The 144,179-nt window shown below is 40.1% G+C and overlaps 1 protein-coding gene across 1 annotated transcript; it reads right to left on the bottom strand.

The window, feature by feature from the left end:
- Nucleotides 1-29,778: 29,778 nt before the first annotated feature.
- Nucleotides 29,779-106,220, bottom strand: LOC308222042 (bifunctional heparan sulfate N-deacetylase/N-sulfotransferase 4; the record flags this gene model as incomplete). Its single annotated transcript, XM_080619554.1, has 13 exons — nucleotides 29,779-30,014; nucleotides 30,176-30,278; nucleotides 34,787-34,896; nucleotides 36,969-37,139; nucleotides 38,612-38,786; nucleotides 40,263-40,386; nucleotides 41,516-41,612; nucleotides 43,313-43,495; nucleotides 62,674-62,802; nucleotides 64,480-64,665; nucleotides 72,550-72,704; nucleotides 78,220-78,307; nucleotides 105,240-106,220. 13 exons carry the CDS (start codon nucleotides 106,218-106,220, stop codon nucleotides 29,895-29,897), a joined length of 2,622 nt encoding a protein of 873 aa, XP_080475680.1. The 3' UTR covers nucleotides 29,779-29,894.
- Between the last annotated feature and the right edge of the window lie 37,959 nt (nucleotides 106,221-144,179).

Genomic DNA, 144,179 nt, shown 5'->3' with positions numbered 1-144,179 from the left:
CCAGCTGTTATTTCCCTTATTTCAAAATAGCACAGCTGGTACATCTCTTCAGAACATGGACTTGAGTTCCCTTTCCTACCACAGTCCCAAGTTTGTCTCCTCTAGAAGAGGACTTCTTTCCTCGTGGATGCAGGAGAATTCCTGTCTTTTTTTCATTTTTGAGGTAATAGGATTGAAATTACCTCTTTTCTAAAGACTGAAGCAGCGCAATGCTTTGGCTGCTTGGGGATTCTCCTGCTTTGTTCCATCTGAAGCTTATACAATCCTCAGGATGCCTAGGACCTGGCAAGGCCATGGGTTTTGTACCTGCAGGGATGTCTCTAGAAGCATAGTGAAGGAGCAAAGCATGTTAATTCTGCTCCCCTTGGCATTTCATGGCCCTGTAAAGCCTTCAGTTATCCTGCCGATAGTCTCAGTTTAGTTCCAGTTCATCCCTTGCTATGAATCATCATAATGGAGATAGAAAATAAAAACAAGATATGGGAGCAAAGCAGGCAAAGGACAGCGTGCTTCTCATAAAAGAAGTTAAAGATATATCTTAAATTAATGGAGGAGCTCAAACAAGGGTTGAGCGTCTCATCTGATCACCCAGCATGCACTAATACTAGTGGCAGACCGCCTTCTGCTGGGAGAGTAATTTTATCAGTGCAGTCACTAAAGCCCTGTACATCTGATAACTCATATTTCTCATGCACTTATATCTGTTGCAGAAGTCCTCATTCTACGAAAAAATCGTAGCGTGCAAAAATCATCTCCTTGTCTTCACCTGTGACTTTTTTCAAAATCTTTTTTAAAGTTTTCAAGTTTTTCTCCCTCTCCTGGGTTCAGCAGTAGCAGTCATTTTTCTCCTTCTTAGTAGCTGGTGCAGTGCTGTGTTTTTGACTTTCAGCCTGGGAACAGCGCTGATAACACCGATGTTTTTAGTTGTTGCTCAGTAATGTTTACTCTGACCAAGGACTTTGTGAGTCTCATGCTCTGCCAGGGAGGAGGGGAAGCCAGGAGGAAGCAGAGACAGGACACATGACCCAAACTAACCAAAGAGGTATTCCATACCACAGCACGTCATGCCCAGTATATAAACTGGAGGCAGTTACCCAGAAGGGCTAGATCACTGCTCAGGTCAGGCTGAGGATCGGTTGACGGGTGGTGAGTAGTTGTATTCTCTTCCCTTGTTATTTCCCTTATCATTATTGTTATTGGTGGTAGCAGTAGTGATTTGTGTTATACCTTAGTTACTGAACTGTTCTTATCTCAGCCCGTGGGAGTTGCATTCTTTTGATTCTCCTCCCCATCCCCCAGGAGTGGGGGGAGGAAGAAGGGGGGAGTGAGTGAGCGCTGTGTGGTTCTGAGTTACTGGCTGGGCTTAAACCATGACACTACCTCACTTACTATTTATTACCACATCCTCCTGGAGAGTCTGTTTTATCTGTAAAGAGAAAAATATTCAATGTGTTTTGAATAACCTCCATCAAATTAGAAGATGAGTAGGAAATGTTTCCACAAATATCCCTTGGAATTCATAAAAGCTGGTCATCAAAAATTATGACATTATTTAAGGTTTTATTTTCTGCGGCTAGAACAACACAAGATAAATCACAGAAATGACATAATGTCTTCCAAGTGTCTGGATCAAAAGCTTTTGCAGTTTTGTGTGCATCTGTATACCAGAGACCATTTCTATTTCTCATTCATTCATATGCAGATTTCTCTTTCAGTATGCTGGGAAACTAATGCATCTGATATTTAGCAAGTAAACATTTACAGAACAAAGTATTATAGCTCCCAAAATAATTTAAAAATTGGCTTAGCTGCAAATTGCATTGAATGATGGTCATCTGTGGTCCCAGTAGGATGCAATCAGCATACACCTGAGTCAGCAGAGCTGCAGGTGAGAGCACTGGAAGTCTTGGGAGGGACACCCAGCCCCGCAGAAAGGGAAAGAGGATATTTGGCATCAGCTTCCAGCTGAAAGTTCCTGTCGTTTCTGCCAGTGCCTCTCTGGCTCGGGGAGTGGGGGGTGGGGGGAAAGGGGCTGGGGGGCTGCTCCCCTGAGCCCCTTATAAACCCTTTGAACCGCTTTCTTGTGGTTGGATCTGTTGGTGGAGACTTCTGAGCAAAAGGAAACTCTGAATAATTTAAATCAGGGTTATGAAATTCCCCAAAATAAGGAAACCCAGTCAGAAATTCAGAAACCACCTTTCTGAGGAAGCGTTTTATGAGGTGGCAGAATATTGATCAATGTAGCTCATGCTAAGTCACTTGCCCAAGCAGTGGCAAAGGCAGATGATGTTTGAATCAGGATGGAAAAAGGGAGCCCCAGGGCTGTGTGGACGGTTCTGTTTCAGCTACAAATCCCTCAGTGTTTGTCTTCATGCTATCGCTTTTATAATTCATATGTATTGCTAAACTGTCAGCATATTTCTTCCTGTTAATAAGAAGTCTAAAATGCATTTTATTTTTCATTTCTGAGAGTGGAAGATTTCAGACGATGCTAAAAAAACAGGTCATGACATTTTTCTCAGGAGAGAATGCCAGACATTGTAATTTTGTTTCACAAGGATATATAAAGGAAGAGAGAGAATTAATTACAAGGAAAATAAATGAGCAAATTCCAATTCTTTTGCAGAAAATAATCTTTATTTTTCATAATAGGTCAGGATTGAGGTAGATGTTTAACCATCTGCCCAAAATTTAAGGTCAGGAATGTTCTACTGTCAGATATTCTCTTGCTTTAAGCTAAGCACGTCCTAAAAATCCTAAGTACCTTGCTTTGGAAAATGGAGATAAAACTTATATGGCTGGCTGCATAGAGGAAAAGGGCAGTGTGGGAATGTATGACCACAAACTGTTCAGTTTAAAGACCCAGCAACTCCCAAGAGTAAATGTGCCGATTGGAAGCTTTTCTCCCCATGAAGTGTTGAGGAGAGGAAGCTCTGATGGAGTCTTGTGAATAGAAGACAATCAACTCACAGCAGCTGTGGTCGCAGCAGGGGATGAAGGAGACATGGCATCTCCCCAGAACCCTTATGCTTGCTCTGTAGGCACCATTGCCACAGACAGGAGTTAATACAGGGAGTTGAGAGGGATGTGAGACTAATCATTTGGCTGCAGAGCGGAGGGAAAAAGGGAACAATAAGAGTTTTTTGCTCATGGCAATTTTGTTGACCATTTATTAAGTTACATCCATTGTATGATTTGAAGGAACTCCTCCTTTTATCTCGACAGCCATCAGGGTTGAAACAGTAATAAAATTCTGTTGACAAGTGCCATAAAGGTGACTCTGTTTTCAGAGCCCCTCTTAAATTTCTGCTTGATCAGAGAGCAATCAGATGAATTTCTCACTAGGCAATTTCAAGAAGAGGAGTGCTGTAAATGCTCATTTTAGTTTTGGCTAACTCTACTGGAAGACAAAATAAGTGCTTTAATAGCAGATCATGTATATATGCTATGCCTGCAAAAGCCAGAAGTTGAGGCGGGAAGGGAGATGTACTAATGATGACAGCTTCATACAAATGACTCAAAGACTCAGTCTGTTTAACCAATGCTGCTGAAAGCCCCTTTTATTTATGCTGCTTTGGACAAACTTTTTACCCGGACAAGACATGGGACTGCAGCAGGGTTCTGCCCTGCTGACTCCCCTGCTCCAGGTGTGTAAGGGCTGTCTGAGGCTCACAGCAGGAGATGCAGGAACAACCAATTCACAGTAAAGAGCAATGGCACTGTGCAATCCCTTCTGACAGCAGAAGGCACTGCAATATTACTAAGAAATGCAGTCTTCATGATGTTTGGGGGGCAAGTGTTAGCAGGATTTTAGCTGGCCATATATGGGGGTCCTTTTTTCCTCCCACCTCGATCCACTGGTCTCAATAGGCCTGCTCTCCCTGGGGAGGGAAGGAGCAATGGGCTTACCCCAAAGCCTGGGGGGCTTGCCCAGCTGCAGGGGCCTGCAGTGCAGGAATGCTACTGTCTATATAGACACTCTCTAGTTTATCACATTTTTTCACTCAGTACAAGACATTTTATAATGAGACTAGCAGGTGGTCCTACAAGAGCAAAGCTTCCTACCTGCAGGACATAATACATAAAAAGTAAAGTCAGGCTCTCTGTCTGGCAGCTTGCGAGTATTCCAGACATTGCAATGTCATACATTTTATGACAGCTTTTTGCTTAAGGAATAAAAAAAAATAAAATCTATATTCGAGAATTTAATTCTAAACATTTAGAGATGATAAACTAAGAGGGTGAGATTTTCTGCTGCCTTGTGTCTTTTGCGGTGTCTGTGGAATGTAGGTCTCAGTCTCTGTCTGGCTCAATAGTGCTTGCTACCTGTTGGGGGAGAAATGCTGAACTGCAAAATGAGGCCTGATTCTGATTTCAGATGAATCGATGTAACTGTAAAGTAGCTTCTACAAAATTGATAGAGACGCATCAGAAGAAGACCAGAAGGACCCAATTCTGGGGCTTTATGCAACACAATGGGATGCTGCCTCAGGAAGAGCCTGCCATCAGGTTCTGGAAGCGACTCATCAGTATTCTGCTCCCAGCAATGATCTAAACACCAGCAGATTTCCTAGTTCAGTGACTTCCTGAACTGCTGCTGGAAAGCTCTCAGGAGAAGCCCCGGTGTGACCTTGTGCAATCCTTTCTTTGCTGTTTTTGTCAGTTGCCTGTTCTTACAGCACATCGACGACAGGCCAGGGATCAAGGCTCACACATACAGAAGTCTGTAGTGAGTCAGCAGATAATAATGGCTTAAATTTAGCTTATATTTATGCCTCAAAGAGTGAATGACTATTTTTTTCCTTTCCTTCATTCTCAGACAGCAATTTGGCAGAGGGTTTGGAGTGGGTGCAGAGAGTCTATCTCTTCCCTGCCCTTGGCTGTGTACTAGCAGCTGGCCTCTTGCTGCTGCAAACACTAGCTTTTGGTGGTGTGGCTTTGTGCTGATCATTTAGCATGCAGGCACCTTAAAGTCTCTTGCACAAACAGAGAGGCAAGAGAGGTTATGGTGGGCTCCTCAGTGCCCTTTGCCTTCTGGCAGATAGGTGATTTCGGCATGCCTATATGCCATCATTTTTAGGCTGGGTAATTAGAGATATAAATTGTTTACAGCTGAGCACAGAGAAGGGTTTACAGACTTTGGAAACCTCATTAGGTGCTGTGGCTCCTCAATGCCTCTGAGAAATGGGGCTCCTTCAGCATAGAGTGTATTGCGCAATGCTGCCAGGTCCCCACATTCACAACTACCGAAGGTGATCACGGCACCTTTGCCAAATCATCAGACAAATTAATCCAGTGAGTAGAGGACAGAGGGGTAAAGTCTTGCAGTTCTGTTGTGCAGTCACCCGGTGCCATGAGCATGGATTTTTTTTTTTTCTTCTATATTTATTCTTTATGCTGTTTTTAGGTATCAACCAATAACATCTGAACCATGTTCTGGGATATGAGAGTGCTCCTTTCCCTCTGGCCAGCCCTGTCCAGGGGGTCTTCCAGCACCTATTTAATCTCTCTCCTCCCATGTAAAATACAGCAAATGTAAATCCTGTATTTCTGTGTGTGTGCCTTCCACAGCAGCCAGCCTGTGTGCAGCTAGAAGTACTGTGAAGTATGGCCATTTTCCCAGTTTTTCCTGAAATGGTCACTATCCTTGGCACTGTAAGGTGTGTGGGGAGGTGAGGAGAGTCTATGCTGCATATTATCCAAGTCTCATCTTTAGACTGCAGCTCATATCCACAATAATTATGTGAATTCCTCCCAGAAATAATTTTCCAATCACTTTGAAGCCGTATATCTATTTTTGGACAAAAAAGCTGCAGCCCAGGAAGCATTGCTCAGTGGTGAAGGTAAGAAAGATGACCCCAGGGTCTGCTTCCCATTTCCTCTGTATTTCCCCTCTGCAGGGGAAAGGGGAACACTTAAACAAATGAGCCCAATGCAAAAAATGCTTTAAAAGCTGGGGTTTCTTACTACTGGATTCAGTCCTCCACATAAACCAAGTGCAAGCTTGTGGTAGATCAGTATTAAACGCGAAGAAATCCTATATGATACTAATTGTGAATGCTTGAAATGTTCAGGAATATTTAGATGCAATGCTTTAGGAACTCAAGATACGTGATCTTCAGTGCAAATGTTTTGAGATAAGAGCTAGGAAGTGCTCTGAGATACATATTTATTTATTAACCACAAAACCCCAGTGAAACAAGGCAAGATTTTGCTGCTTTATTTGTGGGTAGATAATGAGTACATAGATACATTTGTAGTCCTCAGGATGTATATTAAGATTCATTAACTATCACCAATTTAATGTCATGTCATGCAGGAATAGCCTTTAGTTAAGTAAGTTTCAGGATTTTATGGCCTTTCTACTTGTGGAATTTTTTTAAAGGGCATGAAAAAGAGCTATCTGCTCTAGCATTGCCCCAGAGAATTGACCTTCCTATAAAAGAGCAGTTTTTCAGTAGGAAATGTTTGGGCACATTTTTCCTGCCCTTCAAGGTAATTTTCTGAGCACATCTTCACAGTCTCAAAGCAAGAACAGATTGTTGCTATTAACCTAGTGATGAAAGTTGATATTAACGTATGTATAAAGATTATATAAATGATTAACAGATGTTTTAAGTATGTAGCAGCTATATAGCCTGGAGTATATGTATATTTTAGGTGGGTAGGTGCTTTCGAATGGTAGGTGTCATGAAGTGCCAGCAGCCCTTCTGTCATGTTTTTGACCTTGTTTGACTCTCCAGGCTATTTATTAGTCATTTAACACCTATTGATTGGATGCTGAATCTTTCTATGCTGTACAGTATAGATAGCATAGTGGGACAATGCTTGTCTGTTTGTACTGGTTTTGATGGAAAAGAAAGAAAGGGAGTGAGAGCCATGAAGGTGAGGCTGCAGAGTCACCTCCTGCACCTCTGACGGACTCTGTTCTGAGCCATTCCTTTGTGCCCAAGATTCCTCTCTCAGCAATTTTCTAAACAGAAGTGCTAGGTGACCTCCACCATATGTCACGCCACTGGTTGAGCTGTAATAAAGAATATAGCAGATACTATAGCTGGTGTGGTAGGGTAAGGAATGATATCCTCACAGTAACAGTGACTGAGGCAATGGGCATTTCTGGTTTGATTATACCTACCCTGTAAAGTCAGTGTTCATATTGTTGTCAGTGACATATTGCAAAAATGTTGTATGTATGAAGGATTCTAAGAATTTGGTTATCCCATTAATAGTTATCTACCTCGGGTGATGGGCTCTGTGACCCTGTTATTTTGACTCTCTGAAACTCATATCAGAGGCAGAGGCAGATGTGCAACGAGGAGAAAGAGGACCAAAATATGATATGACTTGGAACTTAGTCCTGGGGCTGATTTTTTTCTCTTCTTCATAGCACCTGTTCACTAGAACGACTTCTACAGGGTGTCATGTTCTGCTTAACCTGATAGCCAGTGATAAATTCTTTCCAGCTTTAATTCAATGTCTTGGCTACCTATTGGCACTGATTTTCATTAAGAATGGCGACAAAAAAACATTGCTGTCACGGGATGTGGCAGGAATCACGAGTCCAGGCAGGATCACAAATGTGCGCAGCCTATAGTGTGAAGATCACTGTCTTGACAAGTGAAGCCTGAGTCTGGTATTCATTAGCTGTCCATCAGCTTGTCCTCAGTGGGGGTTGCTGTTAACCCATCAGCTCAGGGTTGGGCTGACATGTGCTAGTGGAAACTGCTATACCTGATTCTGCTGCTGCACCACTTTTGGTACCGGGTTTCTGAGTCTTTGTATGTGAGGCAGCTCAGTGACATTGAAGAGTTTTTTGTTCTGCACTGGATGTTGCTTCCACAATTCAGCTGTCTGTAACATCGGTATTGTTGTTTGCACCGCTCTAAGCATGTATGGTATTTTCTTTCACAACTCTGTAGTGCTGGAAGTCCATGGTAGGCGATCCCAGATATGTTAGCACATAAGGGCTGGAATGAAACTGTTACTGGGAGTCCCATATAAGACCAGGAAATGCAATGAATACCATGAATGTTGCACTCAATAAAGCCAGTGAGCTCCACTGTGCTATTTCTACCCATAAATGCCATACTGAATATGCACTCGGAGCTCTATTGTATTGTACATTACTGGTTAACCATGCTGCAAGGAGCCCTTCTACGGTGCATCCCCTTGTAGGCACGCCTTTGGGCTTCTGCATAGGCTGGACCTAAATCTTGTTTCCCTCTGTCATGGTTTAAGCCCAGGCCGTAAATTAGAACCACGCAGTCTACTTCCCCCCCCAGCTTTCTTGGCTCCGCTCCTGGAGGGACGGGGAGGAGAATCAAAAGAATGCAACTCCCACGGGTTGAGATAAGAACAGTTTAGTAACTAAGGTATAACACAAATCACTACTGCTACCACCAATAATAATAATGATAAGGGAAATAACAAGGGAAGAGAATACAACCGCTCACCGACCATACCTCGCCCCCACCCCGCCGTGATCCAGCCCTTCCGGGTAACTCTCCATTACATCCTGGGCATGACGTGCTGTGGTATGGAATACCTCTTTGGCTAGTTTGGGTCAGGTGTCCTGTCTCTGCTTCCTCCCGGCTTCCTCTCCTCCCTGGCAGAGCATGAGACTCACAAAGTCCTTGGTCAGGGTAAACATTCTGACCAGCAACTGAAAACATCGGCTTTATCAGTATTATTCCCAGGCCGAAAGTCAAAACCACAGCACTGCACCAGCTACTAAGAAGGAGAAAAAAAGCGACTGCTGCTGCTGGACCCAGGACACCCTCTTGTGTGACACACTGGAAAAAATTCTTTTTTCTATATTCTTTACAAGAAGGAATAACACAGCATGACTTATAATTGCTTCTCTGCTTTGTGATACTATGCTGGGATTGAGTGTTAAACTAGTCTATGTTTTCAGCTTCCCAGGTTTGCATACCAGTGATCTACAGCTTCATGGCAGTGGCTTTCAGTGAGGATGGCAGGGGAGGTTTTAGAGGATGGAAGGAGGTGAACTCTGTAGTGAAAGTCTATAAACCATGATATTTCGCACCTGGAAAATACATGAAACCTGCCCATAATAAGATTTTAGGTCATAAACATGGCTGCTCTCCCATGCTCCTTTGTTTACATATATAAAATGGAAGTATAAAAATGCCATATTCAGTACTTCCCAGAGAGTCCCCTGGGTACTTTGTGACCCTGCTTCTCACAAGTCACCATAGGTTATCATGTGCTTATAATAGAAACAAGCCAGCTGATAGCAGCACCTGAAAGCTTTTATAATCCTGGGAACAGTACCCAGGTAATTAATTTCCTGGGCTGAAGGGGGAAAGTCTGTTGTCTGCACTGGGGCTGGTTGGTGGAAAAGTGCCTCCTTTTTTTTCTTTTTGTGGATGGGGGAAGATTTTGAGGGGTTATTTTTTCCATTTGGGTTTTTAAAAATTTATTCGTGTGTATAGTATGGAGAACGGAATGTGTGTGTAATATGCAGCTCTTAATTGAAAGAGATGGCTGTTTCTGAAAAGCATGGTGGCTAGTTTAAGGAGGGCAAATCTCCTGCTGAAGTTAGGAGCCTGGATCTGCATACCAAGGGTGCTCATGGGAAACTGAGGCAGTCCACCTGGCAAAAGGCATAGCAGGGGTTTAACAAAAATAATACTAAGAGGCTCATAAATAAGAGCAAGTTTGTGTAAGTATAGTGGCATTAGTGCTATGAGTAAGGTTTCTGCATGTGGCTGCTGGCGTGTTTGAGTGGCCTTCTGAGCTACTGCTAACAGCTTTCCTGTGGTTTAACTCCCTGCTGGAAGAGGGAGTAATCATTAGCATCTCTAGGCAGGAATGGGAGCAGGAAAATGCATATGTGAATTTAGAGCACATGGATTAATTTCTATTTGAATCCTTGGGTTTAGGTTAAGCTATCACTGCCAACAGTTTTCCCCTTCTTTTGATGAAGTACCCAGAAGATATAACCGTGCTAAGCTCTTGTCCCAGGGACGTGCCTGCTGTCTTGGGGGAGCAACGCTTCGTGTTTGTGCCTGGTTGCAACATCGGACTGTTTGATGAGGAAACCAGTCCAGTTCTCTGGTGCCTCTTGCTGCTGCAAACTAAATGGGCAAGGTGGCACTGTGGAGCTTCCTACCCTGAATGCCTGACAGTGAGAGTAGAAGGTGTAGCTTTTTAGCTTTGCTTTACTTACTGCTACCTCTCTTATCTTACTTGAAATACAGCTAAAATACTCAGTTCATTAAAAAAAAAAAAAAAAAAAAAAAAAAAGGGGCAGGGGGAAGGAAATGCATTTAAACCTGAATAAATTAACTTCGGAAAGAAGCACAGTTCTTTGCTACTGAAAGTATTTAAGCTTTTAAAGGTGGAGAAAAAAACCAACATTCTGTATAAGGTGGCCACCCTGTAAGCTGAACTAGCCTTGATAGGATGTAAGCCCAGGAAAGGGAAGTTGAGGAAAAATCCTCTTTTGAGGGCACTTTTTCCCTATGTTTTTCCTTACAGTCTTGGGTAAATTCCTGCTGATCCCTCCTATCATGGGAAAGGGCTCTGCCCTGCCCTGTGGGAGGAGCAGCTTTAAATACCTGAATTCATAGAGTGGTCCCTTCCTTTCTGCCCATATCTGTATGTTGATGCAGCCCCTGGATTGTCTCCCCGTTTATTTTCATGAGGCTTCAGCAGGAGAGACTTTCACCCCCTGTTATCCCTGTGCTTTTTCTGATGTATTGTGATAAAGCTGTGGCTTCTATGGTTTGCTGCAGACAATTTCTCAGATGATGAGGGTTTAGCAACCTGAATTGCCATCTTGTAGTTCTGGAAAGGAGCAAAGCTTTTTGATCAGTGTTGCATTCAGAGTTGAATTGCTTGTGCCACGTGGGTAGATGTTTATCGTTAGGATAATGGTATTGCTGAGTAGAAGCAATACTTGGTGATGCAGGTAACCACATGGATTTTCACTGACCAGTGCATGCTGCGCTGGTGCTGTGATTGTAGTCTTCTGAGGCCCAGGAGCTGACCACTTCCAAGTGTTCTGGTGTGAGTGTGGTCTCATATTTTGAAGGAAAAACTAGAACCCCAGTGCACATCTATAGTCACAGATCAGCCAAGCACTTGAGTGCAAACCTGTCAATATTATTTTGTGGCAAGAAGATATTTTCCACAGTTGGAGACAGACTATATCTCACGTTTCAAACAAAGATGCTGGAGAAAAATCTGTTCAGTAGTTAGTCAGCTAAAATGAGACATAGTATTTATTCCCAGAGCTCTGTCTTCCCTAAATATCGTATTTCTGTAAGTATCAAGGGTGCTTTCACCCAAAGCACTGGGCCTTTGACATCAATAAAAGACTGGCAGTTATGGATAACTCTCCCAAAATGGTTTTATATCTAGTTAATCAATTTACCACAACAAACATACTGCCTTTTATTTTCAGTTTACATGCCACCCAGGATCCCTGTATATAGTGTTGGGGCCAGCAAAAGGATACAAGAGCTTAGAGATCAATATGAAACGCTTCTTCAGTTATATTGATTACTAGCTGCTAAGAAAGGGATGACAATAAATTTTTGTATATTGTTGTACCGTCTGTGAGCCTGTTAAAAGAAAAGAAATGCCCCATTTTTCTTTTCTGTTTCTCTTCTGAGAAAATGAAAAAAGGTGGCAAAATCTAAGGGATTTTGGATTGGTTTTGTTAGGGTTTTTTTTTTCTTTTGAGATGGGCCAGTCAAATCCAGTTCTTATTTGAAATTTCTCTCTCTTTTTCTGTCTTGGGGGGAGAGGAAAATGAGGATGGCAACTAAAAGAGAGAGAATTCAAAAGAGAAAACAGCAACCCCAAACCTGAAAAGGCAACTCCTAAAATTGTTTTATTAATCCAATCAATATTTGTTTTATTATTGAATTACTAAAAAAAAAAAAGTATTTAAATTACTTTTCATTCCTATGAAAAGTGGGAACTGTGTACCTCAGGTTTCTAGCACCAGGAGCTAATCTTATTTCTGCGACCACTTGAGACCTTGATTTGGCACAATGGGTGTGCTCAGCGTGCTGCAGAATTGGGTGAACAGGGAAGACGCTCATTTCTAGTCTGTGTCCCAAATTATGCTGCAGAAGCTGGAGTAGTTTCCATCAGCAAGCGCCTTGCATTTCAGAGAAGCTCTGTGGTAAGTGAAGGACACAAATGGAAGAATTGGAATATTCCTTGACTCTGTCTTAGCCTTTAAATTACCGGTACTGCCTGTCCATGTCTCTTTTGGTGGGACATGAACAACAATGCAGCTTAAGCTGCAGCTTAAGCCTCGACCTCTTCTACTCTCCTCTGAAAAAGGATAAGAAATGCATATAACTTCATTAAGTTGGAGTGCACAAGCAGGCTGGTCCATGAATCCCCAATTGTTGAGCCACCTTTCAGAAAGCAGGTGCTCTTTGGAAAAGAAGCTGTCCCTCTTGGATGTGAGTTTGATTTGCTTATCAAAAAAGTGTTCATATCTGGGGATTGTCACTCTGCAGCAATACAGATAGTAAATCAGGTTAGAGAGGAGATGAAGCCGAGAGAAGTGAGAGACTTTCCTAGGAGGTCTTGGGAGGGAAAGAGCCAAAGCTTTGTGTCCTGTTTCCTAGTTCCTCATGAAATATTGCCTGTCACTGAAAAGTTCCCAGTGGAAACGTGTGGCTGTGTGGCCATTCACTGAGTTACGTCTTCTCAAGTTTCTACCCCCGTGGAGAAAATTATGCTCAGAAAAATAACTGTGTCTATGACAAGTTACTGAGCTTCATTGCATCATCCCCTAGCATGGGGAGTTCTCTGAGCCAGCATTTGTTTGTGTCTGGAGTGAGTCACGTTAATCACCCTGGGAAGCAGCAGCTTGTACATCTTTCAAGAGTGTTGTGGCTGTGTCCTTCAATCTTGCTTTACAGTCTTGTGCTTGTGCTGGATCTGCTGCCAGCGCTCAGCCAGAGCATCCCTGTGTCCCTGCCCTTGCACCTCAGCCTTGTGCTGGGCACCTCTGCCAGAATGGGGGCAATGGCCGCACTACGTGGCCTGCCATGTGGCTTTTGGTCAAGGTAAGCCACCTGCACCCAACTCTGGGGAGAGAGGGTTTCAGCTACAGCACCTTCAGGCCACCCCAATAACAAATTTCATATTGCTCCTGTATTTGCAGATGAATAGTTAGGTATGAAAAAACTGAAGTTTGCCAAGGTTTGGATTCCTGCCAGGAGTGTGGCATGTGGCTGGAGGGTGTGAGTGGAAAGGCATTGGTAAGAGAAAAATCATGTCTGCTAGTGTGAAAAGAAAACCCAGCCTCAAAACAGAGATTTCTACTTTTCCATAGGTTGGGGGTAGAGGCTGCAAGTCTCTAATAAGAAACCTACTTGTCACATGTATGGTCTTCTAATACATGGTGAAATCATCTTATTTTGGTTTGTACAAGCACACAGAGAATAGTGAAGTGTTAGGAGGGATCTGGAAATCTGGGTGAATGAGAGGCTGCTGCTGAAGCTGAATTAATCAGTTTGACTGAGTTGAACTCTGGGATAAAAGAAATAGCTGGAATCAGCCAAGGGTGAGGAAATGCACTCCATCTGTCAAAATCTGGCAGAGACACAATAAACTGCAATCAACCAAAACCAAAAAAGCCTTCCTCAAATCAGTTTTAACCTTCAAAATGGAGGTGCTGGTGAATCTGTTGTGTGGCATTTGTGAGAGCTTGCATGTCTGTAACTCACCACCTTGATAAAAACCATTTCAGCAATTGCTCGGTGCAGGCTGCCTGGAAAGCATGTGTTTTTCTTATGTTCACTTTTAGAATAGGTAGTATTCTCTCCTCTCATAAATATCATGTGCCATAATCTCACTTTGAGTGACTGTCTCTGAAGTAAGGTTCATGTTGGGAATAGGGCTTGGGAAAACTCATGGTGCTCTTTTTGGATCTTGTGGAAATTTCCTGAGAGCTTTCACACCCCCAAGACACATCCATCCTCTGCTGGGGTCACAAAATTGTTCATTTTAGTTCCCTTTGGTGGGACATGAACAACCATGCAACTTAAGCTTTGACCTCTTCCCCCCACCTTTTTTTCATACTATAAATACAAAAAAACAAGGGTGGCTTCTTTTTCACACTGTAGGTGAAGTAGGATGAATCAGTACAGACCCCCAGGCTGTTTAGCTGGGGATTTGTGCCAGCTCTGTGCCACGTCCCTGGCACTTGGCAACCGGCCACATTGGCATACCCTGAGTCTGTGAACAGGCGTTCAATTCATCATAGTCTAATCACACCAGAACAAGGGTCTCGCTGCTCAAATAACAGTGAGGCAATGCTGTGCTGGCGGTGTAAATTATGCAGTCCAATCTTGGGCAGGCTGCGGGAGAGATAGTCTATCAAAATGCCATTACACGGCGCGTACGGCTCGCTGCTGCTGGTGGCTGGGTGGCCAGGTAGCTGCAGACTGTTTAATGACAAATTTAATGATTGACTCCTGAAGAATTACTGTTGATTACTCCTCTTGTATTCGTTTCAGCCTTTCTCCCTGTGGATACTGAGAGGCACAGAGCAGCCTTGTTTCAAATCACCCTCCAGCCCTGTATGAAACAATTCTAAGGGCCAGCTGGAATAGTCAAGTGTGACTTTAAAGAAAATCTTTTTAAAAAGAAGGTAAAGAGTATATATCTGAAAGAGCCAGATTGCCTCTCAGGAGAAGAGGATGTTTGTGTTTGCACCCCGTCTCTTCCTAGGGCTTCATCCAGGGCTGGGGAAATGGAGGAGGTTGGGATCACTGGCTTGAGGGGCTCCAGGCACTTAATGCCTTCTTGGAAACATGTAATGGAAAAGCACACATACACACATACGTGTGGTAATAACATCTAGAGTATCGTGTCTATGGGAGAGAGAGAAATTGGAGCCATTGCATTTTAAGTGACAACCTGGCTATTAAAAATTAAAGCTTTATTTAATCCTGTCAAATGACAAACATTTTTTCTCTTGTGGGAGAATCCTCCTCACGCACCTGAAGAAACTCTTGTTTGCATTGTGCTCTGTGCTTTTGGTGGGACATGAACAACAATGCAGCGTAAGCCTTGACCTCTCCTACTCTCCTCTGAAAAAGGATAAGAAAAATGTGTAATTTCATTAAGATGGTTTGATCTCAACAGGACTGCAATCTGCAGAGCAGCCCACTTGAAATTACATTGTCACCCATCATAAAGCGAGTACCCTTGAAACTTCGTCATTGCTTTTCCCAGTGCAAAGTGTGGTTCTTTCACATCTCCTTTGTGTTGCCCAATCGGACTGCTTCAGCTACTAAAAATAAACTTGTCCATGTTATCAGGGAATAAAAGCAGCTGAAGTATCCAGGTAGCTTTTCCCCAGAAAAGCATGGAGTTAGAAACTGCCTTTTTTAGGCATATTTTTGTTACTATCCATTTTGGGCCATGCCTTTGTTGATTTCAAGACCACAAATCCTAAAAGCACATGTAGGAGGTGAGGGCACGATGGGATGGGAGGCTCAACTGATGTGTGGCTGTAAGTGTATGCACAGGGATGTCTGACCAGGGTGTGAGAGGGTAGGTTTGGGCAGAAGTGATGTAGCGGTGAGTCTGATCCCATCTTGGTAAGATCCTGCAGACTCAAAGCAAACTTTGGATGAAGTCCAGGAGCCTGTGTTTCACTGAGTCCAGCAGGCCAATTGTTCAGGGTGACTGGCAACTAGAGATTGATACACTTAGGCAAAATTAGTCTACTTTCTTTCTGATATCGAATACTGATACACTGAGATTATTATTAAGACACCATTAGGAACATAGACTTCAAAATAATGTCATCATCAGTGCTGCCAGGGTTGTTGACTTTAGATTTTTTTTGGGGAACAGGCTTCTGATGTAATGTTGTTTTATGGATTTTATTTTATTTTTTCCCCTCATTTTGCCTTTTTCTGAAATGACTTATGAATGTCTCTGTCATCATTTCATTCCTTCTGAAAAAGCTTTGTTTTTGGAAGAAGCTGTGGCATGTCAGATTAAAGTGCAAATACCCACTTCAAGGCTCTAACAAGTTCTGTGATACTAGGAGCCTTTGATTTCTGCATTTAATTATGTCTCATTGGATTATAATAATCCTATTCTTCCTTGTTTCTTGAGCTCAGCTTTCCATACTTGTCTTGCACTTGATTAAAAATGCTTCCTTTGCTGCTAGGCTGGTAGTGAAATGAAGGCTCACACACAAGGGAACTTCGCATCTGGAGGAGTCTTATTTTTAACCTCTCAAACTCAGCACTCATGGGGCTCCTGGTGGCTTAGAACTTTTGTTCTAATATTGTGAAATCTGACAACAGTCAATCTGTTGGGGTAAGGTTCCCTGACGACCCATCCCAGATGGTGCCCACCTTCCAAAGTGATTAAAATCCACAGTGCTGTATAGCATTTAAGTGGGGTTTGCTCTTTAGACTTGTAATTACTCAACCCATAGCTTGTTGCCATTGTACTAATCTTAAATCCTTCTTCTTTATTTTCTTTCTGTAAATGTAAATCTCGTCTATTTCCCATTGCTTGGTAGAATAGCAGCAGGCAATAGTGGTATACAATAATATGGATGCAGTCAAGATCTCTTGAAAGTTGTCTACTCACAACACGTCAGGGGGCACAGACGACCTTCACTTTTCTTTGGTTTTTTTTTTCCAGTCCTTGGTGTGCTTCAGACATGCCCCTCTCAAATGACAATGGTTGAAATTCTCAAAATTGGCTAGTAGGTTTTTAAGTACCTCAAGGGAAAGCAGCTTTTTGGAAGTCTAGTGTGCCTGAAGCTGCCCTCACACACATACAGAAAGGGCCATCTTGGGACTTGGCTCCCTGTTTTGTTTTCTATAAGCAAAAATAGATACGTTTATACCAGTTTCCATTCTTCCTTTGCATAAAGAAATACTCATCACCAGTCTGAAAAAGAGAAAAGTTAATCTGGAAATCTGCTGTTAAACATTTGCAACATATTTAGAGTTGCAAAGAAAGAAGTTGAATACGTGCTAATTTCTAGCTAAATTTGGCTAAATTCTAGCTAATGTCTTGGCAAAGCTTTCCCCACCTCCCCTTTTTCTTTTAATAGTAGCAGTTTGAGTAGTGATGAGTTTGGTTTTGGCCCCCTTTTTTTTTTTCCATTGTGAAAGCAGCTTTGTTAGCAGAGATGGAAGCAGCAGCACTTGACCCTCTTCTGAGAGTTGGGTGTCTAGGGGAGAAGGGCAGATCTGCTGGCCTTAATGTAAAGCATAAAATTTGATGTGTATATAAGAAACAAATGTCTTTGGACAAGCGAAAGAACTGCTGTGTGCAAACCAGTATTTGATTATGGAGAGGTCTTTGTGCTGTGGAGGGAGAAGCAAGTATTTCCATGGGATGCTACAGGGGATAAGACAATCTCAGTTTCAGAAACCCAGGGCCAAATATGTGGATTGTGCAGCTCTATTGCAGCCAAATAGAGTTACAGCAAGGAAAAAGTTTGCCTGGGGCCTAAATTCAGGGCTTTGTGGAAAATAATTGATTATGACCCATACTACATACTACCTGCACAATGCTATGAAATCCCTTGTGTTAAGTGCAGATGAGATTGATAGTTACCTGATTTGTGTGTCTTGTCAATACACTGTTACCAGGATTTTTTTCCAGCCTGCAGATTTAAGGGAGATTTTTATTTAGTTATTTCACAAACTCAAATGAAAAGGTTCAGAATGCTATCTTCGGAAAAAGAAGAGCTAATGCAGTGTAATAAGTAGCTTATGCAGTGTAATAAGTAATAGGCGAAGTACTTGCAAAGAGTTTTTATCAGAAGAGCTATATGGTAGATTCTGGTTTAGTATGTTAAATTAGTTGTGTGATTAAAATATGGTTCTTGAGTTACCCACCAACACACAACGCTGCAAAGAGACTAAGCAAAGAAACTGGTTTTTTAACATTATATATGTATATAAAATTACATTTTGAGTTGGTGCTTTGAGGCACAATATCTGACTTTGAGGTCTGTGCTTTTCGTATCTGGTAACTGTCAGCTGAGGCTGTTGAGAAAGCTCCTTAAAATTTTCCAAGTACATGCAGCTATTTCCAGTTCTAATCACCTTATTTCAGTTTTATTCCATCCAACTCTGTTCAGCAGAGTGCATTTTCCTGCATGGTCTATGACTCAAGACCCTTGAATCATCCTGGATTCTTGGGATCAGCCAAAAGATTTTAGATCATTACACTTCTTATTCCTGAAGTGGTGATTTGGGATTTTTGAGATTAATGAAACTTTTCCCTTGATCCCTATTTTCTTCTTCCCATAGTGCTGTAAATGCATATCTGACTGTGGTCCTCCTCTGCCCTGGCTGTATCCACAGGCACACAGCTGGCTCTCCAGGAGGCTCCTCCAGAGCATTTCCAGCCCACTCTGACTCCTGTGCTGCAGGGATTCGATCACAGTGCTTGCTATCATCTTTGCTCTGGCAGATAAGGGAAAGCATTTCAATTCTGCCACTGTAATAAGGTTATGCTTTTATACCCAAATGGTTCCAGCTTCAGAGAAGTGTTTTTGAAATCAGATTTGGATTCCTGTGGGGTTCAATTACTGTTGGAAGCTGGTGAGTGATGGTGCAATTCATTGAGCTAATTACAATGAGGCATACATGGTGTAGGTCACAATGGAAGGAGTAGAGCTTCCTGGACTAAACTTGGCTTTCTCAGGAAGTCTTCAATAAAAAAAAAAGTCTTGCAAGATGTCAAAAGGGTCAGGACCTCTGGGTTGTTCTCTGTCCCCAGCTCCAGGGATGATGCATGTGGTAGAGCCGAGGAGCTCCTGCAGCAATGGAAATTCCTGGTGGAACTCTGCCCGGCTGGTTTGTGTCTGAAACCAGCTCCCTCCTCCAATGCTGCTGAAGCATTTAATAATACGGAGTATTTAAACACTGCAGTTGCTCCTTTGCTGTAGTCCCTGTGGAAGTACCTCTTAAGGTAAGACCTCTAATTTGTTTGCCGCCAAATTCCCTTTGTTGAGGACTCGTACTTCATGCTGCCACCAATTTTTTTCCTACTCTCTTACTGTAATAATACATTGCATGCGCTTCTCACATTAGGCACAAGCTTAACCCTCTGACAAAGTTCACAAAGCCCATTTGCTGTGAGTATGGGCTTGAATAGGCTTTTTCAGTTGGGAAATGACACACATCACATGAAAGCCAGCTGACAGACCTGATACAAACAGAGCTGGGAAGGATTAAATTATTAAGGTAATTAATCAACAGGTGGCAAATGAAAAAGGCAACCAAAATGAAATGAATTGCCTGTGGACAAACAAGTCACTTTAAACTGTCTCTCAGCTTTGTAATTGAAGGTGCAGGAGTGCAAAACTTTGCATGGGAATAAAACCAGAAAATGGATGTAAATGGTCAGGCATTTATGAAAGTAGTTTATGCATTACCAAATTTTATAATGTCTTCATTGTGTCACTGTTAAGTGTCCAGAATTATTCTTGTTTAATGAGTAAAATAAAAATGTTTAATGTGCCAGTATTAAATTTAAAAAGGTCAATGGGAAAGACAAGTCTGTAAAAGTATGTTTCTACTGTAGTAGCCAATACTTTGCCAAGTGTTGTCTGATGGAAGATGTGGAACTAGACAGCAAAAAGTGGGCTGTGGGTAAATGCTTCAGTTAATTCCCCTTGGAGCTTATGTCTCCAGAGTGGTCTTTGTGCAGGAGGACAGAAATTCCTTTTTCTTTTGCAAAAGAACAGTGTACTGACTGTCACAAAGGTAGCACAGGCAGGCCCATGTTTCTGACTTCTGCTTCTGTCCTAAGCTCAATTACCGATTCAGCCTGTGAAACTCAACAGTAATGCTGGAACAGAGGACCAGCTGCAGCAGCTCTGGAGTTCCTCTGTGCATGAACACATTTGGGTTTGGGGTTCAGAGAGTGTGCATAGCTTTCTCTCATTGGGTGCTGTGACTGGATCCTTTTTCCAGTGGCAGTGATATGGCATCACTGCTTGACCGCTGTGCGCACCTTTCCTACGGGGCTGGAGTGGATGCAGTGATCAGTGTGTGATTAGCATGTGGCTGTTAGCGTGAGACTCTGATTTTTTGGATGCTTTTTTTTATTTGCACAATCGACCTCATTGCCTAGTTAGTGGCTGGCTCTGTTATGTGAATGTGCGAAGACTTCAGAAAAAGTACTTGGGGTTTATGAAAATGTAGAGCTATTCTGAAACAAAATCCTGCAGCACTACAGAAATGGTGATTTAGGATCTGTTACTAAAACCTTGAGCTGCTGAGCAGGCTCTTGTGCTCATAAAAATTCTCCATTATACAGATGTTTTCCACACCAGAGCAAAAACACTGGAGCACAATGTCACTAATATAAAACATGTCTGTCAAAATTCTGTATCTCAGCTTGTCTAACATGGAGCTGGAGGAAGGAAATTTGCGTCTCATGAAATTGGCTTTAGAAGGACCACAACAACATGGTCTGTGGTATAGCACTTACGCTGTTGCTTCCTACAGTGATCCAGGCAAGCCTTGAAATATTTCTTCTTCAGCCAGCTCTTCTAACATGGAGGGAAAGAAGAGAGGTGGCTTCCTGGCTATGCCTCTGAGCTTTGGAAAAATGAGGTTTAGTGTTGTGCAAAGGGGCTTGTCTCTCCTGATTGTCCTGGCTGCTTTGGATTGCTTCCCTGTATCTTCCTAAGCTGGCAGTGCTTTTTATCTTTAGGTATTGGATCATATCTTTTAAGAATATTGAAGGGAATTAAGTCTCCAGGCTCAATTCTCTCCTCTTCCAAGCAGCTGACAAATTTTAGTGTGTTCTGTGTGGCAGTTACTGGAAATAGCTGAAGTCTGCAGAGGATGAACCAGGATCCATAAAAATGTTCTTCCTACTTAAGATGACAATTTTTAATTTCACTGCAGCTCCCAACTTAATGGTAGCAGATTTACACAGGGTGCCATCCAGCTCTACCTGGCTTTATAACCGAATAGCTTCATTGAATGGTGCTGGGCATCTGAAGAGGATACAGAGTGTGGCAATAATGTAGAAAGCCTCTGCACGCTTCTAGAACATTTAATCTTAATTAACTAGAATGTTTAATTAAAGTGAGCATGGCTTAGGAAATGAAAGATGATGCTTACTTGGGAGATTTGCTTTTTTTTTTTCCCTAAAAGGTAGGAGCAGAAGAAATTAGTACAGAAAGGCAGGCAGTTGGTATTGAAATGTAGAGGTAAAATAGTAGATCTTGAAGATGAAAAGTAGTCCCAAGGAGGGTAGGTAGCTGGGAAGGAATGGAGGGGGAAGCAGGCTACAGTATAGCAAGGAACAAGGCCCTTTAGGAGGACACTAAACCACAAATATTTAAGACAGAAAACTTTCTCCTCAAACAAAAAATTTGAGCCTTGTATGTCTGTATGATAAATAAATGTAAGCAAAGACTATTTCAATACATATTTTTATTTTTCTATATAAAAAGTCTTTGGTTCAGTTAATATTCATTTCTATTGCCAGGTGCAGTATAGAAATCGCATGCAGTTGTGGATATGATTACACTCAGGGACTTGGTAGGATTTAGTCTCCTTCTCAGTCCTGTAGGGCAGATTAGAGGTCGCCTTGCAGCAGGGATCCACCTTCAGTCTGTGGAGTTTGACATGAGTGTTCAGCAGCTGCTCTGGTGACTTTCACACCTAGAAACTGTGGGGGAATAGAGACACAGGGTGCCACATATAGCCTGAGCACTGGATGTAGGCCCCCCTCAACCATGAGTTCATGGTGTGCTGTTTTAGATGTGTCTCAGGCTGCTGGAAGGCATGGCTTGGGTTTCCTGCCTAACACAGAACCTGAGCAATAGAGAATTTGGCTTTAGGTCTTGATATGGGGTCTCTTCAGCTACGTAGCGCATGGTGAGTTTCATATCAATAAAACCACTGGGTTCCTTCAATCCTTAGTCATGATGGGGTACCCAAAAGGTGGGTTTTGCTTCTTCCTTTTTTTTTTTAAAACAGATTGCCTATGAAATTTTAAATGCTTAACATTGCAGAACAATTTTTCTTTGCTTACTTGATGTGACTACACAAAGCTTTGCAGGAAAATGTGCTGTGTAACTACAGTGTTACGAAATAACAATTTCCTCTGGTGGGTTTATTCTCTCCTTCATAAGAATATTTAATCATCATTGATGCTAATGGAAAATGCCTGTCTTTGGAGAGTGTGCAGATTAATACTGAGATGACTCCTTGGCTGAGGCAAACACAGTGGAAAAAAAAGAAAAAAAGAAAAATTCTGTAAATAAGTATCTGCCTCACAGTAAGTTCTGTAGAAACTCATCCCCTCATACATCCAGCTCTTTCTCGATGTTTTGATCATACTATGAAGGCAAGCTAAATTACCCAACAGGGAATATGGCTTATAGATAAGTCCTGCAAGATGCAGAGCATACACCACAGTTAGAAGAGTAGCAAGTACAATGTCAGTTGAATGTCATGCAATTATCTCCCAAATTATAAAGTGCATTTTTCAACCACCATAGACTTCATGGAATTGCATCTTACATGAAAGAATCCCACTCCACCCGCTGCTGACCTTCCTCTGGCTGAAAATAACCTCTGAAAAAACACAGGACAATTCTAACTTCCAGCTCATAACGCTGGTTGACCTTCTGTGATGAAAACAGATCTGTGCATCCAAGTGTCATGTTCCTTTTCCCAAAGAAATAGGATTACTGTGAAACTAGTCCATGTTTGGTTACAGTTAGCTGTATTGCGACAAACAGCTTTGTAAATCCAAAGTGGCAGATATGGGTTTATTTAGATATTTTAAATGGTTTTCTCCCCACCCAACAGCTGCAGCTGACTGAAATGCAAATAGCAATCTGTTTTCCCAAGGAAGTCTTTAACTCTTCATTGATGCAAACAGGAGTATAAATTACATGTAGAATTCACTTCCGTAGTTCTATAAATCAGTTTCTAACTGGAATTCGGATATTTACATGCTTTAAAAAAAAATCTGTCTTTCTCCCCTCTCACAAATTGTACATAGAAGAAACCCTTTTCACAAACAGATGAGCTCAGAAGTTTATTTAGTGCTTCCAGGTTTCCAGTGGTCTGGGAGTGCAGAATAGTCTGATTCCAGAAGCTAGAAGGGAATATGCAAACCTTAATGAACTTAATAGAACTGGTAAATTTTGGTAAGAACTCGACTATTCTTTGACTGAATAACTTGAGCGTGAAGCTTGATGGAGCCTGGAAAGATTCCTGATTTAGGCAAAACCCATTCAGGTTTATTGGCGGCTTTCAGATGCAATTACCTGATGTCTCCCTTCCCACTCAGGGAATAGTAAAGAAATGCATGAGGTGGCCAAGAAAAGGCAGGGACCTTTCAGTGACGGGGGAAAAAAAATTGCCTTTTGGTTTTTTTTGCTTTTTTTTTTCTTTCTCCAGTAATCTGCTAATTTAGATGTATAAAGGCATTTGGGATCCAGAGCAGCAGACAGGTGAATGTCTGTGAGGGCTTTTAAAATTGCCTGTCTGAGCCCATTGATACCAAATAATTATGATAGAAAGCTGATTGCTTTTTAGTTTCTAAGGGCCTACAAGTGATTTTATTTATTTATTTATTTTTAGGAACATACTTAAAGTCCTAAAATATTTTGAAAATTTTACCTACCATGTCTCCCTTGTCTGAAAGTGTCAAGCACGTCCAGAAAAAGGCCAAAGCAGGTATTAAGATACTGTAGTGTCATTTCTGATTTGCTTAAGGATAAAAGCTCTAGTGAGGCATGATTTGCTATTCTGTAAGGTTTGTACTAAGAATCCTTGACTCTGGTATGATTTAACCTGATTGTGACATAGATCTGTAAAGCAAATGAACATTTTACAGTAAAAAGTAGTTGCACTGTGGGCGGGGGGGAACAGAAATCACTATCTCATCATTCTGAGCGCATAGTTCGAGCCACCTTCAAGGTGATTTGCATCAGCTGAAATTGGGTGATTTTCAGATTCCTTAAACAGAGCAGAGGAAAAAAAAACCTGGTGTGGTAATTAGAGAAAAAACCTACACAGGGCTGTGAGAATATCCACACCTCTCACTGAGGAGAGGTCGGTCACAGTTTTGAAAGGCAGGCCCATAACTGTGTCCTATGCAGCGTAACAAACATCTGAGTGTCAGACTTGCCTGAATTCATTTTCCCTGCCTGGGAGATGGAAGGAGGAGGGAGGCAGAGGACACAGGCAATGGCACTCCCAGTGCTGGTTCTGTAAATCTCATGGTATTGGGGCTGCTGTGTTGAGAAGGGGTGAAAATCTTACGAGTTGGTGAGGCAGGAGAAGCTGAGTTAGTGCACCACTTGAAGTATATGGCAGGGATTACTGAAGAGTAGATTTTGGCTCAGAAAATGGGAGAGAGGATTTGAGGAAAGAAGAAAAGCTCTCTCTATAAGACACTTTCAGAAGTGTTTATTCTGCGGCAGTGAGAAGAACCAATAAGGTGTGTGCACATCAAGTATTTTAAACAATTCTAGCCAACACAGTCTTTGACCTCCCTGGTGGCCCCACCCCGCCTACCCTCACCCCATCCCCTCCCCCCCAAAAAGATACTTCATGTGATCCAAATGTCTTTTGATCTCCTTTCTCTTCAACACCTCATACTTGTTCAACTGGATTTGCTGTTGTCACATAGGAGGATAAAGGAAAAATAAAGGCAAACAAAAGAGCTTGGGCAGAACAGAGGAGTTTTTCCTCAGCTCTATCAACATGTCTTTCTTACTGAAATATTACAGAAATTACAGGAAGTCTTAGAAAAGTTATCCAGTCACTGGAGCACTGAATACTTCAGAATCTGCGTTGCTTGCAAATACTTATTTAGTTTTGGCAGCTTTTCTAGATGGGATAGTGGTGGAGGAACCGAATCCATAGGCAGGTCCACACCTTTGCAGTCACACTAAAAGGATAAACTGGAAGGGAAGAAAGGAAAAACAAACAGAATGTAAGAAATGTTGTCTGACAGGGAAATTCCTGTCCCAAGAACATATACTTAAACAAAAGTCTCTGAGGCAACAATTCCTGGCAGATTTATGCAGAGATATATGAACTAATATAATGGTAGACAGACTAAACTGTTAAAGCTAAATTGCATTATCTGATACCAATGAGGGTAAAGATAGTGAGGTGATCACGTGACATTTCAAGTCTCAGAGAAAGAGCGCCTGCTAGTAAGAGAGAGATGGCACTGCAATCACAGAGCTAAAATGGGAAAGCTGAATTGCATGTACAACAAGAGCTTCTGACACCAGCAGTGATCTTAATGTTACTTAACTACAATCAAAATAGACACTTGGTCCCTCCTGATTTATATACCTGTGTTGTACCTCTTTTACACAGTTGTCACATGCTCACAGTACAGTTATAAACATCGATTGGAAACCCATTATAAACACATAATTTGCTGCTGATAGAAACTAAATGGCTTGATGTCTAATTAAAGTTGGCCCAGCTTAGGGGAAAGGAGCACCCTACACCTAACTTACTCTCAGCCGGTTGCTCTGGAGATGAATAATGTTCCCCTGTTTCATGGGCTCTGCCCATTGTGTGCCTTTTAGATGCACTACACTGGCTCAAAGTTTAACACAAATAAGAAGGTAGAGGAGGAGGGGGAAGGAAGAGGTGAAAACATTCAGCTTCTGCTTCTGTGTTCAGGACACATCCCAGCCGCCTTATTATCACATCAGAGAGTCTGGACCTGTCAGCACTTTGATTATGCAAAATTTTCCTCCCTAGGAATTTATTATTCTGCCATCTTAATTTGTTTTGGGGACACTCATCAGTCTGATTCCCTATCAGAGAGAAAATTTGTTTTATTAGAAAACATCTATGAGCAGTTAATCCATCAACTTTATTTTGACCTTGAGAGGTCAATGCAAAATTAGAAGGTTTTGGATTCCATTCTGATTGCTTCTTGCTCAAAGACAACCTTGATTATATAAGATTGGTTTTCTGAGGGCTGCAGTGCTCCTTTAATCATCAAATATGCTGCTATAGACCCTGACACCTCTATCTGGCCCACAGAGTTTTCTCATAGTCAGGAAGGATGGAGCGGAGGGGGACCTGCAGGGTATGGCAATTTCATTACTGAGCAGCAACTAAAACCATCAGTGTTATCAGGGCTGTTCCCAGGCTGAAAGTCAAAAACACAGCACTGCACCAGCTACTAAGAAGGAGAAAAAATGACTGCCACTGCTGAACCCAGGACACTGTGGTTTGCTGGAATTAATAGACTCCCACCAATCTATACAGGCAGTAGGTCAGGTCCTCAGTGTGGCAAGGTGCCTGCAAACCTCTTCAGGAACCTGTATTTCCAGGGGAATGGGAGCAAACTGCAGCTGCAGCCCTCCTGGAAGTAAAACTCATTGATTTACAGCCTGCATCCCATGGAGGTATTGTGGAGACGAATCCTGTAGCTTATGAATAGGAAAGAAGGGCCAGCATTATCTTTTCTAGCTACAGGCCCCCTGCCATGAATAACTGTTTCATTTTTATTGCATTTGTTTTTCTGGTCTTTAAGAATCCCAGCAATTACGTGGTCAGCAATATGAAAGGCATAAAAGAAATCGAGATCATTTACAGTGAGTTCACAAAGGCTCCTCTATAAAACAGTGGTCCAGAGAAATCCTGTGTTGATGGGTTCTATTACCAGTGAAAGGAATGAAACTTTGAAATACTGTTATTTCATCTTTATATGACACATAATGAACTCAGTTCAAATGCTGGTTTTCATTGGAGCATGAGATCTTTCGGAAATGTGATGCCTATTCAAACTGAAAAAATAACAATGTGGTATAGAAATATCCAGTGTGTTCTAAGGACATGATGCTATTACAGAGCTGAGAGATGGAAGCACTTAATTATTTTTTCTTTTAAATGAAAAGCCAAGAACAAGAAGTAATTTCCCACATTTTATGGTGTTTGTCTCATTTCCTTGAAAAGCTTTTGAAACTAATTTCATATTTATTTAGCTTTTAATCCAGAAGTTATGAAGTCATCTTTTAATTAATGATGGGCCAATTCTAAGGCATTTTAGCAGATAAAATGTTATCAAATGGTTGATTTAGCTATTCTTCTCTGACCAAGCTTTACTTATCCAAAACTCTCATCAGACTAGTCACCTCTGTCATTATCAGTGCTAAAAAGTTAAGAGTGTGAATTTGCTACAAAGTATGTAACTGGCACCCCACCCTCCCCAATAAAAATAATAATAAAAAAGAAAAGCCAGCCCAAGTCCCCTCCCTTCTCCCCTGAGGTTCCTTTTATTTTACTCTTGGTTTGCCCCAGCTCTTTTTGAAGAGTTCTCCTGCTCAAAATATAGGAACTAGAAAAATTACTTCAGGAAATAAAAATCAAAACCTTCCCTCAGACCCTCACAGCTCCCTCTCATCTTTATTTGTGAGATCAAATACCATCTCCTTTTCAGATCACCTAGTTTTAGACTTACACAGCTGAGCTCTTCCTCCAAACGAGTTGTCTATTGTCCTTTTACAATCAATAGAGAGAAAGAAGCAAGATTAATCTCACTCATTTAAGAAGCCTGCTTTGTGATGAGATGAATGGTGCCCTAGAAGTGCTATTTCCCTTCATCACCTATAAAATAAAGTAGATGTCTCAATTATGTGAGATAAATCCCATATCAGTATTTAAAAGGAAATGTAAGACTGTCTTTGAGGCTTTCCTGTCTGTTTGTGTATGTTCTTGGTGCTCGTTGCATCTCAGCCCCTCCTCCACAGACCAAGGAGGGCAGTGCCAGCTCCTCACATGGGAGAGGAACCTGGACCAAAGCTGTGCTGGGACTGGGAAAAGGACTGGAATGGTGTGAAGGGAGGAAGCAGGCAGGCGTGTCGAGGTGGGCAGTGCTGGAGGAGAGAGGCCAGGTGAGAGGAAACACTATGGGAGGAAGGAGGTGCCACTGTCGAGCTGGGAGTGTGATGGGTGGCAGCAGGATAGCTGTGGGAAGCAATAGACTTGCAAATCCAGAACAAGCGTCATGATCTTGGTGGACAGTCTCATGATTTAGGAATTTGGAAAAGTTAAGTTGGTTATCTACATGTATCAACTGGTTTGAAGCAGGAATTAATCCATTTACACGCTCTTGAATATGACAGTCTATGGTTTGCACTGATTTGTGTTCCTTGAGGCTAGCTTTCACTAGGCTGAATTCCTGGTGCAACCCCAAGCCCAGTTCTGTCTCCTGAGTTAGGAGTCAGCGGTCATGTTCATGCAGAGGAGAAAGCACAAAGCCTCTGCAGCACCTGAAATGGCTTATGCCTAGGAAGACAGGAAAGTCTGAAAACTAAAACCTTCTCTGTTTTGTGCTGCATAAAGAACATGTAGCAAAGCTTTGACAGCTTTGGTATTCTTGAGAAAAAGTGTTACAATGCTAAAATGTCTAAATGTTATTTGTTCCCTCGACTTAAATTTCCCAGCAAGTTTGTGCCCAGTCTTGTTAACCTTGTCCACACATATCTGGGAAAAAAGCACAGTTCTTAATACTGTATTTCTGGTAAACCACCCTTTCATCGGCACAAAGCGCAGATATGTATAAGCATATGTCTGATCTAGAGATACTGTAGGTAGATACGCAGACATAAAAATTATGCGTCATATATGTGATATATATATAGTGGATATGCTTGTCCTTTCAACTCCATTAAAGTCTGTAGAAGGCATTTATTCTTCAACAGTCTGTAGGTTTTTTCAAAACCTTAACATACACTTTGGTCATTAAAGTTTGTTTTCTGTAATAGCTTGCAGATCGAGACCCTAGCGGACTAACCTAATTGCTTACTTTGAAAGCTTCAAAGCAAACCCATGGCTTTCCAGACAGAAAAAAAAATATTGGTATTAGATTATTTTCAGTACACTGCTTGCATGGCCTGCTTAGACTTTAAAAGGTTTTGGAGTGTTTTGAGTAGTCCCTTGGGATTGCAACAAAACATTTGATATGATCTCACATATCGGAGCTTTGTCACAACTGCTGTAGGAAGCCAACAGGTGTGATGAAAAACCCCTGGGTGGCAAAGCAGCCCTGTCCAAGAGGCAGGCAATGGATTTCACTGAGATCTGGGAGGACATCCCCTCGCTGCTTTGCACCTCAACCACCCATACAACTCCAGTAAATCAGGTTATATCTTCTTGTGAAGGGGCGAAAAAATCCCAGAGCAACAGAAGAAAGAACACAGACTGTCATCAGTTATTAATGGAATCCCAGGGAAGCAGGTTAGGTGAGAATTTAGCCCACCTTTTGCTGTAGAGAAAGCAATGATGGTGCATTGACACTACATATGGCAGGACCATTAGGGATCCCAACTGCAAACCACTGAATATCCCCCCATAAAATGATAGGAAAATTTGCAGGGTTGGGATTAAACCCAGCAGAAGCAAACACGGAAAAATCCCAGTGGGTGACCAACCTCACGGTCCAGTGAGAGATGTTCCCATCCTTTGCTCAGATCCTGACAGACTGCAGTTTGTCATGTACGCTGAAGTCAATCCATTCTACACACAGTTTCTGGTACTTCCTGGTGTATAGAGGGACTAAGCTATGCAGAAATCCTGGTCTGGATAAAGAGTAATGCCATGTAGCTCTCTATTATTTCCTGGAAGCTGACAAAAGGGGTCGATGCTTGTATCTGTCAGCACGTGCATATCTGTCAAAAGCTGACAAAAGGGGTCGATGCTTGTATCTGTCAGCACTGTCAGTGGGTGGGGTGGGTGTTATTCTTCTGTGGGTTTTGTTTTTTTTTAATAGAAAGAGTATTATTCATGAGGTCCTCTACTGATGATCACAAGTGAGTTGGAGAAGCAAGGGGTTTGACGGTGAAGGAAATCGTCTTTATTTGGGTCCCTTGCCCTTGCGTGCTACCTGACCTTCTGCAGCTCCTGTCTCAGCCAGGAGGGCAGAGGCTGCCCCAGCCTGTGCAACAGCTTGGACAACTCCACGTTGTGGTCTCTGTAGTAGCTCGACAGAAATTCTCGAGACTGAGGATGGGGAAAAAAGAAAAAAAAACAACAGTCAAAGAAGGAAACCCACCCAGGAGCTATGCACTGCTCCCAGCGAGGGGCTCAGTGTGGCTAGTTTAGGACTCAAACAGAAGGTCAATATTTGAACATGTTAGCTTGAATCTCTGGAAAGCCCTTACCTCTTGGTCCATCGGTGGGTATTTCCGACCTTTGCTTTTTCCCAGGCACTTTGTTTTCCCTCCTTCCAGTAACTGGCACCAAAAGCCTTTCTGAGGGTCAAACCTGTAGATGATTATATTTTTTAAAGACCTCACTACAAAATAATTGTCCAGCTACTAAGACATCAGTGTTAGCCAACAAGTGTTGCTGCCCACATCTCTAGATGATGGAAATACTGAGGACAGAGTGGGAAATAGCTTTCCTGTCTTGTGAAAGCTCCAGAAATTTGGGGTTTTTTTCCCCACAAATTTTCTTTAGAAGTGGCTCAAGGTCAGAGGTTTTTCACATTGTGCTTTACCTACACTAGCTAGTTTAGCTAGTTTTCATTCTTTAGGTAGTTTTTATTCTTCTTGTCCAGCATATAGGGTACAAGTTTTAAGTGTTGATCTGTAGGATGCCAGTCAAGGTCCTGAGCCTCAGTCTCAAGGATCTTAAACAGCCCCAGTCCAGACTGTGACTCATATTTTTGTCTGGTTTTGGTCAGAGATTTTATTAGTGTCAAACTGCTCCATGTATCCCTGTGGGATGGTAATGTTTTGACCAATTGACATTTGAAAAGAACTTCTTTCTGAAAAAAATTAATCAGCTCTTTCCCTGGAATTAGATGTGCTATATTCTCAGGACACCATGTCTACTTGTACAGAAAAGTAATTATTGTGTGACTACCACATGACAAGAAATACAATATTGGCAGGTTTTATGTTGATTTTTGAGTGAAGTAAGCAGTGTTCAGGTCTACTGAAAGAACTGTGGTTTGGTTCCTGATAATTTAACTGCACCTGAGAAGCTGGTGGTTCCATATCATTAGATCTAAATATAATTTTCATTCCAAAGATGGCATTAGAGCATAAACACTGTCTTATATTCTTATCTGAAATATGCAATTTGATTTGGATGTCTAAAATTCAAAGATACAGGAATTTTAGATTAAGGCTTTAAAGCACGTACTCACTAAGGAATGAACAACATGCAGCGTTAAGTATTGAATTTATTGCTGCGGGACTTGCAGCATGCATAAAACATTGGCAAGGTTTGGGTTTCTGCTATTCAGCAGATGTTTGAAAAGGATGAGGTAAAATTGGCTGGGATAGGTTGTTAATGACTTACAGACTACCTTCTTGCCCTAGGTCTAGCCATACAGCATGGGTACACCTGCAATTTGCCACTGTACATAAGTGAACTGATTTCTGGAGAAGGGTGAACCTTCTGTACATTTTCTTGCCTAGCCTTTTGTGGCAGGCCTGACCCTTGTTTCCTAAATTATATCAGTAGCTGTATCAATTAAAAATAAATAAATCATTGATTAAATATATATATTGATGATAAATTCATTTCTGCTTTGGCCTTTTCCATCTGTTCATTGTATGGTGAAGTACTTGAGCTGGGTTGCACTAATTTCCCAAAAGAAGCAGCAATATAGTGTGCTGGGAAAGGAAAACTGCAAAACTGTGCCCCAAACAATATTTCTGCCTCAGAAGAAACATATCGAATGAATTTGGATAGGGGAAAAGAGGGTAGGACAGCTAGGGCTGAATTCAATCAATGCGTTCAGGCATTATGAAGCTCTCAGAACCCTGAAAACATAATTGGGCACAATGTAAGTATTTATTTGAAAATAGTGGTAGGTAGTTTTAACTTTAGTTACAAGTGAGCTCTTTAAAGCAGCCAGCCGAAGCCTCTCCTCCAGTCCTGGTTACCTTTTCCTCCCTTACAGAGCGAGGCTGTGAGAGGTGCAGGGCTGAACTGGGACACCTGTACGCTCACCTCGCCTCTTGGGAAGTCAATACCCGATGCTAGAGACAGGGTGGGTGCCTGTGAGGGCAGAGATAAACAATGCCACCACAAGGATCCTTCTCTTATCCTCTGGCAAAATGTTGCAGTACTCCAAGAGAAAACATTTTCTTAAGCACACTCCTCTAATCCTGCCTTTTCCTTTCCTTCCTGTTCTTCACAGGAGAGAAAAAAACCCTGCGAGGCTGATGGATGTGGAGCTGCCTCCATGGCCAGAGCATGGTGTGAGAAGCCAGGCTGGAGGAAAAGGCATTTTGTCCTAGGTTTCTGTTCATTAAGTTCAGACACTTTATAATTTTAAGCTATCAGTCACTTCCTGTGAAAACAAGTTGGGTGGGGGAGAGGTGGGAAACGTCTCTTCAGTGCCATAGTGGGAACTTCGTGCAGACAACTGACTAGTTTCCCTCTCCTAGCACTTTGTGGGTTACCCTAACGTCTACTGATGGCATTGCATGTAAAAGACTTGCAACATTAGTTGATTTTCCTCATTTCTTTTCACTACTCTAATCTCTCAGGTCATAGAATCATAGAATCACAGATGGATTAGAAGGGACATTTAAAGAGCATCTCGTTCCAGCCGCACTGCAATGAGCCAGGGACACCTTCCACTAGACCAGGTTGCTCAAAGCTCCACCCAACCTGACCTTGAACACTTCCAAGGATGGGGCAGCTACTACCTCTCTGGGCAACCTGTGCCAGTGTCTTACCACCCTCATTGTAAAGAATGTCTTCCTCATATCTAGTCTGAATCTAGGTCCTCTTTAGCAGTGTGTGTAAGAAGCAATGACCTAGTTGCCCATCTCAGCTGTGGCTCTTGCTAACCTGACATGATGTGCAATTCTCTTCAGATGCCTGAGCCCTTCGTCCGTCTCCCCTCTGCTGTCTTCTTCCACTGGCTCTGATTAGTACTTTCCTTCTGCCTGGGTTTATTTTACTCTCCTATAAGACGTTCGCATAATTACTCAGGGTGATGAACTTGTTGCTCCCTAGTGTTTGCAGGTCTGGGTCCTCAGGCTGCTTTGTGACAATTTTAAAAATCTGTGATATACAGTTATTAGGCAGTAATGACAAGGAGCGATCCTATGCAATCTTTTTTACTTTGGCAGTCCTACCATAAAGCGACTACATTGTTCAGTGCATTTTTCAATTCCATCCTAAATCTGTACAGAATTGTGTGCTCCCACAGCACATTTGCATTCTTGGTGCCTCTAAAAAGTGATTGCATAATTTTATAGTTGTGTTTACAATCCATTTTTCCTGTCCAAACAAGTAGGAGGCCGAAGTTTATTCCTGGTGTGTGACTCTGCTGGCTTTAATTTAGTTACAGAAAAGAAGATATACGTATGTGGGTAAGTATTTAAAAACCCAAGCAGAAGGCATGCAGATGTGCGGCAGCAGTTATTCAAAGATCAGTAGTTCAGCTGTGTAGTCAAACTCCTCCTCTATTTCAGCTGCTTTGAAAAACAATGACTTAAAAAATTACATTATCAAATCTAAAATTTTTCCTTTAGAAAAAGATTTTGGCAGAGCAACATTCTTAAGACCCAAAGACCAGCAAGCACTCAACTCTCTCTTTAAACCTGTTGTATAAATAACAAGAACCCTCCTGGTGGAAGAAACATTAAACAATCATGAGCAGAGAGGAGGCTGTGTGGGGTGGCTGGTACTTTTCCTGGTATCAGCCTTCAGGGAAGGTAAGGTACAGGCTTTGCTATTTCCTACCCCACATGCAGGCTCATGCTTTCTGCTTGCACACTGACTTGGCAAAACCCACTACTGCAGTGCCAGGCTTCTCAGCGCATAGATGTTCCAGGGCTCTCTGAGCCCAGCACTTTGGGCCATAATGGGATGATGCTCCTCCTATGTAGAGGCTCAGTATAAAAGCTACTTACAATTTTCTGCCAGCTTAAGAGGGGAGAAAGTAATTCAGCCCACCTCCCACCCCTGCAGAGACTCTGCCTTCCTGTGGGGAACTGAGAAGAGTCAGAGTACCACACAGGCCATTAATCCCCTTGCATGGGGAAAGCCTCACCCTCTAGGTAATGAGGGTGAGAAATGTGATCAGGCTCATCATAGCTGCCTTTGCTAGATCTGAACCAAAGGCTGTAGGAAGTCAATCAAAGGGCTTTCCATACATGAAAATGGCATTAGGAAATTATATATTTGGTCTATGTTAAAAGGAAATTATCAAGAAACTATATGACCAGACAAATCTTCTCATACTGGGCAATTCTAACCCAGTGTCTGTCATTAGACTCCAACAAGAGTAACAACCTTTAAGCCAAATTTTTCACACCTGACCCTAGGTGGTCTTCAAGTTCTGGAGACTAGCATAATGTTCAACAGTCTGATGTGCAATGTGTGCTGAGTTCTTATGTGCACAGCTCACCACAGCAGAATGTACATTTTAAATGGTCCAGTGATGAAAGCAAAACAGATACCCATAGCAAACAAGCACTGGATGCCTCAGATCGGACACTCAGACTTAACAGATGTGTTTTTACGTAAATCTGTATGTTCTTTCTGCATCTGATACAACAGATTGTGTAGGTATTTGTTCTGGATGTTGTGCAAAGTAGACTTTGCATGTATGCAGTCATCAATTCTGTAATGTGTTATATATGTGCAAGTTAAGGGAAAACTGAAGGGGTATTAAACAGGGAAGCCCAAGCTTTGCAAAATTAGTGTTACGGATTTTTTTTTTGTTTAATTGTAGTTAATGATCAAGTGGGGATGTACAGCGTGATCCCGTAAGGCAGAGAGTAAAGGAACAGACTCACGTTAGAGCTTCAGAGTAATTATAATGAGGAGAGACTCCAAGAAACTTCTGCACTTCATTCATCACAGTAGCTGGGTCACTTCTTAGCTGCTGTCCATCAATAATAAGCAACTGTAGGGGTAAAAATGCTAGTTATTTAGAACCAAGACTAAGGCTAACAGCATGAGGTTAAATTAGCATGTGACTCTGTACAGTTTTATTAGAGATGAACTTCCTTTTAGGTATACTTTTTACTTTATTCTGTTGAATTTGTATAGGTGGGCACTTCATAACTCTGTGTGCACATGGTTCAAATGCAACAGTTAAATCTCACAAGCCAATCCTGAGTCTCAGAAAATTCTGAGAAAAAGAGATAAAGAAGGAATGTAAAATTATGATTGAGATTTATATTGTGTCTTTAGGAAATCTGGCATGGAAGGTAAATAACAGAAAGCTCATGTATATCTTAGACTAAAATGTTCAGAAGCTACTCAATTTCATGTTCAAAAGTGATATTGTGGCAATTTATTTAAAACTTGCCACCAGCCTTTCAGCCATGCAGGTTTGCAAAATTGTTAGCGAAGGTTTTTTTTGTTTTGTTTTTAGTTAAAGAGGAGTGTGGCATAAAGGTACATTGACCTCCACAAGCAAATGTTCAGACAGTGTATCAAAAGTGTCGTGGAGTACCAAGCAGTATTGCTAATAACTATTTCAGGCCAATGTAGTTTATATTTATTTTGAAGGCTTATTATAAATTATTAAGGTTTTGAGTGCACAGGCCAAGAGAATGCACATTACTGAGGCCCATTAGTAAGCACTGTGAGTGCTCTCTTTCTCTGTGCATCTTATTGAGAATGAGTGCATTTTGTTGTGCATCTTGTAAAATTAATCACTGTAACCATGAAACATGAGTGGTTACCGGTTTTACAAGGAAGATGTCAGTGTGCCCCTGAATGCTTAATAAGAGGGCTGCAGTCACTCTTCATTGGAAGAGAAGGAGAGGAATCTTCATGAGAGGTACAGCAGCAGGGTGAGGGCAAAGAAAGAGCACAGGTAACAGGGCATGGGGTGTTTGGCATCCTTTGCATGCTCTGAGTTCATCAGAACAGCCCCTTCTCCTTCAGAGGAAGGAGTCGGTCTGTACTGGAGATGAGGAGACATACCCTGTTTGCTCCTGGGGCCATACTGCCTGGGGACAGCCTTTACTGCTCTAGGCAGTACTGCTTCCCTGTTATGAAGGAGTAGAAAGGCCAGAGATGAAAGAAGAAAATACTTTCTTCTTTCTCCTGGAAATGGGATTGGCCTGCTTTTTCTCTTTGTAATACAGCTGAGACTGTATAATAGGAAAAGGGAGGATTGCAAAAAGACAAAGCTTCTATTTTCTTTTTGGATTTTCAGGTCCCTGACTAAACAGGCAACACTCAGTTCCACCTCCTTTCAGCAAAATTCTGTCCCACATAATCTCTGGAGATACTTGTTCATTATGCTTGCTCATTAAACACCCTTTTACAACTTCTTACAGTAGGTAGACTTATGAACTGAGCTGTGGACAACATCCATGGGTTAAGAGTGCCCATGTGTATATTTTGTAGTACTAAGATTTTGCTTTAGGTTTATATCTGTAAAAAATATTTTTAGTAATAGGAATATTCTTTAGGTCTATGTGTTTAAATATATTTTTTCATGAGAAAGATTACAAAAGACAGTTCAGTAAGACATCTGAAGGAAGAGGGGGGCAAAAGAAGGTATTGCTGCTCTAACACTGAGAAAGGCTAATTCCAAATCAGGATCAAACAAATGTGGATTTTTTTATGAAAAGGAGTGAGTGGGAAGTGGAATGAGATTTCTGAAGCCCTGCCGTTTTCTAAATGAATTTGTCAAAACTTCCCACAATGTCTCATGCTGCAGCTGCTTGTTTCTTGGGACCCAGAAGCCTTGTCAACCTTGGCTGATGCTGGAAGGAATCCCCAAAGTCCCCCAACAGGCCCATGTGGCCGCAGTTCATAGCATTTTCCTGTTGCATTTTTTCCATCAGAAAACAGAAAAATTGACACACTTCTGCCAAATAGCCTGGTCATGTTAGAACTGCATTTCCTATCAGCTCAGAGTTGCAGTGGGAAATATCCCAGCACCTCTAGTGATGAGGCCGTGTGCTCATTTTTGGGACTTTGATGAGCTTGGTTAAACAACAGGTTGAAAATTACCTGTGAAGCAGGGTAATGAGTTAACCATCGTTCAATGTGGACAGCATACCAGCCGGGTGTCAGGCATCTCTTCTGGAGGGTCCTTATCTCTGAGGACGCCCACTGGCTGGATGTAATGACTTCATAAAAATTGAATTTCAAGGCAGCAGGGTCCTCATGGGATCGCTGGTGCTAATGGAAGACATTAGGCAGGTATCACAAGGATGCTGAGGATGAAGCCATGAGCCTCCCAAGATCTGTTGGGAGGGCTGTGCTGGCACAGCGGGAGGGGAGCTGAGAAGCCAAATTTTGCCAAAATTGACACAATTTTTTACTGCTTTGCACCTCTCACATTGACAATTGTAAAAGTGCAAGTGAGCTATTAAAAATGGTGCAGACTGCAGCCCTAGGGCATGTTTTATTCCTCACAGAACTCATAACACGAGTATCAGAAATGGTGTATTTTATGCTGATTGCAACATTAGTAATCTGTGTTTGTTTTAACTCTGCTTTCAATATGCCCTTTATCTGTATGGTTACACCATATTTTACAAATATGTTTTTTAAGTACAGTGGACTTTCTTATGCAAAGACATAGGCTTGGTGTCGTAGTTTAAGCCCAGCCGGTAACTCAGAACCACACAGCTGCTCACTCACTCCCCCCACTTCTTTCTCCCCGCTTGCTCCTGGAGCGATGGGGAGAAGAATCAAAAGAATGTAACTCCCAGGGGCTGAGATAAGAACAGTTCAGTAACTAAGGTATAACACAAACCACTGCTGCTACCACCAATAATGATAATGATAAGGGAAATAACAAGGGAAGAGAATACAACTGCTCATTACCTGCCGACCGAAACCCGGCCCGACCTGAGCAGTGATCTAGCCCTTCCAGGTAATTCCCCCCAGTTTATATACTGGGCATGACGTGCTGTGGTATGGAATACCCCTTTGGCTAGTTTGGGTCAGGTGTCCTGTCCCTGCTTCCTCCCGATTTCCCCTCCTCCCTTGCAGAGCATGAGACTGAGAAAGTCCTTGGTCAGAGTAAACATTACTGAGCAACAATTAAAAACATCGGTGTTGTTCCCAGGCTGAAAGTCAAAAACACAGCTGAACTCAGGACACTTGGTAAAAGACAAAGTGCATCCTAGAGTTTCTTCGGAAAAACAATAGGCTTTCTTTTTTTCCAAGGAGAGGAAAAAAAACCCAGTTCTCCAGGCACAGCCCTTTTTAACTCCATGGAAACTTTAGGAGGCACTGCATGCACATGTACACTACCCCATGTAGCTTGGCTTACGTGCTGGAGGATGGGATGAGGTACCAGATTCTCAGCATCAGGAGAAGAGCTCTGATTTTCTAGCTAGGCTATGCTCATTTACCCCGTGTATTTCCCTGGGCGAGGTGCACTGCTTTTCCTCGATGCAGTGTCAGTTGTAATTGAGATTAAACTGTTTGTTTACAGCTGGTGGCAGCTCTGTGCTGAGAAGTTTCATCATTTATGACACCAGTGTCACAGATGCCAACTGCAAAAGCTGGCACTCAGCATCCTTCCACTTCTACAGAGTTCAAATTAGGTAACCCTAATTCTTGCTCAAGGGGTTGCTCAAATTCCCACAAATGTTGGCCATCATCCCCTGCTGCTGATTTCTCAAATGCAAGGTTCGTACCTGGTACCAGGAATACGCCCGATCAGACGGGTCAATGAGGATGGTGATGATCTTGGCCTTGGGGATGAGGGAAGCAGCTCGCTTAGGAGCATCCTCAGAGTGGAAATAGTTGGCACTTTTCTCGAAGACGAGGTCAGTGGTGGTGTTGGAAGGAGTGGGGAAGAAATCCATGTACCTGGGAGGAGAAGAAACTCGTTAGAATTAGCGAAAATGACAAAAGGGTCATATCTCTCTGCTTCCCATTTCCTTGTAGGTGAAAAGGTGGGTTTTCAGATACAATGCTCAAGAAGCAGTTGAATTTCTCATCTCATTCCAGAAGTGGAATAGTGAGAACACATCTTGGCTCTTGCATGGTACTGGTAATAGCTAAAGCTTCCATGAAGTCAGGTAATTAGGTTTTTCCTTTGATGGATGGGATTTTTGCTAAGAAGTTCAATGTCAAAGGGCTAGGTTTCACCAGTTTGGAATGAGTTTGGTTTTAGCTGCAGAAGAAAATGGGAAAAGCTTCAAAATGTCAACCATTTAATTTTAACATTGTTAAAATACTTCATTTTGGAGCCAGCAGATCTTTCCTTTTAGACATTTTCAGAATGTGAAAATCCAAATGAAGCAAAAGGTGAAATTTTTCTGTAGGTATTTTTGGGTCCCTTTGATTTCACTGAGCACCCTGGGGCTTCCAGTTTTGGTGGGACTCACTATTTTTTGTCCTTTCTGTGGAAACAAAGTATGCAGGGCTCACTGTCTGCCCAGGACCCCACTGACTTTGGAACCTGCAGGCCAGTTTTGGTGATGCCTGGCAGAAGGAGTCTCTGAGAGGCCGGCCTCTTCCTCTACATGTTACACGGGGCTGCAGAGGAGAGACACCCCCCTGCCTCAGTGCCACTCCTTCGCCACATGTATTACACATGTAACGTAGGATGGCCATGGTGAACTTCCTCTTCATGTAGTGTGGAGCAACAAACACCAAGCATTTCTTTCTCCTTCCTTTTATTGTTTGTGCCACCTTGACCTGAGCAGCTGGTGCTGTGGCTGGGGCACAGCCTGTTTATATCAGTCAGGCCTGTTCACACACTCTCCATGCTGTATGCCAGCAAGGAAACTACTCCAGATTAACCTGTGGAGTGTGATATTTATCTTACATTTAGGCTTTCACACAAGGATGAGAACTGCTGTTCCCTGTGGAAAAAAAGCCTTACACAAATGCTTTTCTTAGAAATAAATAGTAAAAGCAATATTTAAAAGTGTGATAGGAATACCAGCTGAAATGCTCTACACTGTTGGTTTTTTCTCAAGAAGAGACAAATCAAATGTTACTTCATGAAAAGCCGCTTTTGAAAAAGAGAGTATAATTCAGTATAGAAACAGCTGTGAAAAGACAGAGTTGCTATTCAGCATGAAGACAGCCATCATAACTGAGGTGTCTATTGTGTTCATTGATGAAAAAATAAGAAAATTGTGACTGATATCTAAACAAAATTAAGGACTTGATTAAATGTCCCATCGTTACAAATTAGTTTCTTTTTGTTTGATAATGTCAAGCATCGCAAATTCATCCAGTAATTATGTCAATGTCATACATGCTTCTGTAATTGTTCCATTGTGGTTTACCATGTATTGATAACAAATGCTTCTTTTTTGTTATTCTTCTTACCAGTCAATTCCCTTGTGATAGTTGTTGCCATTGAAGAACTGAACTTCTTCAAAAGTTTTTGGACTAGGAAGATTGCTGATAATGGAAGGATGCATCAGAAGAAATAAATAAAGGGCTGTTGTTCCTATGATAACAAAAAGAGATGCCATTAGGAAATAGTAAAAAAATCCCCACCTTTGACTTTATTCATTCAAGAAAGTACTTTGAATCAACGTATGCTGTGATATACAGGAAAATTAGATTACCTTTTATAAGGAAGTTGCCTGTTGATGAAAGGCCTGTGTAAACACAAGGGGCTTTCAGAAGGATGGGGGATACATGCAGACTCTTCTGCTTTTTGAGCTTTTGTCATTTCCAAACCCTGAATTCTGCTCTGTGATACAAGCCCGATATTGCTGCTGAAAGCATTGCTTGCTTGACTCTTTATTTAAACCTCTGAGACAATTTGGCCTGAGCACCTTTGTTTTCAAACTATTCATGTTTCACAAAACTTCTCAAAAGCATTAACTGTGGGACTATGTTTTTGTTGCTCCCAGAACTGTCCTTTTGCCTTCTGTGCATTTGTCCTGGGGGTCTGCTACTGAGGAATAAAAATTTCTGTTTCAATGCTACCAAGCCTGTATGTGGTAAGTATGCTTTCAAATCCCAGTAACAGTACTTATTCATTATTTGTTAGAGAAAAACAACTGGAAATGTTATATGGTGGTAAACAAAATTTTGGAGAATGTCTCTTTAAAATTGCACTTCAATGTTTTCATGCTAGGCAAGCTGTCATTGGACTATGGATCAAAACCTGCTATCTCTGTCACTGTCACAGTATTTCTGTATGATCTTGGATTAGTCAATTATTTCTCTGCCTCAGCATCCTCTGTGTAGTATGTTCACAACAGTAATCACTATCTTGGGAAAAGAATTGGTGGCTTAATTTAAATAATGCCCTGAGACTCTCAGAGGTCTGCAGGGTGTTAAGTACATTTATTGTCAGTTAGGTTCTTAAGCAATATTAAAATAATTTGTCAAACAAGTTAATAGCAATCCTAACACAGGGCAGCCAGACAGCAGCCTTTTGCTATGTTAAGTGAGTGCAATTTTACTATACAAACAATTGTCCCTGAAGGAGTTACTATCTGAATCCCACAGGAATTGGGAGTGAACCCTTTCTAAGGCAGGGAGTTGGTTTCAATTCACAGGAGACAAATACACAGATGCAAAACTGGGTGGCCAGCTTTGGTTACAAATTCATTACTTCTTACCTGTTTTCTGGGGTCCTATCACCAGAAATTTGGGTAGGTGGTCACAAGTTTTGTCTCTGGACCAAATATCCCTATGTCGTTTATCATCACACGGGTTCTGAAGAAGAAAAGGCAGTTGTGTACATCATGCTGGGGTATCCTAAATGTCTGCATGTCTTTGCAGGTGGGAAGTGTTAGGCACTAATGCTACAGCCTTACACTAAGTAGTAAAATCCCATATTTCCTCGTTAGAGTTTACTCGTGGCAGATATTGAGCACTCTGGTACTGATCCATGGGAGCTTTCAGGTACACAGGGACCAAACTCTCAGGTATCTTCCAGGACCAGCCCTTCCAGGGGTCCCAGAGAAGTCAGTAAGGCTAAACAGTTGTGCAAATCCTGGAAGGACTGGAGTCAAAATCCACACCATGTGAGACTGCTGCATTTCCTTCTCTCCATTAGCTGGGCTCATTTCATAAACTCAAGAGTTTGTAGGCACCTAGGTGGTCTCTTTGAGTAAAAATCAATGTGTATCTAATGGTTTTGCATGACTGAGGGTTAAGTTCACTCATTAGAAAAAAAAAAAAAAAAAAAGAAAAAAAGATTAAAAGATTGATTTAATCACGTTTTCATTTGAGGTTAAAATGGAAACCTCTGAATAGTTTCAAGGCATTACTTTCTTAGGTGACAAAATGGTTTCAGATATATGGGACTTAGTGCCAATTTTAATTTACATAAACACCCAAAAGGAAGAACAAAATAGAAATGTGGGATATTATTCATCTCCTTATCTTCCATCTCCTTATCTTCCTACTACCTATGAATGCAAAATAAAAATGTGTGAACAAAGGATGCCACAGAAAAGGTTAGGATTGACTGCTTCTTAAAGCACATTCTTATCACATGCATACTGTTTTGGCATAGTGTCAGCTGGTAATAGAAGATACTTTTCGCTAGTGAATAAAGTTAACAAAATACAATGGAGAAAATCATTAACTGATTTGAATTGCTGCTGCTCCACTGATGTCAGTGGAAATACTATAGATTTAGACTTCTTTCGCATCTGGACCAAAAATAACAGGAAAAATTTCTGCTGCTTTTTGCTAGCATAAACCCAGAATAACTGCCCAGATCTCCATGGTGTCACTCTGGATTTATACCTGCGTAGTTGAAAGCACAGCTTGGCATATCACATTCTGAATAAGAGAAGAGCCAGACATCTGTAACAATGATTAGGCAATTACAGTGCTGAAGGAGGTTACAAGCATCACATTTGAAACATATAGTCTATACAGAAACCCTCTTCGTTCTTAAACAGAACTGCCCATTCTGTGTTTTCTGTTGACCCCTCCGGCTCTCCCTTTTCCTTGCTGTTCCACTGAAGGGGTTTCAGGTGATAGGAAACCCTCCTGGTAGCTACAGTGATCCAATGTTAGTGATTTCCCATTGAGGGGATCCACTGACTCTGCATCTCTTACACCTGGCTGTCTGAGAGCATCTTATGGGTAGTGCAACACAATTAGTGAACCCAAGGCAATGCATCAGTAGAACTACAAACAGGGAGGATGGGAAGGGAAGCTTTCTCACACATAAGTGGCAATTAGGGGCTTTTACCATGCCTGAGTTGGGGGGAGTGGAAGCTAATCCATTTCTGGTCAAAAGCAGTGGTGTCTCAAGAATACGTAAATAATCTAAGGCAGTATGCAGGAAGAAATAATGTACCTGAATGTGAAGGGGGATTATTTTATTTTTTATAGAAAAAAGATTCTTATTTCAACAAATGGCTTGTAATTGGAGGAGGAAGAAGATGTGATATTACCTGCCAAAGAGGATCTGCCTGCTCTGGAAAGAGCTCAAAGTACTTCTGAGCCAGCTGAACGGGGGGCAGTGTCTTCAAGTTCAGGTTAGTTGAGCTTTTAACAAAGTTGGCCAGGTTGACAAAGGTGTATAAGCCCAGGCGGTCGTTCCCATAATTAGACAAATGGGTCATGAAGATACTGATCTGGGAGGCAAGAGAAACTTTTCAATTACAGGGTATAAGGAGATAGCAGCATCTGGATGGAAAGGTGGGCACAGGGCCTCCAAGAGGTTTGCTAAACCCTGTACACCCCTCCCCCCCCAAACCCAAAAGACAATAAAAATGTTAAACTAGTTGCACTTCCTGTCCTCTCTGTGAGGGTCACATCGCCAAACTTGTCATGTGTGCGCTATTTCTTTAAAATCCCTTATCTGAAGGGATATATTGCTCAAGAGCTCCCCATGGAGTGGCATTCAGGAGATGATCTTGGAGATATTTTTTTCAATATTGTGTTTTGAGTTCTTTTTACAAACAACATAGAAACTGTTTGTTGCATGCTTTAAGTTTGCTTTGCTGTTCCTCATCCCTGGGCAGGCGTCTGGGAAATGCTGGCAAATGTGAGTCCAAGGCAAATGTGAGCCCAAATATGATTTGGTTATGAATCCCTAGCACTTTGGAACATCTGAGAGAGACAGTTTGCCGCTCTTCAGACATGTAGGCAAAGCTTAATTTCAGGGCGGCTATTTGTGGCATTAACCTGAAAATCTGACTAACATGGTGTCTCCTATGAATGAAGGTTGGTTAATTTGTTTAAATTGGCATAGCTGGAAGTAGGTAAGTTCTGAAATGTAAAGATTTCAAGCCTTTGTGAATGATGGTGTCTCAGCTAAATATCAGTCATTGTTTTCTCCTTAAAGCCAATAAGGCTGCCTTTTGTCAGCCTTACTCTGGTTCTCCTGTACGTGGCCACTGCTTTGTAGATCTTATAATTTCTTTCAGAGGGATAAAGATAATTTGTAAGAATAACATGAAGAATATATTTCCCAGTATTTTCTTTACATGGGGTGATTAAACTCAGTTTTGCAGCTGCAAAGGCCTTGTTTCTCTGTAGATGGTTATTTTTCAGTTTTATGAAGATACTATCAAACTGAGTGTTGTTACTTGGCTCTTCTACTCAGTGAATTGGCCTAAGATAGGATGCGCAATGACAGTGCAATTTAATTACGCTGTTATCAAGAAATAACATCATAATGGCAATGTTGCACACACAATGCAGGTCGTTGCACACTTTTGCTGGTGTGCGGTCCCAGGGTTTTGCTCTGGCAGAAGAAAGGGCTGCTGATAAAAATACTGTGTTCTGACTTTCAAAATAACCATGGAATGCAAAACCACATGGCCATTAGTTTGTTAAATTATTGATAAGGCCTTTAATTCTTCTATAAGGTGAAGATGGATGGAGCTTAGGACAAAGGGTCCTTTATAGCCCATCTGCAGTGTGTTTGCCCTGTGCCCACTTTATTCCACAAAAGGTAATTTGTTCCGCACTTTCATTCTGTACTGAGCCTCTGTTGAGCAAAGATTGTCAGCTGTGCAAGATCTGTGTTCTGTGGGCTTGACTTAACTGGAGTGAACACTGAAATTGCCCTAGACTTTGGGCAGGTCCATGTGTAGTACCCCAGAAACAGAAGGAAGGCCGTGAATCTTCTTTGGGCTTGCAGTCTACTGACCTTCTCCGTCAACCCCAAAAAATGCCAATACAAACATATCCTTTTTAATTTAGATTTCAGCTTCTTTGCAGTATGAGAAGTGCTTCCTGAAACCCAGTTTTAAAATGGTGGAGAACACAGGAAATGTTGATAGAGAATATTATCTTGTCTCAGAAGAGTTTTCTATAAGTACTAGAGGGTCTGTCAATGACATTTAATATTATTGCAGCAATTTAATATTATTGCAGCAAATAAAGTATGCAAGTAGATCTACTTGTTCTTTTTGTTTCTTTACACTTGAATTAGAATGAGGTTTTTTTAATTTTAAAAGGTACTTATAGGAGATGTATATTAGCTTATTTTCAGAGTTTCATTAGACTGCAGCCCAATACTGCTGCAGAGATCTGTGACATCTCTCTTGACTTCTTTTATTCCATTGTGGGGTTTTTTTTATTTTTTTTTAAGTGAAAATCTCCCAAATGTGGTACATAATAGATGGGATAAAACCACAGTTAATTCTTTGCCATGTGTCTCTGAATCAGTTGAGATAAAAGGAGATGGGTATTAACTGTTGATGTTTACAGCATGGAGGGACACAAAAGTTAGTTTTCATGCCGATGCCTCAATCCATAGAAAATGCAATAGCCTAGAAATGTGCTGAGCTAGCACAGTGCTGCTGTGGCGTGCCTTGAGGGTGGCACTGGGCTGCACAGTGCCAGTGCACTGCTTTACTGGGCTCTTTTGGTGTGCTCAAAAGGGCTTCCGAACCAGGCTTAGGGGCAAGAGTGAGGAGGCCAGTGAAAATCAGTGACTGTCCCCTCTTGCAGTGCTCTATGCAAAATAGGCAAACAAAAGAGAAGGAGCTTTGCTTTTGTACTTTCTGTGACAAAAAGCACACAGGCAGGAAGCACTTCATCAGGTGGGATAATGCTTTCAGGAGGGAGTCAGGGTCCTGCTCTGAGGCAATAAATTGTTTCAGGTTCCTGAGGCTGGGGACAGGGCTGTGTCTGCTTTGCGTTACTCTTGAGGTTAAACTAGCATAAGCAATCTGTGTTACACAAATGTGCAGAAAAATTCTGATTAAAACCCCTTGCGGTCACTACACAGCCTATAGCAAGCACATTATGGGCAGCTACATCAATTGTGTGTTAGTTTGTTCCCCCACTGGGGCCAGCCCAGACACTCTGCAGGACAGCAGTGTTCAAGTGATGCTGTAGTTTGTTCTGATGTAGTATCTCATCAGCTTTGGCAATTGGTCTCTGTGATATGAGATTGTTTGTAAACTAATGACAGGGTCGTCACACAAGTTTACTATCTAGTTCTTTCTTCCAGGGCTTTTTAGAATCAGTTATCTCCAGAAATTATAAATATACAGGGAATTTTCTATATGTAATATTTGTATTTGCATGCTTGAGTCATATACATGAAATGAAATCTAGGTTGTCTTAGTAGAGGAAAATAAAAAGCTTGCTTCAAAATTATTGGAATATAAACAATGCTGGATCTGCTTGAAGTGCAGCAAAACTGCCTTCTCTACTCAGAGTTAGTGCACTTTCTCCAGATCCATAGTCCTGTGTACCTATTAATGCAGAATATAGAGGTTTATTTCCTCCTATAAGTGCCAAATTCAATACAGTCTTAACTAAAAGCACTCGTTTTTGGATGAGGTTAGCTACGTGTCTCTGGAGGGCACTAGGATGCTGGTCTCCTCTAAGACTGGAAATCATATTTGGTTTTGTGTGTGGGAATCCCTCTAGCCTGAGGGAAATCTGCAGTTGTGTGTGTTTGTACAGGAGCTGATACTAAACAAGGCTGTTTGATTTATGATCCCAGGAGCCTGTGCTCCATAGCCACCAATGTCCTTGCCATTTATCCTAGCGAATTGAAACAATTATGAAATTAGCACAAAGCTTCTGGCTTCTTCTTCAGAATACCATATGGCTACATTCCAGAACAGAAATTCCTGGAAGAAGGACTGTTAGAGCACCAGCTTTCAGCTGAAGTGTAATCCACCTAAGCTCACTGGTGTACCTGGCCAGTCTGAAGGATCACTAAGATGACCCAATATGTGATATTGGCTCATATATGTTGATATTTGAACTTATGCCTTTCCATTGATCTAGCACTTGCAGTCGAAAAATCAATTACAAAACTTATGTATAGATTTGCTCTACCTCACTCAGCCTTCAATAATTAAATGGGATCATTGTTCCCTTTTAGGTCTTTTCCTTCTGCTCATCCTTTGGCCCTTTCCCATTGCTGGAAAAGGCCAGGAACAGAGGTAAGTCTTATGTGTGAATCGTGCTTCTCTGAGAGGAACTTGTTGTTCACTGTCTTGAACAACCTTTTTCCTTGCTTCTGCACCTCTTAAATAACATTTGCAAGAAGGGACGAATTAACACATACAAAGTAAATCAGGAGTGTAGCTCAACTTTGTGCAAACCCAAGACACTGGGAAATACATGGTGCAGAATCCTGTTCTTGTAGAAATGTGGTAGCGTATTTCCTGCTCTTCTCTGCTTCTCTCTTGCATTAATGTCTCTCAGAAAAATGGATTTTGCTATTCCATCTTTTTTCATTGTGCTCAGAAAATGCTGTTGCACAGTTGCTCCAAGAGCAACCTCTAATAACTGAATCTAGATGGCAGCATGTTGTGTTTCTGAATGTGTAAATGGGATGTCATGGCTAAGAAATGCAAAACTGTCAAGTGTTCATTTACTAATACCAAGCAGCTTTATGCTAGCCTGACCACAGAAATACCTCTTTCTGTTTCAGGTGTTTAATATATTTCACATCTTGAACAGCCTCCTGTTATGGATTACAGACTTGTCTGGTACCTTATGATTCAGAGCCCCATTCACTCATAATGAATTCCAGAACAGTTGGGCCCTTAATGCAGCTGGTTGTGCAGCAGCACAAAAAGCAAGCTGGAAGTGAGATTTTTGTGTTGACAAAGCACTAATTTTAATAATGACAAATTGTTTTTCTAGAATTCAGCACTATTCATATTCATGTCTCTTCTGCTACTGAAGCAAAATAATTTATATGCCTGAAAACCACTTTTTTTTAACTTTTACTCTATTTCCACTCTGCACATCTTTTTATATATTTTAGCATTCTTGACAGGATAATCAAATATTTTTGAAACATGATATCTCTACAGGAAGCAAAAAACCACAGTGTTTGGAAAGAAACACTTTTGTCTTTGATTGAAGGGGAAACAAAAATGTTGAATGGCGTTATATTTCCTGTGCCCATATTCATTACAGCTTGGAATATCCCAGTCTACGTGTGCGGTCAATCAGCAGTATTATGTCTCATTGGGACAGCCATACAAATGTTGTAGTATGTCTATGTTGTTTTAACATTCCCTATTCAAAGAGCAAAATTGTTTCTCATTTACCCAGGAACACTCTCCTTTTACATTATTTAGTTGGGATGATTAAATGAATTCTTCTTTATTGACAGAAAAATCCTGTGCGTTGCACCTTTCCCTATGAGGCTAAAGTTGCTATGTTCATTATTTATTTTTATTTTCTAATATTTACCCAAGGCTCACTTCTAAAATAAAGGCTAAATCAAGACCACATTCCAAAACAGTAACTATTTCCCATGATACATGCGTCTTTGATACCCCTGGTGCAGAAGGTCCTAGATGAAGAAAGCCAGATAGGAGGTTCCACTCCATTAATTATATCTATTTTTATTTTTTTTTAACCTGAATGTAAGAAAAGTGTTTTTGGTTTTTTTTTTTTTCCACTATTAGGCTATACTTTCAGAGTCTGTGAAAAACTAACTGCTGTTGATGAAGACATTATGCAGTCAGTGCATGGCTGCACTAGGGAGGAAAAACATTGTATAAGTGATCAGTGGTACATCCAATTGTGACCGAAATATAATGAGTTCTATGCAAATACAGCACTGCCAGTTACATCTGTGGGCCCCAAGAAAGCTTTGCAGAAATCTAGAGCAAGTCAGTCCTCCTGTTATAGCCACATATTTTAATTTTTAAGTGAAGTTCATGACATGGGAATTTGGTTTGTTGCCATCTCTGTTTTCCCATTGAAGAGACTTATTTAGACTATAAACTTCCTCTGAAACGACAAAAAATTCAGACTCGAGAATAACCCCAACTTCACATTACACAAATGAACCAGATGAGAAAGGATTTGGGCACTATTGCCTGAAGTCAGATTTGTACGCCAACTGTTTCTGACAGAATAATACAAGTATCTTCAAAGATCCAGCTCTGAGAAGTCTCACATGGTTTTGATCTTCAGTTTTCGAAGATGATCAAAGCACTTTGCATGAGGAGATAGCTATCAATACCCCATTTCCTTGATGGTACATGTTGCCTGCTCCCTTTTAACTTCTGTTGAGCAACTACAAAACATTGGTTGAGGCTGTTAACTTCTTTAGTCATAATCCTCTAGTAATAAAAATCAGTTCAGCTTCAATTATTTTGTGCCAATGCATAATGTGGGTAGTCCTTGGCACCAGTTTATTGTGCCAAATTAAATTCCACTCTAGCTGCATCCACAGCAAATGATGCTGTCTCTATTCCTGTACTGCAATAAGGATAGGTGTCCCTTGCTGTTCTTCATGTGGCAGATACTGTGCTGACAGTACCGCCAGCACAGCAGGAGAAGAGCTGGCCTGAGCTGGCAGGTGAGTGGTCACCATGGGCCAGCATTAGCCCACATCCTCTGCAGTGCCTTGGAACGGTGCGCCATAGGCAGTGCCTGTGTATCACTGTCTTACAGGCATGGTATTTGCCTTCTGCTCTCTTATTTGTGTGTGTTTGTTCATAAATGCCTGATATCTAATTAAACAAGAACATGGTTTCGTGGCACGTCGATGTTGCAGATAATACAGGAGGGGTCACTTTTTAGCGTAGAATAGATATCTTTGTAGCAAAACTAATTACTTTTCCAGAATTTCCAAAATCATCTTAAGGGGCCTTTTATTTGTATGAGTGGAAAATAGGAAATTTCTTCCTGTTTGAATTGTATTTTAATGGACAGCATTCTCTTTACTTGAAGAAGTCTAGATACGATATGCATGTATTTTAAGCAACATTAAACCTTAGTTATGTAGACCATAGAGGATACGATGAGATACAACTAAGAGCGTGATCTACACATGTAGTACCTGTATGGCTGCCATTCCTGGATAAGAAGAGGAGACTCTTCTACTCTGCAATCTGTAAGCTACCAGACAGCATTAAACCAGGGGAGCCAGCAGCGGCCAGGCTGCCAAACAGCTATTAACTATAGTGATAAATATTTATGAATGCTGCTTTTGAGCCAGGCTGCGTGTTTGAGTCTCCCTGCATATACACTGTGGGTCACCTGGGAATGCCCCGTCAAATTGCTCTCACCTGCTATGACCAGGGGTTAAATTTTGTCATCTTGCTGCTTGGAGATGTCCCCTGGCTAATCTGGGAGGTTCTAGGAAAGGCAATATTTCTAGGCAGAATGAAGCCAATCTTGAAGTAAACATGGACTTCAAGGTTGGCAGACTGACCATGTTCAGGAATAAAACATTTGTTTTAGTGCTGCAGGTGTCTAATATGTTGCTGGGGGGCTGTCTGTGTTAATACCCAGAGAGAAAGCACAGTATTTCACAGATTAGAGTTCAATACAATTCACTTCAGTAGGACTTAAATAAGTTGTTTTTTTTTTAGCTGGATCTTCAGTCGTTCTTCTCTCTATTTACCCTTCTAATCAGTGAATTAAAACATAATCCTCTAAGCTGACTGAACTATGGGAGAAATATGCTCTCCTATCTGCTGATGGCAAATAACGGTCAAAATGATCATTAATTTGGATAAGCAGCCATAAATTACTTTCTCTGGTGTTCCTTTTTATAGATGTGCTGAAATAAGATCTGTTTCTAACTGTTTCGAATGATGAAGCGAATTATGTCTATTATCATTAATCTGGCACTTCGTAGTCTCCAGGTAGAGGAAGATAAAGTCTCTTCGAGCAATATTCATATTCCCTGTGGGCATTACTGCCCAGGGCCCAGCACAGCACACTGAGTTGTAGAACTTAAGTCATCCCACTCAAACTGATCTCTCTTATACATACTGAATAAGGGTTTTCAGCAGGATACTTCCTTTCAGATGGTAAAGAAAGAAATGCCAGGCAAGTTGATACAGATTGGAGCTACAGGAAATTTATCATTTGCTTTTATAACTGTTTTACTGTCATGTTGCTGTTCTAGCAGTTTTATGAAGAGCTGACTGCTCTATGTTATAGAGTGTTCATAAATGATGATTAATTAATCCGTTTTGGTGGCCTACTCTGAGCAAACAATCCTCAGAGTTAATTTAATTCTTCACTCTTGTTTTTTTTCAGGAAAAAAAAAAAACCACCCTGCAGCATTTTCACTTCACTAGAGGATATAATATTCTCAAATCAGCCATTTTCCAATTAATTTTGAATAGCAGACACAGCAAGGAAATTTTGTTCTTGTCCATTTACTTCTATTAAGGATTCATTTTCAATAATCAGAGAATTCTGAGTCAGCTCATTTTTACCTTTAAGGCTTGCTCCTGACACTTTAATAAATTATCCTGTGGTGTGTGCTTGAAGGTAACAGATTCTTTTTCCCTTTACCCAGTAACCCTCTTGTTGACACACAGCCATTTATTACTATTTCTGCCATCACCTTGCTGGGAAGTAATTCTGGTAAAGTACCAAAACTCATGGTGTGGGGTATCAGCTTTCTTAAAGAAGGAACATGTAATTGAAGAGGGAAGGGAGATGTGTTACCCTTGAAATATTTTATTAATGCCATAGTTTCAAGCTAATTAGTTTCTAAATATGTTGCTTGAGTTTCCATGGGATAATATTTTCCTCTGCCAGCTCCTTGCAATTGGGATAGCCATGTAGCACAAAGGAAAAAAAATTATTTACAAAGGGGAAAACGGATTTAAAAGTCTGAGTGACGTTGAAGTGGATTTAATCATAGTAGATAGAAGTGGCTTCAACTTTTATGATTATATTATATTTCTATCATGTTATCAGTTACAGGACCTTCAGCTGCTAAAGGAAATATCTATAGGGGAAAGGGTGACCGTGCTGTAGATACAGGCACTTTTGTAGTGTGTGCTAGCTTTCAAAACAAATGTATGTTGATCATATTGAACCTTACTACATGCTGTGGCAGGAGCAAAACAAGTGTTTATAATGCCAAACTCATGAAATGTGGTTTTTTTTTGGAATAAAGAGATTGTCCCTTCCTCCTCAGGCAGAAGCTAATGACTGCATCATGCAGGTATACTGCCTGCCCAGGCAGCTCTGCCTGGGATGCCCCTGGGATGGCAATCCCCCTGTTCCTCTCTACGGGGAATGAGCATCTGGCCACTCTTGTGCTCCACTGCAGTGTTCATTTCATGCAGTGAAATGGTTCTTTATGTTGGCCCAGCAGGCTAATCCCCAATACAGAGAAGAATCAGGCCCAACTCTCTCCTTTTTCATTTGATTTGGTATGTTTGTGACCGTTAAGACAAATTCTGACACAGCTGGTTAATAACAAAACTCCCTTTTAATTTGGTAGAATGAAGACATCCCTCTTGTCACGCTGAGGAGGGGCATGCCTGTCCCTGTAGGCAATAGCCTGCTAATGGTGGTTGAACCAGTATTGACAGTTTTGTCATGGAGAGGTTGTTTTTTCCTGTTCCTGAAATATGCTGAGATGCTCTGTTCACAGAGCCCTTAGCAGCACAGTGTTATGAATTACTTTTGTATTGCAGCATATTTCCTACAATACCCAAGGTTATTTTTTATTCTTTCTACAGCTATGCTCAGAGAAACAAAGCGAATAAAAGGAAAAATATTATTAACAGTCAAGATGTTTCATAATAACACTCCCAAATCTCTTGTGGAAGGTACAAATTAACCCCTCTCTGCATTTACTTTTAATATTCTGAAGCAATAACATGTGATTCTCATCTGTTTTTGTGGTGAGTGGGAGCAGGAAACAAGAACAAAATCTTCAAAGTATGGCACATGTGGGACATGCAGAACCTAGATCTGACAGACTGGAAATGAAAAATAACCCTTTAGTTATGGTGAGACTTTAAAAATGTAAATGCATTTAAGAGGCCTTCAAAATTAAAAGTATGCCTAAGACACTGACAAAGAAGAAAGAAATGCACCTTATTATGGCCTGTCTGTAGCTGTTGCTAAAGTTGAGTTCAAAGTTATTTTTCAACCAGTAGTCCGATTTCACTCTCAACAACCAAATTCCTGCAAAAGAAGCTGATCTTCTGAAAGTCATATTCCACTTTTCATCTCAGGTTAAAGCTTCTTAGGGATGTTTGATTGAAATAGGAAAATGAGATTTTTCTAAAAAGTGCTTAACTTTTCACTTTTTCTGCTACTATTCTTTTTTAAAGATGTCTTGGTCTGTCAGTTGCAAATGTCTTATTTTGTTGGTTTTGTGGACAAAACCGTTTTGTACAGGGTATGCTTGTGTCTCTAGATAATCTGTGGTGATGCAGGTATAAAGCTAGAGTAAAGAGATTTTTATATATGTATGTATATATAAATAAAATGCAGGAATGACCTGTGCAAGGTCTTTATGGTAGAACTAATAAAAGGAAACAGTGGGAGTCTGAATTAAAACACTGCCTGAAAAGAAGAGGAAAGGAGGAGTTAGCCCAGCCATGTTTATATGTGTAACAAGGAGGACAAGGAAGGAGAGAATAGGAAAAGAGAAGCGTCTCATGAATTAGGACACTGGATATAAGTAAAAAGCTGATTTTTGGTGGAGATCTGAAGTTTAACCAACTCTCTGTGGGTACCTGACCTTGTTGGTTCAGGCTGCAAAAAAATCTTAATTCACTGTGTTCAACTGTGACCAGGACAGATATGGAAATGGCTTGATATGGTGGGGATCTTATGTAGGATTTAATTTTCTGCAAGGTTTTCTACTGTTCAGTTGTTGCCAAACATTTGGTCATACTTTGTCCGTGCAAGGTCTACATCTGCTTTGGTTTCAGCGTTAACTTGACGCTGTTTTGTAGAAGGGGTTGGTGGCTGTAGACCTGAAATGGGGCTGGAGCAGAGCAGAAAATAGGAAGGGCACTGCAGGAAAGGGATGGCAGGAGTAAGGGTACCCTAAGGTGAACAGAGAATGATAAGAACATGCACCTGGCTGGTGAATACATCCAATTACCTGACTGGTCAACTGAGCAAGTGGATCTTGGTGGTTCTTCTATAAGCCTGATGCACTTATATTTGCATTTGTGTTTGACTGAGGTTCCTTTTGTGCTGCCACTTGCTGGCTTAAAAAGCTCTCTGGTTTAAAGAAGTGTTTTTTCTTTTGTTTTGTTTTGGGTGGTTTTCTTGTGGTTTTTTTTTTTTTTTTGGTTTTGTTTTTTTTTTTTGTTTTTTTGTTTTTTTGTTTTGTTTTGTTTTTGTTTTTGTTTTTTTAGGGAAAAATGCCTCACTCTTGTTTGTAGAGGCAATAATATTTAGGGCTGTATTTAATAGCTTATCTTGGCTATTAAGCGTTTATGGCTGTTCTTTATTGTCTGTGAAGCAGGGGAGTAAAGGAGATGAAGTAGAAAAGAGATACTGGAAGACCTTGGGGATCCTGAGGGTGTGATATATGAAACAATTTGTAAGAGCATGCTTTAAATATATCAGAGTATTTCTCAGGAGACTGAGCGAAAGGCAATGGTCAGAGAACATGGACTGAACCCACTTAGTTTTGAGCTTGACATTTGAATGTGGAAAATCCTCCTTAAATTTAAAATCCAGTGGAGTTCCCTAACTTTTCATATGAGAAATCTGTTTTTTCTGATTGAAGTATTTCAGTTTGGGATCTGTATGTTCTGAACATTTTGGGGTTCCTTATGTATAAATTTTCATGTATTTCATTTTGAAACAAAGGAAAGGATTTGCCTCGTTCATCCCTTTTGCTCACTTCACCTCGTGCTCCCTGTTTGTTCCTGGTAAGGGGCAAAGAAAAGGAACGTTGCACAGCCCTGATGAAGGGAACAGAGAGAAAGGGACATTTTACAATTACATTCTGGGAATGGAGACACTTATTCTAAAGGACAACTAAGTTAAGAAAATAATGAGAAGCAGAATTTTTAATGTGCTGAAAATGACTGACATGTTGAAGTCCTTGAGGTGCTATACAAGTTTTTAGAGTTATACAACCCAAGGAAGTAAACATTAAAAAAATATCTGTGGAAGCAGCTCAGAGCACTGCAAAAAGCTTGTAAAGAATTGGCAAGCTTCAGGAAGAGAGAGAAAGAAATAATGCAGTTCAGAATGGTTTAAAAAGCAAATAAATTTTGCAAGTCTTAAGCTGGCTCTGTCAAAACTGTGGAAGCAGTAGAATGCTGCACAACTGCAGAAAACCTAAGTATTGTTTTCACAAGGGATTGGGTTGCTAAATGCTGTTCGTAGAGCATTTTTGCTTGCATTTCCGTGGATGGGTAGTGTCACCTTCAGGCTGAGGACATGGTATTCTTCCCGTCTGATGCTCTTTGGTATTAAATTCCTGGTTTTGAAGATACGTCTTAAGTAACAACATACTTTCTTAAGTAGTAGTGTAGTGTCTGGTTTTAAGATCCAACTACAATTCATGCAGGCGTACATGCTGGAACAGCACAGGGGTAACAGTCTTGCAAAAAGTTTTATTTTAGTATCAGAATTAGATTCGGCAAAAAGCAGTTTAATACAACTTTTTTTACATTTATGATTGATTGAAGTTTGAGGTATTTTTTTCTTTTCTCCCCTTGCTTGTTTCTACTGAAGGTGATAATTTTTCTGCTTTATTTTCACGACTGACAGAGAAGTGCTAACGCTATGACCTTTAGGAGTTCTGTCCTAATTAGGATTTGGTGATGTTGTTTGTCAAACTACAAAGTAAATAAAGTCTATGATATATAATAATATATAATAACATAGCACTGATCGAACATCTGGCTTTGGTCGGGCAAGGAGAAAAAGTATTCCAGTTGAACATTTCATTGTTTTTCTTGTATAAAATAGTAAATGAAAACTCCAAGAGTACAGTAATGCCTCATTTTCTGCCCCAAACTGTATATGTATTGCTTATCTGTAAATACATCTGAAGCTTCTTGTTACTGTTCTAAGCCTCCAAATGAATGTAACCCTTCAGGGAGAGCTAGACTGATACCTTTTCAAGGAGTTGCACTATTTAGGTTTATTTCAAACCCACTCTGTTGAGACTTTTTCCACTAACTTTAATGAGTTTTGCTTTGAAGTGTTTATGCAAAGAATAAGCCCCAAACTCTAGACTTGAACAGCTTTCTGCATTAGCTGGATCCTGGAAAGGGCTGGCTGGGATTCCTATAACCCTCATTAAAACTCAAAGAAACTATGGTCTGTTTTCTGTCTGTCTTGGTGGAATTTATCCCTCCAATGCATACTACTAAACCGTCTCTGCCAGACATGACTCATCTTTAGGATTCATAAATAAGAAAGTGAAACTGTCTTGCTCAGCCACAGGGGACTCAGTAGAAGCCATTTAAAACAAAAAAGCATTGAAGGATCCCCTTGACAATCTTTCTGCAAACTCTTTATCCTAATGCAGTGTCACTTGGGATTTCCTAATATAACCATCTATGTGGTATTGCTTCATGGAAGTGCAGACATTTTTGGTATATGGGCTTGATATTTATTTGTAATGCAGTTGCTGAAATTGCTAACTCAAGCTTGAGTAATGGGTAGGGTTTGTGTAAACCACCTGCTTGCTAAGGCACAGGAGGGGAAAAAAGAGAATTTGCCAGTAGTGAAGCCACCGCTTCACTGGTGACGTGATTTACAGTCCAGAAAAGCTAGCAGATTTAGTTGCAGGTTCCTTACCTGATGCAAAATCTTCATTATCTCCCACATGCTCCCTGCCAAGGCCACTTTGTGAACTTCCCACATATGAAGTACATGGAATATGCATACTCACGGAAGAAATAACGTTGCAGTTGATGTACTGCAATGTCGATGTTACTGCTTGCCGTCATTGTTAAGAGTTGCAGTCTGACCCTATATTAGTCTGACCCTACATTAGTTGTGAATAAATTCTTCTTATCTGATACATTATTCCTATTTAGCAAATTTACTTCCCCATGTTTAACTATTCTTGAAATGCACTCCAGTAATCAAACTAATTGAAAAAAAGGTTAATCAAAACTTGATTATTTAAGTTGTGCTCCTTCTTGCAGTTGTTTGGGGGGATGGGATAAAAGACTATAAATGGATGTCATAACAGCCTAAGGAAACATAAACTTCTCTGTGCTGCCATTTTCAACCCATCTGCTCAAATTCTGTTATAAACACGACTACAAATCATAGCCCTGCTTTGGGCCTGGAAACCCTCAGCTACATCATTCGGGTGAATCTTTTTCATTCATGTGATGAAAGGAACCATGATGTATTACTTGTTTTTTTAACTCTGCTGGGGGATGTTTCAGTTGAATGTGATTGACTTATTACATGTATTGATGCCAATGCAGAGAATGCCTTAGGTTGGGAGTTGTAGGGCTGAAAAGCTGGCACTAGTCCTCCTGCAAGTTAGAGTTGGTGCTGACTTTGATTCTGTTATGCTTTAGTTTTTGGGTTTTTTTGGGGCTTTTTGGTGGTGGGGTGGTTTTCTTTTTTCTTTTTTTTTTTTTTTTTATATTTTTATTTTTAGTTTGGGGGGAGGGGTTTGTTGTTGTTTTTTTAGTTTGTTTTTTGCTCTTTGTGCTAAAGTTTGTTCATCAGCTTGTGTCACCACTTATTCACAACCTTTCAGGTTTCTGTTTCTTTGCCCCTGACATCTTAAGCTAGAAGACCAGAAATAGCTGACTTTAAGTTTGCTTTTAGACAATTGAAGAGCTGGAATCCACAGCAAACGGTGATGGTGTGCTGATTTTAATCAAGGGACCGTGATTATTTTTAAAATTTGAAACAGTCTGAACAAGACTGTGTTGAAGTGTGTGTGTGTTCTCTCCGCTCTATTTAGCAGAGGGTAAATATGGCACCTCTTTGCACTTTTTTTAGCTAGTGTTGTTAGTTTGCTTCTTAATAAGCAACAGGTTCATGTAAATGTCTCTTCAATAAGGCAAACTGAAAGTGAGAGAAGCCTTTTGGTTTTAGTGCTCCAGCAGCTTTGGTCACTTCCTTGTGGCAGTAGGAGATGCCTTGCAGCAATGATGCTTTGTGTGTAGGTGGGGATATGAGATGTGGAGTGTGCTACTCCTCTTCATCCATTTGTGGAGTAAGTTCATGCCTACATTGCTTCAACCACATGGTGTTTCTGGACTTATGGCTCAAAAATATACCGATTACTTTGCATGTCTGCTTCTAAGTGTCTGAAATAGTGAGAGAGCTATCTTGTTGCTTTTGAGGGATGTTTTTATGCATGACACTAATAACAACATGTTGCACACTCAAGGACATGGGTTGAAAGAATAGGAAAACATGAGAATTGATAGCTTGCTGCAAATGGTGTTGGAGGTCTGCAGAGACTCAAAGCCAAAGCACTCTTGTCCAGACTGGCTTTTGGGAGCACACCCTAAAGTAAACCACTCTCAAAATCCAGGTCCAGGGTTTTGATTTGGAGGAAACTAGGCAGCTGCCTACAAAAGAGAAGCCAGGAACAACGAGGCAGTTGTGCAATGTGTGGGAGACCAGCCCTTACTTTTAGCTGCTTTGGGAAAATGTCATTGAACTGCACAGCTCACTTTATTTCTGGTTTATAAAGTGTATTAGCAATTATTTATGAGTAGCTCATTTTCATGGGGAAACCATCTACGTTTAGTTGTAGAAAAGGTTCTGTGAAACCAGATACTCCTTTTGTTTGATTGGTTTTTCTGTTGTTGCATCTGTTCTTTTCAAACCAGGCAGGGTAGTGAACAGCATTGCACACCACAGGGCAGGTTAACGAGCTGCATAAGTTGATATCTAACACAGTCTTGGACTCTGGAACATGATCTTTTATGGTAATAACACACCTAATTTGTATGTCACTTCAGCTGTCATGGTAGCCTGGCAGCTCTGTGGGTGTGTGGAGGGGTTCCCCTTTCCTCAGCTTGCGTGCACAGAACTCACACTGATGCCGGTGACAAGTGCGCACACCCGCTTGACACCAGAGCCAGTGAGCAACTGGCTTGTGCAGCTACGTGGCAGTAGAATTAGTAGAAGCTATTTCTGCAGATCTCCTCCACACCAGGACACTGGTCTGTGTTTTTAAAGAGTAAATGAAAAATATTTTTCAACAATGTCAATAATGCAAAAATGAGCAGTGGTACAGGCAATCCCTGCCCTGCAAAACCTGAAGTAGGATAACTGCAACAATGTATGCCTTTATGGTGGGGGTATGGTGCATTCTGGTTAAGATTTTATTTTACGGATATGGTTTCTATCCATGGACTACAATAGGCATCTTGTTCAATAGGACTCAACAAAAACATTTTAAATTATGGTTTTGAAAAAGCCTTTTTGTTTCAGACAGTTGTTCTTTTCCATAATCCATCTGGAGAGCACACGCTGGCTTATGTTGAACTGCTCGCGGTAATCCCTGGAACTGCACAGGTTGATATCCAAACACTAAGGAAGCTTATCAATGAGTGAAAAGTTTCTGGAGTTATAAGATGGGAAGTTTCTTGTTGCTATTGCAGTATGTACTGCTGCCAAATGAGAGACCGCATAGCATTCAAAGCATACTGTTTTATTTAACTGAATTTGTGATTGGCCCTCTATTGATCCTTTTCAGAAAATACCATAGATTTTAGGCACTGATCTATAAACTTCTTCAAATTAACCACCAAAATACTCCACCTTTTCTTACACTGAATAGAAGTCTTCCCATTTGTTTGTTGTGTGCTTTCCGAACTTGGTATTTAATAAAAGAAAAAGGGCATTTGAATGTAGATTATTTTGTTTCCTACCTACACTAGTTTCCATCTGAGATAAGGCTAGATTTTGCTTTTACTGTTGTCAGTCAGTGAATATTTCATAGGATAGTGTGCCAACCTGACTTGAATGATGATGGGGTTTTGTGGTATTTCTTGCTTCAGCTCACACAGGATTAAATTGTTTCTTCCTGTTTGAATAAGCACTTATGTTAGAACAGATTTGTGTTTAACTCTGAGTTAGGGAAGCATGTGTCAGTATTTCACTTGTGTCTCTTAGCTCAGTAAAATATCAGGTTTGATGAGGTAAAGGTAGAAAATCGTAAAAGTGGGAAGGGGGAATCAAACATTAACAGTGCAGAAAAGCTGTTCAAGTACCACCCAATAATATATATTGTACTCTCAAGTTATTGGAACCTAGTTTGGTCAAAGCAATGACTTAATGTACTGAAGAAAATCAAAGACAATCTTTCTCCCCATGTCCTCCCCCCCGCCTCCCTTTTCTTTGGATGATAACTGTCGTGAACATCACAGATACATGATTAAATCTGGCATGTTTTGCTTGCTGTTATGTATTGCCTTCGTAGGAAAGGTCCTGTTTCTGCTGCATCACTCCTGAAACCTAAAATGCAGATGGTAGGACTGCTTTTCTCAAGCATTCTTTGTGCCATGCTCAGCAGGACAACAAGAGCACCCACCTGCTCTGCAAGACCTGCCTAGGGAGGGATTTGGCTCTTTTCTGGGGGAAGCAATTGGGCCTGGCTGAAGGAAACCTCCTGTGGGGCCGGCACAAGGAGCTTGGGCTGTTAGAGCTCCCAGAAGGAAGGTGCTCCAGGCCCTCTGAGCTTGGTCCTGCTGGGGAACTGCCTGGAGTGCCCAGGCTAACAGATTGTGAAAAGTGTAATAAATGATGGCATAGGCTATCTGATTTTGTTCAGAGTTCAGTAGTAGCCTTCAAATTTTAGACTAATTGAAGGGCTACCCTTCTCCATAGCCTCAGCCTGGCTTTGGTAAGAACGTTTGGACAAAATCGGTTAAAAGTTTGAAAAGCTGAGATTTCTAATAAGCAATTGTGAGCTCGTGACTATCAGGAAGAAAAACCTGACATGAGAGAAAAGGCGAGCTGGAGGGAAAGAAGTCAGAATGCTTACGGGCTTAGACATGGTGAGTGACTGAGGAATTGTGGCTACTTGAAGTATTTTTTGTGGAATAAGGACATACTCTGCTACAGACTGCTGGACTGCCTAAGTCTGAGGAAAAATTTGAATAAGTGAAAGGTACACAGCTATTGGTCAAAGATAATGATGACGTGATAAAGGTAAGGATAAATTCCAGCAGCTTCCCAGGACAGAGATGAGCCAAGTTACACTTAAGAAAACTATGGGAAGAAAAGCCAACCTGAGAGGACTGCAGGTCATGGAAAGACAGATAAAGAACAGAGATAGATTTTATTCTCAAATTAGGTGTCACGTGTATGGTACAGAAAAATTCCTAATTGAAATGTCCCATTTCTTAAAGCTCACTGGATCTTTGACTCAGAAACCAATTTGGCTCCCCAGGCAAAGTTCACCTATAAGCATTTAATTATATAATACCAAAATCTATATTTAGATCTCTAAATAAAAGTGACCTGGACTTGAGAGTCAGCTCCACCTGAGGTTTCTTTAACTTTGCAGAGAAGTCCATGTGTATAGCAATTTAAAACCACTGAAAATCAGGCCACCTGGCAAGACACAGGGTGTTTTGTGAGTGGGGTTTTGTTTGTTTGTTTTTGTTTTGTTTGTTTTGTTTGTTGTGCTTGTTGGGGTGGGACAGGATGAAGGCAGGACAATGAAAAAAAATAATTGATGTATAATTTTTTTTGTTCTCATCCTTCATCCTTCCACCTCTAGGCTGCTGTTTTAAATGGCACCAGACTGTTGTTCACATCAAGAAAACTCTGACTTCACAGTATAGCATTTATATATCAAAATGTAGCATTAGCTTTCCTCCTTGATAAGCCCAACTACATCATGTTGTCATATTTGTGTGCATGTTTATATTAACACAGCACAGTTCAGATCACTTTATTAGCTGAGACTAAATTGAGTGATAGCTCTGAAAATCATTCATAAAGTCTGTGGCACTTTTCATTAAACCTTTTATATATATATATATATACACACACACACGTGGGTGCTTGTACATACATAGGGTTTTTTAACACGTGCACATACATACATACATATATATAGTTTATGGATCATGTAACGTTGACAGAGCAAAAGAAATGCTGCACTTAGCAAAGCAAAAAAGTTCCTTAGAAGGTTATGTACTGTTGTGGTGTTTTTTAGCTTCACAAAACTTATTTTGAAGAGCCAGTGGTGGGGAAATGGCCCGAGCCCAGGGGTTTCTATGGAGTTCTATCAGGAGTGCCTGAAGACCCAAAGCTTATGGAAAAAAGGAAAATCAGAATAAAATCACTGAGTTTTTTCTACCCTCACTGGTTTTTTCCAGTCTCAGACAAGTCAGTGCACTCTTCTTTCATAGGCATCTGGTCTCAGGTTGGGAAACAGGATGGAGCTGAAATTAATGCATTTTCCAGTAACTTGTTGCATACAAGTGTAGTTAGAAATTAGCAGAACACATTTCACTCCTTTCCTCTTAAATTTCTTTTTACCTCTGAGCAAGTGGTCTCGGTTTTTATTTGCCAAACAAGATCAAAGAAAACTGATCTCCTTCCCTTCCTCCCTCTTTCTCTCCCTCCTCCCTGTTTGTCACTTGTCCAAAAAATAGCAAAAGAAGGTACCTACAGGATTCAGGAGAATGGTGAGAAAGAGTTCACCTCCTTGGATACTTTTGTCCAGCTCCTGAGGACCCCCAGGATATTCCTTGTAAAAAATGGTATGAGTGAAAAGGCCACAGGTCTGCCGAGGGAGCACCTGAGAACAAAATAACAGTGCCATTGTGACATTAACTTCTTTTGCAAACTTACCCTGGCACAGCCACCCGAATCCCTCCATTCCAATTTCCTTGGAATTCCTCCAAGGAAACACAGCTGCAACCCTTTCTGTCTCTGTACTCTGATGTGGCTATTTGTGGTCTCCTCTGGGCCTTCTGTACTCTTGTGGTAAACAAGCATGGCCCTGCAGATGTGGAGATTTCCAGACGCCAGGTCTGAAAAGCTGTGACACAGGTGTTGAGCTTTCATGCAGACTCTTTTATTGAGCTCATGAACTCACCGTGTTTGTTTCCTGGCTTGTGCAAGAGGAAGAAAACCAAAAGCCAAACCTCGCTTTCCCTCAGCAAGGTTAGTTTATTTGCAGATAAATAGTGCTTCCTGGTCATCCTTGCTATCTCAGGCCATTCATCTTACTGTTCGTGAGATAATGAACTGAATTTGTACTCAGGGCTGCAGACCACAAAAGACTTGTTGCTTCATACTTTCCTCAGTCCTGGAAGCCATACTGAGCCCTCATTTCTGTTTGTGAAATGTGTACAGGAATGGTGGGATGCTTGTGTTAGAGCAGCTCCAGACCAGCTCCCCATCACCTCAGGAAATGAGAGGCTGCGTGTCTCTGAAAACAAATCTGTCTTGGAGAGCTAGATGGGTTGGCTACATTAGTACCCAGGTACTATCAAAGGGTTGTGGTCAAGTAAAGACAGCAACTGTCAGGGCTTATAGGTATTGCCTAATCCCTGCAGAGACGTAATTCACCTCGGGAAGGCCTTTGGTTTCCCTCCAGTCAGTGTTTTCATCTTTCTACTTAGTTAAAAGGACAAAAAACCCTACTCTGAGCAGAGCAGTTTCATACACGTGTAAAGCACAGCTGAATTTGAGTCCGTTCCAACAGTAATGGGGCTCTGTGCAGTAACCTCTTGGTTTTGGTTAAGACGTTCCTTTTCTCTTGTTCAGGGAATCACAATTTTGACTTTGGATGCATAGGCAATATTCAAGTCAGCCAGGACTATAAGCATCCTGGGACTGCAGTTATGCATATTCAGTTCTTGTGTTTTACCAGTATAGGGCTGCAGCTGGCTGGTAAGTCAGGCTAAATAATTTTGTACATTTTCCTGCCTTTCATGCAGTTGAAGCATGTACGCGAGGAACCTTTTCTCTTCCCACACAAATGGATGGTCTGGAGGAGTCGATCATGTCTCTGGCCCCTGGCTCTGGGAGTTTCTAAGGCAAAGCTCAGAAGGAATTCTCAGCCTTGGAGAAGTATTATACTTGCTGGAAGAGATTGCTCACAACTGCTCACCTTCCTTCCCAGCTGGTGGGTTCCTAATCCTTTCATGCATAAAGATGAACCAGAGCTTGAAAGATAGGTCTTAGGCAGTTTAATGAATTTCAAAATATGCATTTATAACTTGGTTGGTAGTTGGAGGAACTACAAGTACATTCAGTTTCTGAGGTTTACATTTGCAGTTGCCTGAGTTATGTGATTTTTTTTTTTTTTTTAATGGTTGCATAATAAATACACTATTTTGCATCCTTACAAATCCTTGGTCACAGAGAATTTTAATGATTGCTGTAAAACTTGAAGCATTTGGTAAAAATAGCATACTTTTGAGTCACTTAAAATACTATTGCTATGAAGCATGGAAATGCAGTGTACCATGATGCCATTGTGGATGAAGCCCCGTCTGTACCGTGCAGGCTTCAGGTGCGGATATTCTTCTGTGCTGGTTACTCGGATGTGCCAAACCTTCTTCCAGGCCTCGTACAGCTGGATGTGAACTGGGTAAACCCCAGAGTGATGCGGAGCCACCGCGTATCCCATGCCAGTTGGTATGCCATGCTCCTGCAACACAGGAGAGGGAGGAATACATTTTGGAACAGAAAAGGAACACGTAATTATTCAAAGCTTATTTTTCCTGCAGACAGCTGGAAAGCTGTTGTCCTTGTGCAAACTTGTATCTGTTAGTATGTAACACAAGCTAAAAACAGGAGAGAGATGAAGGGAACTGGAATTACAGTTCGATAGCTGTGGAGTGAGAAATAATCCTTTTGGATTATGTTGAGTTGCTGTTACATGGGATAGGTTTGCCTGTCTGTTCATTATATACTGTTACTAAGGTATCAAACAGCATTAGAGGAGTAAAGAGATGGAAAAAATGGTTGCAGTAACATACAGGATTTTTTGTTTCCTGTTTCTGGAATATAAGCAAGATTCTTTCCTGATTCAATTAATAAATAGATAAATATACCCCATAGCTTCTGAATCCGCTTATGTTTTTCCTATTGTATTAAGATGGTAGCAAAAAAAATGCTGGACTTTGACATGTTTTTCATTTCATAAATATTTAGCTCCATTTCTATGAGGAAATATGGGCATTCTCATGAATATAGTCTATAGGTTATCTTGAAAATATCATCCAATGGCACAATGAGGTAGTTAATGTGCAGGCAGAGAGAATTAAGGAAGAAGCTTAACTGTGAGCATGCTGAGCATGTTTCTTTCACTGCTGATGTTCTCTTGCCTTCGTTCTGCTCCTCATCCCTTCTGCTCTCAACTTAGTGTGGGCTGTCTGAAAAACCCCATCTGATGACGAGGGCTGATAACTACATCTATAGACCAGGATATATTTAAAAGTGAGCAGAGTATTTCAAGCGTAAGCTTCATGTGAAAATGAGGTAATTAGTTTAATTGAGTTGAGTGACTGTTCAGAGATGCATCCAGTGTCTGTCGTCAGCTACTGGCATGAAGGACGACTGTGGTCTGCCTCTTCTGCCAAGGCTGGTTTCCAGCAGGTCGAGCCAAAGCCCTTTTCCACTTTCTCACAGCATTTCCAGGTTGCAAGAGCGTCCAGCAGCTGTGGCTCTTGCAGGATCCCTTCCCATGCTCTGGGTGTTAACCGAATTGATTTTACTCCCAGTACTACAGGATACATCAGCTGTTTCCTATTCATGTAAAATTGATGTTCAGAAGGAATTGGCTAAAATGAGAGATTATGATCCTTTATGGTTTTTTTCTGTCCTTCCTCTTGCCCACATTATCCAAGAACCATTGATTACTTTAATTCCAGGAACAGCAGATGCTGCTGGGCATCTTCAAGTACTTTGCAAGGAAAGCATTGTGGTTCTTTGACAAAAATAAAGTTAACCTGTAAGCCATGCTTGTTTGTCCATCACATAACCACTTTAAATTATCTGTTCCTTGTTAGTAAAGATCTTAGGTTACTGGCTGATCATGAAAAAAAAAGACACCCAAACTCATGATTTTTAATTTACTGAGAACAAAATGTAATTTCTGCTTATTAATGTTGTTAACTGCCTGAAAGGTGCAAGTCAGTTTACGGGTGAAATGAGAAGTGCTAATCACTCTTTTCTCTATTGCTTTTCTATGAACATGTATAAAGGAAAAAAAGCGTATCTAAAAGTTTCTGACGAATCTAGCTATTTAATACTCTGCCTGAGTAACTGATAATGGTCATGCTGTCAAGTACGCTGTGCTAACTGAAGTATACTGTATTAACTGGAATCTCCAAACCTTCACCCAACCCTGTGTTAGGGAGTATACAGACACATAATGTAAGGCAGATGTGTTCTGAGCTAGAGAATGAACACTGCTCTGAATGATATGTCTGTATTGCATGGACCAAAACATGAAAAATCCTGTTTTTCTACTTCCTTTTTGCTGCTGGTATTGCCATAGCAACAGAGTGGTGACATGGTAATCTGCCATTCACAAATAAATTAAGGCACCTTTTCATAAGTTCTTAATAGAAAAAGCTAATTAGCCTCTGAATAATGCTTGCAGACTACATAGTTCAGCATACAAATCTGTGTCAGTCACTCAGATACTCAATGTGACCTTAAGAAGAAACAACTACCAAATAATCAGATTTTCTTCAGTCAATTCTATGTTCAGTTTACTCAGGTAAATGAAATATTTTGTGTCCTCTTTTAGTGATTTCTGTTGCTTTCTCTCCTTTCTTCCTCTCATTTTGTTATTAAATTTAGTTTGAGATTGAGACCTAATATGTTACAGGAGGAGTGTACATTGGAATCTAAGCCATTGAGCAGAAAGGGAGATGCCTATACGAAGTATATTTTCTTATCTATTCTACTGAACAATTTATAACAAGATTTTACATTAAAGACTTCCTTTTTTTTTTTTTTTTTTAATTTCAAAAGTTTTGTGCATGTGTTTGTCTACTTTGGAAAATTTCTGAACCATTCTGGCAATGAAAGCAGCAGTGTTATGTATGTTCCTTTACATGCTTAAGCTGGGACCACAGAGCCATTGATTTTGGACAGCCTACATTTGTATTCCCATTTCACTTGTGCTTGAAGAGACTTTCAATTCTAATTTAAATGACGGTGTAAGCTGAAGCTGCAGCAGTGTATTGGACAAGTTCAACATTAGAGAAGAATCTCTATTACAAGCAGTGGGATACAGGGAGATCATAGAATCATAGAATCATAGAATAGTCAGGATTGGAAAGGACGTTAAGATCATCTAGTTCCAACTCCCCTGCCATGGGCAGGGACACCGCACACTAAATCATGCCACCCAAGGCCTCATCCAACCTGGCCTAGCGCACCGCCAAGGATAAAGCATTCACAACCTCCCTGGGCAACCCATTCCAGTGCCTCACCACCCTCTCAGTAAAGAATTTCTTCCTTATATCCAATCTAAACTTCCCCTGTTTAAGTGTTAACCCACTATTCCTTGTCCTGTCACTACAGTCCCTGATGAATAGTCCATCCCCAGCATCCTTGTAGGTCCCCTGCAGACACTGGAAGGCTGCTATGAGGTCTCCACACAGCCTTCTCTTCTCCAGGCTGAACAGTCCCAACTTTCTCAGCCTATCTTCATATGGGAGGTGCTCCAGTCCCCTGATCATCCTCGTGGCCTCCTCTGGACTTGTTCCAACAGTTCCATGTCCTTTTTATGTTGAGGACACCAGAACTGTACACAATACTCCAAGTGAGGTCTCATGAGAGCAGAGTAGAGGGGCAGGATCACCTCCTTTGACCTGCTGGTCACGCTTCTTTTGGTGCAGCCCAGGATACGGTTGGCTTTCTGGGCTTCGAGCGCACACTGCCAGCTCATGCTCATTTTCTCATCAACCAACACCTCCAAGTCCTTCTCCACAAGGCTGCTCTGAATCTCTTCTCTGCCCAACCTGTAGCTGTGCCTGGGATTGCTCCAACCCAGGTGTAGGTCCTTGCACTTGGCATGGTTAAACTTCATAAGGTTGGCATCAGCCCACCTCACAAGAGTGTTGAGGTCCCTCTGGATGGCATCTCTTCCCTCCAGCGTATCAACCGAACCACACAGCTTGGTGTCATGGGCAAACTTGCTGAAGGTGCACACAATCCCACTGTCCATGTCACCAACAAAGATGTTGAACAAGTTCGAAGATGTTGAAAATGTTCATAGATAGTTAAAAGAGTTATTGCATTTTTGGCAGGAAATTCCACAAGTTGTCTCTACTTCCCATGCATTGGTTTGTTTCATGGTGCAGTCTGGAAGCACACAACCTGCCTTCTTTTAAGGGTTAGACAGACTAGAGTATGCTCTTCATGAGTACACCTCATGTCATCAGGTACTGGTAAGATTGTGGTAGGTGGATCAGACTAAAACCCACTCAAAATCTTCTGATGCCTGCATGCGGCCACTCTTCTGGCCAGCAGCAGTCTTGCTGATGCACCCAAACCAGAGAAGCTGGAATTTGAAACTCATAGTCCTGCCAAGGCAGTCTGGCTCATCTTTGCTCCCTCCAAAGTTCCCATGAGTAGGACTGGTACTTCTATGAGTGATCTAAATGTCTGAAGCAATCTGCCAAGACTGCTTCTTTCTCTCAATTATCAGCTTGGTTCAAGCAAGTGAAGATTTGCTTGAAACTCCTAACCTCTTTCGACATCTTTCCTGTTTGTACAGCAATGAGCTGCGATTGCCGTGAGTCAGCATGTGCTGCGTGTGCTTTTGCGTTTGTGAAAAACCCCTCTGCTAGGGAAAGTCCAGGTAATGCAGAATGAGCACTGCTCTCCAGGAGATATATACTCAATAAGTAAGTTTGCATTCCTGTAGCAGTTTTTCTTCGAACGCATGTTGGAAATGTGAATAAAAAGCATCCTGTGTAAGACAGACTATTTATATTACCAGGAACTTGTCTGACACAAAACTGCCAGCTTCTGATTGTGCCAAGTATTACAAGTCCTTGTTGAAGTGCCATGAGAAATAAAAGGAAACAAAACCTCAACCTGTTATAACACAACTGGCATTCTTGTCCTTAAAGGTCTCTGTTTTACAGAAACATCTAGTATTGGCCATTGTCAGAGAAAGAATAAAACAGCAACCTTTTACACTTCCATGATTCTATTATTTTAATTTCTTAAATCTCGTGACTACTGTAGATCTCTTCCCACAGCCAGTTGAACTGCAGGATTTCCCTTGGTGTAAAGACTTTTATTAGATGAAAGAGTTACCAATACAAACTCAGATAAGTTTGCTAAACCTTTTGATTTTGTCCAACAGCAGGGGGTAGAGTAAATGCAGTACTTTTTAAGATGTTACCTTCTGAAGTTAAAAACTTTGTATAAGCTTTGCATATTTTTAGTACTGGAATTTATTTCTAATACTGATGCACATAGGTGAGATTTCCTATAAGAAATACTGTGTTACTCTGTCAGTTTGAAATACTTTTTAAAGTTTCTCTCATTTGGTAAATAAATTTGCTACTTTTTTGCTTGTCAACACTCACAAAAATGGTGTATTTTACCCTTTATGGACATACGTTTTTTGTTCTCAAGGGTTACATTTCTGGGTAATTTTTATTGAATAATTATTACAGCCTTCGATTCCTTTTAGATCAATTCTAATCTTTAAAAATGTGTTGAAAAGCTCTCTAAGCTAGACAAGATGGTTCAGCAAACATGTGGTGATTGCTATTGAGATATGGGGGCTCTGTGTGTTGTTGGTGTTTGCTTTCACCTAGCAAACAGTACAAGGGGTCTTAACTAAATGGGCTTTCTGGTGTCGGTGTCGGATCCAGGATTGACAGGAACATGGGAAAAGCCAGCTTTTCACTAGTCTTACATAGAAGCCTCTCAGATACCGCCATGACTCCTATTCTAGACATGCTTTGCACAGCAGCAGACTACCAAGAGACAGGGAAGATGTTGGGATTTAAGATCTTAGGTTTCTGAGGATGTGAAATGAAGAAAGGCAGTCCAGCATGGCGGAAGCTTTACATGTCTCAGAAACACATAGACTCTGCATGCCTCTGGTACCAAATGAATCTGGAAGGTAGAGGCAGTCTTAGAGATATGCTGTCAGAGCACACTCTTGATAAGAACAAAAGTACTATTGAAGATGGACTATTTCAGAAAGATCTTAAGGTTAGGCAGAATAAATCTCATCCTGCCTGCAAAGTACGGTGTTATCCTACATATGCAGACAATTTACAAAATATTTTTAGAAGCAATCGCTAGTGGGCATATCTCCTTCCCAACATTTACTACAGATATTATTGATGGGACAAATTGGACTCTCTTTTCATCACATGTGAATACTTTGCCTTTGCTATGTGGTCACTGGTCTTCATATTCTTGGTATTTAACTGGTATATTAAAAGCTTATTTCTTTGTGGTTGGGGCAGCTCAAAAGGAAGGGAAGAGGAAGTGCTTCCTTTTAGGCAAAGAAAGTGCTGATGTGCATCAGTAGTTGGTTTATAAACAGGCGATTGAAGCCAAGGAGGGTTACTAAGCAAGTTCCAAATGAATTTGTTTTCTATGTGTCTTTCATTTATTCCTATCAGATCACAGCTGTCTTTTTAGTCAGTGACAGTTTTTGCCCTATTTCTGCCATGCTTTGGGCACATGTGCTCACAAATGGGTGCAGAAGATAATAATGTAGCAAGCAAATCAAGGGACAAAATAATGAGATACATGCTTTGGCTTCAATATATTCTACTTAGTTTTGTCAGATAAGGAAGTACAAAATAGGAGAGGAAGGATATCTTGTGATTAAAGGATGGCAGTGAAAGCTTGGTTTGTTTTGGTTTTGGGATATGTACTATCAGAGGCTTCTGTTTGTGCAATCCATTTACCTCTGTGTATCGACTGCATTGCCTATAAACAAGGAGAATAATATGTGAGATATCAGTTTGCAGAATGTAATCTAAGGCTTAATCCATTAGTGTATTTAGAGGATTTGGGAATCTTCTTATAGAAATAAAAAACCAACCACCCCCCCCACCTCCCCCGCTCAAAAAAAAAAAAAAGAAAAACATAAAAACAAGAAAGCAAAAAACCCCACAAACCAACAAAACCCCCAAAATATTGTTAGTCAAACCCAACTGATAATCAAAATAGATGTTATCTGACATTTCCTTAGCCAGGCTCTAAAGCATATAACCATATTCATCTTCATCAGGGACTGTAGCAATAGGACAAGTGGTAATGGGTTTAAACAGGGGAAGTTCAGGTTAAGTGTAAGGAAGAAGTTCTTTACTGTGAGGGTGGTGAGGCACTGGAACAGATTGCCCAGAGAAGTGGTGAATGCTCCATCCCTGGCAGTGTTCCAAGATTGGACAGAGCCTTGGGTGGCATGGTTTAGTGTGAGGCATCCCTGCCCGTGGCAGGGAGGTTGGAACTGGATGATCTTAAGGTCCTTTCCAACCCTAACTATTCTATGATTCTATGTTTTATGTAAATTAGATGACACTCGGATAGCAAAGTTCTGGGTGGTCTGCAACTCTAGCACAGTTAAAATCTTATTCCTCTGAGAAGAGATTTGACAGCAAGGGCTGTGGGAATGGGGCTGTGGATGCGGCAGCTTTGGGGCCTGTCACTCAGACACGTGTGGGCAAGGATTTTGCCAGGCAAAACTTCCCATGCTTCCTGCTTGATCCAGAGCAGTTGGACAAGAACATTTATGGAAAATGTGAGAAAGTCTCTTCCTTGCACCAACTAGATGTGAAACAGTAGAAATTATAAATATCTTAGTAACACATGAAACAGAATAATTTGGAGGGCTCTTGCTAAAGGCAGTTTCCTGGTTCTCAAACAGTTTACATGTAAGGAAATACTTTAAAGGCTGTTGATTTTACAAAGCCCCAGATACACAAAGGTATGCACATCTGCACTGAAAGCAAGACAATTAGATGTCAAATTAGCAATTAGTTGTATGTGTACAAAACTATTTAGACATCTGATATCTACATGTATCTTGTGACACAGGGGCTTCCGGCAGGCTGCTATTGTAAGCCCCCATTTTCTAGAGTATCATTACAAGATATGAATATATTCATGTAAAATAGAACGACGTCTTTTCTTTAGCTGCCAGCTGTAACACCCGTATTTCTTGCCTCTGTTCGGCAGTCTGTATGTGTACTCAAGCTCCTGCAAACCAAAGATTATGCATACAGTGTAAATACAAGAGGCAGTAACAATTATGGTTACGTACGTTTATAGCTCCGTGTGATAATACTCATTAAATACTATTTCAGGTGCACTGGCTTGTGGCTTTTTCCATGAAAGGACATTCCTTTCATGAAACCATTTCCCCCCGTGACAAATGTTTGGGGGCTGTCTTTCTAATCTTGCAGCCTTATTTGTATATCTATGTAAATATATTTCTACTTATAATGTAGATAAACATAAAAACAGCTTGGAAAGCATAACTATAATATGTCAAGGTATCGTAGTGAGCCTTTTGGTAACTTTTACTCACTATTGCAAATTCTCTGTTGAGGATCATCTGCTCCACCAGTGACGACTCATTGTGGAAGAGGTGAGGCTGCATGTGACTCCACATATGGGGAAACCACCAAAACTCATCCACAGATCTCAACAGCAGGTCATCGCCTTCATCTTCTTCCTCAGTCCCTGCAAAAGAAAGGAAAAGTAACAACAGAAAAGGCCCATAATTGTTTTTTAAACACAGAAGAGTCCGCCATAAAACCTAACGTCCTTGGCCTGGATGTGTCAGTGTTCCTGGCATGGTGTTAACTGACAGTAATTCTAACAAGAATTAGTTTTCAAGGGCTGATTGTTGTGCTGTGTAGCATGCCAGGAGCATTTAGAAGTTCAGGCTTCCCCGGAAATTGGAGATCGGATGAACTTGTACCCACTGGTATCCTGCTTTGGTCCTGCCAGATGCTGCGTAGTTGTAGCTGGACAAGGCGGCATCCCGAAGAACTGTGTGCCAGTTACAGAATACTTCAGGTTGCAAAAAACATCTAAGGTCATCAAGTCCAGCCCTAAAGCTAAACTAAACCACTAGGTCCACCACTACGCCATGTCTCCAAGTGCCACATTTACACATCTTTTAAATACCTCCAGGGTACTGGGCCACTTCCCTGGGCAGCATGTTCCAGTGCTTGACAACCTTTTTTGGTGAAGATAAGCTGCTCTCTGGATGAGAATAGAAAGCAGTTAGCTAAAATATGAACAATTATTGGTATATTTATAAACAAAGGAATATTACATAAAACCAGTCTGATTTTTGGGGGTTTTTTTAAGTGTCTGTGATCTTAGAAAACCAACAAACTACATTTTCTAAATTTTCTTTAATGTCACACTATCTGTTATCACCATAACCTGACAACTTGGATTTAACAGGACAAAACAGTGTCAGGAATATTAATGCTGGTTGCCGGGTCTGAGATTGGTGATTTTTTTGAAAACTGGCCAGAAGATGACAATCAGTCAAGTATTTAAAAAGAAACAAATGCATACATCTGTTGTTTTCTGGTTTGTCCTGACAATAATGTCACTGTCAAATACAAAATACAGGAGTAAGGAAAACATATGGGTAAAAATGAAATCTTATCAATGCCAAGAACTGCCCCCCCCCCCCCCCCCAGCTACTTTAATATTAGCCTCAATAAATCGAAATCTGATTATTTCTGGTGAAGTGTAAACCAAGTTTGCAATAGTTTCTAAATACAATGAAGTGGAAGATGTGAAGCTGTAATGGCAAAGGGGTTCGAAATGTTGTTTCCTATGCATTCAATGTCTAGCCAGGTTTAATCTTGAAGTCAAACCAGTAAAAACTCCTCTGTTAGTGAAGAGTATCTGCTTCAGGCAGAAGCAAGCATGTGCGGTTATAACAAAGAAAACCTGCCATTTGCGAAATGATACATTGCTGCTTCCACCATCTGCAGACAGGTGTCTGCAACGCTTGTTTAAATCCGGAAGGCAAAGTTACATTTCATTAGCTTAACCCTGAAATTATTCAACAATATTCAGTTTATTATCAGCCTTCTCTCTTGTTCCTTTACCATTTAAATGTTTTCTTTTAGCTTCAGTTATAGAAATAATTGTCAGGATCAGTCTACTGATGCAAACACAGATATCTTGTCTTCTTACAAGCCTTTCAGTGTTTTGCAAAACTCATTGGCAAGGAATGTTTCATGGATGTCACTGTTTACTTTTGTGGCACGAGGCAGGAATGTACAGAGGTGGCTGTTCCGTGCATTCACTCTAACTCTGTTTTCTTTTTCACTTCGGCAGTGGTTTCTGAAGAGTGCTGCTACACAAGCAGAGCATTACTTTGAAACTTTCTTCTGGTGTCACTGAATCACTTTACTCCCTTCTTTGCAGCACTCTGCAAGTTCTAAGCAAGTTGCTCCAACTGATGGGAGCGCTGCTGGAAAGAGAAGACAACCTTGTTTACAAGGTAATCCCTTATTGAAAAGAAAGGACCGATAGCTTGCCCCTTTTGCAAACGTCTGCTCCTTTGTGCAAGACTTCTTGTGCACAGTGTGCCTGAGGGAAGAAATTTAACATAGGCTTTCAAAATAGGATGGAAGAGAAAGGAATTAGGACTATGTGAAGCCATTAAAGATCTCTTTGGTAACCCAAAGGTAGAAAACTGACAGGAGGGGTGAAGAGAAAAAAAGAGAATATTTGAAATATATGAAAAGCCACAATCACCTGACTTAAGATTTAGGTTGAAGTATAATCTAATGCCTTATTAACATTCAAAGTACAGTATGGTTCTTGAAATAATTTCAGTATTAAAAACTATATTTTAAAATCCTATTTTTCCTATTAATTTCTTTGTAAAATTAGATGTAGCTAATCAATTTTGTCACTTTGTTTTACAGTAACAAAAATCAAACAAGATAAAGCATAACACTTTCGAATTTAAAGAAAAACAACCACTCCCTTCCACCCCCCATAATAGCAGAGCTGAAACTGAATGGTTGGAAGTTTAACATTTGGTGGTGGTGTTGCTTTTGAGGATAATTTTCTTCACAAGCCTTTAAAAAGAATGTTGTTTGATCTTATAAATGTTTAAGTAGCTTATTTCAAAAGAATTTCATACCAAAGTTTAATGGAGCATTTAGTGAATGCTAATATTGTTTAAATATTTTATCTCAATCCTTATTCAGAGTACTGGAAGCAAAACAAGGGATTTTGAGGTTTTAATTTCTTGTGCAGTCAACATTCTTTATGTAACTTTCCATCTTCATTTTAATGTAAAATCTGAAAAATGCAGAATACCTACAAGCAAGGAGGTGAACATGTATGTGTTTTGAGATGCAGTATGCACTTTACGCAGGTATGTAATAATTCAAAGTTTATTTGCACATGATAAATAATCCCTTATTTTAAAGCTGTAACCATAACTTGGACATCTTGTTTGAGCTCAAAACTGAAAGTAAGTTTGAAGTTGCTATCAATAACCTTACAAATCTTAAATGCAAATACAGAGAACATTTTAATTTCTGTTGCCACTGCATGAACAAGTAGAAACATGTTTGCTAGAACAGCATAATTAGTAGGTTCTGCTCAGTTTTTTGCTAATAGTGTTATGCCTACAGTGCATAGTTCACCAGTGGCACAGAAGGGTGTGGTGGTGGTGGTGGTGAGATGATGGGCAGTGAGGCTGATGTGTCAGCTGTTGTAGTTATGTGCAGGCATACCAACTGGAATTGGTATTTGTAGTACAGATGTCATCAACATCTTCTGATGGAAATGTATAACTTTAATCTGCCAACACATTCCTACACTTGTCTCCCTCCTGCAGTCTTAAAATGATCCAAGTTTTGGAAAGGAAAGAAGAAAATCACACATTAAGGAAGTCAGTAAGGCACAGCAGTTGAAATGCACAAATAAAACATTTAATATCTGATACTAAAAGCCGCTATATGTAAACAAGCCACATTTATGGTAATTAAAGAATACCTTTACGTGGTTTATTTCTATTGACTCAATAAAGTGTATATGGTATGGAGAATACTTTGAAACCTTTCCACTAAGCTGATATGACAAAACGCCACCACCAACCTCTAAATGAAGTGTTCACTTAAAAATTCAGATGCATAGCTGAGTATAGGCAGCAGCAGGTCCCTTAAAGGGGGCAGTAACATGCTTAAATTCATTAAGTAGTTCTGCAAACTACTAAGAACTCTTGATAACTCTTAGAACTCTTAAGTAGTTCATTTTTGTAATCCTCGAGAGCATTAGGAGGACAGGCACACAGGCACATCTATTTTCTCTCTCTACGGCAGTAGGAACTTGGAAATTAGTTAGCATTGTATCAGCTGGGCAAGGAAACCTGTGACAACAATATGGGGGCCTTTGGGATGAAGGAAGAAAAGAATGTATTTGGCAGGTCATAGGTTTGATTTTGTTGAAAGGCTGCATGGTGTACGCCAACCACTGTCCATGTCATGCTATTTATAGTATTCTCCCCGAATTACCTTTCCCTGCAGTGGACACTGTAACGACAGATACCACCTTCACTCTGTAGATGGCCACAACCGAGCAGCATCCCATGGTACAGCGGCTCAGAGCCTTGGGCTACTTCTGTTTGTTTTGATGTGTTATGTGTGTGCCAAATTAATCTTCAAAAGAATAACTACATAGGCAGGTAAAGATGAAGTGAGAAGAATGTTGAAGTTCGGTCTCCCAAGTTACTTTCTGATCACAGGTCTGCCACTGGTTTGTTATATGACCCCGGGCAAGTAATTCCATCTCTCTCTACCTCTTATTTTTCTCAGGCTTTTCAGCGTATGTCTTTAGTTCATAAGGTTTCCTGGGCAGCAGTTGCTTAGCATTGCATGCTTGCACAAGGGGAAAACAGCCTGGACTTTGAAAGCAATAGGGATGCAAATACATCATTCTCTACTCAATCTACATTCTCCTTACTTCTCTCTACTCATCCCTCAAATGCTTCCTCATCTCTCCTTCTTCCAGGGACCTCGTACTCTTCTAACGGGTGGTGAAACAGAGCCATGAGAGCTGGGTAAGATCATCTGTTTGGTGCTCAAATACCTGCTATGAGGGTAAGTACAGCTACATCTAAATTGTGAGGGGTGACCTGCCTTACTCCACAGCTACCGCATGGCCTGTGACAGCTGGGGCTGCATCATTCCGAGCTTTTAAACTTACCTTCCTATCCTTTTGCTGCTGTAATGCCTCCTCCTCTCTTCTAGATAAACTTCTCAGCTTCCCTAGCATAACTCGGTAAGAGTTGCTAAATGTGGCTGAATGGGTTGGCAGCTGAGGATTTTGGAGGTGATCTTCAAAGGTGGGAAGGGCATGGGGCTTAGAATGGAGAAGGACAGGAAGTGTCTCCTTTGAAATGAGTCTCTACGTATCTCTTTTTTTTTGCCTTAGCAGTACAGGGGAGCAGCACAGCTCAAGTGGCAGCAGAGAGAAGCCTGAGTGGAGATGCTGCAAAGTATTAAGGAGAGAGCAAAGGAGGAGGGGAAAAAAAAAACCCAAAACTAAAAAATGGTGCATTGTGTTGTGGAGAAATGGAGCAAAAGACAGAAAGGACTCAGGAGGAGGAGCTGTTAAAATGCCTCATCTTCCACAGAAACACAGTGCAAGTGTGCAACTCATTACTGCATGGAATGTGAAAGGAGCAGGGTTTGAAATTTCTTTTCATTTTGTTTTCTTTTATCATCCCTTTTGATTTGCAGACCACTGAGATAGATGACCTTTACAGTCATAACAAAATGTTGTGCATCCCATTCAAACACTTCTGCCTTTTCAGAGGTTGAGAGACACGACTTTAGCGATCTTTTGTATTTTATCACATCTGTCCTACTTGAAAAACCCTAGTATGTCTTCCATGCTGTCCTATCTTTAGTGAAATTATAGATATCTCAGCAGCTACTTTGCATCCTTTATAACTCCAAGATTTACTACCACACATCTTTCAGAAAAGCACCTAAGGACATCTATATGTTCCAGAGAAGCTCATACATAGCTTTGCCCTTTGAACACTGAATTAGACACTGATGCTAAAATGGTGGAGCATGTATTTCCCACTGCTTCAACGAGTCAACATGTTTCTTAAAAAGGGCATATTTAAAGCTAGGTTTAAAGTCCTGATACCTATTTTACTGCCACTACCTGAAAGCATGAAGTTCCTTCTTACCTGTGTGGTAAAATTTTCCTGAAAATCCAAGGTTGAAGGTAAAATTTGCAACCTGAGTGCGCAGTAAATTTTGAGTTTCTAGTAAAGCCTGAAATAAATAAGAAATGAACATGCATTTAGAAAAATGAGTATTATTTTTTGGAATGCCTCATTTTACAGGTTATGTCCACTTGAGGAGATACAAAGAAGAAGACCCTGCTAAATGTTTCACATTTTATTTTGGGCTCGTTCTTTTTTATAAGACCATTACAGTGAGCTTAATTTGTTCTATCAGTGTTTGATGGTCTTGTAATGCTAGTAATAGTACCTAAGTACCAAAGGTGGTGATAGTTCTGTACCTCGGACCAAGATAGTGAACACTGTTTGCAGTGATCTATGGCAGGACTTGAATTCCATCATTCAGATATACTAAATCACTAAGCCACTCATGCTTTGGTTGTTAATGAAGCTTGATGAAAGTACTTAAAACCCAAAGTAAAATTAGGAATGCTACTTGCTATTCAAATGTAGAGGTGTTGGGATTTACTTGCCTGCAGAAACATTTTTGATTGTGTCTGATTACCAAATTCATGCTAAAGTGTGAATGAGCAAAACTCCAATTTCGACCTATGGCAGAAGTAGCGTTTGTGTCAGAAATGAAAACCCGCTTTTTTTATTCTGTCCTCCAAGCAAAAGGTAAGACCTGTCTAATTGACATGGAGGAAATGGGTATTGCTTATAGAAGAAATAGGTGCCTTGGTCACCGTTTTTCTTGGACACATTTCCAACTATTAGAGAAAGGATGGTTCAGCCTGCATGAGTTATCTACATTTACTGTTAGTTGTCAGCTCTGCACTGCTGCTAAAGATAGTCTTTGCTGCACGGATATCTGTCTGCTTTCAGTCACCAGCCCACATAATCTGGACGTGCTACATATGTGAGATGGATAGTGCACTTATCTCCCTATTGTGCTTGCCAGTGTTGAATGGGTTATAAGCTCTATTTTCATCAATTTTCTGTGTCTCCATTATGTGGCTCTTGAGAACTTTTCCCATTATCAATTAATAACGTTTCTATTGATTGAATGTTCATGTTCTTGCACAGTTCAAAGACAAAATGAATGCAGTGATTTACGCACAGTCTGAGTCCAGCTAATGTTTCCTTTCATTTGAAAAAATCACATTTTGTATGGTCCTTAGTAATTTCACTTAACATTACAGGAAAATAGCTTTACCTTTTTTCTCAACCCACTGGTCTAATTTAAACAACAACAACAGATTCTACTTATGACCACAATCTAAATACATCTCCAGGCCACTGTGAATAATGAAACCAGGGTTTAAGTGGCTGAGGTGCCAACTGGTGGCCTGTGCAATCATCATTCAGAGTGGAGCCAAACTAAGCAGGTCAGGTTTTGGTGGTCTCATGATTTATCAGATTTCCTTTGTATTGCAGTGTTTTGGGAGGTGCTGTCAGCTTCTGTCAGCATTTGCTGCAGGATATTAGCTGTTCAAAGTTACTGACTCCCACCTAATGAGGCATATTGGGCAAACTACATGTTGGAGCACAAGCTTCTTCTGAAGCATCATTTGCTAACGGCTGCCTTCTAAAGAGGCAGCTCGGGAATGTAACACAGGATATTGTCAGACTGTGCATCTGCCTTAATTTCTTAAACAGACACATTTCCTGGGTGTTTAGGAAGATGTAAAACAAAGATAGTGGTTATTGGCTACAACAGTCATCAAGCAAATTCCTTCCTTTGCTAATGGAAATCAAGCAATCTAGTGACAGTAAACCTTGTGATTTAGAATTAAATATCAAGATAACAGTATGGTTTGCAGCCTATCTTGCCAGGCATTTAGTAAGTGGGTTATTTCAATCCTGTGACGATTTCACATATGGGACTATATTTGCATAATATAAAACAACTAAATGTTCACCAAAATGTAAAACTATAGAGATAAACCCCACTGTTAGCAAAGACATTGAGAAAAATCCCCAGTTGGTAAAAACTGGCACTAAATTGACACCATTAAATTCACAAGCATAGAAACTGAGTCATTGTATTTAGAACATAATTTTCCAAGCAATCTAGAGCATTTTACAGATGTTGAGAAAGACTGATGGTCTGAGCAAAATCAGTTCAATTTTCTTTTGAGGAATGAACATCTTGAGAAATTATCATCACTTAACATATAGTATAAGAAGGTACATGAAGCAAATACCATTTTATCTTGTTGATTTTTCTCTTTGATTTCCCTCACACTCACATCTCGATAACATGATAGAGCTGTGGGATAGGCAGATGCCTTCCAGCCTGATGTAGTCTCTTTAAAAACACAGAGCGAGAATTAAGATGTAAATCCTGTAACCTGCAGTGTGTCAAGCATTCTCTGTCAGAAGGGCAAATGTGTAACTCAAACTGGATTTTGCTTGGTCCTAAAGATTTTTTTTATTTCAATTTCTTTATATGCATATTAATTTCTATAATATGCAACTAAATTTCATTTTCATGACCTTACCTGATTTTGATAATAAGAAGGTATTTTCAGCTAGTCATTCCAAACATATTTTGTCATTACTTTCCTGTTTGGGGCGGGGGGGGGTTTAATGTCTTCCACATCCTTAATCTAAAAAGCAGTCTCTGTTGATGTGATTAGGGTCTGCTTTCCTCATTTTTAAAAAACATATATTCAAACAAAATTGCTAACAACTCATATTGCCTTCAGTGGTAATTTTGCACCAGAGATAATGAGAGCTTTTGTCTCCTGTAGGTACAGACTTTAAGGGCACGCAGCATAGAAAAGTACCACAGCAGGAGAAGAGCAGACAACTTTCTTCCATCGCCCCTCTCGCATTCTCTCAGGTGGGTGGATTTGAACCCCTGCTTGTTTGCCTGTCTGTGAGGACAGCTGCAAACACTGCTGCGTGGACAGTCCTGTGGCTCCTGGATGAAGCAGGATGGAGGAGCTGCACATCCCTGGCATCCAGTGCCCAACACCTTTCTGGGATTTGCGCAGCCTTCCTGTGAGGCAAGGTGTTTATTTTATTTTGAAGGGTTTGCCGGATGCAGAAGGGCTATTGAATTTTAACAGCTGGAAATCCTGCCCAATGCCAAGTGCAAACACATCTGTTCACATTTTGCCTGGTCCTGCTGTTCCATCCCCAGCTCCCTTTGGCAGCCCTCATTCCCCTGTCCCACCTCTATCCCATGCTGACCTCAGGACTCTGGTGCCAGCACTGAGGGAGAGGTGGTAGGGACTGCCCACAACTTCAAACTTCAGCAGAAGAGAAATTCATGGGGGGGGGGGGGGGGGGGGGGGAGGAGGGAAGGGCATGGCAAATCTAATTTTGTAGAAAATATTTTTCTCCTAAATATTTCATCTGACCACAGTATTTAAGTTATCTCTACCACTGTGTGTTTTTTCCTCAGAGTTGGTGGGATTGCCTTTTTTTCCTCTGAGTACTGGAGCTTAAAAGAGATGTAAGTGGAGGAAAGCATGTGAGAACACAATTACTGTTCCCCGTTGAACTCATAGGAGTATGTTAAAGGAACAGCTGGAAATCACTGTTGCTTTAGTTTCAGACAGTTAAATAGATCATGCTAAATAATTATTCTTCTCCATGAAAAGAACCATGGAGCACACCTGCACATGGACAAACAGGCCTATCTCACTGCCAGGCCAAGTAAACTATGGGGTATTTTTGAGGTAATTCAAGCCATTCTTTCAAATACAAAACCTTAATTGCCTGAAATCTCTCAAAACTTGTGGGTTTCATTTTATTAACTGACTCTTTGCTTTGCCAATGAGGCTTCTCTCTGACAGTCACAAGATATGGTTTCTTCTTTATATTGCATTTACATTCATCAGTCTTTGCTGTTAATCCATATAAATACCTTTATAGAGTTGAAGTTGCAGTGTCTTCATAATTGGTGCATCTATTAAGAAGAAGTGATATTTTCCTGCTATGTCCTTGTTAATGAGAACTCTACCCTTCATTTACATAATAAACTTTTTGGGGCAATATCTGCAGTAGCATTTCGTGCCTAATAAGAAGCAATTTGCTTTCCTTTATTAAGTACATTAAAACTTCATGCCCAGACATCAGCAACTGTAAACATTTGATTCTGCTTAAATTTAATGCACCAAGGCATTTTGCTCTGCCATATTAGGTTTATTTATGTGCTATGTTCTGGATTGTTAGCTGCTAATGAGGCTTCAGCTCTTATTGCTCTGAGGCCTGAACACTAACCTCATTTTAATGAGTTCATTATTTGCTGCCTTCTGAATGGAAGACAACAAATTTTCCTTTTAATTAAAGGTCAAAACACCTCTGGCTAAGGAAAGTGTAGAGGTTATCAAATCCTTAGAGAAGGTAAAAGAATGACTTTTTCTAATTTTGATGGCAAGCATGGGAAGGCCGGCTGAGGTAGAAGGTGTTTCTCTGGGGACCAAAACTCCAAATCTAAGCTAAGTGACAACGACACTAAAACGTCATACTAGTCTTCCCAAGACTTTGTAAAAACAACAACAAAAAAAAAAACCCACCCCAACAAACCCAAAACAAACCCAAAACAAACCCTGAAAGTCACCTAAAGTAATTAAAGAGGCTTTACTCCTAAACCAAAGGTCTGCCTGGATCAATACTGCTGCTAAAGCATGAGTCCTTCTTTGGATATGCAATGATTTGTAGGGTGCAGAGGACACATGCCAGATTAATTAAGCCAACAAAGGTTAATCTTGTATTTCTTATCAGGGAAAGTGAGGCAAATGTGATCAATATTGGGGGCTTTTTGTAGGGAGCCAGCGGTATAGGCAACAGTGTGTGTGTCTGTGCAAATGCACATAAAAGGGATTGGTGATCCCTTTCTTTGAAAATAGGGAGTGGAAACTTTAGCTAAACCAAAAAAGGATTAAATTCAGGAATTAATACACAGATCCTTGTCCTTCATCCAGCATTTTACACCAGGTCATCATCTTAAAGGCAGGCTAACAGATATTGCTTCATGTGCCTCTCATTCAAGAAACTGCTCACATCATAGGTAATAGTGTTAGAGACGGGGGATATTTGGGAAGAAGGGACCAGTGTCTGTGAGAACAGTTGGTGAAAACTTAATATCTGGTTTTGGAGGAAAATCCTAATACCTCGCGAAACACAGAGATTGTTTAGCATGAAGACTGATATTGTCAAAATGTCCTTCTAGCAGCTCTAAACATTATTTCTGCAAAAAAGAACCAAATTCCTGACTTTGGCATGTGTTTTAGGGACCTTCCCAGAGTTGCTGAATGTGTCCAAGAGCATCAGGAGAAGCCTAGGAGGGACTCGAGTTTTGCAGGACTCAACATTACCCCAGTGTGGAGCAGGAAGCCAAGCACTTCTTTTGGGGCTCCTGCTCATGTATGTGGCCTCCCAGAGGCAATATTGTGAATGTGAATTTTGGAAACCAGCAAAAACGCAAGGTTCATGTCTCTGTGGCAGGGATCTCTGTGGTCCTCTGCCCAGGGGCCCCAGCCTATGGGGCACTCCTCTACATGGAGCTCCCTAAGGAAACATGATCCTAAGTTACTCCATGGCCGGTCTCTAAGGACTGCGCAATGTGGAGAGCAGATGAGAAAGGTTGTAGTTCTTCCTACAGTTTAGAAGGAGATCAAGGGAAGGAGGGGAAGTTTGATATTTCTATATTTCTGCTCTTCAGTGTAACTATAATTTGCTGTCATCATGAATTATTTTGCTTCCACAGACTCATTCTAGGAAGCGCTTCTGGTGCGGGAGGATGTGCCAGTGTCTGGCATGTCAGGACTGCATGACCAAGGTTACATTGCCTCATCACCATCCTGAGGGATATGACTGAGAGTCTTGTCAAAAATGAGCTAACTTGCCATTACTCAAAGTCATCATTAATTTGGGAATGGATCCTAGCACTGGACAGTGATTCCACTGCTGCAGGTTTGTTTTTTTTCTTTCATATGTGTGTGCATAAAGTATGTATATATATGCTCATTATATACACATTTATTTATATGTAGAGCGGAAATAAAGTATGTGCATATATAGAAATGTAGCTAAACCAGTAAAACTTTTTATACATGATGTTTGTATGCATTGCATAGTAAACAGAATTTTTGCCTGGGACAGGTTGCCCAGAAACGGTAAGGAATCTCTGTCCTTTGAGATATTATCTGATCTAACTTTGAAGTTACCTCTGCTTTGAGTGGGGGTTTAGACTAGATCACCTCCAGAAATCCCTTCTAACCAAAATTATGTTAAGATTTGATGACAGTTTTGCCTGGATTTTTCACTTCAAGACAGTTTTCTCAGGCTTGTTAATAATACCAAGAAGCCTTGTAATGCATTTATTCATTTTTGTTCTTAACATCTGTCCTTAATGCTGTTGCAGTTATATAGCCTGAGGTTCATTCCCAAGCTGCTCTGTGAAATTTGCTGGTGGTCTGTGAGAAGTTGGAGAACTACGAAGTAGTAGTTTTGCTCTTTATTTCCAGCTGCAAGTTTGTAGAGAAAAAAAAAGCAAAGAATACTTTCAGCAGTGCTTTTTCCACTGCGAGCAGCTGCTGTCAGGATGTGATTTTTGATTGCCTCTTCCCGCCCCCTCACACAAATTTATGCTAAAAAAAAATCTGACAATGCCTTATGTGGTCTTGGCAATCTTCAAAGCAAATGCAATCTTTGTAGGACTACCATGAAATAGTAATAATCAAAATAACTATCATAAAAATGATGTGAAAAAGCTAGTTACTGTTTCTCTGTTAGGAAAACCAAATTTAAAAACATAATAAAAAAGAAGAGATATCTAGCCTGGCATCACTGACAGGGTCATTGCAAAGCCAGGACTCCAGGTTCCTTAGTTTTTAGCTTTCAGTTTGGAGCACAAATTTCTGCCATAAGGGGGACAATGAAATCAGTTATATCTGCACTTCTTAAAACCTAACTCAGTGAGAAATTTATAAACCCAGTGAAGCTGAGTCATTGATTCCTGTGTGGTGAAGATTTCAGCCCACTTTGCATGCTTGTAACAGAATTTTAAATCAGAAAATTCTTTCATACTATAATATAGGAATTATAAAGAATTCACATTATTGACTTCCTGGCTAGATTTTGAAAGGAGTTTTGGGGTTAGTCAAAACTTTAATGAGATTTTGGAATCCCATTTGGCTACACCAAACCTGATTTGAATAGCTGTTAATGAGGCACCAGATCAACGGACAGCTCTCAACCCTCACAGATTTACATTCCCTCTTCAGACACTGTTTGCCCAGAAAATTCCCAGTGCTGGCTGCAGACCACTCAGTGCAGCCAGTGGGGCAAGCAGCACTTCGGCCATTGTCCTGCCTTCCTGAGATGTGGGACTTCACTTTTTTTTGGTATTTATTTCTGTGAAGTACTATGCTAATGTGTAATGCTATATAAATAATTAATAGGGAGGGCTCTGGTGGTGCTGAACACAGCCAGCTCTATCTGCAGATCTATTTTTTATTATAGAGCTACTCCTTGAGTCTGTTTAGCATTTCCCTTGAGTAGCTGTCTTAGTGTGAGGTCTGAGAGGATATGTGGGTTTATTTGAAGTGAGAAAAAACCCTCATGTTTTGCTTTCATATGTAATATGCTTATTGCAAACAGCAAAATTCATTTTTCCTTTATGAGTGGAATATCCAGTTTGTCAGATCTACTTCTGCTGCCATTTTGTGACTCAAACCTAAAGTCAAGAAACTGTCCAGGGTCTAATTGCATGTAATTCATCACAGAGGAAGGCATCTGTTCCAGTAAAGGTTCTGGTAGTTTGAGATGAATTAGATGAATCTGTTGATGCTGTAGCAAGTTTACTATCTATTCATGACTAACTGGCTAATCACTTGAGAACTCAGAAGGCTTTTGGTTAAGTATTACAGGAGAGTTGATGCTAGGACAGCGACGCAGGCATTGAGAGCACCTTGCCCTACTACACACGTGAAGGTACATGAATAAATAAATAGCCATGGCAATTATTCAGTCTCTCTTCTTGGAAAAGGGAATTCATAGCCAACCATCTTGTACTTGTTAGAAAATCTAGCAACAAAAATCTCAAATAAAGAGCAAGGGGATAGTCTAACAGGGCAAAAAGTATGAATTAAGAATAAAGAGCACTAATGAAAAGCAGGGTTTCTTTTAAGCAGGACCCTGTAGATGAGTCAGTGGGATTGCTTCCAATTCTCCAGCCATATCTGGCTGGGGAAGATCAAAGGCATTAGGCATGGTGGTGAGCAGGCACGGGCCCTGCTTCTGGTACCGTAGGAGCAGGGTATGGCTGCACTGGTTACCTGCTAGCAGTGATTGCTGTCCTATGTCGGTGTTACTGCCACAAAGATTTACAGCCTATTTGAGAAATCACTGAGAGTCTTTAATATAAATCACTACTGACTCTGAAGGACTTTTTAGGAATACTAATGAAATCTACTGGCAAATCCTGGAAAGGTTAAAACCAGCACATGCCCAAGCTGAGAACATGTGGTGCTTCCCTGTGGCTGGAGGTTAGAGTCTGCTGGCACTAGCCCTGCTGCTGGCTTGCTGCTGTCCGTGAAGGTTGAATGCAGCAGGAACAGGAGCCAGCAGCACTTTCAGCAGGGCAGTGAATGGGCTTAAAGCTTATTTCTTGTCAATTCTGATTTTTCAAAAGCTGAAGCATTTTCAGCAAAAGAAATCTCTTGAAGAAAGCCCCAGCTCCCATGTTCCCTACAGCTGCAGTTCTGCTTGGCCCTTACAACAGCTGCACAAAGAAGAGACATTTCTTGCATCTTGCCCTGTATCCATGTCTGCACAAGGCAGGTGGGGTTTGTTCATCTGTAATTCTTTTGGAATGCTAGCATGAGAGAGGCCAGAATGCAGAGGCAGAACTGTCATCTAGCTCTGATCAATCACAGAAAAAAACCCCAACACTAAAATATGTAATGAAAGGGCAAACCATCCCATCTCAAAGCTTTAAAGGGACAATATCTAGATTTAAAATAGTATGTTAATTAAAAATTCATGTTCACTGATCAGGATCCTGTTGCAGCAAACTGTGCTGGTGTCAGTCATTTTGCTGCACCTTATTAATAGTAAAACACAGAGACTAGGACTTACAGTTCCTCTTAAGTAATTTTTTGGTCTGTGCCAAAAAAAGAACAAAGTCTCCCCTTCTTTGGCACAATAGAAATACAGAGTAAAAGAAAAGTGACATTGACAAATGTATTTTCTTTTAGTTGTATATGCTGTCTTTTTTTTTTCTCTTGTTTCCTTGGTTGTTCAGAATTGCTTCTTTAAACAAACAAACAAAAAACCCCAAACAGCACCACAAAAAAAACCAACAAATGAACAAAAAAACCCTCCAACCAAAACCAACAAGAAAAAGAAAACCCAACCTGTTATTAGTGGGCACTCAGTTGTTATAAATTATGTAAGGGATGGACTAATGGAGGCTACCTGATTTATCTTCTTTAATTTATGGATTTGGATGTACTAAGGTTTAATCAGAGTGGTTTTCTGTTCCTTTACTGCTCTTGAAAATTATTTACTTGGGTAACTTGTCATAAAAATAAAAATTCCTTCGAGTTCTCATCATGGATATTTATCTCAAAATTCTGAACTCCTACCAGCAATCTCAAATGTCTACTTTAAATTTACTGCTTAAAACCTGACATATATTTTGGGGAGGAATTAAGTTTTTTTTTTCAACACACATTCAATCACAAAGGAGAGATTGGAACAGAGGTGATATATACAGAGTTCAGGTCTGTCCTTCAGTTTTCAGAACTCGTGTGTTTGCACGATGATAGATATTACCAGTGCCTTTAAGAGGGTACTTCCATATGTTTAAATGAAGAGCTTCTAAAGCTTTTGGACTGGGAGGGGAGCAAAGAAACTGCAGCAGTCTCTGATTTCTCTGTTCCTGTTCCTGCTATTACTGGTAAAAAATGGGAATATCCAAAATATCCAAATACAGGAGCAGAAACATGCCTCTCCAGCATTTTTTGGTCTGTGAACAGATATTTTTAAATTCTGACTTTTCCAATTTTGTCTTTCTTATTAATTGCTATGTTTCCTTATAACCCCTTGTAAAGAATGCAATGAGAATCACAAATAATTCACTCATACCATTTCTTTATACTTTTCACACCACTTCTAGCACCTATACATCAGCTGTGTCTGTGGCCTGTTACTTTTGCCGTTTGCAAGTTTGTCCATTGCCCACCATCTCCATAAAAATCAGAAAAATCAGAGTCTAAGTTAAAAATAAGCCAAAGTAATTTTAGGTAAAATGAGAACAAATCTCTCTAAGATCCAGAGGAAATGCTTCAGGTGTGTGATTAAAAAGTATAACCACATCATTTCAAAAAGTGGGAAAACTATATTCAGAGCAAAACTGAAGTACTGCCCTTCTTTAGATCACTCTGGACTAGGGGCTTGAAGAAAAAGCAAACCTACACCCTTGAGAAATTCAAGTGGTACAGTGTAACTGTTGAAAAGTATGAAGAAGTCTTTCACCCATCTTTCAGTGACTTCATAGAAAGGAAAGTCATGCTAACAAGGAGCCCTTCCATCTGGCACCACACCCAAGGTAGATCCAGGGCAGCAGAAAAGTCCAGGCTTCTGCTGGTTTTAACAGATGAAGCTGGATGCCCAGATCACTGAATGAGTTTGTATGCCCTGTTATTTAGGATGTCACACGAAATTATCCCAATGGTCCCCCCTGGTTTTCCCAGCTTAACATTGTGTATGTGCTCAGGGCAAGCCAGTGCATTCCAAGCTCCCTGAGAAAGGAAGACAACTGGCTGCTTCCTGGACTGTGGAAAAGGCCCTGAGCAAGGGTAGTAGCTGCCTCCTCACCCCAGCAGTTGGGAGGTCTGGCAGGGTATTTCAGCCACCAGAAAGAAAAAGAGGGTTTGAGTGAACTTCCTACTGGCTGATGGAGCTCATCTGTTGCTGGATGCTGCTAAATCATTGCTGACAGGGATGACTTATCCCCAGGCCTTCTAAAACTGCTTCTAACTACCTTTTTTGGTATTGCAATGCCTTGAATTCTCCCAAGCATCATGCATCTGTGAAGTATTTCCTGTTAGAAAGGCATGCTTGGTTATCTTCAAGGTCCTCATCCCTGCTTTTCTAAATTACACAGGATGAATGCTGTACGATGCTGTAAGTACAGAAAGTGAATTATTTGGAAGGGAGAGTAAACATTTCTAGCAAGTTTTTTTTAATGAGAAAGTGGTTACTGATGTCTTATACTACATGTTTTCTTGGCTTCCTTGGAAGAGAATGGGAATGTAATTTTGAAATTTCTTATTATTTCCCTCAACTTATCACTTGAATGAGAACACATTCCTGTGGTATATGGAGCCTTCCACAGGGAATGGTTTTTGGTGAAAAATTCAGCCCACACCCTAGAAGAAAGGTATGTCTTCCAAGCAAAATAATGTCTGATAACAATAACTATTCAGTGAAAATCAGTGTTTCTAATTTTTGTCATCCCTTTGTAGGTCTCACAATAGTTGAAATTTTGCTTTTTCATTTTTTCTCTGTTCTCACATATAGAACAACACTAGCTATAAGTCTTTATAGTGAATGAGTTTCTAGCAGTTAAGACAGTGAAGAAAGCCAAGCTCAACAACACATTAAGTGCTTGCATAGTATTATCTCTGAAAACAAAAGATGCACAGAAAGAGGGGTAGGGGGGTATGTTTGTATTTTTTTTTAATTTTAAAAATATTCCTATTTCAAAGCCATTCACATGTATTTTGGTGGTATGCAGAAAGTGGCATTACTAAGCCAGTTAACTTTTAAATCTAGTTGCTTTTGATCTTAGTCATTATAGGTAGTACTTTTTCCTCTAAATAATTCTATTGAAAACTGTATAGCTACTTGCAGTATAAAGTATGAATCAGTGTAACTTATGATCATTAAACCGAGAAAAATATGTTCAGCAAAATATCAACCTTTTAGTTATAGGTATTACACTAAATTTCTACTCATTTCTGACATGAGAGGTTCTATTACTCTCCTAGTTGTGGAGGAGTGCCATATTTTATATGGGAAGAGCAGGTTAAAAATCATAAGTACTAGATTGTTCTGACAGGTTTTGCTTGGCTAATGCTCTGCTACCCAAATGGGATTGTTTAACAAGGTATACATTCAGATCCTGGAAAGAATTTGCAGCAGAAAGTTGATAAATTGCTAAAAAACAGGTGATATTTTTCCAGTGTTGAAAATCTTCCTTGCTCCTCAAGCTCTTCTGTGTGCTCTGCATTCCCCCTTCTTTGCTCCTTCTCTCTCCTTGAGTTTAGCACACCTCAAACCTTTGCTGACTAAGGTTATAGCACCAGCAACCAGCCACTGAAATGACTAAACCCAGAATGGATTCAAACCATCTAACCATCTGGCTTTGATCAGGTTAATCATAGAATCAGCTGGGTTGGAAAAGACCTTTAAGGTGATCAAGTACAACCATTACCCCAGCACTGCCAAGGCCACCACTAAACCATATCACTGACAGCCTCATCTACACAGTTTGTGAATACTTCCAAGTACAGTGATTCCACCATGGCCCTGGGCAGGCTGTTCCAATGCCTGATCACCTTCTCAGCGAAGGAGTTGTTCCTAATATCCAACCTAAACATCTCCTGGCACAGCTTGAGGCCGTTACCTCTTGTCCTTTTGCTTGTTACTTGGGAGAAAAACTAACCCTATGCCACCACAACCTCCTTTCAGGTAGTTGTAGAGAGTGATAAAGTCCCCCCTGAGCCTTTTCTTCTCCAGATTAAATCCCAGCAGCTCCCGCAGCTGTTCCCCATCAGACTTGTGCTCCAGGCCCTTCACCAGCTCCATTGCCCTTCTCTGGACTTGCTGCAGCACCTCAGCATCTCTCTTGTAGTGAGAGGCCCAGAACTGAACACAGGATTCAAGGTGCAGCCTCACCAGTGCCTGGTACAGGGGGATAATCACTGCCCTGGCCCTGCTGGCTACACTGTTTCTGATATGAGCCAGGATGCTGTTGGCCTTCTTAGCTACCTGGGCACAAGCTGCTCGTGTTCAGCTCTGTCAACCAGCACCCCTGGCTCCTTTCCCATGAGCAGCTTTCCAGCCATTCTTCCCCAAGCCTGGAGTGTTGCATGGTATTGTCGTGGCCCAAATGCACTTTGCCTTGTTGAACCTTATACTATTGGCCTCAGCCCATCGATCCAGCCTGTCCAGATCCTTCTGCAGAGCTTTCCTATCAATCAGCAGATAATAGCAGAAGAATATTGCAAGACTGGTTTTAACCATCCTACAGTGCTCTCTTTCCAGCCTTTTGTGCACACATAGATCTACAGGCATATACCTGTGTCTATATATATTACAATGAACTGTAGCTTTTCACATTTACAAGCTTGTCCTCTTAAACTGGCACAGTACAGAATATTGTCCAATATAGCAACAGAGAAAAGCGAGGACAAGTACTTAGTACATGATTCAGCCAAAAATTTTCCCCCAACACATTACTCAATTAAACCTCATTGTACCTTCATGTCAGTGGATAGTCTTTGTATTGTCTTCAGAGTGCAGTGTACACGGCTTGTTAGCCGTGCCACCCAATGAAAACCGTAACAGTGAAAGACTAATAAACTCCCTTTTCCAAAGACAATTTCCTCTCACCCTTCACAAAATCTTGGGCATGAGTTATTTGACATCCAAGTCTCAGGCAAGATCCTCATCTTTGGAAATGTCTAAACCTCCCTTCGATATTATCAATGTGTGTATTATCAACCCAAAATATTCCCTTGTATTAAGCAAACAAATGACAGGCTGTTGCTAGTCTGAGGCTTTGCCTCTTGTTGCTGAGCTTTGAAATGTATCTGCAGCCTGAAGGCTGATAGTAAATCCCCGCTGGTCTGTAACACAGAGCTGCTCTCTAAACACCCACCTTGCAATAGTTGCAGCAGTGATGGGTAGCTTTTATTTCCGGATAATGTGCTGGCAGCATCTTCACAGTTACAAGAGGAATAATAGTGAAAGCATATGGGAAACCTTATTCCCTTTCCTAATAACAAATACAGTGGAATTACACTTTATCATACCACAGACATATTTATTTATGATGCACATAAATCTTGGGATATGTTACTAGAAAGACACATGCAGAGCTTTTATATTAAAGAATTTACATTCTGCAGCTGAACCTATTTTTTTAACAGAAATGCATTATTATTATTAAACATGCAAAGTGTAGCCTCAACAGTTCACACTTATGCCTTGAGCTCCATTAAAAATTTCCTAAATTAATAAGATTATATTTAGTCTCTATTAATTATAGAGACGTATAGATTAATGCTTATTTATCCATGTGTATTCAATTAATTTCCTAACATTTGTGCTAATTTGCTGAAAAAACTACAGTAAATACTATTACAAAGGAGGTCTTCAGTCTTTATAGCCCTTAGGGATTAAATATTACTGGAAAATGTGGCCTCTTCCCTCTCTAAAGTCCTGAACTCACAGTCAGAGCTGCTGTTACAGAGAATATTTCTGAGACCAAACCCCCTCGATGTTGAAATCAGTATCAAAACTTCTATTACCTAAACTGATCCTGATCTTGGCTTTGCATCTATGCTATTAATGAGCAGGATAATGCACACTTCTACAGAGTTTTGAGGAGTTAAAAACCCCAGGGAATGGAAAATTATGCTGAGATGTACCCTATTAAAACAATTGAATCTCAACCAAAAAAAGCACTTGTGCTTTCAAGAATCACTGACAGTTTTAAGGGCCAATATTTCATGAGTTTTGAGAAAGGCAAGCAAATACAGCATGCTGTCAAAAATGTGAAATCAAATATTCTTCATACAGCCTTTACTTGAAGGTCTGATGTCTTGGGGTGAAAATCATAGGTCCTTGAAGCCCATGACTTTGATTCAATCTGGGCAATTCAAATGTAATATTGAGACAACTTTTAGAAGTTGCTCAAATGCTGATATTTTGGATTTCATATATAATGTAAAAGTTATGATGAGTCTGGCTTTTGCATGAAATGAAGGGGCAGTAAAAACCTGACATATACATTTCCTGCGATAGTCGCATGTTAGAAAATCTCTCAGCAGGGTGTGAATTATTTGCATTTTTTAATTTCTGGAAGATCAGAAATTCCAAAGCTACATTTAATTATGATCTTTTGGAATATTTAAAAAATAGACTTCAAATGGTCTGGTTTTCTGGGCCTGAGCAGACGAGCTGGCAGAATAGAATTTTGTTTAAATCGCATTGCAGTGAAACATTCTGAATTTAATAAAATAACATTTTGCCACAGGAAACTGTTTCACTGGAGCAGTTCAAGTTGATCGAGTAACAAGAAGATCAACTTCATTTTCCCCTGCTTTGCCACATGGCCATTTTGGAAGCATTTTTCACCCATTTAGTCCAAGGATAGATGGCTAAACAAGTTGGAAGGAAGGAAATCTAAAAGCCTGAACTCTAATTCTTTGAATTTCACCACATCTTGGTCAGAAAGAATTGGGAAGGAGATACAAGTTTTAATATATTTAATTTGTGATCGTTTAAAAATAAATGAAAAATGCCAATTAAATGACTACCTCAGTTAAAAACCTGAAACACTCTTGGATAACTAATTCAGCCCTCTCCAATCAGAAGTGTTGAAAATAGCATGGATGTCGCACTAGAGAAGCTCAGTGTGTCTCACACCACTGAGCCCGCTTCTGTTTGGGTGCTGTCTGCATTAAAACATGAACAACGGATTAAAAGAGTGCTGGCATTATGAAGAAAGAATAAAAAACATACAAAAGAGTAGGGGTTACAGATATGTAAAGAAACTGTCATAGCTTGGTAAATGGTATATGCCATTTGAGCTGCTGAAGGGAAATTAAAACATCTGTAGGTTTATTTCCTCAAGAAAACATCATACCAGAGATGAACATTGAGGTGATGTTATGCTAATAGAGTATGTTTGGGGATGTAGAGGCATTGCTTTCTTTCAGGTGAAAGTTAGAACAGCCAGTTACTGGTTTTGCTTTTCCAAAACGAGCCAGAGGTGGGATAATGGCTTCACTGCTCAAATGTGCTGCCTAAGAAAGGAAGAGGCTATTCTGACATTTTCTAGCTTGTTGCAAGTCTCACTGCTAATTAAACAAAAAGGGAGATTCATTTTATTAAAAGGAATCCAAGGTTTAGGATAGCTGGTCTCACAAAAAATCCCCACCAAACAAACAAACAAACAAACAAAATCCACTAAAGCAATAAACAAATTAAGGAAAAAAGAAAAAAAAAAAAGAGTTTCACTCAACTTCAAGAATTCCAACTTGCTAAAACTACCTTTCTTCACATCTTCAGAACCACCTTTGTGAGCTCTATGGGCTTGGATGACAGGCCTGGGTAAGACAACCTCTGACTAAAAAGGCAAAGTCACTCTTAAATAATCTCTCAGATGTGAAGGACAGCACATTGTCTTAGCAGTCTCTCTGTGCCAACCTTAACTGGAAATACAAGAGCTTTTTATCGTATGCTCTGCTAATCAATGCTAAATGCTGGAGTCTTAAATCAGAAACCTTTAATACATGCAATGTGTTGCAACAAATCAAATCCTAATAAACCAAAACACTGTTCAGAAAGCTCTAGAGTGTTTTTACTAATACACTGGTTTGCAGTAAATTATGAATAACTTATCCTTTCATTTACTTGTTACTTTTGAAAATGAAATTCGATTAAGGTTTTAAAGAAAATATAGGTTTTTTTCATCCTGGCATTTCTTGAGAGGGCTTCTTAACTTTTATAAAATATTCTGAATAAAATATTGTAACTATTGAAATTATAATTTATTATATTTAATATTTCCATTACAAATTTAGACATTTCGGCTACAGGAGATGACACTAAAGAGCCTTATAAGATTATAATTGCCAATGAGACCAAAAATTTATTTTATACTTTTTTTTTGAGAAATGAATTCATAGCACTCAGAAATCATTTTTATGTAAGTATTGTAGAACTAGTAAGGTTTTTACATAAGGTCATATTAAATAGTAAAACCAAGAATGTGAAAGAAATATGATTTTAATAAATGGAAAGGCACTTATACAGTAAGGTTTTATGCCGTTGAATCTCATAGGCAGTTAGAAACCTTGATTTTAGGACCACTGCATATTCTAGCAGAGAGAGCAGACTAATTGTAAGCAGAAATATTACTTCATTAGGACAATGTTTCTAGAATAAAAGGTTGACAGCAAAATAAAAATGTTGTGTGGCTTCCTCTCTGTGGGTGATGCTGCCTTATGGGCAGTAGTTCTAAAATTACTTTTCTTTCTTATCTCAAAAAAAACCTCATAGGAACATTGCCTGGTGCATTTGGCCCATAAGGTTATTCCTCTCACCTCCTGTATTTATGGAGTAATTGTGTTTCCTGCCTGCAGAAAACTGTTACAGTTGGATACAAAGCTGTGCTACATCCACGTTCATCACTTGGAAAGGGTACTACTGTGCATTCAGAACAGGCACCACGCAAAGGATGTGAAGATAGCAGTGCTGAGAAATGTGTGGATAAGACATTAAAGGCCAGGAAATGAAAATGAAGGTAAATTACAGCTGATGTTGGCATTCCACTACCAAACTAAGGATAGGCTGACAGTGAAGAAGCAGGGGAATTTACTGGAAAGTCTTTTACTGCTAGCATCTGTGCGGCAGTAAAGAAACGGGAGCAATCCCGACCTGGAGAACGAGCAATCATCTGTGCTGGCAGCAAAACCACATGAAAGGAGAGTTTCTTTGTCAGCGGGTTTAAGAAGTTGGGGCAGCAACTTGGGGTGCCCTGTGTAGCAAAGCAGAGGGTTGCATTTGAGACAAGTTAGCATCTAGTGGTCCATGGCCACGGAGAGCAAGGTGATCTCCCATGTGTTTCTGGTTCAGCCTGCTATATATCTTGGCAATGACAAAAAAAAGAACCTAAACCTAGACTCAGCTGAAATGATAACAAGTACTGGAACTTGACAATGCAGACAGTTCAGTATTGCTGGTGCATTGGTAAAGATGGTGTGCACAGATGTTAGCCTTATTCAGGAGAAAGAGTTGATCATCTGTAGGTTCTTGGCATCATCCTTTGAAAGCCTGAGTGATACTGCATTGTTGCAGGGTCTTCTTTAAAGTGAGAGACGAGTCCTAGACATTTACGTCTTTCCAGGATCACAGCTCTGGTTGGTGAAACTATTAGCCATTCCTAAAAGATAAATTAAACACTTGCAAATAACAAAGGGTTTACCTGTCACTGCTCTTGGTTTTAAGCTGAGAACCTTGATCTGTGTTTCCACAAAGGGCTGGAGAGTTTCCATGCCAATAGCCATACGTCAAAAACTGATTATCAGGTCTAGCTAGTTGGCATCTGGTGGAAAACCACAATGCATCATGTAGTGTTTCATTGTAGCTCATGCTTTCATAGCAAACCCTGAATGCTTCACACCAGAATAATATCTGGTGACATAAACGTAAAAGTCAGGATGATTTTCTCATCGAATTTGATTCTTTGTGTGTGTGTTTATGATCATTGCAGAAAACCCCAAGTAACTCTCTGATGCACAGACGTCCCCTTCAGCAGTGAAATAACTATATCAAACTGTCACAGTTTCAAATGTTCTACGAAATTGTTCATTTTTTTTTATTTATTAAAGTAGCTGCACATAGACCATATAAGATTTCCTAAATAGAATAGTTTCTTTCAAAGTGAATTTCTCCAGATGAATCAATGTGTTTGTATGCAAAGCACTATTCTCCAGCAAACACTGCTGAAAGCAATATATGACTCATTCTAACTCTTCCACACTATGCATGACTCATGTTGAACGATGGAGGCAGAAGGTCATTTGTTCTTATGTCTCTGAAAAAGTATTTGGCTCTGTATATGGCCAAAGGAAAAGGAAAAACATACGAAAATTGTCCATCTCTTTGAGGAAAGCCTAAATCTTCCCATAGATGAATGAACAGCTCACTAGAAGCAGTGTTTACATCCTAGATTTTAGAATCATAGAATCACAGAATGGTTTGGGATGGAAAGGACTTTAAGATCATCTAGTTCCAACCCACTGCCATGGGCAGAAACACCTCACACTAGATCGTGTTGCCCAAGGCTCTGTCCAACCTGACCTTGAATACTGCCAGGGATGAAGCATTCACCACTTCTTTGGGCAACCTGTTCTAGTGCCTCACCAACCTCACAGTAAAGAGCTTTTTCCTTGTATCTAACCTGAACTTCCCCTGTTTCAGTTTAAACCCATCACCCCTTGTCCTGTCATTGCAGTCCTTAATGAAGAGTCCCTCTCCAGCATCCTTGCAGGCCCCCTTCAGAAACTGGAAGGCTGCTATGAGGTCACCATGCAGCCTTCTCTACTCCAGGCTGAACAGCCCCAACTTGCTTAACCCCTTCTTTCTTTAGAAAAAAAGTAATTTTGTTCTGAAATGAAGCTGGTGTTTAGCTTGAAGTTTATTCTGTTGTCTGTATTGTAATCTGATTGTGATTTACCACTTTTGATGTTCCACATGCTGGTATGTGATGCTTACCTTCAGGACTGATAATTAACAGACAGAGTCCATCTACTAGAAAGTATTTTTGCACTTCAGAGGGACAACAATCCCAGTGTTTGAGGTGCAGCTTTTATTCTGCCCTCTGCATAAGCTGGCATTTGGTAACGTTTACCTAAAAGTCCTTACGTTATTCTGACTATATGGACAGAAGACAGGTGGAGACATATAAGATTAGAAGTGAAAGTATTAATTGCAGGGGGCTATGGCCATATTCATAGAAGAGATAAAGAAGACCATAAGATTTAATTTGGGTGAGTATACATGTTATATAGGTATATGGTTATATTGATTGTTCAAATGGTATGTGTAAGGATTTGAAAACAGGAATAAATGATGATTCGGTTTCATATTAAGTTATGATACAGAGGTGAGCAGAAAATGCATGGCTAATTATTGCTAAATATTTTGAGTTTCAAAGTTCTCCTTTTCTCTTTGATATTCTCTCTATGATCTCATCTGTTTGTCTATCCTTCCATCTATTCACCTTGTTTCCCTGTTTCTGAGTATTGCCACTTTCAAATCATTTGAATAATGCCAATGATGCTAAATTGAGCTTTTGCTCTAAGGGTGTTTTCTGCTCACATTTGGATGACAAAGGCATATTTAAAGTTACTTAAGTAATGCTGCTACTAAAGTAACTGCATTATATACAGCATTCTTGGTAATGTGTTTATTGCTGCATCAAGTGCTTTTAAAGCAGTAATTGTGACTGCTTTTTAAGTCTGAATTGCCTAGCCTTTCTAGAAAGATATTTGATAATTTCATAGATTCTTTTTTTGCTATACAAGAAACAATTGTTATTGCTTCTTTTAACTAATATGCATTGTTTTAAAACTCAGGTTAATGTGGGCCTCTTGAGAGGCTGCTATAAAGCAGCCATGTGGTTTGACTCCTACAGATTCCCTAGATGTTATGAAAGCGATTTAAACTGAACTAAATGAAGCTAAATTAAACAGAATACCATGTATATCCAGGAAATATACTCCAGTATGATACAACCTATGACTTCAGAACTACTTTCTCAGAATTACTTTGGAGGAAGGATTTGAGAAATCAGTACAAATCCAAGTACAAATTGTGCTGGGTTTTAACAGTTCAGAATTGTTAATCTTTTCAAAACTTAACTTCTGTTGAGTTCTTATTGCTAGCTAAAAAAGAAGAATAATGGATGGTTTTTCTCTGTTTTGCTTGCTTTGTGAAAGAGTAAACCTTTTTTCTTTTGGAAAAAAAAAGAAAGAAAGGGATTTGTGATAATTCTGAAGTGCTTGTACAGCAGAATCAAATTGCCCTGCTTGGAATCTTTTAACTCTACAGGCAAAAAATCCAGTGCACCCTCTGGGAAAAAAGAGCACTGAGTGAGGAAAACACAGGAAAATCTTGCTTAGACAATATGATAGAAGTACCCGTATAACATGTGGGACACATGGAAGGAATCTAATTGTCTAAACTTGTGAAATGTAAGAATTAGAAGATCAGAGACACCAGAATTTGTTTTCTGGCAAGACTCTATAAAACACTGTCAAGACCTACCATACCTTCGGTGGGAAACCTGGGAGATGAGAGAACCCCAAATCTATTATAATTCAGGCAGGGTTCTTGGACAGACAGTTAATCCACCAGGCCACCAAGGAGGAAAATAAATGTTTTGCTGATGGCAAAGGAACAGATGAAAGAACAGGCTTTACTGAGACTGGGGAAAAAAAATAGTATGAAACATTTTGTATGATGTATCTTGACAAGGCACTTGAGCAGTGTTCAACACTCAGATTACTGCAGAAAGAATTGGGGGATTCAAGAGACCTAAACAGGGAAAATACTGAATGAAGTGTCATCTTGGCTGAAGCAGAATGGAGCAGACACTCCCATTTTTAGAAAGATTGTCTGATAGTTAAATTTTTCTTATAATACCTTCTCAGCTCATTTTACATTAATTTTTATTTTTTTTAAGACCATCCAAAAGTGTGAACTCCAGCATTTTGCTTCATTATGTTCTTCACTGCCACTCTAAAGTGCGTTAAAAGGTGACAGTGGAGCAACACAGCTTATAATGACTGATGCTTGGCTGTCTCCACTAGCTTCCTACGCTCATACATCTTGTGTTTTTAGTTTCTTCTGTGTTGTCCATTGGTGTGGTTACTTCACTGGCAGGACTTTATTATTACAAAAAGACTATAGGGATGACTGTTATATCTCATCAGCAAGGAATCAATTGCTGTTTGCAGCTTCTGCTGAAGGAGAAAGCTGCAAATGAATAAAAAAAAAAAAAAAAAAAAAAAAGATGTGTTTCTAGTGCCTATTTATAGCACCAAAAGTTTCAAATTTTGCTCAAGCACTAGGGGTTTTGGAGATTGATATTGAGTATATTTGGAAGTAACTGGATGCAGATTGAGGTATTGGGCTAGTTATTTCCATTAGGACTTTCCCTACAGTTGAGTGTGAGTGCAGGATGGCCAGAAGAGAGCAGAGCATCCAGAGAAGCTCTTCAAAAACCTGAGTTAGAAATCCAAGTATCTGTTATAATCCTCCCAGACTCTGAATTCTGGTCTTGACCACTCCTGGCAAATTTCTCTAGAAAGCTGCGCAGATTCTGTGACACTAGATGCCAAATTCTGTGAAGGGATGCAGAAATACAGTCCTGTCTGTTGTTAAATAGATTCCTCATCCACCTGGCTTGCTTGAGTCCATAACAGCAACTCCAAACAGCACAAAAGGTAAGGCATCCTAGCAGAACTGAAGCAGGAACAAGCATTAGTCTACAACAGTTTAATATTAAAATCCTTCTTTCAAAAGGCATTTAGACTTTACATGGACAGGGAGGAGGGTTTGCACACAGCAGCGTGGAAAGCTTTACCCACCCTGTGCCCACCTGCAGCTTTGTACTGACTATCCTTCTGCCATGCCTGGTGGCATGGCCTGGTGGCATTTCTAATTATTCCAACAGAAAACAATTGTTCATGCAGAAAGATAGAAAATGCCTATGCTGGAGAGATTCAGTTATGGAGCTCAGCCTCCTGCTGGGCCAGCACTCTTTAATTTAGAATTAGCAGAAAAGATGCAACTCCAACATGAATTCCTGTCTTTAAAATACTAAAATGAACAAGATATCACAGCCTTGAAGTGTTCAAGGCATTCTAATGATGATGAAGGTCAAAGACAAAGTGCAGACTTGTGGAAGTGAAGAGTTGTCAGACACTAATGTAACGCTTATTTCCACTGAAGTAAGTGGACTGAAGCTTAGAGTGGAAAAAGATGGGAGAATGCAGATGGGCTTTTTGGTGCTGCAAGAAGGAAAGACTACAGTCAGCAGTAACCCAAACGACATTCCCACGCATGTAAATGTTGCACTAGGTCTTACTATAGCAACAACAACAAAAAAGACTTTAGCAAGTTCTTGCTACGTGTTTGGGTAGCACAGCTTTGTTTGTACTCAGTTAAAAGGAAACTGTGAAGGTAAAAGTTCTCTATTTTCTCAGTATGGTAATCCCAGACACAGCATAACCAGTGGTTTCTAGGCTTTTTACTGAGTCACTGCTGACGGTGATCATCGTCTTGTTGTGTGGCTGGGAACCAATGTGATTTGCAAGTACACAAATGAGGTAATTCTGCAAATTAACTGATGAATTCTTGAGTCTTTTGCCTTCTAAAATCCATCAGTAAGATAATAGATTGGCAGGAGAGAAAGGGAGAAATTCATTTGCAGAAGCTCACTAGGCTCAAGATAGATCCCTGCAAAGCTTGGGAAAACAGCTCTCCGTGGCTCTGCTGACTTCCTGTTTAATTACTTAGCCAGACATGACCTTGCACAACTTCTATAATACAAGGACCAGGAGATCTTTTGTGGTAAGCAAAGCCCATAATAACTCTGTTCTCTAATCTCTGTTTCTCTAGCTGATGCCACTCTTTGCATAACTATACATGTCCCTGAAGAACCTAATTGAGAAATGGCTTTGTGATGGGATAATACGTTTGAGTTGTAGGAATTACACAGGAACGGTGTTACTTGTCTTTTTTTGTTACATACAAATACTGTTATCAGAAACCTCATTTCTATTCACATGCCCTTTGGTTTGGCAGTTGTCACATGTTTGGTCCCTGGAAGAAGGAAAAACCTAAGAGGCTGAACAGAGTGATGCTATTTACCTGTATTTTTCATGCAGCTGGGAGGTGTGTAACTATTCAGTTGTATTCTTGTGTGCACCTGGGAATCTGCCATGTATGAAGGCATTCCCAAGGAACATGAGTGTGAGTGGCACCTTAGAAGAGCCTAGCAGGGAGTCTGTATACCTCTGCAAAGTGAACCTACACTGCTTGCAGTGACAAATGCCGATACTGTGAACTGGAGGAACTGAAGAAGTAGTGACATAGCGGCATAATGCAGTGGATTGTTCTGTGCTAAGAAACTGTTTCATTACAAGCCCTGCATTATATGGTTCTCTTGGTTTGTTTTTGAAAGCACTATATAAATAACAAATATTTTAGTTTGTATTGGTGATCTGACAGTTTAAACTTGCATTGCAGGGGACAATGATATTATTTTTGAGGTGCATCACATCATACATGTAGACTGTGGGGGTTGGTTGGATTTTTTTTTTTTGGCCGTGAGTGTTTGGGGTCTTTTTGGTGCTAAGTATACCTGTAATATGCAGTTCAGGAAAGAAAGGAGATGGTCCAAGTTCTGCCACATTTTGTTGAACAACATACGGATGCTGTGCTAATCCCTCTAGCTGTTGGAGTCATTCACACTTCCACCATTATCATACCCCTCTAGGATAAGCACAACCTGCCCCTAAATCTCATGCCCTGAAAACACAACCCTCTCAGAGCACCTGCCCACAGCTGCTGCTTCCAAATGCACAGAAGTACTTTGACGCCACTTGCACATCAGCTTCTTAAATGTCTCCCTCTGCTATATTTGCCTTTCCAGCAAAAAAGCTGTTCTGCCTTAAGGGATGAATAAAGCCCCACTGGTTCTTAATTGTCTTCTTCCCCAAGCAGCTTGGGAGATTGTTTGCTAACTGGCTGTAATTATCCTTTATTGTAAACTAACTAATGTACACTCTGATTTTGGTGTTATGATGTTCATTAGCAAGCATCCTGTTTTGAATGTGTATGCATTCTGGGAACGTCCAGTCTATAAGAATGGTCTGATTTCTGTCACAAGTGTTCCTGAAATACCCTGAGGAACCTGGGTATTTCACCAGACCTGTATGTGGTAACTGATCTGAAATGAAACCAACAATGTTAAGGACAGAATATCAATGGATGGTCAAGTTGCAGAGTGGATTTGCGTGTGAACATTTTCTAAAAGTGAGATACAATTTTTATTGTCCCCAAAAGATTGTTTGATGGGAAGACTGGTTCTGAGCCTGTGCCCGCAAAAGATTTCTCCCCATGGTCCGTGTTTGTGGCATGGTTCCTTGTTAGAGGTGAAGAAAGGATTCATCTCCTGAGTGCTACTGTTTGTGGTTTTGTAATGGAAGTGGGATGCTACTTTTGCAGTCGGGAAATGTGGACAGAATGGAAGCTTCCCTTCATACCTTGACTCAAACATAATCAATAATTTAAGAAAAAGTCTGAGTCCTAGCAGATGATTTTTCTTGCTATTTTCAAGATACTCAGCAATGTGGACTGCTCAGTTTTCTGATGGGTAAATGTGTGCAGCATGTAAAACTGATGCTGAATGTTTTTTAATGGCTATGGTTCCGCCATCTGCCTCCTACTCAAGCCCCTGGATCTGGAGTTTTCTTCCCTGTCTTCCATAATAAAGAGCATTGAAGTGTGGCTGCTCCCCCAAGCACAGGGTACTAATAGCTAGTAATATTGATTGCTGGATAATGAAGGAGGTGACTTGGTTTTTTTTCTGTCTAGTGAGATCATTCCAGTCAAAAGTATGATTTGAATTTCCAAGTGACTCTCTGTGGACATTCTTCTTACTGTAATAGAGGCTCTTTACCTAATGTAGAATAGTAGACTTCCTTAGGGGAGCAAGCCACATCAGGAAGAGACGCTCTCAAAACTGTACAGGTGGAAAGCTGTTGCTGAAAACCTTGTTCCACAATTGCCTTTTCAGTTAATTTCCTCTTGTATACAAGCCCTTTCTCAGAGCATTTTACATATATTTCCAGAGAGAGCACTTGATCACCGAGTGTGTGCACAGCGCTCACATCTCAAGATACCAGGCATTGCAAGTGCCTGGTGCTAGAAGTCAGCCTGATGAGCATTCATATGCCTGGTTTGGCTAATAGAATTACCTGATCTGTTCTAAAGTGCAAAATAGTTCTAACTGTATATGAGACTACTGCTTTTTCTGGGTGTTTTAATATCTGTCTTACTGAACTGGATGAGGAGGCAGCTGACTAGAGAAGGTGTAGAAATTGAAATAAGAATTAAGTAATAAAATAGAAATATGTGTTTAAAACCAAAAGGCTGGTCTATTGGTCATATTGATCATCATCATCACAAAACCTTTAGAGTAAAGGCTTAAGAATGTGATGTGGCATGCTTAGGAACTTCAGCTGATCTCTGAATATGACAATTCCCACATGTGGAAAACTGCAAGGAAATAATTGTCATGCTATTGAGTTCTGTCCAAGTTGCGCACATCTTTGGAAGTTACTCTAAGCAAATCTAATGATACCCCTGGATACTACAGACTACGAAATAAGTTTCAAAGAGCCTCCAAAGAATAGTCTGTGGGCTTTTCACCATATCAGGTGTTTATGTCATTTGCTAAGTATAGGCTATGTTTCCATCCTGCCACTAGGAACTTTAAACGCTGATCTGCCAGTCTGGTAAAGAAAAGTTTCTTGCTGATTTTTTTTTGAGTCAAAATGTTACTGTAAATCTTTCAGCCTTTGTTTTTTCCTTTTACACTTTTTGTTCTTTTTAAATATAGTAATAATTATGTGAGATTTTAAAAGACAGCCATCTTCTATTGTTCCATTTACTTTTCAGAAATACTGAAAGGAAGAATAAAAAAAAATGCCTATTAGATGGTATTTTGTATATGCCGCAGACATACATGTGTATGTGTGTGCATAGGGGAAAACAAAATTAATGCAGTGTAAAACATGGTCTTATCTAAAAATTCAGGTATCTTAGCAGCAAACCTGCTCGAGGAACAGAGATCCTTTTATTTAGTTTAAAGAAAGATCTCTCATGTCAGATATAAAAAGTCTCCTTTGTTACTCAGGTGCACTAAGCAACCAGTACATTTGCTATATGCATTACTGTATCAGACCATCTCTGTGTATCAATGTACATACATATACATAAATACATCTCTATGTATGTGGGTAAACAGACTTGTAAAATAATCTTAAGTTACAGTTTCTGTATCTGCTAGCTACTCTCGTGCACTTTCAGCCTTTACCCAGAAATGGAGCTTGCCAGCTTTTTCAGGCTTTGTCTCTTTTTAAATATCCATTTGCATACATAGTATCCCCCACTTCTCGCCTTACCTTCACATCATTGATGTTCATCCTAGTTCCCTCCTTCCCAACAAAGATGTCATCTATGTCAACCAGAATATACCTGTCCAAGGACAGGGTGAGCTTCTTCCCCGATAGGAAAGAGATGGCATCAATAAAGATCAGTTTGTGCAACCAGAAGGTCAAGTTGTTTCCAAAGAGGACTCTCTGAATCCCATCATGAAGCCCCAAATCTTGGATAACAGTTGCATACAGAGCAGCCTTTGGCAATGCTGCGAGATGTGGTCTGGAGGTCTGCAGTTCGGTTAAAAGCACGGGTTGATAGGTGGAATGGTTAAACTGGAAAACTGTCCAGTCTTCGCCAGGCAGTGGACCTTTCTCGACCTTTGGTGCTTTGGTAATGCGCAGCAGGGGAGACTGAGAGTTTACCATACAGTCTTTGAGGGCCACATTATTGTAAAGATGTAATGGCAAGCCTTTCAATTTTGTACTGGGGGAGCTGTTTTCATTGGCTTTATGAAAACCAATTATGCTAACACTGTATTCCACACAGTATTTTTCCAGAAGCTCTCTATTCCATGAGTCCATGGATACATACTTTAAAATATTCTCATATATAACAATCATGTATTTTCCTCTTCCACTATCTGTGAGAGGGGGAATGTCCCCTTTAGCTGGTGCAATGACCATGTGGTACTGAAATCTGCTGGACTCGAGGATGGCTATGATGTCTTGCCCCAGCTGGGAGTACTGGCTTTCCACAAACAGGAGGATGGTGGGATCAGTTTTAGAGGGATCAATTGGCTTAGCTGTTTTCAGCTCCACAGACCTGTAAGGTAGAAGCTTGAGGTCTTCACACTCTACTTCTCCAGTGGTTTCCACAAAGGCCATTTCCTGCTTGTAGCCAGTGTAGAGGTAATAGGCAGAAATGACAATACTTGCCAAGCAGAAGGTCGCCAGAAGAATGACTAGTGTTCTGAAACTTCTGCGGAACTTCACAATTAGACTCATCTTTCGCAGGACTTTCAGCTTCTATTGGAATTGCCACTCTTTTGGTTCTCTGTTCCTAAAGTACCATATGAACAAGGAGATGCAGAGGTGCCAATTCCCCTTCTAAGATGTTCATGTGACCATTGCAGTGCATTTATGAAGCTGTCAGGGACGTTATAAAGCTGTTGGAGTAGGAAGTCAAAGGATCCAGAAAGCTAAATTGAAAGGTTTTTTCAGAAAGCAGCAGCTGCCAATAATCAATGAAGAGGACTCTTAACATTATCTGCAACAAGGAGCAGAGGAAGAGTAAATAAAATAAAATCCATAAAGCAATTAAAAACACGTGTTGATAAAGTCGGTGATTGATACTGGTAATCTCAGTTAAGAGGGAAGTTTATGAACAGTTTGAGGAACACTCAGTGTCACTTGTTTTTTTGATGTATTAAGATAAGCTGCATTAAAGAGCTCTCCCATATTCCTAGGGTATAAAATCTGAACATAGCTTTTTGAGGACATGTATCTCTTCATTTATGGAAACTTCTTATCTAAAACAATTCATTGTTATTACAAATGGGAATGACTGAAGATTGCAGGACAAAAATAGGATAAAGTAAATACTTGTTAAATACTGGGCCATGTTCCATGTCAGTTTCAAACTTCAGAAGTATTTTGAAAGGAGCAACAAATTCTATGTTGGACCATGAAACTAATGAAAGTGAAGTGAAAGGCATGAGAGGACTTTGAGTAAAGATTTGCAGAACTTTTCTGTCCAGTATCCATTCTGTACCTGGAGTGATCAGTACTTTACAGCCCATTTAAGGGCTGTCTGAAATGACATCTCCAGCTGAAGGACTGGGACTTCGGTCTGTCCCTGTGGTATTGTATAGGTGAAGTACAAGGGGCTTAAACCTGGTTGCCTGGCCAGCTCTGAAGCCCTTGTGCATTTCCTGGTAGTTCTCCCTAAACTTATGAAAAAGTACTATTGGTAAGAGTAAACCACATGGCTCACAGGCAATTAAAAGTAACTAAATAAATAGCCAGTGCTGTTCTATGGGCTGATACAGGAATTAACGTCTTTCTGAATTATTTATATTATTTACTTATTGGAACAATGTGAGACTCTAAACAATGAATGATTTTTTGAGCTGCAAGGAATAAACATTCTAGTCAGGTAGTTGTTAATTGATGTGTCCTCCTCCATTAACTCAGATTACACTTTTGAATTTCATTCTGGAAACTGTTCCTTCATCCTAAGCTTTACACCTAAAACTGGAAAACATTTGTAAGAAAGACAGTGAAAAAAAACATCTATCAGTATATTTTAGGACTCTGGTACACAGTTGTAACAAACCTCTTGATTGTGTTGCTTCAGGATCTTGAAAATGCAAGTGAAAAGTTTTAATTTTCCTTGAAATGCTTTGTATACTGCTCTCCTACTGCTTTTGGAAGCTTGTCAAGCAATGAACAGAATGCTGAAGTAGTGAATTAATAGGTCTACTTGCTCATGAGAGGCTTGTTGATGCTCTCACAGTTTACAGAAGGAGTTGTCGCTGAGGCTGTTTGTGACTTTGCCAGGTTCAAAATTCTATCTGCTTTACCTTTCTCAGAAGCTTGCCAAGAGATTAGTACGCCTGTATGGTGGGCAAATCCATCAACAGCCCTACTTGCGTTACATATCAATTGGCCAAAAAGTGGGCAAGGTGGGTCGTTTATCCGTGGACGGAAGTTAACAGAAATGAGAAAAATTTTGCCCCCCTTTGCTGCTTCCCTTGTTCTGCAATTCTATCTGCTTGCTGGAATCTTGCTCCCTATTGAAACTCCAATTAAGATTTTATCAAAAGATAAAACTGTATCAAGTGAAATATCCTCTGTGAGGCCATGTTCTAGTTTTGGTGACATTGACGAGTCACTCGGCAGGACTCTGAGGGTTTATTTGATCTGGAGGATTGCTCTCCGTTGGAAAGGTGGGCAATCTCCCCACAAAACAACTAATTGCACCAAGCCTTAAATTTGTTAGCGTGAGACAGGCAGGTATCTTGGAAACAAGAATTAAAAGCCCCTCTCGGACGCTGCAGCCTCTGCTCTGTTTCAGCACTAGAGGGCAATGTTTTCTTGCTTTTTAGCAGACGGCACGTGCTCTCTGCACGCAGAGCAGACAGCACTGCCTGATGGCACGCATTTTCCAGAAGAGTCTCGAAATTCTCAGAGCAGGTAAAACACCTTAATTAAGACTCTTATGTGTAAAAAGAAATAAAACATAGGACTTCTGCTCTAAGAAATCTGCCACTAAATCACACTAAATGCTTACCAAATGTCTCAGCCTACACCTGGGGTGCAAGCGAAGAGCACGCCCGGAGAGCTAAAATTGCAAGTTTTTCCCTCACTGTTCTGTCCTGCTGGATCTCTCAGGTACTGACATTGCAAGCTGTCCAAATAATGAGCCAGATCTTTGCTGCTGCTGTTGCTTGTATTACTAAATGTAATATGCAAAACTAAATGAAAATGTGAAGTATGAGAAGCTCTTTATACTAGCCAAAACAAAAATATGGTCTTCATTCCAAACTATTTGATCCAAATAACATTGGTAAAATCTCTTCCAGTTAAAATGCTAGTAATTGGATTTAATATAAGCTAATAAATCTGTTGTGTGTAGATGATATAACAAGTGTCAATATTCATAATTATCTAAATGTCTAAATACTAGAATTGATAAGGAATTTAAACTTGCATACAGAAACCTGGCATTGGAGCAGATCTCTTTTAGTTTGTGCATTGCATTTGAACTGCTCTTTTGAACTGATTGTACTCTTCAGTTAAAAAAAAAAAAAAAAGTGAAGTAATTAAAGTTTATGAAAATAAATCAGCTATATTAGCCATTAGTGGGACATTTTCCAAGGCATAATTGGAAGTTAAGTGTGGTTTGTGCCTTTGAAACTCTCCCTCATAAAGTTCAATAGCTTTCTATTCACTAAAAAATTCAAATATCTTAGGAGTATTGCTATGCTATATTCATTTGAGAAACATGAAAATAGGCTATATTTCATAATTAGTGTTACTAATGTTAGTTTCATTTTAAAAACAGGTGTCTGAGGTCCTGTATTCCTACGGTCACCAATCAGCATTTGTTGACTATTCAGGGGTAAAGCCCAAAGCTGTCTACGGTGGATCAAGGTTACACTCATCCAGAGCATGATGTAGATCTTCAGTCTTGCATTCAGCCGACTTCTTAGGCATGGGGCCTTTTCTCAAAGAGCAGATCTCTGCAGTGTATCTTTGTTGTGATGCTATAGCCATCTGCAGGAATTGTAATTTTTCTTTAGTTCAATCAGCCAAAGAAAAACAGAGGTTTCAAAATTGCTGCCTACTTATTAAACACTACTTCCTGCTTCCCCTTAAAAAATGCATTTGGTTGATGATTAAATCATACTGATTTTGAACATTGTTTGAGTGGGAGATTAGGACTCAACTGTTTAAAACTGATAGCAATATAGTGAAGAGAAACAGTCTCATATGAATACCGTGTGTTAACATTGCATCAGGCATCAAAGCTGATTCTCTCATGAGTCCAGTTCTTAGACTTTCTCACAGGGCTTAGTGATTTAACAAGCATTTTGACCAAATTAGGTGCAACTAATCAGGGTAGGACACACATTGCAGAAAAGTTACACATGGTGAAAGTAGCTGTTAATTGCTAATAAGGCATAGCTGAAATAATCAAGTTATCACCTCGTTATAAGTGAGAGTTGCTGCCTTCCATCATCTCTGGAGAAAGAGGTGAGAAGTGAGCAGTTTGGCTCTGGCAGGAGGCTGCCAGCCTGACCAAAGAGCAGGGTCAGAGCACTGTCTTGCAGGGCTGTTGTAAAGCTCTGCTCCTTTCCTTACACTTTCTTGTAGGTAGGCTAAGGGTCTCTGATCTAGTTCAACTTGTTGAAAGCAGAGATGTTGATGTTAAGCAATAGCTGTGTATCTGCTCTATGAATCAAGTTAATAGACTGCATCTGCAGCATGTAAGAGCATGTTGCTGATGCCAGTGCAGAGTAGAGGAGCAGGATGCTCGCTAGATTTGCATCACCTCAATACAGTTGTTCCTAGTCTCCTGTCTGCACCAGCGTGCAAGGCTGCTCTTGTGGAATGCTCTATGAGTAATCCATCTGGAGCCAGGTCAGAGGTTTCTTTCCATCCTACTCCAATAGAAGTCAGAGTGTCTTTGTTTTCTATATCTAAAATTTCCCTTTAGGCTAAAAAAAATATTGTGAACTTTCCTCTTTTCCTTCCTTTATAAGCTTGTATGACTTCTGCCATTTATTAGAAGCCAAATGATCCATGAAACCTACTTGCTACTGCTCACATATGACTGCTCATTCAATATAGAAACAAGCAAACTGATTTAAGTGGAAAAAATTGCTCCTGTTGACCATTAGCAAAAGTTCAGTGTTTCAGTTCATGCAGAGGGAAAACAGTTATTTTTCTCAGAAAAGTTTCCAAGAGACTTTTTTACTGAGCTCATGAAACTTGGGCACTTCTTGCAAAGTTGCAATGTGTTTTGCATTTATAAATGTGGCTTTGCTCATGAAGGGTGCTGCTGCCACCTGCTCATAGCTTGTCATAGGTTTTAGAACACTCTTTTGCCTAGGATAAGGGCTGGTAAGAGCTGTTGCAGGTCTTCTAACTTTGTAATAGCTCCACCTTATAATTTCTGAGTGGAGAGGCTGTTCAGCACTTTCATGTCTTGTTTATTTTCGATGCATAATCACTTCTAAGTTAAAACACCAATGTTCCAGTATTTTCAGCAATTTGGTCAGTCTGTAATGCACATGTAATCTTGTGTGATTCGAGAAAGTTAAATGATGCCATAGGTCGAAGTTGATAATCAATGAATATAAAACAAAGTGCTTCAAATACCTCAGTAACTTGTGCACTCAATGAAATCTGGCATGGTTGTGTGCATGAAACAATACTTGGAAGCTAGCTATTTGACCCTCTTGGCTTCTATATTTCTTTGGCTCTAAACTCTTCCAGATGATTTCAGAACTTGTAGATTTGAAGAAAAAAGGCTCCCTGGTGGAAAGGCAGCTAAAGGCATATTTGGAGATAGGTTTCATACATATATGTATTCCCACACGTGTACAGCTATGTGCACACACACCCCCCCCCCACCTTACAATGTATATAAGATAGTTGGGGAAAGTGGTGTAAAGGTACTTAGGAAGCTGTAAACTTTTCACTCTTGAAAATCTGATAACATCTGATAGCTGCAGACAGATTCATGCAAAGTTAACCGTTTGTCTCTCTCCAGGACCACCAAAGTTGATCTGGATTTATCATGTTTAGTATTGTCAAGTATGATCTGAAGCATGCGTGCTAATAGAGTGGTTTACTTTTAGTGTTTTACTTGTCTGTGGACTGAGTAGGGGAATTATGATCAGAATGAGCCCTGTAAGAATTATTTCTATTCCTTTAATACTCCCAAAGGTGTGCAGATAGCCACCACTGCCTTGCCACAAGTCCCACTTTCTTGAACACACAATGATACATGTACTGTTGCAACAGCACACAAGCAAACATAGAATCATAGAATAGTTAGGGTTAGAAAAACATATTTTGTTCTCATTATTTCACGTGTGATCTGAAGTAGCTGATGCATCAGTGGTTTGGGTTTTGGGTTTTCTCTTATTGATGCTTTTAGACAAGTAACTATAACCAGGCTAAGAAAGTTGGGACTGTTCATCCTGGAGAAGAGAAGCTGTGTGGAGACCTCATAGCAGCCTTCCAGTACCTGAAGGGAGTCTACAAGGATGCCAGAGAGAGATTCTTCATCAGGGACTATAGTGATAGGACAGGGGGTAATGGGTTCAAACTTAAACAGAGGAAGTTCAGGTTAGATACGAGGAAGAAGTTCTTTACTATGAGGGTGTTGAGGCACTGGCACAGGTTGCCCAAAGAAGTGGTGGATGCTCCATCCATGGCAGTGATCAAGGCCAGCTTGGACTGAGCCTTAGGCAACATGGTCTAGGATGAGGCATCCCTCCCCATGGCAGGGGGTTGGAACTAGAGGATCTTGAGGTGTTTTCCAACCCTAACTATTCTATGATTAATGAGACTCCTCACAAAGATATTCTACATAAATCTGTGGGACCTTTTTACAAATATGAACTAAAAAGACTGTAAGGAAGGTATTGTTCTTTCTGCAGATTCTCACAGAATTGTTGCCTCCTTTGATTCTCCAGACCATATGTAAGACTTTTTTGCATTGCTTAAATCCCAGGAGAAATTTATTGTAAGACCCATTAACTTCTAACAGTCCCACAGTCATTTGGACCACCCAGAAATGCATGTAAATATCCTATCTGTGATGTTTCAGTGACATTTTCTTCAAATGTCACAATTTATGAGTGTTTTTGAATGTAAGTAGTTGTAATATTCCCTCAGAATTCAGACTATTCAATTCTTGAAAGTCAGGTGTGAAATTAGTAATAATAAAAGTATAGTCTTAGGAGGACCATGCATGAAGGGAGAACATGTACATATATGTTTCTTGATAAAGTGGCTCTAGTCACCATTGCAGCATGTAGGGGTTAATGACCACATTCACCTTTTTGCAGCTCCCTATGTGGCAAAAATGTTGTGTAACAATATCAAAATATATCACTTTGTCAAAATATAACAAAATATACATAATATTTAGATATTATTAGGCAAAACATTTAGCTCTGTGGCCAGACTTAAAATAAGAAAATATCTTCTCAGTGCTCTTTCTAATGAATGTGTCAACTTGCCTGAGTGATGGTAATAATATCTATCACTTTTCAGCAGTAACTCAGTAAACATTCAAAAAAGCTAAATAGCATTATTCTTGGGTAAAGGGTTGACTTTTTCAAGGTCATTTGGCAGATCCATGACTGAGCTGGAAGCAATAGCTACTTACTCTTGCATAGTGACCGTCCCCAGACAGATGTCCGTACAACCTTCACGACATCAGGAGAAAAATAATTGAACTTCCAAGGATCAAAACAAGGTTTTGAGACGATCTGAAAGTCAGGAGCCTACTGCTGAAGCCATGATGTCAGAGCCAAAATGTCATGGCAGAAAGTTGTGGCTGAAAACACAACAGAGATTTCCATGGTACAAAGTTGTGTGTGACCTACAGGATCAAGTCCTTGGAGCTGATGCTTACTTTCTCAGTGGGGTTAGTGGATAGTGCAGGTGTAATGAATGTGCTGTGGTTAACCCAGCCCTTTTGAATGAAGCTGGTGAATAAAAGCAGGCTTCATATGTTTTCCTGAGATAGCCTGCAAAATATTCCTTTTGACTTGGTGAAACAAATCTTCTGATCTTGCTTGGTTAATGGCTCTTCATCACTTCTCAATTCATAGTTTAATGCTTCAGTGGAAGCCAATTTGAATTCATTTAACTTTTCAAATAAAACTTTAGTGAGATGCTCTATCAGATATTTTTTTACTGTTTTCTACTTTTATAAGGCTGTCAATTAGCTATCCATTTTCAATAGAATGATTTGTGTGGTGAATTCAGTTGAGAGACAGCATTTGTGCAATATAATGGCTGTCTAACTATAACTCCTTAAAGTCAATCAATGCAGTAGTCAAAATCTATACATCTTGTTTGATTATATATAGAAGCTAAGGCATGTCAAAAAAAAAAAAAAAAAAAAAAAGGAGCTTTCTGTGGTGCTACTAGCATCTAGATAACTGCAGATTTTCTGTATCTGTATTTTGAAAATTTACCAAGGATTACAGATTTGCTGGATAGCTATTGAAACTTTTCCTTTTGGAGCTTTCTTACCCCAAAAAGGTTAAAAGCTCCCTTTTTAATGAAGAGGCTGTTTGCCTACAAAGACATAGTCACAGAATCTGGAACAGCTTATTAGAAGCTTAACTCTTTGGTCTTTATATTTCTTTGGTTTCCCACTCTTTGGTTTCCTGTTACTTTTATGGGACTGAAAAATATTTGCCATCATACAAGATAATTAAAGTGTCTCCATCTTTATATCAATGACAATATATTTCACTAAATAACAAGTTCTGTGGTATCTGTATCCTGTCACAGGGACTAGTTGTGAGAAAGTCTGATGTGGTCACATCTCTGCTAGGAATTAAAAGGAGGCTACTAACATATGAGAGAGAGGCTACTACTGTCACATAGTAATGTTCTGTTACTAGTGCACAGGAACTCTATTTAAACCCACATAACAAGGACTTTGTACCTAAATCCTTATAGCATCACATTTACTACATGAAATTTGAAGAGGTTTACTCTGAGCTTACTCAGACCAGATTTCAGTGAGCTAGAGACTGTTTTCCATCTCTGGGTACATTAACTGTCATTATAATAGCTTCCCTATGTTTGTTATTTAAGAAAATTCTACTGAGTACACCCTCTCCGTTTTCATCCTTGTTGGCTGACAAGTTTTGTTGTTATTGAGAGGATTTGGTAGAAAAATAGGTAGGAAACATAGTGAGTTGAGTTCCAGCATCATCTAAGACGTGACAACTGGTCAGGTCTTAGCCAGCAAGTAGTGGTGATGGCAAGCAATGGATTTCAGGCAAAGTAAGGCAAGCACAGCAAATGAAGACAGAGTGGCTCTCCACATGCCACAGTCTGGGTTTCATTCTTGTCTGAAAGTGTGCCTTTGGACTTACAAAAAGCATTGTTCTGAAAAGGAAAATTCAAACAGTCATTTCTACCTTGCTCATAAAATACTTGCATTAATCACTGCATTATTACATGACAGTTTTAGGGCAAGAAGTTATGTTTATAATACCTCTCTTGTCTTTTTCCATAAATATTTAAATTGCTTTAATTAAACTCTTAGTCCAGACTAGATTCCAGGCTGTTGTTCAGAAAACTCTGTATCTTATTACAAGTTCTTTAAAACTAGAAGGATTAGCTTTCTCTAGGAACCAGTTATGGCTGCACATATTACTGTTGTCAGTAAAACTAATCTAGATGGAAAAACTTCATGATGTTTTAAAAATACTACAATACCAAACTCACTTGAATGTATTTAAGTAGTTCAGACACTGCGAAGCACACAAAATAGTCCAAGGAATGTTTATGGAAGATATTAATACAAATTCAACTTCTTTTTATCTTTAAATGATTGAATGGGTATTGTTTGACTATTGGGAAGAAAGATGCCTAGTGGTGAGAGGAATAAGGCGCGGAGCCAAAACTGAGTTTAGTTTCTTTCTGCCACCATCATCATGTATTGCCTTCTGGAAGCCACTGATTTTTTTTATTTTTTTTTTTCTTCAGTACTTCAATTTTCCAGTCTGCATTGTGGGAATAATACCCTTTTCTGCCTTTACATGGACAGTAGCTGTAAAATGTTTGAAGTTGGTTCATGTTTGATCAGACGTATAAAGTGTGGATACTGCAAACAGTGCATATAAGAAAGCCAGTACAAAATTCATGCTGTTATGTGCAGTCACATGTATTTGCAGTGTTTGCTTCCTTTTCTTTCTTAGTCTTCATACCCTGGTTAAATGGCTCTATGTTTATTTCTGCCACTGTTTTATGAGGCTTCTCTCAGAGAAGCCACTTTGTCAGTCAAGTGAAAGATGTCTTTTGAGATTTCTGGTGTGTCATCTGTGACCTATAGATACTGTTTTGCTTTTGGTTTATAATATAAACAAATGCTTTCTTTGTAAAGATCTAATCTTTGTTTTGTCTAGATAAAGTTCAATTTAGAAATGCCACTAGTAGGGTAAGGGTCCTCTTTGGGAATTCAAGGGACTTTTTGTTGAGTCATGGGAAGCTCAGAGGCTGGAACTAGAACTAATGCCATTAGAGTATGTGATAGAATATCAAGGCTTTGATTAACCTGTTTTGATGAAAAATCTCCAAAACTGAACTACTGAGGCATTAACTTATTTTTGGAAGCAGGGTGTTTGTCACCGTACAGCCCCTGCACCAGGCTGGAATGAGTTATTTCTTTACATACCTATTCTCCCCTGTGGGCTCGGTACACAACTATGTGGTGTTTTCTAATATTAATCTCCAGGATGCACTTGGAAGTGGAAATCCAGCTTGGGTTTCTATTTTATGGTAAGGTCTTACAAGCCAACAAAATGATGGCTCATTTATTGACACGATGATACACTGTAATAATAAAATTCTGGTTTAGACACCATATACATAGATAATTAATTTTCTGCCTGAATGTACGTGTTTTCCATGGAGGAGAAAGCCTTCTTGGAGGTACTTTGGTTAAAAACCTGAATGTGCAGAATGACTGCTGCTGATTTGTGCTGGCATGTGGAGCTTGCTCCAGAACTGATTAAGAGTTAGTCCTATGGGCGTCTGACAGTGTCAAGAGTTAGGGCATGCACTGTTTGCTTTGTTTGTCATGTGGACAGTACATACCACAGAGGCCTCTTGATCTTTAATTGTGATTTTTTTTTTTATTTCTTTCTCCCCCCCAAGTACAAATTATAGTAACATGAACTGTTGCAGATAATACAGAAATAGTAAGGTATGAGAATAGAAGGTGCAGTTGCTGTTGTGTTAGAAGGTGAAGTTCCAGAATCACTGCTTTTCAGTTACTAATGAGATAGAGCGACCAGTTCCTCTTTAAGGTCTGTCAATTCAAAACAAACCTGGACCCTCAATTGCTAACAGTAATTACTGGCTTGTACTGTGCCCTGTGCAGGAAGGAACTGTACACCCGTAACAGTGCAATTGTGTGGGGTGGGATGGTGAAACCATTTAAAATGGCACAGCAAATACAGTCTACTGACCAGTAATGAATAATTTTTTAAAGGAAGCTGTGAGGGCTTGAAAATGAAAAGTGGCCAGTAAGTGTAATTTCTGTATCTTACTTAGAAGTCTAGACACTACTGCATTTTCCTCTCATTTCCAAAACTTTCTTTGTGAATCACTGACCACCTGCCCTCCCCTCTGGTGGTTTAGGGGGTGATAAATATGCCGGTGAGAGAGAATAAATTCAAAGAATACCCTGAGGCTCTGGAACTTGAGCTCTGGCCTTCTTCTTGCAAAATATGGTCCCATGCAAAAAGAAAGGATGTTGGATAAAACATCCCTTGAAACTAGAACAGAGAGGTAGGTGCATATTTCATGGCAGACTGTTTTAACTTTCCAAAGTCGCCTCTTTTATGGCCAGCAGCTACTATTAATTATTTATCAGAGCACTTATTTATACACTAAAAGCTATATGCAATCCTTTCAGTGGAAGCCTGGCAGAGTGCGGGCTGAAATAAGTAGCTGTGGATAGTCCTTCAGGAGGATTTGTTTCATGCCCAGTTCTGCTCAGGGAAGAGCCCGTTAGCATTATTCTGTCTGCTGTGTGTCTGATAATGATATATACATATGGGAGATTAAACCCCAGCCATTAGTAAAACTCTATAGCTGTAGATGCATCAGCCCTGAGCATTAGCTCTGCGTGCATTTCTCAGTGCTCTTGTGGGCTGTGACAGGATGGCAGATGCTCCTCTCATCCCGTGGCTGCTAAGAACTAACTTTGAAGTCACAAGACTGTCCTATCAGAAATTCTGCACCAGCAGCTTTGGGTGCAGAAGTATGCATTCTGTAAGGTTATCTGGAGAATGGCCTGGGACGAATGCGTCAGCAGCTGTACATGTACAGATTTGAAATTGTTGTCTGTGTTACACTGTCTGTTTTGGGGCTGTGCTAGGGAATACCTTGACTTAGTGTGTTTTGGGGGAGGAAAGAAACTTGCATGGTAGCTTCCCTGTGACATGAAGAAACAGGGGAAAACAAAGACTTCCCTAGGTAGTGAAAAGCAAACCAGAGATTTGGCAGGTTTTCCCTTGGCCAAGCTAAGAAAGCCAGTACAGTTCTTACTTTATCTGCTTTCAGGAAAGAGGAGGGAACCCCCTTCTTTTTGCTTCTTTTCTTGTGAAAGAAGCTCACCCTGCCCTGGCTTCTATTTCTGTATTTGTTCTGGCTCTGTAAACCCCATCCTTACAGCAGAGGGGGGAGATACATTTTGTTCCTCTTTCCTACACTTGGGGAAAGCAGTTGGGACCCTTCCTGTAGCCAGAGGGAAGGAAATAGGTGTAAATACTTCTTTCAGAATTGAGTTTACATCATCTCATCACAATACATCTGGTGCCAGTTGTGTTTTCTCCATCAAATACTGACATGGTTGTGCTGTTGCCATGTGATTCTGGTGGCAGTACTATTTAGATAAAATATTATTAGTTTTCTATAGCAACTGTTAATTTCAGAAGAATCTGGGATTTCATTGTAATTATTACTGACAGTCATTGTAATAAGTGTTTCGGATTGACATGCATGGGTTTCATTTTCTTCCAGCAGCTGAGCTTTGTTTTTTTTATAGCCCAAATCAAATTTCTAATTTAAATGTTGACATAGATGGAAAATAATAAGTTTTTTATCTAACACTCTTCTGGGTGGCTTACACTTCATGAGGGGCATTGCTTTAAGATCTCAATAGGAAAAGAAGATTTGTTGCTGTGATAGGGGCATTCTTCAGCCTTTCTCCGAATGTGAGACTTCATACTCCAAATGATTTCCAGCACAGAGACTCTCTCCCATAGTCCAGTGCCTCAACCTGCTCTACTGGTCTTCAACTGTGTCCCAGGCCTGAGAATAGGGGATCTGCTAAACTGCCACCTTACACTGTATTCCTTCATCTTTGCAAGTGGTTTCAAACCCAGGCTCTCCTCACCTTGGAAAGCATGGAGACCCCTTGGCTCATCTTAAGCTCAGCACCCTGTTCCTGAAATGACTCCACAGGCAGGAGAAACAGCAGTTTTCTGCACAATTATGAGTTATCCTTTCCTTCAGCCACCAACGACCCCAGCGTGAAATGCTTTGCTGCTCTTGGCCCAGGGTCTGCTTTGTTCAGAAAAGCCAATTTTGCAGTTATGGAAAACGGCTTCTTGGATGCACCTAAGAAGCTGAAGCATTATGAAAGCCTTGCAAAGCAAACACTTGATGGAAGCAAACATCAGTGTATACATGCAGCTGAAGCTCAGTCAGCCACGTGGTTGGAAGCAGTCAAATCGAAATTGTTTGTTGGCTAATTTGGAACAAAAATTATCTATTTTATGGGGGTAAGAGATCATTATATTCTTTCACTTATTGCTTATAGAAAAATACAGTGAGAAACAAATCTTCTTCTGGTGGCATATGGTCAAATGTAATTTTTTGTTTATCCAACTGAAAACTCATAGTCACAACTACTAGTAACTCATCAGCATTTTCTTTGATGATTGCCCTGGGTTTGCAATATGTATCCATGTTTTCCTTCAAGAATCTCATTATACCTCTGAGATAATTCCTGTGCTGTAAGGCTTCAAAATAAAATAATAGAAAAAAGTCTTTACTATTAGCATATTTTTCTCCCAGTTATACTGAATAATAGTTGAATTCTAGCGAAGCTCACGATTCGTGCATGCTGCCACATCAGCTAAGTTTGATCAGTGCCATTACAAAGAGCAATATAGAAGATATCTCAGCCTCTAAATACCCATAAAGTTTTAATAGGACTTCCAGAACTTTATAGTGTGAGCTACCAAGGTATTCAGCCTGAAATGGAATTATACATGGGGCATATGTATGTGTCTGAGGTCAGTCACTCAAGTGTTCTGATCTGGGCTTAAATCTAACCCTTTGGATTTTATTTACTTGAAGGAAATGTAAGTCAGAGGAGCATTTTTCTGGCCTCCCAGAAAAAAGTGGTGTCAACAAGTCATTAAGATACTTCTGCTTTTATTTCTGAGGCTTTCAGACATTAGGCATTTATTATGAATCAAAAAAATGGCCATGTTTTGACGAAATAGCACAAAAACTAATACACAATATTCAACTTCTGCACAGAGCAATGCCATTAGGAACATCTAATCTAGTTGAGCAGATCATATTATTTGAATTTGTAAGATTCAGAAGAAAACTGAAAACCAAGAATTTCCTTAGTTAAATGTGACTTGGAATTCTTCCTCCCCTTCCCCCCCTTCTTTAGAGCAGCGTTTCAGAAAGCAAGTCAGACAGTGCAACTCGGCTGGTGGTAAAACTTGCATGATGAAAGTATACAGACATGATGGGGCAAAACAGAGAAGCACCTGGCAACATTCCCAACTGTGGATGATTTTCTGGCGAAGAACAGCCACACACCCAGATCAGCAAGTGCCTACGTGGAGTTCGACATGAACTGAGGGACAACTAAAGGTGAAGGAGGATGGGAGTGAGGCACTGGGAGTGAGAATCCCAGCAAGGTAAGAAGGAGCTGGAATTTACTGAGTTGCTAAATTGAGGACTGTTGGAAAACTTTGAAGGTCAGGTTCTCACACCTGTGCTTAACCAATTATATGTTAGTTGTTAAGGGCCTTAAAGATATGTATCCAATCACAATGGGCCAAGTTAGTGTAAACAACTTTAAGAAATAGTATATAAAGAGTTAGTTTTCTAGAATAAATGGCTTTTGTCTGATCACATTGATCTCTGAGTCCATTCCACGACACCCAACTATTTAAAATTTATGAACAATACGATTCTGCTATTCTTCCACAAGCTGAACATCTTATAGCAGGAGGATCATAAACTGAAGAGACGTGGTGCAAATGACTTATATCTCTTTTTATCTTTTGCTCTGGTTACATTCAGAGATAAAAGGCAGAATAACCTGCTACATGGGGTAGGCCAGATTCTGCAGCATTTATTCACAGGGAGGAAGAGTCCAATCAATGTGATTAAGAGCTGCAGAAGTTAGTAAAAAATGACATAGTGAATTCCTTAGGGAAAAGAGAACTTAATGAGTGTGGGTTTTCATATGTATGTGTAGTTACATTAGTGTAGTGCTTGAAGAAAGGAGACTTCCTCACCTCTAAACATTTCTCCCTCGAGTGTTTATTCCCAGCAGCAATGACTTGGAGCCAGTGTGTCAGCTTTATAATAAAAAGGCAGGGCTGCCCCTGTGTTCTGCCTCTGTAGTCATCTGAAAAGCAAACACTGATTTCTTCAGTTTACCTCTTACTACCTGAAACAATACTTGCTTCCACATCATGAATGATCATGCTGCCTAAAAAGTAATGTTGCTGACAGATGTTGTTTGGATATCAAACCACTGGAAGAGAGTAGATCTGTGGGTCTTGGCTTCCTCAATATACAGTTACTGTGACATTAAATAGTGCATGTTTACTATATATCCCTGGAAAGCTTTCACATTGTCATTTTAATGCACTAGTTTTACTTAAATTTGCTAAATGGTAGCAAATAAAAGCAAAGCGTATGAAGTAGATTAAAGAAGAATTGCAGCCTTATTCTCTTTCTTTCCTCACATAACTCCCATGCTCTAACTTCTGTGGTCTTTCATATATTTAGTCAGACTGCTGTTTCCCCATGCATCTGTTTACGTCAAGGGCACTTGCATGCAAACATGGCAAAAACTATCTCAAACTTTCAAATAATCCTTTGATTGCCAGGTTCTAGGCAGCTTTCTGAAGTACTTACTGTACATAATCAGGCACTGTGTGGATATTTATACCTGTTCATGAACTGTTTTCTTGTCCCTGAGTATAGGCATTATCTATATAGTTGTGTGAACATATACGCAGCAGTATAGGTTAAGGTAGCAGTATGTATGTGCAGAAGCTGAACAATAGCTTACCTAGAGAAGAATTGCTCTTCCTAGCGTGCAGGAGACAGGCATCTGCTATTCAAATCTCTTCACATGGCTCCAGGTAAACTAGGAAGAGTTTTCAATTGATAGCAGCTGTCTGAGCGGCATCCCGGGAAGATTCCTCTTTCTCCAGCCCCAGTAACTGAACTCTACCAGTACAGTCACATCTCATTTATACACAGACTGTCCTTTTCAAAACAAGCAGCCAGCTGGAATGATTCAAACCTCTGTTCAGCACACTGTTAAAAATGCAGCTTCCTTCTTGGACGTGGGGATTACACCGTGGAGCAGCCAGGCTACAGCAAAAAGGCTGTGAGAACTATTTAATCACCCAAATATCGGCTGCTCCCGTTACTACTACCGGTGCTGCTGCTGTGCCTCCTGTTTGCTGTAGTCAGCCTTCCTCTCCCTCATATCTACAAGAGTATCAAGGCGGCTTTGCAGGGTTGTGATTGGCAGAAGCAGCCAATTCCTCCAGCTAATCAACCCCCAGACTTTCAAGGACTCTGAGATGCTCTGATGTCATTCCAGCCGAGGGGGGAAGCTTCATGTGAGGACTAGGATGTGGCGACAGAGGCTAATTTGGAGATGAGCTGCATTCCTCTCCCGCTGCTGTGATTGATTAGATGCTCCAGGAGAATTTGCATAATCTGTCATTGTGCAGTTGGACCACCTCCTCTCCTGCCTGCCCGCCCAAAATGCCGGAGGAAAATGCCACTTTCAGCTTCTGATTTTACACGTGGAGTCTGTGACTGAAAGCCTAGGGAAAAAAGGAAAGTTGAAAGTCATTTTTAGGCAGGAGAATCTTCGAGCCCCCCCCTCAGCTCCTCACAGTACCCCAGATGCTAAAGGAGGCTCAAGAAAATTACAATACTAGAAGACTTTTTGGTTCCTACTCTTGTCAGGTCAGTGATAAGATCACCTGGTAAAACAGAAGGTAGCTTTTAATACATGGTCAAAATCAAGCAGAGGTTGCCCAGCAAGTTGGTTACCAGTGATCTCCCTGACACCACCTCTAGGTGGATACTGGCAAACATGCAGCATTCAGAGGTGTATTTTCCTACTGCACACAACACAAATTCCATTTATTTGTTGCATAATTTCTTATTAACATTCTTTATCTCATCCAGCTGGAGATGAATCCTACTTCCATAGCCAAGAAACATGATTATTATATGACTTTAAATTGTATTACAGAGGAAAACCAAAACACTTTCTATATTAAAACCCCTCAATTTTACACCAATCTAATTTTCAATTTTTGCCAGCTTGGCACCTTCCACTCCAAAACCGTTCTTTGTATGATACACCTTGGAATTGAAATTCAGCCAATTCTGTGCAGCAAATGTGAGGAGAAAATAGTTTTGTTCAAGGAGACTGGAACAAACCCTTTCTGAGATGATGAATGATGCTGTAAACTCAGATTTGAATCATAGGAGGGTCAGCTCAAACTTTCATGTTTCCAAAATAGTGTAAATAAATGGTGTTCTATGCAGTTTACCATTTACATCCTTCAGCTGGGACCTTCTCCATGGAGAACTATTTGCTCTCTGAATATCCGGGTTTCAAAGATGGTAGATATTCCTAGCTCAGGACTAATTTATTCCTTCTGGCTAAATTAGAAACTAAGGGAAAATTAAAATCCAAAGTATGTCTGAGTCATTTCCTGCAATTTTTAATTACAAAGCTCTCACTGAGGGTCTTTTAAAAATGCCTTACACCTATGGCTGGCTCTGGATTTGGGATTTATTTTCCAAAGACTGTTGCAAAAGTTAGGTTTGGGGTTCCCACTGCAACTGGGTGGTGTGTGGGTGCCTCCTTGCATCCTACGTGAACATCAGAACTTAAATCAGTCTGTAACCAAAACCTTCAAATTAAGTGAGACATTCTCTTCCCAACATAAAGAAGACTTTCTGGTGCAATTGGTCAAAGGCCACAAAAAATGCAATAGCTTCCTATTACTAGTCTGATGGTGCAAAAAGTCCAGTGGTTTTGTTCCTCCCTCTGCTCATATACTTGACTCCTAGCTGTACTGTCAACACTGGAGACATCCCTGTGAGCAGAAGGGATTCGCTGCAGGGTGCAGGTGTGCTTCAGGACAGCTCTTGGCTGCTGCCAAATGTGCCAGATGTGGTGGGAGCAGCACTCTGCTCCTTTGAAGCTTCTGCCTCAGATATTCCCAGAGTGGGCAAGCAGCCAAGTGGTTATCCATACCCTTGAGAAGGCATTTTAATTCAGATGCTAATGTCACTCTTTCACATAGACTCCCTGCTTAGTATTATGTAAGTTAACAAGACTTTGAATCAGATTTGGGTTTTGGAAGAGACATCTTCATTTACACTAAAGGCAACTACTGAAAATTCAGCATCCTTCTATTTAGATTTATTCTAAGTACTATCCCATCACTACAATGTCTGTGCCTCTATTTTTAACATAGAATAGAATCATAGAATCATAGAATCAATAGTTAGGATTGGAAAGGACCTTAAGATCATCTAGTTCCAACCCCCTGCCATGGGCAGGGACACCTCACACTAAACCATGTCACCCAAGGCCTCATCCAACCTGGCCTTGAACACCGCCAAGGATGGAGCATTCACAGCCTCCCTGGGCAACCCATTCCAGTGCCTCACTACCCTCACAGTAAAGAATTTCTTCCTTATATCCAATCTAAACTTCCCCTGTTTAAGTTTTAACCCAGTACCCCTTGTCCTGTCACTACAGTCCCTAATGAATAGTCCCTCCCCAGCATCCTTGTAGGCCCCCTTCAGATACTGGAAGGCTGCTATGAGGTCTCCACCCAGCCTTCTCTTCTCCAGGCTGAACAGCCCCAACTTTCTCAGCCTGTCTTCATACGGGAGGTGCTCCAGTCCCCTGATCATCCTCGTGGCCCTCCTCTGGACTTGTTCCAACAGTTCCATGTCCTTTTTATGTTGAAGACACCAGAACTGCACACAATACTCCAGGTGAGGTCTCATGAGAGCAGAGTAGAGGGGCAGGATCATATTTGTCTTCACAGCACATTATGGGATAGAAAAACACCATTCCTGCAATTCTGTGCTTAGAAACATGATACAGAGCAAGTGACTACTTTCAGAAACTAATATGTATAATATATGGTCTCTCCCTTCTTCACTCTTCTAGGCTAGTTGAAAACTTTCACTGAGATATTTGGATTGATGTTTTGTTGTTGTTATGTTGAGCTTTTGTTTTCTCTGACTGCCCTCAGTTTTCCCAGCTGTTCCTACAGTGCTCTGATGATACTTTAATAGGTACTCCCTACTTCTCCTCTCAAAACCTACCTTGCAGCGTGAAGGCCATGCTTCAAAATTAAGTGACTAAGATACATATAAGTGTCTCCTTCAGCTAGAAAAACTTAAACAGTCTTTACCAAAAGATGCCTTTTGACATTGAGGTTCATAATGAGTTTAAAAGAACAAAAAATGACTATTGCTCCTTTAGCTGTGGAGACTCCTTATGAACTACCCTTTAATTTAACAAGAGTGTGTCTTTTATTAAACACACAGAGTAGTTCTGTAGCTGGTATAAATTGTCAAAACATCCATTGATTTCAGAGGAACTATGACAACTTACAAGAGTTATAGATTAGTCTCTAATTCTCTAGCAGCTCCTCAAGATATGCAGAACTTAATTACACTCACACCAAAAGTGCAAGAAACAGAAAGGCATAGCAGAATGGGCTTTTTTTTTTTTTTTTTTTTTTTTTTTTAGTGTATTCAAACTTATATTTCATTGAGAAATGTGTGTTTGGGGGTTTTGATGTTTCAACAATTTGTTAGGGTTTTCAATATGAATATTTTGGCTCTGCCCCAAAATGTGTTAGAAATGTAGGGGTGATATATAGATACACTTGGAGTTGAGTTTCATGTTTGTCAACTCAGTTAGGGCATTCATGTCTTCTGCTGAAAGTGCCTGCCTTGTCACTGATTATTATTATTTCCCAGATGACATTGGAGAATATGCTGCTGGTAGTCCACTTAAGCATGAAGCACTGATTTGAAGCAACATCAACAGCAAAATTTATGCAAAGTCCTACAAGCAAAATAATAAAAACCATGTAAGCATTAGATTCTCTGACTTTCACCAACTACAGTTTCTATTCAGCTTCTGTTATCCTCCACTGTTTATGGTTGGACACACTTCTGCAAATGATGAGGGCAAATCAGTGCATACCAGTACTGTAATGACCTTTATCTTAAACTTTTATTCCTTTGTAAAAGAACTTCGGTACCCTAATCTGGTTTTGTTCCTGTAAGGCTTCAGATGTATTAGTTTCAGAGACTGTGTTGGTATAAACTGATGTTGAAATATCTCTTAAACCAACATACATTCATTAACATCCAGCATTAGAGCTGCTCCGCGTCTTTGATGACATTACTCTTTTATGTCTTAAGTGCTTACTCAACTATAAAAATGTAAACTCTGGTCTCTTAAGTACTACTATCTAGATACTATCAAAGCAAAAAATTAGTTCTGCTAGATCCACAGTCTGATCTGTGTCACCTCTTCTTGAGTTATCAGCTCACTGTGACACTGAGGCAGGGGTTCGTGTTGTGTGAGAGAGATGTCTGTGTGTATCCAGAAAGCCTTTAGGGCTATTTGCCACAGTTTTCCTTACAGAATCCTTCCTGGATTCAGCCTGAAGTCAGCAGAAAGCTTCTGGGAAGTAGATGGGGTTAGGACTGGAGCTCAGGAAGTGAAGAGATTTTTCCTTAGGCCACTCTTCAGTGTGGCAGGAGAGATTGAAACACCAGAGAAGGTTATGTTCTGTTCAGCCCCCTTGTGATTTGTGTTTGTGCCTGTAATGTCTTAGCAATGTACAGGAGGTGATTTTAATCTGGTCTGCTTTTATGAACACTGTTCTTGTGACCTCCCTGCTGATACGCAAGTCAATGTATATTTGTAAAACCTCACACAAACTAGAGTAAAAGGAGGTCCAGTTCATTCAACTACCTCGGTCAGAAAAACTTGCTGCTACCTCCACTGCATTGCAGACTGTTGCAAATACGAACATCTGTTGATCTAGGAACTCTGGTAGCACTCCCATTTCCCGTTTCTGTGGAGGTATGAAGAATCATTTACTGTATTTCTCCTGTGTCACTCACAGAAGTTATCCTTCATCAGAGGTCATTATATAGTTTCTCTCATCCCCAGTACTGCAAACAGCAGAAGTATTGTCCTCCAGTTGTACATCAGCAGTGGCCCTCCAGTGCCTGCTCACAAGCCAGCTTCAGGTGGGCAAGTTACATATTTTAATGGGTAACACATTTGGTACACCACTGCTTTACAACAGCTTGAGGAACTCCTTGCTCCTGCCATGATTTGTGCTGATTTGTCATTTCCATAAAATGGGGAGAATACCCCTTGATATGCAGGGTCTGTGCTGCAATAATGAAAGGGCAAAAAATGCCCAATTCTACCCTGCCTCCAGTGAGGGAAGAGGCCAACCCAAGAGACTAGGCAGCCCTGCTTATGTGGAGGGACTGGTTCCTGCTGAGGGCCTTTAAACCTTTCTGCTTTCTCCCATCCAAACTTAATGGGGCTATTCTGGGAAGAATTAGAACTAAGGGAGTAAACCAGATTGTGCTCAAAAGAAAGGTCTATAATTTAGTTATTGGGGAGTAATATAAATCCTCCTCTTGCATTTTAAGTAATTATGGTATCATTTTGGTAAAGAAAAAGAGAATTCATTCTTGCTGCTCTACCACACCACTTGGGACTATGAGAATAACTATCTCTTTATAATATCAACATTTGGTCATCATGTGCCAGCTGGATATTTGAGCCTTGGTGGCTTTCTAGGTAAAGGGAGAGAAATGGGGTTGTATCACTGGTATGTTGTTTTTCTCACGGATAAATTAGCAAGTCAGTACTTTCTCCTGATGGATACATTAGCAAGTCAGATCCAGGGATTAATAGCTCACAAAAGAGAACAAAAAATATAAACAGGGAAGCTGTAGGTAACATGCCTAGAGGAAGGTGACTTCTGACACAGAGGAATCCAAAACAACTATTGCAAAGCCATTATCACAAAGAACATCATCCATAACACTAAGTGATAACATCCAAATGTTAAAACTAAGCGTTTCTTTGATTATTAAAAATTAACAAGATAAACTCTTACTTTAATGTACAAAGTGGGGTTTGGTTGTTTTTTGCTTTGTTTAGGAGTTTTTTGTTTGGTTTTTTTTTTCTTTTTTTGAGTCATTCAAACTGGAATGATTCATAAAATAGTTTATTTAGACCACACCTCCAACGGGAGTCACCTTTAATGTGTCTATAGAGGCTCTTTACTGTAATCCACTTCTGAATAAAAGGTGAAAGCAAGAATTACATTTTCAAAGGAGAAACTACAAAGAGCATTTATCTTTCTCTTTTTAGTTTTCTGTCTTTGTGACCTAGGTATCAAGCTTCCATTACACTCTAAGGGTGACTTTTTTCTATGTTAGCTCTCACAAGCATAGCCTTTTAGATACCCTAATTTAAAACTTAAAAACTCCCTCAAAGTGAAAAATCCATTACTAAACCACTTTCAAACTGATATTCTAACATTACTCTAATAAATGGATCCTGTTGTACAGAATGCTTTGTTTCACCTCTTAGCAAGTTTATTTTAGATAATCACATTATCATTCATTTTCTTCATCTAGACCTATAGGAGGAGGCCTCATGCTTATGAACTACCTCTGCTAATGCTCTGATTGGTGGGGGAGATCTTGGTGTTAAACGAAGCTTTTGTGAATCAGTTTCTGTTCTATTCTGTCCCCTTCTCCTTTGCAAATTGACGCTGCTCTGTAGCATGTTTGTGGTACTCAGAGGGACTTGGTCTTCCATCTTTCAAAAAAATTGATTTCCTGCTACTGATCATTGGCTATATTTGGTGCTTGAAAGGTCTCCAGAATGTGTCTTTAGAGCCATTTGTTTTAAGGAGTTGTGTTTGTCTTCAGGTGTGCAAACATGTTTGTCTGTCTAAGATGAGTACCTCTGTTAGCTTTGATGGGATTAATTGTGCAAGTAAAATCAATAATCTGGGACTGAATTCTCTATTTTACAGTAAGTGCTAGCTTTTTGTTATGGGAAATTTCAGTATCATAACTTTCAAAAGTATGCTGGGATTTTGGCATCTTCTCCAGTCTGGCAGAAGCTCTAGCTTACACTCGTGCACTGCGAGTGGTCTCTTCATTTCTTTTGTGAGCCACAACATGCTATACTGAACTGCACTGTTTCACAAAAGCCACCCCAAACCGTGAAACATGGCACACCACATCAAAATGAAAAATGGAATTATTCCCTCAGAGGAATAGACTGATGCAGTGATGCTGTGTATCAACATTAAGGAAAACCCACACAAATCTGGGTTCAACAAAAGGGAGGCTAACATACTTCAAGATGTTGTAGTCTGACAAAGGAAATCAAGATCATGATTTCCTATTTACATTGCACTGACTTTTTAGAAAGGTGAAATCTCTCTGTGATGTCTAAGGAGAACAGAGTTAATAAGCTGAAGAAATGCTTTTCATGTCTAACTGTTATTGATTGTTTTTTCTTGAGGTAGGAATTGCAGACTTTCAGCATTGTTTTCTCAAAATATCAGGAGGGCGGCAGAAGGAGTGTTGGGGCTTTTTTGGAACATGCAGTACAGTTCAGTGAGAACAATGCACTCAGATTCCTTTAAGAAACGTATTTTCCTCATGGGAAGAAATATTTTTCCTTGATCATTAGTTAAAATGATGAAAAACATGGATGGAGCAATCAAGAGCAAGAGCACTCCAAGTGAACAAGTTCCAAGTGAGTATTTGACTTAACCATGATCATGCTCATTCCTTCTCATTAATGCCACTCATGCCCAACAGGTTACATTTGAAAGTATCTGTTTCTGTCTACAATGATGTTTTGGAGCTGCCTCTTTGCTCTCTGAAGAATTCTGGGTACTATAGAAACAATATTCAAAGCATTGTTTTCCTGTTTATACCATTGATGTGACTCCTGGGTTGTATGCATTTTGGTTTGGGTTATTTTGTTTAGACATGGCAAAAGGCATACACACTTTGAGCAGGGACTCTGTGAACTGAGATTATCATATAAATGATAAACACCAGTAATAGATGTATTTGTTACAATATGAAATGTAGGCTTGAAAGAAATAGATGAGGTGATGAGAGGGCAATAGATTGGTTTTTCCCTGATGGCATAACACTTTTATGTTAAAAGCGTTTTAAGAAAGTAGATATGATACTAAAAAAAGGAATAAGGCAAAACCCAGCATGCATGCATGTTTTAAATGTTATATTTTGTGCTCCCATAGAGGGCAGTATTGTATAAAATATAGGTTTAAGCCGTGTATTAGGGATCTGCCAATTCATCTTTGTTAATATGCTTTAAGGGAAATTGCTGTTAAAATAAATTTGATGCAGCATTTCCCTTCAGTCAGGCTATGACTAATGTACACAATAATGCACATCAAACCACATAACAGAACCTCATTAAAGGTGAAGGAAATTAATTTTGTAGATTACCTAATTGTAGGTCGTAATGGAAAAAAAGTCAGGTTTTACATTACTTCAGATTTTCTGTTCAGTAACTGAGTCATTGTAAGTGTACTCTTTTATTAAAGGTGATGGGACAAACCCAGAAGGAAAAGGACACAGGTTGTGTTGTCAGTCCTGGGAATAGGGCTTGTAGAGCGTTATGTCTTGGGCACAGTGAAATCATCTGCATTTCTGTATTGTATCAGGTATTTTTTTCCTGTGGAATGAATGGGTGAAGTTATTGTGATGCTTTAATTTACTTTTGTGTTTCTCTGATTTTGATGCATTGTCAGCGCAAGGCCACAGACATCAATCTTTCTCAGCTTTCTGAGTAGCTGAAGCATGGAGAGATCCATGCCCCTTTAAAATAACCTCATATATTAAATTTCTTTCTTATACTTACCTGCTTCATGAGCACTACTGTAGAGTTACATCACAGTAAGTTGTTTGCATTGTCTGCACCATACATAAGTGAGGGTACAGGGGTTTAAGTACATGTATAGCCATTGGAGAGAGGCGAGTTCCCCTTTCAGGGGAGTGGGAACCTCATAGTTATATGTCTACAATTAGAAAGTATTAAGTGTCCCCAGTGTTTCAGGAAATACTGTTTCAGGCAATGACAAAAAAAATCATATGATGAAAAATCCTTTACAAGTGTTCCTAAAAGATTCAGCTGGATTGGAGATGACTCTGATTAAGTCTCAAGAGGTGATAAGTTCGCAGGTTTTGACTGAAATCAGACCGGTTGATGTACTGATGAAGGCCTTCTGAATTAAACAGTAATAACTATTGCTCTGAATAGTACATTGTTTACCTTCAAACCTCTGTTAAAATGGTTTGTTTAATGAGTAATATTTGCTTAAGTCTTAGGGGATCTATTCTTTCAATTCAATGCACTTAACTGACGTTAGGCAGAAAAATATCTTCTTTGAAATGTGGGTAGGTCACTTAAGGCCAGGATTCTGTATTTTTATTAATATTAGCATGTAGCACCTTGAAAGATAAAACCACAGGCTGAGTAGAACACCTGAGGTGAGTATACCTCACCTCAAGGTCCTTTGATCGTTCAGATAGAAAAGCCTGTTGGAATTTGCTGGGTTTCCTCCCCATCTCTGTTTGTGAGCTGGCTTGTAGTTGAGCTCATAGCATGTGTGTGTTTAGGGGGAAGATGGTCCTTTGGGTGTCAATTAGACATGATACAGCTGAGCTGCAAGGTGGGAAATGTGGTCTTAGCATGGATGCACCCACAAAGAGCCCTTTCAGGAAAAAGATGCTTCTCACATGTAAACACAGGAATCAGAATGTGGGATTACTGCAAATTGCTTTAGCTAAGTATGAAAAGCTATGTGTATTCTCCCCCATATTATCTCACCTGTGCTATATAATTACAGTGATGATTACATTTCTTAAAAGATCCGTATTCCAGTAGTGACAGTTAAGACAATCCCCACAGTAAATGCTATGCTCAACCCTGAAGTTCAGTCAGTGAGGTTTAAGGCTGTGTCTCTAATTGTTTCATTAACTGTTTACCAAAATAAGTGGTCCAAGGAGGCTTACAGAAGTTTCTCATTGCTGTTATCTCAGAAATCTTCACGGAGTAGGGAAGAAAAACAACCAACAGGAACAGATGCAAAAAGAGTTCTTCAGTCCATTGCATATGTTTTACTGTCCCTGTAGGGATGTGAAGCCTCATTCCATCTGCCAAAGATTCATAGCAAAACAAAGGAGAACAGACAGGGTATTTCAGGTATCTATGGTATGATCTTACTGGATGCCATAGTTCACTGAAGGTGGACAGAAGGTGCAGTCTGAACGCAGAATATTGTTGAAAATTGACTGTGAAGAGAGTAGAGCTTATTTGGGATGGTGTGACCTTCACATAGGGCACTCCATACAATGTCAGGTTAGAGAGGTAGTGTCAGGGGCAAAAATGGTCCACTGACAAGTACAGGGAGAGCAGCAAGTCTGATGTAACTTTGACCAGAAATGTGACAAAATTTCGTAGCTAGCTTAAGGACAAGTTATAAGGGGGACTGTATTCAATAAGTACTGATGGTAGTTAGTGACACTAGTGCAATCACAATGAATAAAACAGATTCAAAGACATCCACTGTAGAAATCCACTAATGATAGAGACAGGGTAAGACAATTCTCCTTTTTTTTTTTTTTTTTTTGTAAGAGTGTTTTGATTTTGTTTTTTCTTATCTCTTTTTTTTTTCTTATTCTTTCTTCTTTTCATATAACAGCTCTAAAGTCCAAGAAACCCTATTCTTCTATAATGAAAAATGCCAAGATTAATCCTGTTCCAACACCCCAGAAATCAGGAATGAAAAAAAAGAAATCTTTGTCCAGAACTTGAATATGTTCTATCCAATATCTTTGCACATAAATGTACATATATATATGTGTGGTATGCAATGACAAAATATGATATGGCTACATATATGTGTTATTATATATATATATGTGTATATATATATATCTCCAGACCTTATATCTGAAGCATTGTCTCCACCCAGGCAGTAGGGGCTTTCCCTTTGCTGCCATGGAAGTCTGTGCTGGCAGCCACCACCTCCTCTCTAGAGCTATTTTCTTCTCTCCCCTACTGTGGCAATCTGGACAGAGTGGAAAAGAGTAGGTTGTGGCTGTCTGTACCTGTCAGGCTCCAAAACCAGGTAGATTAAACAAAAGAGAAGAATTATAGGAAACTTGCAGTTGATAGAAGGGTCTATGCGCTGTAAATGACAATTTTCAGTTCTTAACTAATTCAATATTTGGTGGATTGTGTTTTTCTGCACTTCTGTGGAGTTCATCTCATTAATTTGCATGTTTAGTGATTATTTAAAAGTGAGTTAATGACACTTCATTGCATTTTTATCCCATCAATCTACATTATCCTTGTTTAATATACTGTAGCAGTGGAGTATTTCTGTACAATCACATCTTAGATTTGAATATTTGTGTGTTCTCCATAGACATATTGTTTAACACCGATTAAATAATTTCAACATTTTCAACTACTGTTCAACACAGTAAAGTAGTATTTCAAAACACCCCTCTGTACTGGGAAATACAAGAATGCATACATTGGATAAAAAATAACAATTAAAAGGTGAACTCCAATAAATGTATTTGAGGCTTTCTAGAAAGTTTTTAAGGTCACGTAGATTGCTGAAAAGGGAGGATGACAAAGAAGGAAGATAAATATTTGCTTTGCAATTAAAATTTCTGTTCTATTTAGGGCTAAATTGAGGCCTGGCATTTCAAAAGTAGTAGTATAAGTGGAATTTCATTCAACTGCACCAGATTCAAACGTGGTGTTGACAGACACACACATTACCAGTGAGCAAAAGGTAGCTCTAGCATTTAATCATGGGAGAGGAAAAGAACAAAGAGCTTCCTGATGTACACAATATCTCAATTTCCTTTTTCCCTCTTTTTTTTTTTTTACTCCTGATTTACTAAATGGGACAAGAATAAAAAACGGTCTGCTGGGGTTTTTTGTTTCAGATTCTGCTTTAATGGACTGTAGTCAACCTGCTGCTTCCTACTTTAGGCTGTAGTTCCTTTCTGATTGTCTTTCCTTTCTCCCTCTTCCGAGAGCTGTCTGGAAAAGTAATGATCTATGAGAAAATCCCAAGGACTATATAACTATATGAAATTGTTGGGGCCTTTTTGTTTGTTTGTTAGGTTTTTTTTTTTTTTTTAATGCAGATTTTAGTAAATTCCAGCTGATCAAATTATATATTTTTCCAAGATAGATTTAATTTGAAAAATAACTAAATAAGTCTTATAATGGGAAACTGTAGCTTTAGAACAACTACTGGCTCTATCTTATACACTTATGAAAAAACATGAACGCCTCACATTTCTAAATAGCCTATAATTCTCCAATAATTCTCAATAATTCACCACCTCTGTTCTTTTTATTGCTGTTATTTTGCTGTTACGAAGTCGTAAGTAATGATTTATATGGAAAATGGAGATGTGGCAGTAACATGTATTGAAAAATAATGTAAGTCATAAATCAGAGCACTAATTATGGCAGTGGATCCATCTTCTGTTAGATATGAATGAGGTGTGGACCAAGGATATTAGTATTTGGGGCCTATAAGGATGCTGGGGGAGTGACTCTTCATTAGGGAGTGTAGTGGTAGGACAAGGGGTAATGGGTTCAAACTTAAACAGGGGAAGTTTAGAATAGATGTAAGGAAGAAGTCCTTTACCGTGAGGGTGGTGAGGCGCTGGCACAGGTTGCCCAGTGAAGTTGTGAATGCTCCTTCCTTGGTGGTGTTCAAGGCCGGGTTGGACAGAGCCTTGGGTGACATGGTTTAGTGTGAGGTGTCCCTGCTCATGTCAGGGGGATTGGAACTAAATGATCTTAAAGGCCTTTCCAACCCTAACTATTCTATGATTCTATGATTTTCTTCAGAACTCTGTTCTGCATAAATACAGCCAATTTGCACGACCTCTGGATTTTGGATAATCCTAATGCAACATGGACATAAGAATTTTAGGTCCATAATTTTAAAGGCTTTCCACAGCTTGGTATGAAGTATTATACCACTACTTCTACAACAACTGAAATGCTGCCAACTGAATTATAGTTGGAAGAGGAAAACTTAAAGAGAGATGGTGTTAGTAATAGAAAACCAATGTAGTAAAGTGTGTCTTTAAAGCTTAGTCATTCAAAAGTTTCACTAAAATTATAAGGTTTGGTTTGTTTTTTTTTTCTTCAAGTCATAGGAGATTTTCACTTTGCAGTGATGGGGTAAAAATCTGTTTAAGAACTTGTTGTTTTGATTTGCTTTTCATGGAATATAACAGCTGGAAAAATTTGAGAAAAATTTTAATACTTGTATGCATGGTATAAACCTACAGAATTATTTTCATTCTGCACAAGTCTGGAGACAAAATCTCATTTGGGGACATTGCAGAAGCTCTGCAGAAGGTCTTTGTCCTTCCTCCTGGTCTTGCTAGAAGAAAAAAATCCTGTCCTCCCACCCTTTTGCTGCAGTTCTGGCTCTGCTGGCGCAGGGGGCATCACGGTGTGATTGTCCCAGGCAGGTCCTGAGCACCCTTTCCCCAGCTGGTGGTAAGGAAATTGCAGGGTCAAGTACAGCAAGCTGTCAGCTCTTCAACCTCTCATCCAAAACGCTACTGGGTTGGAAGACCTCCAAATCACAGACAAGTGAAACCATCATGTAACCAGGAGGTGTATTGAGTCATTTCCTGCCTTTTTATCCTAATCTCTGCCTTTCATGGGCACTGCAATATGTCTGACAGAGATCCAACTTCCACAAATATTCCTTCTGCCTGATGCATTCATGTGTTAACAAAGAACACAGAGATGGCTGAAAATCACGTAATTTAAACATAGATACACCAGAATACTTAAAATATATTGGAAACAAGCCAACACAACTGCAAGATCTGCAATGGCATATGTGGAACTATTTTTTTCTAGTAGAGGTTTAGAGGCCTTCTAGTGTATGTCTGAGAGACTGACAGTTCGGAACGGAGAATGGGTGAAAACACAGATAGACCTAACCAAAAGATGACTTCTTGTTAACTGCAGTGTGAGGATAGTGAGATTCCAGTTTTGTAGAAATAATTTCATTTCAGGTGATGCTGCCCCTCTGTTATGCTCTCGTGAGAACCCACTTGGAGTATTGTGTACAGTTCTGGTGTCAACATAAGAAGGACATGGAGCTGTTGGAGCAAGTCCAGAGCCATTGGGCACCTGTTTGTAAGCACCTCTATCTTCCTGTATGAAGACAGGCTAAGAAAGTTGGGGCTGTTCAGCCTGGAGAAGAGAAGCTGCATGGAGACCTCATAGCAGCCTTCTGAAGGGGGCCTACAGGGATGCCAGAGAGGGACTCTTCGTAAGGGACTGTAGCGATAGGACAAGGGGTAGTGGGTTTAAACTGACATAGGGAAAGTTCAGGTTAGATATAAGGAAGAAGTTCTTTACTGTGAGGGTGATGAGGCACTGGAACAGGTTGCCCAGAGAAGTGGTGGATGCTCCGTCCCTGACAGTGTTCAAGGCCAGGTTGGACAGAGCCTTGGGTGACAGGATCTAGGGTGAGGCATCCCTGCCCATGGCAGGGGGGTGGGAACTTGATGATCTTAAGGTCCTTTCCAACCCTAACTATTCTATGGTGAATCGAAGTTTGAGGGTGTACCTGATGTGGTATACTTTCTACAATTCAGAGATCTTGCTTGTCTTTTTCAGTTAATATGTCATCAGGAAAAATTGCCCTAATTAAAATTATAATAGCAAATGTAGAAGGATTCAAGATTAACTGAAGAAAGATTAAAAAAAAAAGTTTTAAAGTCTTCATTGATTCTTCTCCACTACTTTTCTTGTTCTGTGGCTACAGAAGCATGCAGATGAAATGTTAGTAGCAGGAGATGCTATTTCAGTCAGGGTTTCACATCCACTTTTTCAGACACAAAGAACTTGTAAACCAAATGCAAATCCGATATGAGTCATGGCCTTAAATTCAGTTCAGGTAAACAGGAAAGTCAACAACCTGCCAAAACACTGAACTCTCAGTTGCTCAGCTGTCCAGACAGGGCTTACATTATTGTGCAGACAGGGCACATAGCCTTAAGATGGATTTAAAAAAATCACAGTGGTTATTGCTTGGATTTATTTGATGTGATCTCTAAAATTTTCCCCAGTCAGCAGCCAAAAATAAGCTTATTCTTGCGCCCATTGGGGGAACCAATTCCAATTCCAATTCCAACCAATACAAAACCCCCCTCCATTTCAAGGAAATGCTAATTCCATTTAAAGACTAAATAAATTCCTCACCATTCAAAATTCTGCTTGTCAATGACCAGAGAATATTCATAGAAAATAGGCTTACTTAATAGTAATTCAGGACTGCCACACAGTTTGCTGTACTGAAAGAATGAAGCAAAGTCAGCTGAAACAGAAAAAGGTGTTTCAGGCTGAGCAAGAAGATATAAACGTTAAAGCTCTGCTATTAGAAAGCAAAAAACTCATTTTCTCAGTGTTTAAACTTAACATTTTGTGGTTGCTATGCTGCCATCTCTGCACCTACTTTGAACCATAGCTAAAAAAAGCCTTTTCTGAAGGAAAAACCAGGCCTGAGCTAAACTGGAAACCAATGTAAAGTTTCTCTAGTGATGTTCTCTAGTGGGTAAAACTTGATACTCAGTAATATTTGAATTGATCAGTTTCAGGAACCAACTAGCCCTTTCCTCCCAGCCCACTGGGCCGTGTTTGGTTTTCCAACACTTTTAACATATGATATCTTTTACTAGGCTTATACCATCAGTGTTAACATTATTTGTTTCAGAATATAAGCAAGTTGGAGATACTAATAACAGTAATAGCTGTTACTCCCTTTAAAATACATAAAAACAGACCTAACTCTCAGTAAACAAAAAAAAGGTTGTGTAATAGCTAAAAAATGGCCTGTGTTCAGATGATATATCACAAGAACACTAGGATGGTACTCTGGTATTCAGAGAGCAGAAAGTCAATACTAGCAAATGGTCTAAAGATATTCCAAAGCTTTAATAAACATATTGGTGAGATAAGAAATGTGGGAAACAAAGAGCACCCTTTGGTCAGCTATGAGCATAAAATTGTTGTGATAGATTTCTTTCAAGGACACATTTCCAATAAGCGTTTTAGGGAAAATAATAAAGTAACATTAAAACAGAAGGAAGGAGAGTCACTTGTGAAATGATCAAAATTCTGCATAAAGGATAAAAGGTGGTAAAAGAGTCGAGTGCTGCAGCTGAAGAAGAGTTAAAGGGAAAGGGGATGAAGCTCATAATGAACAGTTGCTCATCTCTGGTCCTGGTTCAGGTCAGGAAACATGGCACAGCTTCAGCAATGGTGGCACTCTGCCGGCTCATGGTGACCTGCTCTCTCCTAGAGCCCTGGGGCTTAACCGTGGGCTCAAGCTCTAACACAGACAGGCAAAGAAATACTATTGCTTAAGACTTGTGCAGCTAAATGCAGAAAGCATGAAGCATTATTATGCAATTCCTAATGGCAAAGAGGTGGACAGGATCACCTCATATGCCTTATTTCATCTCTATATTGATTGTTTCTGTGAAGTGAAAATAAATACTGATAGATCCATCTCACTGCTTTCAAAACACCTTAAAAGAACTGTTCCTCAAGGAGGAATATTAATTAGTCATACTAAAAATCCTTTCCCCTTTTCTTCCCTCTTTTACACAACTGTGTGCATGCATGAACTTGGGATCGTTAATTCCTCTTTATGCCTTTGAACATCTTCTCCTATGTGATTCCTCAGTTTATCAAGTGTATTTGCTGTTTATTATATGGGTGTCACTTCCATGACTCCATATTGAAGCAATAAGAAAAGGATGTACTTATCTATAAGTATCTAACTATAGAGACAATAAAGATAGTGAGGAATTATCAAGTACTTAAAAGATGTAATGAACTGAAACTAGAAAAAAAGTAAATTCATTTTATGCGTTAGGAGAAAAAGGCATTCTTAAGGGAAGGTCAGTCCTACAGTGGGATAACTTATATAGAGAAAGTTCACCATCACTGCAGAGGTGATGATGTGAATATTAGATACAGTACGTGAGAAAGTAGAGAGGTATAGAAAAATAAAGCTGTAGTAAATATTTTCTAGAAAACATTAATGCACTCATGAACAGCCAGAGGGGAGAGCCCAATATATTTTTTCCGTACTTTTACTATGTAAGATTCTACTTTTATGACACTAGCACTTGTTAATAGCAATGGGAAGGGAGGCAGAACAAGATGATCTAAGAGGTCTCTTTCAGCTTTAACATCTACAGAATTCATTTGTTTCCTTCTTGGCACTGGATTGAGCTCACCCTTCTCTGATTTATATATCCGAAGTTTTTATTTTAATGCTCTTGCATGGAGGGGAAAAATATTACAGCCTGATAGGAACTTTAAAAGGTTGCTTGCCATGTGAAGAAGTGCATTCTTACTGTTGTCACCAGGTATTGCTTATTTTCTGCCCACTTGCCAGAATTGCATTAAACACTCAGTAATGCTAACACCAGTAATAAATAATTGTCCTGTGGTGCAATATATGCTGTGCAAAGCCTTTTAGCCATCATAAAGATTACTTCCTGTACTGTCAGATTTCTATACTGTGGGATTACAAGGATTTATTTTACTGAAAAGAAAAAGCCATCTGCTGATAAGATCACATATCAAAAATATGCAAAAATGTTCCCTTTACACTTGGCTAAGGCAGAGACTGCATTCTTCTTTTGCATTCTAATTTGGAGACCCAAAAAGTATATAGGTGCTAGTGCAGAGAGCACCTCACCAGCCTTGCACTCAACTACACAGGGTGATCATCTACTTCCATTCATAAAAGGTAATGAGAAGGGGAGTAATTTTCCTATAGGAACCAGAGTGTGCTTTGGACTAAGATTGGTGTGCAGTCTTGGGTATTTGCTCATTTCTGGAAAACTGAAACAGTCAGTCAGGAATAAAATATGGCCTCTCTCTTTTACTCGTAATATGCACACTGCGATGAAAGAAGAGAGTGGGAGGTGGAAATAGGCAGTGTGTCCCTCTGCCTTTTCTTGAACAGGTATATGGAACACATGCACTTCCCAAAGGTAAATCCTTTACCAAGAAATTAACAGAAACCATTTTCCTGGAGGATAAGAAGTATCTGTTCTAACTCAGATCTGATCTAACTCAGTATAAATGGACTAAATGGAATGGACCCTTTTCCTGCTCTTCTGCTGTTAAAATTGCCATATCTGGGAAAAATAGAGTTTCAGTTACGAGGGGAGGCATATCATCAGGTGTTCTACATGTTAATAGCTTCATTGACTATACTTGCTGAAAAAGAAGGATGTGCCGCAGGGGTTTTATTTTTCCAGACTTTCCCCTGGGACAATAAGCATCAGTTATTTGCCCAGTGCAGATAGATGCATCCAAGCATCCAAGCATCCCAGCAACTGCAAGGCAGCAAGTGTGAATAAACGTTATTTCCTGTTTATTTCTTGATTTCAGTCTTTATTTTTCCCAGAACTATCTTTCTGTGCTTTGTTTTCCTCAGTAATACACAATATTTTGTAAGCTTTATTTGCACAAAGCAAACCAGACTCTCTTCTATTTTGTAACATACTCCTCTCCCCTTTTAAAATTTGATAGTCAAGAATGTATACAATACAGAATTTGTGAGGTCCTTGCATAGTGATCTTATATCTTATCTCTTCATCCACCCCTATCTAGTTCTTAAACTCTCTGCTGTCTTGTTACTTCATTACACATTCCTTATGTAGGTTTCTCAGATTTCTTCCCAAGCATCCCAAAGAAAAACCCAGACACATACACTTCAGTCTTAATTTCTTCCATCACTGACTAAACATCGATACTTGGGAGTCCTTTTTAATTTTTTCTTTTCCCCAGTTTTTGACACCAGGTTGTAGGGCTGCTGTATTTCAGGTGACCCGATTTCTTTCTGACCTCTCAGTCCTCATGTTCCAACCTCCCTTCCCCTCTTCTAAAGCCCTTAATATTGAAGAATTCAGACAGGTGATCTTGTGACACCTTCTGTATATAATTATACCTTGAAGTTTCTCTGGAAAGAAAACTACTACTTGCTTGGTGCTCTTGATGAAAGCGCCTTTCTGCCCAGAGTAAGGTATAGGTAAATTAATTAGGACCAATATACTGCCACAGTCAGGGATGCCGCTACACTTGCCTGAGGAGGCTACATGTAAATAAGCTCCTTCTCCCTGGAAGCCAGGCTTTTCTCATTTGGAGACTCTGGTGTTTAGGATTTACAAAATTTAGGCACTGGTCGAGAGAAATCATGAAATAATGGAATATAGATAAGGGATGAGTGAAGCAGATGCCAGGTCTGCATTGCAACAGAAGTGTAAGCACACACATTGCAGAGCCTTTTCAGAAAGATACACATTTAAAGGCATAGCAGATTCAGTAAAATTGCTTTTGTAATCTGTAATTTTGCAATGTATTGAAAGTCTCATTTTCTGAACTAGTAAATTTCAAATGGAACATCAACAGTCCTGTTTCACTGCTTTTGATGTGAATTTGTTCTGAGACCATCAGCTTTTCTCTTGCCACTGATTATTGTTAGATACTCTCAATACAATATCTGTGACAAAATGACCACACCACTGGCTAAAACATTACTACATTCAGCTGCATTATGTGTGATGCTGTCACGCTACATTAAGTGGCAGCTGCCACTCCAATCCCATTGCTGATCAGAACCTGAGGACTGTCATGCTATCTCTGTTATCACAACAGCTGCAAGCAGAGCTGCACAGGCAGCAAATTTTCTCATGTGAGCTACCATCATGCTCAACAGCTGATTAAGACTTCAGTATTGTATATGTGTCAGAGGAGGGTCAGAACTTCAACATGAACTGCACCCAAGTTTTGCAGGTGCTTCCTCTCTTAAATCCTAGATCAGAGAGAACAAAAACCCAAAGGAGATGGGAATGCGAAGTTATGCTCTCACCAGTTGTTCCCACCATCATCTTTTTCCCGGAAATGAGGAGCTTAGGAGAATCACATTGTGTTCTTCTTTGTAGAGAGCCTAGGTGTTGCTCAGACCCTGCAGCTCTTCCCTTTGTCCTATGCTGCTGGGTTACTCTTCCTTGGGCTGAAAAGCCTGGCTCAGGTGCCAGCACATACAACAGCTGAAGGCAGCCCACTCATTCAGACTATGCGCAGGTCAGAAAACTTGCCAAAATGTCCACATTGACATTATGAGGGATTTAAAGGGAGCAGATATGACAGCTTATATATATGTACATGTTCCTTAACTGTAGTCACTGTAGTAGGTATAAATTGCCTACATTTTCAGAACACTTTCTTATTTCCATTGACATGCCAGTGAATTTCTGGCAGTTTTCTTAAGCATGATAATTTTGCAAAACAAAAAAAGCAACCAAACCAAGCCTCCTTCAAGGGAACTTGCATATCAAATGCAGACTGGTATTTAAAAATCCATTTAGCCTTTATCATTCTTTTTGTTCTGTGCCCCAGTGTCTGTCCTGAGAGTAACAGCCAAATTAATTAAGCAGCAATCCTAGTTAATGTAACTAATGCCTGATTTAATCACATTATATATTATCACCCCCTTTAATTTTATACCATGTCACTCTAGGCTGAAGCCAAGCATCTCGTTTGTAAGTTCAGATTCAGTTCTGAAATGAGCTTACAGGTCTTGAAGATATTTCTTTCACTGCTCCTCAAAACTCTTGATTTGTCAGCCTGCCTTCACCACGAATACATATGACAAGGTTTTAATTTTTTGTTCCTAGGCTCTAGTTTGTTTTATTCCACATTGCATTAAAAGATCCCAGATCAGGCACCTAGAGTTACAAAAATTCTTTGGAATCTCGTGGGCTGTTCCAATTTTTCTTTGTAATATCTTTCAATCAATTAGACCAAAATTATCAAATGAAATAAAAATCTTCTCTTCATTACAATGATCTCAGCAAGTAACAGCGAACAAAGAGTGAAAAATCTCCAGCACTGTGGGGGCATCCTGAAGTCCAAGCATCTACCCTTTTATAAATACAGAGAGAATGCTAAGTGCTAATGATACATCAGACACAGAAAACAGACACCAGAAGGGGAAATTTTTACCTGCATTATTCCAACAGAGCTTTTGAAAATAATTATGCCTTTTTTATAGCGTTTCAATAGATCCACACACCTACTGTATTACAACTGTGCAATTCCAAGTATGAAATCACTAATTAAAATGTATTCACAGCAAGGTTATTTCTTGAAATGAAATAGTTGGGGCGGACACAGAACACTCTTAACACTACATTAGCCTTTCACCTATCAATAAAGTACAATGGAGAGACAGGAAAAAAAGAAAGATCCTGATTCCAAATTATTCTGCTTTACTTGCATGTTTGAAGAGTTATGGGTGAGAGACTTGTCGTTTATTACCATACAACAAAACTATTTCATGATATTTCACCTTTCCACCAGCTCTCCAGAAGCATGTTCATTGTGGAAGTCTCAGAATAGAGGAAAGGAATTGCAGGGAAAATGGTAGAAAGATTGTTGAAAAACATTAAGCTGAGAAGCTGCTCCTGTCCCAGATGTGAAAAGGAGCAGTTGCATTGAAAGCTGCTGCAACACATCATCTGGGTATGTTCCTTGTCTGAGCAAAGCATGTGCTTGCAAGTGGGAGCCAAGGTAAAGGGGAAAGTGGAGGGAGCACAGTTGCAAGTGAAGCTCCTCTCGTAGATGAATGTGTGCTTCAGATATCACATATGATTTCCTGTGACAACCCTGGACTTCTACTTTTATTGTAGAACCCTGCCATCAAAATTGATGGAGAGCATTTTATGTCACTCAGCCTCCATCACCAAGTTCTTTCGTATTTGATCCAGCTGTGTCAGTTCATCTTGTGGGCTTATGAGCTAGGCAATGAGCATTAGTCAAAACAAAGTGTTTAAAGCAATTCAGAACAGTTACAGTAATTAAATTTGGAATTGTGAATATGAATATCAGGACTCTACTTTTCCAAAAACTTGCATACAATCAGCAAACAACCTTTATCAAAAGCTCCAAATGTTTGATTAAAACATTCTTTGTGTTGAATATTGATTGCTCATGAATAATCTGAAGCCAAGGAATTAAACACTTTATCCATAAATAAGGCAGAATACCAAATATCTAACTTCAAATTATGTTCCTTGATATCTCTTGCAAAGAGCCTGAAATTATTACAGAGCCATACTGCATTTTCTCAGTTGTATAACTTG

The sequence above is a fragment of the Psittacula echo genome (assembly GCF_963264785.1).
Source record: "Psittacula echo genome assembly, chromosome: 1".
NCBI classification, from domain to species: domain Eukaryota; kingdom Metazoa; phylum Chordata; class Aves; order Psittaciformes; family Psittacidae; genus Psittacula; species Psittacula echo.
This window is presented reverse-complemented; position numbering and strand designations above follow the sequence as displayed.